Consider the following 142,522-nt stretch of genomic DNA (forward strand, 5'->3'; position numbering starts at 1 on the left):
AAGAATACCTATGATAATGTCTGGAAAAATTCCGGGAGGAATTCTTGGGGGAATTTTTTGAAGAATCCCTGGAGGATTTCCTGGAGAACTCCTGAAAAATCCTTGAAAGGAATCCTACAGGAGCCTCAGGAGGAATACATACAGGAATTCCTGGAGGGATTCTTGGAGAATCTCCGGAAGGAATTCCAGGGTGATTTTTAAAGGAACCTCTGGTTCTATTTCGAAAGGATTTTTTGAAATAATTCCTAGTGCAATTCCTGATGGAATTATTAAAGGTATTCCTGGTTGGGTCCCACAATGAAATCCTAGAGGAATGTCTCGAGGAATCCCTATAGTTATCACTGGAGCAACTCATGGAGGAATGCATGGAGGTATCCTAAAGGAATTCCTGGAGGAATTCCTACATCAATCCATAAAGGATTTCATTGAGGAATTCCTGTAGAAATGCCTGGAGGAACCTCTGGAGAAATTTCTGGAGACATCCTGGAGGATTCTCTGAAATTCCTTGAGAAATCTTAAGAGAAATACCTGGAGGAATCTCTACAGGAATTCTAAGAGGAATACTTACTTTACTTTCTGTCCTGGGCACCCACGGTGGTGCAGAGGGCCGAATTCATTTTCGGTTTCTGTAACGTTTTTTTGGGTTTCGGAGACAGTAGGTTGTTGGCATAAGGTCCCTATCCACCGTGGTGGGGCTGCCACCTTAGGTATAGCTTCCGGTGGAGGAGCATTTCATACTCAGCCGCTGAATGCCAGAACAAACGCTGTTTGAGCCGCACCTCCTTGGTGAACAGACGCTCGAGACGTACCTTCTCAATCTATCTGAAGTCAGAAGTGCAACAGTGCCCAGGCTGCAGTACCAGCTAAGCACACAGCTCTTAGCTGGCGGTGGCGGACTTTGTCATCGCTTGACCCGTGGAAGCATGAGGTAGGAACTTGTGAGGACCAGAGCTATGTTGGTCGCTCTCCTTTTCGATTCACCGTTTTGCAGCCCAAGAGGAATCTCTAGAGGAATTTCTAGAAGAATCCCTGTTGGAAGTTTTTAAGGAATCCCTGCAAGAATTCCCAGAGGAATCCTGGAAAAATTTCCAAAAGAATCCTGGAAAAAATCCCAGAGGACCCTGGAAGAATTCCTGGGGGAATTTTAGAAGGAATACCTTGAGGAATTGTTGGAAGAATCCCAGGAAGAATTTCTGAAGAAATCCAAGGATCAATTTCTGAGGAAGAGTTTTGGAAGAAATTTCAGGATCAATTTCTGAGGAAGAGTTTCTGAAGAAATCCCAGGCGAAATTCTGAAAGAATCCTAAATAAAAATACGTTCGAGAACTCCTGAAGGAATCCCTGTACCAATTCTTGACGGAATCCCTGGAGGAGTTCCTGAAGCAACCCCAAAAGGAATTTAGAAGGAATCCCAAGAAGAGGTCTTTAAAGCATTTTTAAATTAATCCTGTAAATTGTTCCTGAAAGAACCACATGAGGAAATCCTTCGTGAATCTCAAGAGAGCATTCTTAGAAAATTCACAGAAGAATTTCTGTAGGGATCCCTGGATAAACAAATAGCAGGAATCCATATCTGCTGTAATTTCGGGATGAATTATTGAAGGAATACATACTTGGATGGACACCTAAAGGACTTTTTGTACAAAATGGTCAAGCAATCCCTAGATTATTTTTCTAAATAATCTCTGGTAAAATTTTCTGAAAAAAAAATTCTGGAAGACATTCTTGCAGAAATTCTTCGAATAATTCCAGATGGAATTGTTGCAGCAATCTCTTACGAAATTTTGGAAACAATATTTGGAGAAATCCCTGAAGAAATCTCTGGAGGAATTCCTGAAGGAAATCTCGAAAACAACACTGTAACAATCGCTGGAGGAACCGATAAAGATATCCCACCCAAGACAAATCCCCGAAGAAATATCTGATGGAATCCCTAGATGGACCTATGGAGAAAATCCTGGAGGACGAAACTAGGAACAAATCTAAAACAGTCATTTCGATTCCTCAAAATTGTAATGCCAATTTGCATATTCACATATCGGGCGCCCATGTCGCTTTCAAGTCATATCAAGTCAGGCTCCCCTGGGCGGCTTTAGGACATTTGGTCGAATGACATTTGGTCGAATGACGTTTGGTCGAATGACATTTGGTCGAAAGTACGTTTGGTCGAAAGGACATTTGGACGAATGGACATTTGGTCGAAACCCATTTTTTGGAAGAAGAAGTTTATGACATTTAATCGACATTCGTCGAATGGACATCTGGTCGAAAGGCACTACCGATGAAAAGAGATTTAATTGGAATTTTTTTTATAGATTTCGGTATCTGAATTTATTTGTTGCTGAACTTATTTGGTTGAAAGTATGTTTGGTCGAATGGACGTTAAGTCGTACAGCAGTTTAATCATGTTAATAATATCAAACATTAAACAGCAAATATTTCATTCAAGGATTTTTATTATTATGGTAACTTGTTTTGCAATGTAGTTTTCGTTGGCATTGGTGAAGTAGTTAGTTTTCCATCGAAGATTTATTCTTATCTTTAATATTGGCACTTCTTTCAAGTTTAATCATTTCATTGCGTTTTTGTGTAGCACATACTGGCTTATCCATCAAAGGTTTCTCCTTCTTTTCAACATATGCTGTTCTTTCAAGTTTCTTATTTGTGCTGACAGTGTACGTTATGGTTGTGATTTTTTTTATCGATGATTTTTCCTTCTTTTGAACATAGGCTATTCTTTCAAGTTTCGTATTTCTACTATGTTTGAATGTTATAGCTGCTGTCTTTTTCTCTTTTTTTTTTTCCTTCTTTAAAACATAGGCTATTCTTATACGTTTATTAACCCTCCTAGGATGTTAGGTTATTCGCCCCACGATGGCGTAATGCGCGTTCAGCGTGCCTGTTTGGGTCATACTGACTCCAACATCGTTTTCCTGTACGCTGTACCAACTGCTGAATGTTTCAGAAGAAATTTCTCTTTTTGAACACAAGCTGTTCTTCATAAGCTGATGCCTTTTTTTAGATATTTTTCCTTCTTTCAAACATAGGCTGCTCTTTCAAGGTTACTAATTTCCAAGCGTCATGTACCAACTGCTGATTTTTTTCATCAGTGAGTGGTTTTACTTTCTGGGGATTTATATATTCAAGTTTCCTGATTTTACTATGTTCATATGTTGCAGCTGAAGGTTTTTCATCTGATATTTTTTCCTGCTTTTAAACTAAGGCTGTTCTTTCATGTAGTGTTGCACTTGAACTGAACAGGAGTCGAAAATAATATAAATGCTTTCAATGTTTTGATTAATACGCAGTAGTAATTTAACTTGCGTGTCAGACCTTACTGCTCAAGAACGTCCGTTCAGATACCGATTCAGCTCCGAACTCATATGTTCTCACTCTATCGGTATGTTATGCAAATAAACTGGTCCGGACACCCGGAGTTTCAGAAAATCCGTAATAGTAGTTTAAGCAACAAGGTGCAGAACGAAGATTTTTACAGCACGAGTCGTACATGGCCATGACTTGTTGAGATTTTTTTTCCGGAATAGCCCACCAATGGACTGATGACAAGACTGATTGGACAAGACTATTGGTTTATGATCTTTGATGATTGTTGTAGCTGACATGCCGAATATGTTCCTGAAAATCCGGATTTTTCGAAAACCATGGTAATCAAACCGGATATGCTCACAATAAAAGATAAGTTTCTGAATCAAATCCCAAGATTATTCAAATCTTTGAAAAAAATGGCGGATATATATCCATTTCAGTTTTGAGGATACCAGGGTATCATGCAGGCATTTTCGCACGCGTTTCAACTTCCTACTGAAAAATTTTCAAATATTTCTGATCGCAGCGTGCCGAGTTTAAACTTGGACGCGTTTGAATGCGTCACTTTTTTCATGTTATCCTGTTATGGTAGTATCAATCTGCAAGCAAGTATCATCACTCGGACATTCTCATAGGTACTGCTGATTTGCATTGCTCTAGCAGCGCATGCTATAAGCCGCAGAGCAATATTGTTGGCAACGAAATGAAAGTTTTCCAATGGCAGGTTCAACGAAAGTTTTTTTTTCCGCTGATCTGCTAACGTCTTCGTAGCCTCATTAACGTCGGTATTCTGCAGTTCACGAGCCAGGTGCGCAAGACGTGTGGGTTGAATTAAAGTTTTCACGTTCCAAGATTTGATTTTCCAATCGTTATCCTTAAATCGTTGCCTGGTCTGTTGCTGTTAAATCAATCCGTTTTCTCTAGTTTCGCTTTTTCTGGTAGGTGACGGTTTAAAGCAGGCTCCCTTACCGGGGCTGCTCTGCCTACATGGCGCTCAAGGGGCTACCACTTTGGGTACGCTCCTCTTAATTGAGTATTCGGAACGTACCAAGCTGAAGTTGGAAATACAACAGTGCGCGGACTGCACTACCTGCTAAGCACATAACTCTTATCTAGCGGTTTTTGTCATCGACTGGTCTAGTGTCTTTTCATCCATTAGTGCCTTTCGACCAGATGTCAATTCGACGAATTGTCCGTTCGACTAAATGTCACATGTTTCCTACTCCATAATGTAGGTTTCGACCAAATGTCCATTCGACCAAACGTCATTCGACCAAATGTCTTTCGACGAAATGTCATAGATTCCCCCTGGGCCCCCTCCAGAAAAAATCCTAGCTACGTCAATGTTCCTCGCACTCCTAACGCTATAGTAGTTTAAGAATACATATAAAGGTGACCCACACTTAGTCTTACCTCTAAAATCAGTTGTTTTGGACTCCCAGAACTTACGTTCAAAATTTGAGCAAAATCGGTTAAGCCTAAGAAGGCGCTCCAAACGCTTGAAGTTTGTATGGGAAAACTTGGCCAAATGTATGCAGAAATTTTAAGTTTTCGACTTTTGCCGCTAGGTGGCGCTGTAAGCGTTCAATAATCAAACCCTTTGGCATTATTGTAGGTGACTATATGCCAAACAACTTTGTCGAAGACCGCGAAGAGATCTAACGTCGATGAAAAAAGTTATGCCGTAGGTAAAGTGAGGATAAACTTTATTGTTGTTTTTCCAATATTTCTAAAGGAATAATATCAATAATGAAATCTCAATACTTTGCCTCACTTTTCCTAGGGTATAACTTTTTTCACAGCCGTCGGATCACTTCGCGGTCTTCGACAAAGTTGTTTGGCATATAGTCACTTACAATAATACCGAAGGGTTTGATTTTTGAACGCTTACAGCGCCACCTAGCGGCAAAATTCGAAAACTTAAAATTTCTGCATACATTTGGTCAAGTTTTCCCATACAAACTTTAAGCGTTTGGAGCGCCCCCTTAGGCTCAACCGATTTTGCTCAAATTTTGAACGTAGCTTCTGGGAGTCCGAAACAACTGATTTCGGAGGTAAGACTTGGCATTTTTTGAAATTTTTGTTTTTCATATAAGTGTGGGCCACCCTAATATGTACATATATTTATTAGACCCAAGATTAGACTAAATGTTTTATTTGGTACCTCTTTATCAACCCTTTATCCGTACAAACAGAGCCAGCACTGTAATACTCCAGGTGTGTACGAGTGTATAGGTATACTGTCTCGTCCGCGGTGGGTGGCCCGGTCAGGCATGGAGCGGCTCGCTCTCCAGCAGCAGTTGTGGTGAGCCCCATCACAATCGCACTGGCTGGCTTCGTTCATTTCACTGTTCGTTCGTTCGTTCATAGCTTCGCTCTCTCTCCCCGTCAACCAGTTCCATTCATCGCGCGAGCGAGGTGCATTCAGCAGTATCATTCGAATATTTCCACCGAACGGACGTTGAAGCTACATACCGCTGGTCTCGGAACCGACGGTCGTGTGTTTTGGGACTGTGTGTACCTACGTTAACGGACTGTGTTTCATGTGAACAATTTTATTCTCCTCGAACCCCGAGACGACGGTACGCGCGTACGAAACGGACAGTTTTCTGTTGTTGGGACCCATTCGGGGTACTTGGCTATGTGGAAGACCCCAGAAGGGAGCTTTGAAGACGGTCTCCGTATGTTTTCGGTGCTACCTTTCTTCTAATGCGTTCACTTCGGTCGAACCCGTCGTGATCGTCGTCGTCGTCGTCGTCGTCTGTGGCGCAAAACATAAACATCATACTTAGTGCTGCTGTTGCTGCTATATTATGAGGTGAGCAATGCTCTGGGCGAAGGAACAGCAGAGCCAGGAAAGCGTGAAGCCCGACAACATATACCTGCACATAGCATAGCTAAAGGGAACGGGTAGTGTGTAGTACAGTGAGCTGGAGTGCTTCTGCTGTTGTGTGCCGCCAAGTTTATGGGTGAAGTGGGAGTGAAAGAGAAGTCAAAAACCTGTGGAACCTGATCGCGTCGTCGAACGGAGCCAAGCTAGCGAGCAGCAGAACATGGAGATCGAGTTTGCGATCGAATTGCTCGACCGGGGGAGTGTATGAGTGCTTTGTGTAGGGTGGTCGGAATTGTGCGGAAGTGAGAATTTGTCGTTTTCAAGGAAGAAAGTGTTCTCGTTCTCTGTGGATGTTTGATGGTTTGTTGTAATACAATTCAGATTAACTTCGTACACAAATTGTCATGAGTACAACACCACATGAAAAGGCACTGAAACAATTATTGATCATACAAAAGTAGTTCAGCAGCGTCTAGAATCCGTCAATATATTGAAATCGACATCGTGATGATATGCGAAGAGGCTTTCTTCAACGATGTGAAAACCCTTGGTCTTTTCAGTAACTTTGTTAATGACAGCACCTTCGTACATCACGGAGATTTCAGAATATTTACGGACTCTAAGCAGTGCTGAACAGTGGGATGATCAATCATTGTTGTAAACTACAACTTGTAATACTTTTCATGTTTTTTCCTCCCTTGTTGGGGAAATTAAGCCACTTGGTCCAATAAGTTGAACTTTTGTGGCATGTCCCGTTTTGATATTCGCATCTATGTCAAGTAATCAGCTTCTGCCACGGCGCGTCGTCTCCCTGTCAGGTGCAATGGAATTATTAAACACCAAGACCTTACCAGGTTCTGCCGACCAGATCTCGTTGTGTTGCAAGCAACAACTATTTAGAAATCTTTGCCTGCGCGTGCATAAAGCACCACAACTGCAAAGCAGATGTTCCGAGGTTTAAAGTTCCGTATTACAGAAACAACAGATATCACTCTAAATCTGGCCAATATTTTTCAAGTGGTAGCTGCTCGGGCAGTGTCCAGTTACTAGGCCAATGTATGTACATAGAGCTCTCTTGTTGAGCTCTAAGAGCTTTATGGTTTTATAAGCATTTGGTGTTATAAATCGTTTGAAGAATCGTTCGACTGATTGCAATTTTTGACATCCATCCAATTGGACATCAGTCACCCTCTGCTCAGCCCAGCATTTATATTGCACAGTTTGATATACCGAAGAATGGTTCTGGGCCAGCAAACTGTAAATTGGAACCACTTTTAGCAAACTCGTCTGCCATTTCATTCCCTTCAATGCCACAGTGACCTGGAACCCAGTATAAGTTTACTGAGTTCCCTTGGCACAACCTGCGCAGTGAAAGAATGCATTCCCAGACAAGTTTTGAAGTACATTTGTAAGCGCACAATTCTTTTAGTGCAGCTTGACAATCTGAGAAAATGCAAATATTTGCATATCTGTATTTTCTCTCAAGGCAGATATTTGCGCATTTCAAAATAGCAAGAATCTCCGCTTGAAACATCATAGGATAGTGTCCCATCGCCACTGAAATCTGCATTCCAGGGCCGTAGATTCCTGCTCCTGTTTCACTAGTTTACAAAATAAAACGAAAGTCGTGAACTTCTGTCAACGAACAAAATTTTTGAAGCATAATTTAGCGCTGATTTCAAAACTGTGCTTCAAAAAATTTAAAGTAGAGCAGTTTTTGAATTTTAGCTCAATATCGAGTTTTACAACTTTTTAAAATATGGAATTTAATAAAACTCAAATATCTTCCTTTTTGATCAACCAATTTTAAATCTTTTTCCATAAAATAAAAGCTGAATATAATACCATTCGATCATCTGAATGCAGGTTTTGCATCAGATTGATGAAATTCAAGATATTGGCGAGTTTTGAGGACGATCTCCTTAAATTTTAGCAAAATTTCCAAAAATAAATGAAGAAATGTATTTTTTTCAATAAGAAAAATACAACTTAAAAATTCTTTCTCAGCGTTTATTTGACATATCATATGTAGGCGAGTTACAGTAAAAAATTCAGCTCAATCGGAGCATTGATTACGGAGAATGAGATGTGTGAAGTGAGCGACGTTGCTTAAAAATAGAACAAAAATCGATTTCAAATCATCAACCTTGTATGGAAATTCGAAAACATTTCCGCTCTACTGTAATTTTTTTCCTTCGCATTTTCGAACTCAGGGCATGATTCTACACCAAAAACGATCATCAGTTAACCGAGTTCAAAAATTCTGTAAACTAGTGTTTTTATTCCAACTTTTGAGCCATCTATCTGTAAAGAATTTGATTAACCTTTGACAAGCAGTGCGACCTCTGACTTCCCAATCTGCGCGAGTTGTTTCGTACAACTTGTAGGGAACATCATGGTTCTCCACAGGTTTATCAGGTTTCATCCAGTCTAATAATTTTCATTACTGGCATATTTTGGAAGTACATATTGTGAAATGCTCAGGTGACCTACAAGATCACGTGGCATAAACTTTGTTACGGTTGCATTTAGCCGTATTTTTTGTATCGTATGCTATACTCTGGCTTGTGAAACTGTCCCTAAATTTAATGTGCATTTGTAGTGCTCCAAACATTTTAGGAGTGATCCAGTACAAAACACACAAGCCGTCCCCTAACACGGACATCAAATTGTAGACGGTCTTGTGTTGTTGCTCAGATCGGGATGCCCCCTTAGGATTAGAAATTCCTAGACAAAAACAAGCTATGAATGCTGCAACAGATGATGCGAACTAATAGGCGAACTGCCAAACAAAATACAATTCTAGGATGACTGATGGACCAAGAACAATTATGAAACCTCGTCATCCTGGGATGGGACTTCGTTATCTATTTAGATAACTGGGCACAATTTATGTTATCTGTTGCATGTTTGTGTTTTGTGCATTTGTAATGTTCCATTTAATTTTTCGTATCCCACTAGTTTCAAAATGTGGGGCTCGATGCGGAAAATAAAATGCGCATTTGTAGGTTTCTATTAGCTAGCAGTTATCTACATTGTGGTACCCATCGGAAGCACAATGCTTTTGTAGTGTTCCGCAAAACCTTTTTCCGTTGCAACTTTTCAACTCGTTCAAGTCTCAGCAATTCCTTTTTTGCTTCTAATTGCACGTACTTGTGCAAAGGTAGCAGATTGAGAATCGCATCTAAAGCTTTTGATGGATTTCTGCGCATCGCTCCTTTAACAGTAATGGACGCAGGACGTTGAATTTTCGCAAGCTTTGATTGCGTGGTAGCCTGTTTTGTTTTTGGCCATCAGACAAACGAAACATACGACACTTTTTGGCGGATTATGGCAGTATAAATCCACGTTATCATTTTTGGTTTCAAGCTCCACTTTCTGCCAATAGTTTTGGAGCATAACCAAAACGCACTTGTTGCCTTACCGATCACGGACTCAATTTGAGCATTCCAGTTCAGTTTAGCATCCAGTATCAAACCTAAGTATTTGACTCGATCACTAGGATGAATTTGTATCCCTCCAAGCCGAAGAGCTTTTAGGTTGATCTTTCTTCTCCTAGTGAAAGGGACAATTACGACTTTTGACGGGTTGATGCTAAGGCCCTCCTTAATACACCATGAATGACCATAGTTTAGGGCCCTTTGCATTCTTTCCGAAACAGTTTCGTTATGCCTTTTTGTCACTATTATGACTATATCGTCTGTCAAGCCCACAACTTCGAACCCTCTTTCGCTCCAGCTTCTTAGAAGATCGTCTTTAATTAAGGATCACATTAATGGTGAGAGGACTCCTCCTTGAGGGCAACCCTTTGTTGCCCTTACTGTTATAGAAGAAGCACAGTATAAATCCAATGTATGATAAATTGGTCGAAGTTTTTATTCTCCATGACACGCTTCATAGATGAATAATAAAAACCTAACCTCAAACGGAGCCTGTGGAGAATTAGGGAGTCCTCCGCAGTATTATGCCCTTACTGCGCTAATCGGAGCAATGGTGCAGAGGACCTTGCGTTTCTCCGAGATAATCAGTTGCCCTTCTTAAGTCTCAAACCTTAGGCTAAATAAGGGCGGGATTATTCAAATGTTGTCAATTAGCCTACGTTACTACCTATATGGTTTTGCTTAATGCGTTTTCGCCATTAGCGTTTTTTCAATTGTCACCGATTTGGTTTGTCATTGGTGTTTCCTTTTTGTGCTGTGTTTGTGAAGAGTATAATCCTGTCTACGGCTAGGAAATCTCAGATTAATTTTCAGCATAAAAGCTAGTGTAGCCCAAGTGGCTTTACTTCAAAAAGTTCATCTGCATATGGTATCTTCCCGGGCAGAAAAGAATTACAAAACAATTGCAAGCTTTACCATTCAAAAAGAATTACTGAATGGTAAAATTTGTCATTGGTTTGTTTGAAATAAGTGACAAAAGGGCAAAAATAATAACTGACATTGTTCGACAAAATAACTTAAAAATGTCAAATTTTGACATTACAATGGCAAACCAAGAACAAAAAAATTAAGATTGAGAATTGAAAAATATACCATTATTGAGTTATTCAGGGTTGTTACAACAGCGCGGATTTCGCGAATTCCGCGGATTTCGCGATTTTCGCGGATTTGGCGCGGATTTACCCATGGAATTTGGCCCTCGCGCGGATTTGGCGCGGAAATGATTTTTGTAGTGTGTACAGCGAAATATTTGAATGACTATCGGCACTTGAATTAGAAATTATGAAAAGTAAATATTTGTTTAACCCTCCTAGGGTGTTAGAATTTTTGCACCACGATAGCGTAGTGTACGTTCAGCGTGCCTGACTGGGTCATGTTGACCTTAACATATTACTAGGGAAGAATTTGGAACAAGTTTTCGTTTTGGTTTATGGCAATCGTTTACGAATTTCATCAGCTCTTCAAAATATTTCTTTGAAGAAATTGTGCAACGATTCTTCCAATTCAATTGCGGGTATGATGTGCATCTTTATTCAACTTTCGAGTTCTCGTTTCTCAAAAAATCAAATTTGTTTCTAGCAATTCCTTCGAATTTCGACTGTCGGTTATGTTGAGAGGTATGGCGTTCAGTCTTTGGAGGAATAACTAAAAAATGGATTCTTAAGCTTTCATCCGACGTTTCGGTCGCTATATTGCGCCTTTTCTGGGAATTAACTATGCTCCGTTTTATCGTAAGTATGAGCCCACTGCATAGTGCACATTCGTCCCAGACGTAACGTATCGTCCGCCGCCGGCGGCGGTGTTCCTTTGAATGTAATATCACAGACAAACAGACGTAACTCTTAAAGGAAATTCCTCAAAAACTTTTGCCCGGTGTCGTTTTCATGAGCACACTGTCACCTGTTGGTAGAACCGCGCTCCACACTGTCGGCCATGATGGATTTTGATTTGAAATTTGTCTAACACGCACACTACTAAACAAAGTGCCTGTAATTTTCATTTGCATCATTCAGCAACGTGTACACTGGCAAACGTCAAAGCGATCGAGCACTAGCACCTCTGGTGGGTGGATCGCGCAAAGAAAACGAAATTTGAAATGATCGTTAAATGCATGAGTCAAGTCGTTTTGAAGAGTGTTACGTCTGTTTGTCTGTGGTAATATCCGAAAGATATCCGTTTATCGGAAGGCGAAGGGGTAATAGTAATCTGCTCGAGTTACTGGTACAATTTTGAAAGGCACCAGCCATATATTTTGAAGAGATTTCTAGATAAAGATTATTTCGGGAAAAAATCTTTTGAAGGGTATCCTAGAGGAAACTGCTAGTAAAAACTTTGGCGAAAAACTCTGGGGGATCTATGTCGGCATTCCTGGATATATTACTGCAGGAATTCTTGGAGAAACTCCTAAAAAATCCAGGAAACCCCTGTAGGAATTTCAAAGGACTCCAGCAAGTAAATCTTGAAAATTGTCAACATTGTCCTTCTAGGATTTTTCCAGTGATTATCCATTTTAAGGGACGTTTTCCTCTGGGCAGAGGCACAACCTTGTGATCAACTTGATTGCTGTCAGGTCTCGGGGCTTAAATGTATCTTTACTCTACAGAAAAAGATGCACACTCGTGGTGCCAAAAAGAACCGATACTTTTCGTGATCAAACGAAGAAGCGTCACGGCTCTTTTTTGTGTTTTTGATACATTTGATTTCTATTTCCATAAGGAAGGAGGTTGTTACACAATTTATCCTTCTATTTTTTCAAATTATTATTAATCAAGCTTCCAATATTGAAGACACAAGATCAAGAATCACAAGAAGAGCTGTTTATGCTAGTTCACTGAACATGGTGTTTGATCGTCAAATTTGTTCATTTTGTGTGAAAATACGCAAAGGTAAATAACGTCGACAATTTAATTAACAACACATTCTTTTACAGCTCAATTCGCATAATCAATCTCCCACCTTTCCTCATCCTTAAGGCCACGCAAAACTTTAAAGCCACATGGCTGAAGAGGTTGCAATACCTACTCCCAAATTCCACGGTGTACTACGGACGATGTGAGTTCTTGCACTTGCATTGGAGACTTGACCCCATGATCCCCTTGTGCATCAAAAAAATAAAATAAGATTACTCATTTTAAGGGACGTTTTCTCAGGTTTTGCCAAGTATTCTCCTTGGAAAATTTTCACTGAAGATTCATTCAAGAACTACTAAGACATTACTCAAAAAATGTTCGAAATGATCTTATGAGAATTTTCCATGAGTATCCTTCTCAAATTCATACTGGTTTCAAAAAATCTTTTTAAAAAAATGTTCGGGTTACTGTCTCCAAAAATATTCAGTAATACTTAAAGAAAGCCAAGAAAGTTCCATTCTGTTTATTTCAAAGATTTTTTTAAGTTTCTTATAAAATTCCTACAGTTTTTTTTTAAATATTTTCCCACGAATACACTACCTAGTTCTTGGGATGTTTCTCCTGAGATTTTGTTTGTATAGAAAATTCTTTTCAAAAATCGCCCAATGGATCTTTAAGAAATGTTTTTGGAAAAAAAAATAACGATAGTTTTGCCGAAACGTCTTCAAACTCACTTTCAGAAAGCATGAGTTGCGTTGATTTACGAATCAAAAGTTTATTCTTCATCCAGCAGTCCATTCCAGTTTAATGGATTTAATGAATTTCTTCAATAACATGAAGTAAAAAAAAAAACACCTTCACGCTCTCGCGGATTTGGCGCGAATTTATTTCCAGTATCGCGCGGATTTGGCGCGGATTCAAATTTAGCTCGCGCGGATTTGGCGCGGATTTTTTTCCACCCTTCTCGTAACAACTATTGAAAATAGAACAATATCAAAATTAGTTATTCCCTTGTCATCCAAAAGAAGCGTATATTAAGTTGTTTATTCCAATAACAAAATGAAAACTTTGTTTCTTGAAGTTTTTTGGATGGAAAGTAATTGCAAACAAATATAAAAATTTACCATTAGAATAACCAAAATTCAAATTTTGTCATTATGTTGTTCTTGATAAGTGCCAAAACTGCGAGTTCATCAAACTCGCAAAAGGTCAACAATATCTCACAAATTGCAAAATTTGTTATGATAGCAAAATAAGACATTCAGTAGTTATTCTTCCAAATTTTAAAATGACAAGCGAATGGCATATTTTGATATGATATCATATTATGCTATTCACATGTTGTTTTAAGCTCTTCATGAAGAACTCATGAATGACAAAATAATTTTTTACAATAAAATTTGTTATTCTTTTGTTTTTGGTTTGACATTCACCTCTACCCGGGTTCTGTATCGGTTACCTTGTGAATCCAGTTTGGCTTCTTTCATTATAAATGAAGTGTCGTGCCTCAAGCAGGCTATATTCTAGAATAACGTTAACAGTATGTTTCAAACTTTTCTTATGGATGCCTTCAAGCAAGCTCTTGTTTTCAGCATCTTTTCGTTGATATTTTGCAGTATTCCTACGATTATTATATCATCTGAAGTAGCTCAAACATTAATTAGACGTGCTTCAGTTTGATGGAATACTTAGGTAGTACAGGTTATGGATAACTTAACATAGAATTGCACCTAACCCAACTCTGCATGAGCAGAACTTGTCATGAGTTGACTGATTGGCATGTGTCAGATGAGGAGTCTCCATTTGACCTTTGCACTTTTGAGTGTTCCTTCGCAAACTTTGCGTATTCAGGCGTCCTCGCTCAACAAACTAGGGAACCTGTAATAACTGGTTGCGACCACATTGTATGGATAACTCGCTTCCTTTGCTATTACAAGGGAGGTACATTATGGTTTTGTTACTACAATGCCCTCCATTGTGGTATACCTTAACTATTGCTTTGAAAGAAGCTTGTCCTCTGCGGTCTATGCGGGCCGCAAGAGTATTCCTGAATAGAACTCTGATCTGTTCAAGTTCAAAATATCTTCCGATAAAACAGTCTTTTGTATAGCTAAGCGTCACGGTCCTTTTTTGTTGTTTTTGATATATTTGATTTCTATTTGCAGGAAGGAAGTTGATACACAATTTGTCATTCTATTTTTTAACTTTTTTGACATTATTAATCAAGCTCCATAGCTTTGAAGGCACAAGAACAAGAAGAACTAGTATAAACGGTTCACTGAAAATCAAGCACCATATCGTCAAACTGGTTCATTTTTGTAAAAATACGCAAAGGTAAATAACGTTGACCATTTTATTAACAACACATTCTTTCACAGATCAACACGCAATATCAATCTCCCACCTTTCCTCATCCTTAAGGCCACGCAAAACTTAAAAGCCGCATGGCTAAAGAGGTTGCAATTCCTAATCCCAAATTCCACGGTGTATTATGGACGATGTGAGTCCTTGGACTTGCATTGGAGACTTGGCCCCATGACCCCCTTGTGCATCAATAAAATAAAAAAAAAAAAAAAAAACAGTCTTTTGTATAGCTACGAATCTCTAGCTTCTGTCCCGAGGATTGTAGCTATAGAATCGATATAGTGGGCACTGAAAAGCTCTGCTTACTTCAAATCTCTGGGAGCAAATGGGGGTTTGTCCTATTTTTCTCCAGAGGGATTTGAGTATTTCAAGCATGTTTTGAGCTCTTGTAGTTTTCCATTGGAAATTTTCAAGGCGCGAAATCACTCTATAGTTTTGTCCCGAAATGATGCGTGCGTTGTATGAATAAGAGGAATGAGTTCCAGATTTATCTGGTTATCTCCTTCTTTCTGAAATGCTAGAAATGCATTGTCGATTATCCTTGCGATTATCACATCTGTGATGTTCGTCTGGCTAACATGCCTTTTCATGTGAACTCACATGCCTCCCAAGCTTGGGTGATTTCTTGAATATTGAGGATGCTTTCGATGACGTACCTTTCAATGTCATATTGAAAGTCGCATGACGTCACTAGCTACCTCCAATGAGCCATATGCTCCCTTTACGCTTATGCGTTTTAGTGTCCTTTTCAGGGCACTGATTAAACCCGTTGTGGTATGGGCTATGAGCATTCGTTGTGCTTATGCATTCATTCCCTCTTCTTGGGCACCCCTTCTTATTTCATCACCTTTCCCTTTCCAAGTTCCCATCCCTTGTCCCATTCTCCCTCAGGCTTATATGTATAGTGCTGGCACAAATGTCCCAATAGGAGGATAACATCCCTCTGGGAGCCTTCTGATACCTGATACCCAATAGCGGACCCCAAAAACCCAATAGTAGACCCCACGGGGATAATGTTATCGAGATTTCAAGTAATTATTTTATGACAAAATTCATCATTTAATATAAGGTGTTTTCGCTCGGTTTTTGTGTGCAATTGTAGGAAAGATGTAGCTCTTGTTTCGCAGCTATTGGTAAAGACAATTCAATTAGGATATATAATGTTTTTACAATCAGAACAAATTGCAGCTACTAAGGTATCCACTATTGGTTAAAATACCCTATTTCTGGCAACTGTCGCGCCGCAACATATCCAACTGATAGCGTTTTGTTAAATATTCTGCTTCATTTTCCTTTTTCTTTTCTGGGGTTTTTACTGTCGCAGCAATTACAGACATCTCCTTGCAGGAATATTTATGATATTCATCGTTATCGTCATGATATCATGACTATTAGTTATGTTATCATAAACTGGTACCTGTTATTTTGAATTATGATTTGGCGTCATGATTTTGGAAATGGTTTTTCCCGTAATACTAATAAGTCTCATAGAATTTCCAATGCTGAAACATTGGAAAAGATGTTTACGAAAATTATTAAAAATTCTCGTAAAAATCGTTGCTGTCTTCTTTTGCTACGATTATGTGAATTAGTATTGATAATAGCTTCTCTTTAGCTTTTACCCAAATTAGGATGATTGTTATACACATGCAGAATACCAAGTTTTAGGTTGAGGATTGCAATAACAATTTTTTTTTCTGTATTAGCGAGATTGTCTATTAGTTAAAACCCTAGGCTAATTCATCTCGGGACCCACGCTTTACTTCCCTTCCGAAGGAAGAACCCACATTTTAGTGAGTTTGTCGGGAGTGGGATTCGATCCCAGGTCCTCGGCGTGATAGTCACGGGCTTTAACCATCACACCAGATCCGCTCCACTGCAATAACAATTGATTGAGATGCAAAAAAGCCATAACCGAAGTTATATTTGTAGAAAACCAATACGATACTTATCGATTGTCATATTTTTATCTTGAGCTTTTGGAATGAGTAAATGGCAAACAAGCCAAATTCTCGCCAGATGATTATGAGATTTGCTTAATTTGCTTTTAATTTGCACAGGTTACCAATCCCATCTTAATCATATTCCTGAAGGATCACCCTAGTGCGTGTGGGGAGCAGCGAGCGAACGGCTGAGTGTTGCGTATGGGTGCTGCTAGCTGCTGCTGCTTCTACTGCTGGCTGACCCTCGTTGAGCTGGTTGGCCGATGATCCCGCGCCGATGTGCGCGCGGGGGAGTGCCTATACACTACTGTGGCGGAAGTGTCACTCGCGGGCTTTGGTTTTTTGCCTTTGCGTGTCTCTTCTGTATCCACTCTCGGTTTGCTTTAGCATGGAGAATCACGAGTGAAGCAAACAATCGGTGAAACGGCATGTGTGTATGTGGGGCTCCGCAAAAGAGAATGTGTGTTTTTTTTTCTGTGCGCGTGTGTGTCTGTGCGTCTACAACCAGACTTATGTTGCGCACTGCTGCTGCTGCCACCGCCACCGTTCGTTGTTTCGTTCGATGATGTTGGCTAATGTTGTTGCCGTGTGTTATGTGATTCATTTTTTTTTTCAATGAACCTAAATTCCAGAGTGTGGTTCTCTCTGCTGGGTCTGGACATGGAGTGAATGTGGCTTAGGCTTCCAAGACATGCGCGCGCTCGAAGCCCAGCCAGAAGAGATTGCGCGAAAACATTCGTGAAGAGATGGAATCAACGAACGGTGGAACGGTGGTCGGCTGGTGCTGCTTGTGGTGGTGGCTTAGCTCTTCTATACGGAAAGGTGTGCAGAAGGGAGATCCCAATTCCAACTGGTTTCAAACGAGGAAAATGGATCTGTTCGAAGAAAAAGAGCCCGCGTCTCAGTCTGTTTGAAAATGAAACACAACTGCAGCAGCAGCAGCAGCAGCGACGACGATGATCGTCGAACCGAAATGCATCCATTAGGCCATTGCTGGGCGGAAATTTGAGACTGTGTAGCGTGCATTGGCCAAAAAGGTGATTCGGGTTCCCCGGCCGCTATGGGAAATTGAAGAAATTTTATTTTCGTCAGTGGGTATGATTTTGCGAAATGCGGTATGTCGCAGCTCGGTGCTCGCCACCCGCCGGAGATCGACGACTTGCGCATACGAATTGTCAGCAAAAAACCTGTTTCCTTTCTATATTTTCGTTTCACTCGCAAGCGCGCTGAAGTAGTTTATTGTGTCAATGAACCTACTACCTAGGTTGGAATTGGGTTTTGGATTTGAACCCATTGACTTGATGTTTGTTGGGAAATTGACAATTTTTGAATCAAGTGTCGACTTGTTCTACATATCTTTATAAGTATAAAGATATGTAGATGTCGGTAGATGTTACTTAGGTACACTGTAGTGCATAATATATCAGACAAACGCCGATTTTCATACAAAATTACCAACTTTGAGAAGCTGTAACCACAGACAAACAGACGTAACACCTTGAACGATTTTCATGGAAATGCATCGCCCAGTTCACACTACCAACACCTGATGGAAAAGTTGCACCAATCACTGTGTTGTGCAAAATCGTCAACAGAAGGCGCTAGTATTGAACGTCAAACGCATAGAAAAACGATGCTCGCGCCTCTGGTTGTGAAAGCCACAACTATGAAACATTAAAATGATCGTTAAAAGCGTGGTCGATGAAAATTTCGCAAGTGTTACGTCTGTTGGTCTGTGCTGTAACTATGGTTTGCTTTGATGGATTGAGCTGAAATTTTGACACGGAACTACAAGTACCTAAGTAGGTATGTTGCATTTTTCGTATACGAAGAACACTGACATCAAGTAAGCTGACCACGTGGGTGTAACGTGCTGTAACACCCTGCATCTGTCGCAGAAGGTTTACCAGATAAACTGTGTCATCAAGACCGTCGACGAGATGATCGTAACGTAGAAGCAGAAGAAGATGTATGGGATGTACATACCCCCATCAACTGAGCTTTAGCACATCGATAAGGCGGCGTCGAACGCGTGGCTGGTGCGGAATAAGCTCTTCACAGAAACAGAAGGTTTCATGATAGCTATCCAGGACCGGGTAGTTACGGTGAAGAATTACCAGCGGAACATATTGTACGAAGAGGACCGCTGTAGGAAGTGCAGCAAATACGTAGGAGATACTATCGAGCATATCGTCGCAGGCTGTTCAGTGTTAGCTGGATCAGCTTACTTCGATCGTCACAACGAAGATGCCAACATTCTGCAACAACAGCTTGCTTTATAGCTTCTGGAATATAGTTGCCTAAAGCTGTACTGAGATCGGGAGATCATTACGGACATTGTCATTCGTGCCAACAAGCCCAATATTGTGGTTGACGACAAAAGGTTGAAGTGGGTAACCCTCATCGACATCACTGTACCGCTGCTAGACCATAATGCCCAATCAACGTTCTCCGGCAAGATATCCAATTACCACGGCCTAGCGGAGGAGTTGCAGCAGATGTGGCACCTGGAGGACGTCCGAATAGTTCCGGTTGCCCTCTCGGTACCCGGAGTCGTTCCTAAATCGCTCCTAGGGTCCCTAGACGTGTTAAAATTGAGAAAGGACCTGAACAGCATCCTGAAAGCGGTGATTCTTGGAAGCTGTGTTATAGTTAGGTGGTTTCTGAATCATAACAACACTGACAATACATCCGAAGCAGACTCATTAGGATGCAAGCAAAACCGGCTAATGAGATCCGTTTCAAACTGCTGACAGACTCTTCTTCTTTGTTACTTGGTAACCTGTGGATCTGAACAAATGTCAAATATTGGGTTACGTACAAAAGGCTGACTTACAAAAGGATGAAATAACAAAAGGCTGAAAATACAAAAGGCTGCCTGCATCAAAAGGCTGAAGTAACATAAGGCTGAAATAGTGATTCAAACAACTCAAACAAACAGATGTATCACTCTAATTGGCACTCGCATCGGGTTTGCTCAAGCTTGACGTTTGACCGTCCTACCGTTCCCTAGTATATGGTTGGCCAAATTAACCCATTTTGGGGCAACATGCTTCAGTTACTTTGTTCTGTATCGGAAAGTTTTACGACTGGTCATAATCCTATGCATTATTGAACGCCTACATTACTAAGACATAATTTTTCAAAAGAATAGTACAGGTTGGACTCGATTATCCGGAGACTCGATTATCCGGAGACTCGATTAACCGGAATTCGATTATCCGGAATTTTAGACTCGATTATCTGGAGTATTTTTATTGCGCTATTTTTTTTTATTTAATGATAAAATTTGACATTTTTTCAGATAGTGTTTCTGGGATTTCTCCAAATTTTCCTTCAAGGGGAAATCTTTCAGAGATTTATTACGCCAAGAATCCCTCCTGTGACTCCTTTGGGAATTTCTGCTGAGATTCCTCAAGCAATCCCTGCTGGAATTCCCCCAGATATTTTCCGACGATTACGAATATTTTTCCGGGCAATTGTTGTTGCGATTCCATCAGGATTTTATGCTGGAATTCTTCCACGGGTTTTTGTACCCTGGCCAAGTTCGCAGGGTTTGACGGTATTAAAGTGAAGGTTATTGTAATGTAGTATTCTTTAGTGAATCATATCACCTTTTTAACACTTTAATGCGCCTCCAACGGTTCATCACGAACCGGCTGCTGCAGATGGAGTATGGCTGATCATATGTTTTTGCATATTCATCAGACATGCCCGATAAACACGGAGGGACCGCCGGGGCTCAATAGATTCTATACCCAAGCAATAGTTCCAAGTTGGTTGGATTTGAGAAGGTTTTGAGGATCGTTACAAATCCTACTAGAAATATTATAGGTTTTGTAACAGGTTTTGAAAACTTTTTATTGCCAGTAGACTTGAAAATGCTGTTTGGACTTTCTTTCCCACGTTTTTTTGGTTGATTTTGATTTACTACTAAATTTACAATAATTTGAGTAATTTACAATAATTAAATATATTTAAATTAGTACCTAATTTTATCAAAACAAATTTGTTTTATTTTAATATTACAATGATATCCAGTAATATTCTCTTTATATAAATCTGGTAAAATCAACCGAATAGTAGGAAGGAAAGTTGCAGCACATAATAGTGCTGATAGATTCGAAGCTAACGTGCGAACAATGGATTACTGTACGATACTACTGGCCTGTTTGCTCTCACACATGGTTTGACGTTTGAGCGGTGACGACACCGCTCAAACGCCAAATTATCTTTGGGAGTGAACGGGCCGGCCCAAGTTCGTACAGTGGACCATACTTTAACACTTTATTGACGTCAATGGACTTTTCCACGGTCTTCTTTTTCCTCTGGATTGTTTCTTCTTTTCATCTGTAACTGCGGGCACTGTTTACAAAAAATGACATATTCATGAACATCCAGCGACCGAAAGTTCACTGGATGTTCACCGGATCTCGCCGGATGCAAGATGTGAGCAGTGATTTTAGTAAACACGGCCCGCAGTTACCGCTTCACAGCATGCTGTTAGTTGGCGTGTGACGTCATCGTGGATAAGTTCATGCGTTCGACGTGACATTTTGGACAAAAACTGATTGTTTCTAAGCTGAAGAACGTTACTTGTGTATGACTAGGCTGACATTTCTAGGTTACGGGTAGAAAATGACTTGGTTTAACTAGGTAGGACGGATAGGACAAATGAACGGATTGGCTCTGTTTTAATAGTTAGGTTGTTTTCGTTTCTCGTATCATTGGAAGCCCATGCATGACATGTTCAAAACTAGTGTCTATCATTGGGGATGGCGCCAGTGCTGTAGGTGGCTACCAACATAGGTGTTATCGCAGTAAAGGTTGTTGTCTTCAATTGGTATTTGACCATAATTATTTCAACTATACATTCTACATAATATTTCTTGGAGATAGCATAGGCACAGTTGTCAACATAGACAGCATTTTGTGCTATGTTATTTCCAAGAAGTAATAGCCAGGATATAAACATTCCTGGTGCTTCAGGTTTCGCGGGTAAAGATTTATTCTGATAGCTTCATATACTTCACATGACTGAGGGAAGACAGACATGACTAATACATCTACGGGAGGGAAAATGCAAAATTTTGATTAAAACTACTTAGGCACAATGTAAAAACTAGTGTTAAATTGGGCAACATAGCCTATTCCGTCTAAACATTGGTCTTGGTAGAGATGAAATTTGAATAACGGGTTCAGCCTTGACAATCAAGCTGTCACGCAGCTCCAACTGAAAACCCATAAAAAAAAAAAAAAAAATTCTTCCACGGGTTTTTGTAATTGTACGTTTCTTTTTCTAGGAATTATTCATGGGATTCTTATGGGACTTTCTCCAGATTTCTCTTAAAGTTTCATCCGGAATTTTCTGTTGATATTCCACCAGAAGTCCTTGAGGATTCCTCTAGGTATTCATGCAGCAATTTCTCCTAGGATTCTTTCAGGAATTCATCCAGATATGTATCTTCATTATTTTCTACAGGATTTCTTGCATGGATTTCTTAAGAAATTCTTTCGGATATTCCTCAGAATTCTTTTAGAGATTTCTCCAGGAAGTTTTAAATTAGGCTTGGCCATTTTTTCAAAAATGTTCCCTGATTCTCAAGTCCACCCCCATATTTTGATTGGCATCCAAACAGAAGTGACTGGTCAAAACTTCAGCCAAATCCATTGAAATTAAGAGATCCAAAGCATGATTGCCCCCGAAAAGCTTATTTTAGGACACATTAGGCTTTCACGATTTTTTAAAATTTTCGCTCAACTCCTACATCATTGTTGCTAAAGAAGCAAATAACTAACAAAAGCAGTTAACTACTGCAGTAATTATTTCTTTTTGTATCCAATCAAGATATGGGGGTGGACTTGAGAATCAGAGAACCTTTTTTTAATTAGACAGGCCTATTCTACCTATATTCCTACATTCGGGGTAATGGCTTCCAGTCTCTTTCAATTAAAAATGGAAGAGACTGGAAGCCTTTACCCGAATCAACTATCACAGTCATATCCCTAAGAAAATATATTCCTTCAGGAGTTTGGCTAAAATGTATGTTGGGTTGGCATCACTGCTCTCAGTATCGTGTGTATTAGACACACGGAAGAGGCTGTTTCTATATTAGGGCCTGTCCATAAACTACGTAGACTCTAATGGAGGAGGGGGGTTCTGGCCAATGTCTACGGTCCTTACAAATTTCGAAAATTTTGTATGAACGAAAGTCTACGAGGGGGAGCGGGGGATCTGAGATTGCCAAATTTGAGTCTACGTAGTTTATGGACAGCGCCTTAGAACAGTCTGAAAATTAACGCTGAATTCATCATACAACAGCGCCATTCACTTCAAAAGTTGTTTTTTCTCGTCCCTCAACATTTTCTTCAATTTACACAAATCACATCCCTTTCCCTCAACCATGCCTTCATTAGGGAATAGGGCAAGAACACCCAAATTTTAACAGAATTTCCACCAGAGGCGCTTTTGAGCACACTAGTGACATCTTTTGATACTAGTGTGTAACTAATTTGAAGTTACAACCAATATCAATAGATGGCGCCACGAGCTTAATAATTATTGTGCCGTTTGTCAAAATATAAAATCCCACGCGCTTCAACTTTTTCAGAAAAAAATTGACTGAAAAAATTAAGTAGTTCTCAATATCTGATTCAACATATTGCATCCGTAAAGTCAGCACATCGCGTTGTCTCTGTTGCGCAATGTCAGCACGTTAAAAACAGAACAGAAACGTAGCTGCGGTCAAAGCGACGCAAAGAGGTGCCTTCGCGCACATACTACTGCTAAACTAAGAACGCTATCGCAATACAATGCATGTGTTTGTTTTGCAGATTTGTTTTTGTAAACAAGCAAATTCGCTGCCGTTCGGTGCAAGTTCGGTGTGCTCGGTGCTCAAACTGTTTATTTGTGTTCAATTTCGCCGGAAAATAGAAAATTTTAAGAAATGCCGACGGTTTGTTGTGTTCACGGCTGTGGAGGACGTTCCACAAAAGAAAATCCCGTTACGTTTCATATTTTTCCTAAAAACCCAAAGCAAATTTTCAAGTGGATATGCCGGCTGAAGATTGGTTATAAACTGAAGTGGTCGTCCGCTCGAGTATGTGAGAAACATTTCTCCATCTCACAGTATGATGACATTGGTAAGTACAAAACTACTGTAGAACTATAATTATGGAGTTCTCACAAATATTTACGAAGTTTAACTGAGGATGTTTCTTCATAGATACCCTTCGCTTGAAACGGAATGCAGTTCCTGATTCGTGCTTGCCGCGACGGCCGGCAAAATCCTTCAACAGCCCACCACGTACAGCAGTAAGATAATGTTTGTTGCTGACTTTATTTGGTACATTAAACAACAATTCATTTACAGAAACGAGTACGTAGGCCTCCACTGAATGATTATTATTACTATGAATTCAGTAGTGAGGGCAGACAAAGTTCTCCAGAACAGATTTCAGTAGACGCTGTGCCGACCCCTACCATGGTTCGAAGCAAGCCGGAGCAACGGCGGGAACCGTTGACCGTTGATCAAAGGCTGATTAGTGATATAAGAAAATACCCACCTAAGTCATCTCCCTACTCAGGCATGGTGGCGGAAGTGGTGGACGATTCCCAATCACACCATGTTATTTACGCATCATACTTCGACAACGTTGGAAGAGAAGAGGAGATACAAATTCAGGCTCCAACTCTTTTCAATTTGTATGTCAAACTGAAATTTGATTACAATGGGTAGAGTGAGAGTAATAGGGTCTGGGACCATTTGGGCAGGAGGACCTATTTTGGGCACTTGCTGCTATACCTCAGTCAATTTTAAACAGATTGAACTGACTTTTTGAACATGACTAGCTACTGTACGTGCCTGACCGTGTTCCAAAAACCATGTCGATCGGTTTAAAATTGACTGAGTTATAGCAGCAAGTGCCCAAAATAGATCCCCCTGCCCAAATGGTCCCAGACCCTATGTAATTAATTATTATTACAAACGTGTTGTAAGCAAGATAATCTAAATGAATATGTACGCATTTTGCTCATAGATAAACATATGAAAGACGAAATATTTTTTGGAAACCGATTACATTAGTGACCCGATTTTTTCAGCCCATTTTAGAAACACACTTTTGGCTCTTCTCAAAATTTTAATTTAGGCTTTCTACACCTCTATGTTCTGCCTTTCGGTAATAGTTTGATAATGAACAAGGATGACTGCAAGGAGAATACATTTTACTAAGGTGGCGCAGATAAACATTGCAAACCACTGGTTGTCTCTTCCATTCTTCTGGTGTTCTTATGGAACTGAAATAGTGACGTCACTATTTTAGTTGCATAAGAACACCAGAAGAGTGGAAGAGACAACCAGTGGTTTGCAATGTTTATCTGCGCCACCTTAGTAAAATGTATTCTCCTTGGGATGACTGGACAACGTTTTACCGTAAGATAATGAGAGCAAAAAGTTCGTCGCAAAATAAGGCTGACAAAATCGGGTTCATACTGTATTATGTACACCACTGGCAGCATTTGCCGTTCAAATTTAGGTAGGTTACTGAATACACTAGGCTCAGTTAACCATGCAAGCATGCTAACTCAGGTTGTGAATGATAGTCATGAGCAGTTAGGTTTATCAGCAGACAAACAGACGTTATGCATGGGTCCTAAGCACTCGTCGGGGGTATGTAGGTCCAATGTGAAGTACCTCCATTCTGAGGGTGCTCGCGCAAACCTTTACCAGGACCCACGTCACATGATTCGATTTTTTGATTGATATTTTTTGTGACTTTGTCGCATTTAACATGGATAATTATTTAACAAAGTAGACCGACATCAAACCGAACTTCACATGCTTTGCTGTATATTTGGTAGGATAATGAGGAGCATAACGTTCCGTCTAATGGGTAGTACGCAGATCGAATGAAATTTCTTGGGCTATATCGATGCGTGGAAAATTCAGCCAAGGAATCGCTCAAGAAATGAGCAAGCGTCGCTTTTTTCCGGATCCTAGTACGGAGCTGAATCGAAACGTCAAATGAAATGGGGCTTGCTGTGTTAAATTTCTTGACCATACCGGTCACGGAAAAATAAAGCATTGAACGAAAATTACTTGAGCGATTCCGTTTGAAGTGCATGCCTAGCATAAGCAAACGTGGTCATATACAGTGTCGTACAAAACAATAACAGCATCAGCTTTTTTTTCTTACAAAATGACCAAGTTTAACGATGTGATGTTAGGTTTCTAGTGAACCGATTTAACTGAAATGTTGATGCTTGATGATTGAGAAACTAGTGCCAAGATCAAAAATGTCATTTAAACTTGGGGACACATTTATTAAATTGACCACAAATAGCCATCATTAAAATTTGGTGTTATTGTTCTGCCGCAACGTATATCTCTTACTTTTGAAGTGGTGAATAGATTCTTAACATTTTAATACAAATCAAAATTCTCGTAATTCCATGTCGGCTGCCCAAAATTTCAGCCAAATCGGTTTACTACAAACCTAGCATGACATCGTCAAACTTAGCCATTTTGTATGGAATAAGACCGTGGTCTTATTGTTTTGTCCGATACTGTAGCATAAATTATGACGGATGTTATGAATATCTAATGAAATAGCGTTAGGGAGCATTCACTAAGTACGTCATGCTAAAATTGGGAATTTTCGACTCCCCTCCCCCCTTCGTACGGGGTTTTCCTATACTTAACACATTGCTTGTCACGCTTTCACACCCCCCCCTCCCCCTAGGACCGTGACGTACTTAATGGATGGCCCCTTAAAGCGTTTTACTCCGATAGTGTGCATTATACCAGGTTACCTTATATATTCAACTTAGTTGACCAAATGTATCATGTGTAATGGAATCTAGAGAAAATGTTCGAAATCACGAAAAGTGATCATTGTATCATTTCAGGAACAAGGAGCCATTGAGTGATACTTTCCATGATTGTAATCTTGGATTGATTCGTCTTGGAGGAATTTTGGCTTCAGAAGGTCTTGGCCATGGAGATTTAAGATATTTATGTGGTCTCACAAAAATAGAATTCGACGTAGTCTACAAACTATGTATCTTCAATCAAACCGACTGGCCAAGTCAGTGTATTCCTCTGAAAGAGCAACTTCTTCTGACACTTCTTAAATACAGGCATAACTGGGAATACAGGATGCTGAGCATCATATTCAAAATTCGTACATGTACAGCGAAGACAATCTTCATATTTTGGACTAGACTACTCTACAATCGACTGGAGTCCATTGATTTTTGGAAATTGCGTTCCAAAAATGACGGGGAATATGTAGCTATTTTAGACTGCACTGAAATACCCACCGAAAAACCAAGTGCTCCCGATATTCAGCAAGCAACTTTCTCGAAGTACAAAAATACAAACACTTTCAAGACGCTTGTGGCGATCGATGAACAAGGAGTAGTGATATTCGTCAGCGATGCTTATGGAGGATGTGTATCTGATAATCGTATAGTAGAACTATCTGGCATCGTTGATTTGTTGTCCGAAGGTGATTATATTCTAGCAGACAAGGGATTCGAACAGACGGATGTTCTGTCGGCGAAGGGTGTAGTTCTCAATAGACCACCCACTAAAAAGGGACCTCAACTCACTGAAACGGACGTGGCAAAAACTCGTGCTATCGCAACTCGACGCATTGAAGTAGAAAGGGTGATAGGGTATGCTAAGACGTATAAAATTTTGTCACAAAAGATAAAACACTCGCTTTTTCCGTACATGAACATGATAATCAAGATATTATTTAAATTAACAAATATAAGGCCCCCCATTTGTAAAGTAAGTAATGATAGAGCCTGAGTCACTTAAATATGAGCATTTTTAAAACATCACTTACCATGCAGCTCAAACAGAATAATTGTAAGACATGGGAATTAAATGAATAAAACATATCAAAGCCTAAACATTCACAAAGGTTTTTTTAGTGCAAGAATCGCAACACCCTGAAAACGAAATTTGTCTGAAGGCGATATTGGAATCTCAATTAGGATATTTATGATGAAAAATGATCGTTGATACATCAAGTTGACTGTAGCTCATCTTAGGTAATGTCAACATAAGATTGAATCACAAAAGACTGAATGTTTAAATTTCGTTCTATATGATGCCACGATGCTCTTTTTTCTTTTTAAGAGCATGAGCTGTACTTGCTAGTTATGCTGTTATGGAGATTGCTGGCATCACAGCTGCCAACAATATCATATTTATTAACCTTCCGACAGATGCGTGGTTGGCCACCACTGATTGCCAGCATTACGCTGATGGTATGTACAGCAAGCGAGCTTTTTTCAACGTACAAATACAACAGCGCGACTTCTGAAAGCTTAAGATCAATAAAGCATAGAATGGGCTTATTGTGATAAGCACTGGTACTGCTAAACCAGGGTTAAACCAGAAGTAGTTGAATGAAACATAACTTTAGCCTTTTACCCTCCTAAGACCTTTGTACCGACTTTTCGAACCCTCTAAGCAGAATACCATCGTTGAATGAGTGTAATCAGTTTCGTACCTTTTAGTTCCGCACTCTTTTGCTTATCCTTTGACAGATAAGATGTTAGGTTTTTCGCACCACGATGTCGTAGTGCACGTTCAGCGTGTGGGGTAAAGCTATGCAAACCGTTTTAGAGGTGGTGGTAGTGTTCGGCTATTTTTCATCATGGCGTCAGGGAAAATAAATTTGAATTTATTTGGTGTAGCTGTCACGTTGGTTCGTCGGTGATAATGGTGAGAATTTCTTCAGAGATATGCTCAGAAATTCCTCCAGAAGTTCTGAAGGAATTACGGCAAAATTCCTCCCAAATTTACTCAAGGAACTCCTTTAGGAATTCCTCCAGGAACTCTGTCAGGAATTCCTTGATAAATTCGTCCTGGAATTCCATCAGGAAGTTCTTCAAGAATGCCTCTTATAATATTTTCAGGAATTCCCCCAAGAATTCCTCCAGGAATAATTCCTCAAGAAATTTCTCCAAGAATTCATCCAAGAATTCCTCCAAAAACCCCTAAAGGACCTTTCCCAAGAATTTAACAAGGGTTCCTCTATGACTTCTGCCAAGAATCTTTTCAGGAATTTCTCCACAAATACCTCCAAGGATTTTTTCAAGAAATTTCTTCAAGAATTCATCCAAAAAATGTACCACCAATTTCTTCATAAATACCTACAAGATTCTTCGGGAAACCTTCAGAAACTCCTCAAGAAAATATTCCTGGGACAACTCCAGGCATTCCTCCAAGGAACTGCTCCGAGACTTCTCCAGAAATTTCTCTAAAAATGTCTCCAGGATTTTTCCAAGAGTTTCTTCAGTTATTCCTAAAAAAAAATTTTTGCTAAGAATTTCTCCAAAAATTCGTACAGGAATTCCTCCAGAAATTCTTTCAGGAATTTCAACAGTAACTCTATTAACAATTTCTCCAAAACCTGATCCAATGCTTCTGTCCAAAATTCCTCCAAGAATCCCTCTAGGAATTTGGGCAGGGATTCCTTTATAAATTACTCTAGGAATACCTCAAGGGATTTATCAATGGAATGTTATCAATGCCCTCTGGAATTCTTCCAGGAAAACCTTTTGAAATTCTTGAGAAAAGCCTACAGGAAATTCCCCAGGGATTCCATCAGGAAATTATCCAAGAACTCCTCCAGGAATTCCTCCAACAATCCAGAATTCCTGGCAGAATTCCCTTGCATGAATTACTTCAGGAGTACCTTCAAGACTTCTTTTAAGAATTCCATCAAGATTTTCTCTAGGAATTTCTTCATGAATTTCTTGAAAAATTCTTTCTGGAGTTTCTCCAAGAATTCTACCAGGAATTTGCCCAAGAATTCCTTGAAGAAATTTCTGTATAAAATCCTGCAGGAATTCCTGGAGCACTTGCTGGAAAAATTCATGTAGTATGAAGGAATTTTAAAACAACATCTTGGGGGAATTCTTAGAGGAATTCCTGAAAGATTTACTTGAAGAAATCCTGAAGAAACTTCTGCAGGAATTTACGAAGTTATTTTTTTTTATAATTTTGATTTCCTGGAGAAATCCCAGGAATATTCCTTGTAGCAATTCCTGGAGTACTTCCTGAAATAAGTCTTGGAGGAAATCTGCGAGGAATTCTTGAAGAAAACTTTAGAGTGTTTTCTGGAGGAATTCCCGGAATATTTCTTGTAGGAGTATTTCCCGGATCAATTCCTAGAGGGATTCCTGTAGTAATGCCAAGAGGAATTCGTAGAGTAATTCCTGAAGGAATTACTGGAGTACTTGCTAGACAAATGTCTGGAATATATCCTGGACGGATTCTTGGAGAAATTCTTAGCAGAAGTTTTGGAGGAATACCTTGAGAAATTTGCTGGAGGAATTTTTGGAGAAATTCTTGGAGAAATTCCTTATGGGAATCGTGTAGGAATTCTGGGAAGAAGTCTCGGAGCAGTTCATGGAGAATTACCTGAAAGAATTCTCGGAGGAATCCCTGTGGTTGAAAAAAACCTTGGATTTCTGGAGAAATACCTGAAGGGATTCTTAGAACACCTAGAGGGATTCTTTGAGGAATTCTTGGTAGAATTTTTAGAGTGATATCTGGAGAAATTCTTGAACAAATTCCTGGTGGAATTCTTGAAGGAATTCTTGGAGAAATTCCTGGAGGGATTCTCGTAGGAATTTCTGGTAGAATACTTTGAAGAACTCCTAGTCTTCCGATTTTCGAGGAATTTCTTGGAAAATTCCTGGAAGAAGTCTTCCAGGATTTCTTGGAGGAATACCTGGAAAGATTATTTGAGGAATTCTTGGCGAAAGTCTTGGAAGAATTCTCGAAGAATTTTATGGAGAAGCTACACCGATGAAGTAAAGAAATTCAGTAGAGCTTGTGGAGCTTGAAGGTCTTTATTCCAGAATAATTTGGATGACCTAGATCACCAAGTGAATGTTGCTAAGTTATCAGAATTGTACTCCGAGGCTCAAAGAGTACTTACTTACCTCAAAGAGTAGTGAAGATTATATTCGACGAGATATTGCGATCCATACTTCAAAATACATTGGGTCCATTCGAATACCAGTGGACACCCGAATAGCAATACATAGAGATACTCGCAATATTATGAGGTGCAACAGACACAATCGTGAAAAAATTATGCCGATAGAGGGAACATAAACAAGAGTAGAGCCTGTAGAACTTCAAGGTCCTAATTCCAAATAGTTTGGAAAGCCTGGAATATCCCATGAATGTACCAAAAGCATTATAGTTGTGCACTGAGGCTCCATCAGCAGTAAGCTACATCCCACAAATATTTTTTACAATTAAACCATGATACAGTATGTAGATATCGTAACCCAAACTTCAAAGTGTTTTGGAGGCCATTTGTATTACACGGAATGTCCAACTACCACAATATCGAGTTGCTCGTGACATTGCGAGGTCTAATGAACATCAACGTAACTAAATTTCATGAACAGAGTGAACATAAATGATGGTAGATGTTGTAGATCTTAAGGACAGACTTGTTAGAATCCCAAAATGGCCGCCACAATGGCCGACTTTGGCACCTACTCACGATTTTGAGGGCACACATCTCTTCGTAAACAAAACCAGCGCACCTGAGCTTCTTATTTTAGGCTTATTACAAGTGAGCAAGAACAGAATAATAAAATGCATTGTTGTTTGAAGCTTGCTTCTTGAGATTTGTGCATCTGAAGTTCTCATGCACTGTTGAAGCGGGATGTCAGGACTTTTGTCCTTAAGAAAATGAATTCCAGAGTAGTTTAGATGACCTAGATCACCCAATTCATGTACCATGAATATTCTAGGAATGCTTTGATGCTTTTTTAGTACCGTAGACTATGTTCTGTGAGGATTCATCGTGTATAAAATTTGGTATAGGATGTTGGATTTGTGACACAAACTTTGGAGCTCTGAGATAAAAACTTCAACAGACTATGATGGGTAGTAATACATTGCACGTCAAGGATCAGTGAAAACTATTGATGATTAAAAAAAAATACAAAAAAAGCCACGTATTTTCGGCTACCAGAAAAAGAGGGAAGAGTGCAAACCATGCATTTCAAATATTAAAAGACGCGGACACCGTCTTCAGCCAGAGGCTGCACAGACTGAATAAAACTTAAACACTAGACAAGGGACACATGGAGCATGCACCAGTGGATACGGAGAAGAAACTATTCTCACGAAAAGTTTCATCGCCCGGAGCGGGAATCGAACCCTCACCCCATAGCATGGTGCGATTAGAAGCTTGGTGACCCTAACCGCACGGCTACGAGGCTCCACATGACTATTAAAAAATCCAGGGTAAAATGTTCAAAAACAAAGAAGATATTGCATTTGTGTCAAAAGTAGATCGTCCCGGGTGTTTACGGGTTAATATACGTGAATATTGTTGTAAGTAAAAATTGTGATGTCCTCTCTGACTGGATAATGTATTTTTATTTTCGATTTCAACAATTACTTGTAGATCTGACAATTTTTTCAGTAACCTTGATAGTACTTGTTCTATGAACTATCGTCTCCCATATCATTGAAGTCCTGTGAATTTACGGCGTATGAATGTTCTTCTTGGTAAGCACGCATATTTTGTACGTTACGGGGTCTATGCACAGCCATGTATAATCCTGCATTAAGTGTAATATTCATGAAATAATCGGTAAATTCATTACGCGGCACAGAATTTATTTTGGGAGAATCAGCTGCAGGAGAATCCAAATACAACTCCTGAATTGGTTTGTACATAGAGGATTTATCTGCATTTTTCGGAGGTCGGTGCCATGTTTGCAAAACATCCGTGCAGGTAGAATTTTGTTGGACATATCCTGCGAATTGGAAGAAAGCAAATTAGAACGATTCAAAGTTTCATCACTTTGCTCCTATTTTTACACAAAATAAAAAAAACGCACTGCTTTTTGGTATTTTTTGTTATGAACGGCGCAACAAAACAACTAAATAGTTTGTTTTCATATATGATGAAAAGGGAAGCGTAGGATTGTCTAAAAAGGTACACTAGGGTGCTGCTTTTCGCAATTTAAATATTTTATAATTTTATTTCTCACCAGTTCTTGCAAACTCTTGTAGAGCATCAATCAGAGCTCCCACATGTTTGCATGCTGCAGAATTTCCGCTGCCAGCAGCGCACTCACAGTTTGATTTTGTAAAAAGATGAGTATTATGTTCAACTTTAACTAGATAAAATCGGTTTTTGTGCATCGCTGCAGCACAAAAACAACGCACTTGATAAATATAATCGTTTACCTGTGAAATACAATATAATTTAATATCCATAATGCTTTGAAAAGGGTTCATCCATAAATAACGCAAAATAATTTAAAAGAAAATTTTCGAATTTGTGTGGAAAGGTGTTTGTATTTTACGATTTGCGATGAGAACGGGTCATCGATTTAACAAAAATCTTCCACTGTTGCATTTGTGCAGGACGCCGACGAGTTCGTATGAAAAATAAAAACTGGTTGGGAAATTGACCGGGAAAGCAAGATGAACCAACTCTGGTCTTAGTCAAAACTCCAGCAAAGAAAATAAAAACAAGCGAAAAAGCAATTTTGCGAGGGATTTCTATGTAGAACATAGTGTCAAAAAATCAGTTGGCAAGCAGTATGATATTTCTCTAGACAGCAAGTAAAATAATAAATTAAATGAACTAAAAAAAACAAATACCTACAAAAGTTGTACAGATACTACGTTATTATTGGATGCTTTATTTAAGATAAATTGTTAGTGGTAAATTGTAATATGGGTAGTTACATACCTTTGCATAACAAACGTTTCTCAAAAAGCCAGAATTTCTCAACAATTTTCCGTTCCTGTAGCCTTGACGAGCAGACCGTTTTTGAAAGTAGGAGAACGCCTCCACAACTGTTAGCCATTTCAACGAATGTTGTAATTCTTGATCACATGACTTAAACAAAAGATCATCTATGAAGCTCGATTCGTCCACGGCTTTAACAGGTGGCGCTGCGCCGATGATGGAAGAGTTCAGATTGTACTTTTTGTACCATTGAATCCTAGAGTTAAATACAAAACATTTTTGTGAGATGTGGCTAAATGATTTAATCATCTAATGAACTAAGAGGTAATGCACAAATTAGGTCATGCTTCCAGAGGAGTGGGCTGATAAGTTTTTCAAACCGTACCGTATATAAAAAAAAATCATTTAATATATGGCCTAACAGCAATGCGGCAAACATGTTGTTCTGTTGAACATGCTGAAGGCGACAAGTTATATTCCTGGTCAGTCCAATAACTTTAGGTAATGAAAATTTTGTTGACTTCCTTGCCACACGATATATACAAGCAAATTTATTATTAGCAGAGATCTCAGTAAATTACAGTGAAAGTGTTGCTGGAACACTAAGCTGAGAAGTAGGATTTGTGCAAGATGGGACGTTACACCAAGAAAAACATAATTTGTATCATTTTGTTCTTTTTTTCTTATTTCGAGTTTTATTAATTTATTGTACAAGAGATAAGAATATTTATAAACAAATATGAAAAAATATACATGCATTATTACATAATACGTTTGTAGAGACGAACCAGGCAAGGGCTGAAAGTCTCTTTAATAAAGACAAATCAATCAATCAACATAATACATAACAGCAATGATTTATAAAATTATATATTAAACCTAAATAGTTTTTATGTGGGGCTTAAGACAGAGAGCCGTTCAAACCATTATAAGAAACAAGGAAGAATCATCTATTTATATGTTCGGTCATTTAAAATACTGCCAAATACATTTCGATTATGTGTATCAAGGTCGTTCCAGATAACTCGACAGAAGTAAGTACTTGTAGTCTTGTACTTGTAGTACTTGTAGTGGTTATGCCCCGAATAGAGAAATACTTATAAGCAACAGAGAATTTTATATTCTGTAATTTGAAAACGATTCCTTGTGGATGATTAATTTATTATTCAATTTTTTTAGTTTAGGTAAGACCTAGCCAAATGTTGAAATTCAGAGAAATAAAAAAAAACTATCAATAATTTTAATTTATCAATGGTACAGTTAGTCGAATAAACTCGCTGCATACAAACATTCGTTTTCATATTATTGCTGACTGCACCCCAAATTCGACTTACACAATAGCAGGCTTGTCCGCACTGAGCGCATGAAAATTTTGCTCTTTGGATTTACACTATCAAGCACATAATAAATTAGAAATCTTTTCATCTTATCAGATAGAAGGATGTTGAAATATTGTAAATGTCATTTCGAACTGTCAAAAAACCGCACCGCAGAGCCACACGGAGCGCGCAAAGAGATTTTCACCCGGGTGAAAACACTCTAGTGAATTTCACTTTGAACGGCCCGTGCGGCGCTGCGGTGCGGTTTTTTGGCAGTTCGAAATGACATTTACAATATTTCAACATCCTTCTATCTGATAAGATGAAAAAAATTCTAATTTATTATGTGCTTGATGGTGTAAATCCAAAGAGCAGAATTTTCATGCGCTCAGTGCGGACAAGTCTGCACAATAGTGTACACACCTTCAAAGTGTGATTCCAGTGCAGGCCCACGTTGGATCGAGTTGGGGTGTTCGGTGCACTTATTCCTTGTAAATTAAAAAGAATAAGTGCACCAAAAACATCGAAACGATCCGAGGCAAATGTGCACTTTTATTACACTTTTAGGTGTACAAAAAATAGTGTGGTAATCCAATTTGGGGTGTAATCTGCAATAAACCAAATTAAACATTTTAAACATGACCGGTTCGGCGATTATGTGATCTTAACTTGTGCATTATTCCTCACAGTTAATAACTTACCGATGCGTTATCTGAGATTTATTTCCACTCATCGGCACTCCAAATTTGCCAGCAATTTGTCGAAGCGATTGTAAAGTTTTTCCTGGTTTAAGTGCCGGTGTATCTAGAAAAATAAAAAATAATGTTATTGAATCTGAGAACTGCTGAAATATGGTTTAGTAATTATTTAACATATGTGATACGAAACAATTAATCGCTTTATACTTATGACACACATGTGATAAAAGAATCACTGTACAATTGCGCTTGAAATGAGTGCCATACTAAAAATTCTCTCAGTTCAAGTCAGTCTTGTTAGAATTTTCTTGACACTGCGTACCGTTGTACAGGAATCACACTCGTATCACATGTCTGTCTGGGGTATTACATGAGCATTTGTCTCAGATGCAGGTAATAAACCCTACTTGTAAAATAAACGTCGGTGTCCTAAATACACTGCATTTATTTACCGATCCTGTACCTCCTTCTCTTGGTATATTATTTGTATGAAACCTTTACTATTTTAGTGTCATGTAAGATTTTTCAAATATACACCAACAACCTCCCAAACCCTCTCTTTATTATGTAATTCATAGCCAGCTTTTCTAGTTTATTTTTATAAACGCAATGAGCGGCTTCAGCTGTAAGCACTCACTGCAGCAACAGTGACAGTGCATATGTAAAATAGAATATTGTTAAGTACCTCTTCCTTTTTGAGGAACCAAAAAAAAGCTAAAAACTAGTCTCTAAAAGGATGTGTCGTATGTGGTGTATTCAGCATGAGTATTCTGAGGGTGACGGCTTCGATTTCCGGTCAGTTCAGGAACTTTTCGTAATGAAAATCATTGTGGAAGTTGTCATAGAACTAAAGCTGATAAGCAGGCTTTGTCCCAATGGGGACGTCACTTCAAGAAGAAAAATAAGGTCTGTTTTTAGCAGCATACTAGCGAATACCGGTCGTTTTTTTTTCAGTACGTTGTCATTAGGCTCAGTAGGAACACAAACGTCCTAATCTTGCATTTTTCGAATACAACGCTGACAATCTAGACTGCCTCCATTCGCACAACAGTCCTATGTGATTAGGAAACCCACCAAAGATGGGACTGTTATGCGAATAGGAGCAATATAGGTAAAAAACAAGAATCCGTTTAGACCTCGTATTTACAGCCAATATCCACACAAACTTACCACACGAGCTGCCATCGTCCACTTCATCGCTTGCAGTGTCACTTTCTCTGGATTCCATCCGTTTTGGTCTGCCATCTCGATGACCAAATGACTCCGATTTCCTGGCAGTTGTTCTTTTCTGCGGTTTTCTATGATCGGCACTCTCTCCTCGGTGACGTTTCGCTGAAATCCACAAACTGTTTTGTGACATTGAGTACATAACAATTTAACAAAATAGCTCACCTGTTACACTTTTGGAACAGAGACTTTTTCTGTCGCGACTGCTCTGCTTCGCGGATCTCAATTTCGATTTATAATCACTCTCCATCCTTGAAATCTCATCGAAGAAGCGTTGTGTATCTGATTGCAGACGAACCAGACGACAGACATCCGTACAAAACAGAAAGCTGCCTTTGCGTTGTAGTTGTTCGGCGAGTCGTTCCTCCGGAACTTTTACGCTGATTTGGTGACACAAAGGACAGCACAAGCACCAACTAAGGCAGAAATCAGGTAGTTTTTTTTATTTGAGTCGCGACGGTACGCGAAAGATTCTTTGACGACGCGAGAATACTGCGGAAAAGTCAACAAATAAACAAAACGCACCAGCTCGAGCTCGATCAAAATAAGCACAGCAGACAAACAACAATCAAGTTGTCAAAACAGTTGGTCGGCACTCTCGGTAAGAGTTCTGAAAGTTCAACCGCGACTCCCGGAAAATTTGTAGTATCGGAAAAAATATTTGCATGGAACTGATATTTTTTTAATTTTTTAAGAGATGTTCAGTTAGAAATGACTTGGCATTTGGAGATATGAAATAAAATAACACAAAATTACCCAGACTGCAGAAGCGTTAACGCATTTGATTTCCGTATTGACCGAAATGCTCATAGGGATATTTTTTTTTTACTACAAATGTGGTGGCGCCATCTATTAGAAAAGGCAGTTTAAATTTTACCCTATACTCATTAAGTACGTTACGCTAAAATTAGCCTGTGTATGCTGGCAAAATTCTTTTGTTATTCAACTTATACTACGAGCTCTATTTTGGTGCTGTCCTGCTCACTCTCACAGGAATTTTGAATACAGTGCTCGCAGTAAAAGTCATAATCTCACAGCATGTACAGGCTAATTGGAAATTTTATACGGATTTTTCTGTGACGTACTCAATGGATGGCCCTTATTGTTTATGTTTTGTTTCACGAACCCATAACCTTTCTATTTAGTTCAAAATTGACAGAAAAGTGCCCCGATCTTATCAACCTAAAACACTATTGGGATCTTACTGAATACAGCATACAAAGGGAATGTCCATAAATTACGTCATATTTTGAGAGGGGCGGGTAGATGCAGCAAATTATGATGACCCATTGAAACTTCAGAAAACTTACATAAAAAGTGTGACTAGGGGAAGCATCAAAATTTTTTTTTACGTAATTAATGGACGATCCCTTATTCGAATTTCCGGCTACGTCACTGTTTCAAGAAAATAAAATAACAAAAACATATATTTTCATACGTTTTTGAATTTTGATTTTATTTTTATAAGCGATTCGATTATCCGGAAAATTCGATTATCCGGTGTGAAATAAAAATCGATACTCCGGATAATCGAGTCCAACCTGTACCGTAAACCGGGGTCAAATTGATCTTCGGGTCGAAATTGATCAGATGATTTTCCAATAGACAAAACATGCTTCACATAGTTTCTTTACAACTATATTTTAGTACCTGATTCCAACATCACGATACTTGAAAGAAATTCGTTTAAAGTATTATGTTTCTAGCTGAAAAACGTCTGATCAATTTCAACCCGGAGATCAATTTGACCCCGGTTTACGGTATATATTTTAAGGAAAAACGTCTTGAAATTCCGCAGTGAAATTGAACAGTGAATCAGAACTTCAAACGCACAAATCTCAAGAAGCAAGCTTCATATAATATTCAATTCTTTCTCACTTGTAATAAGCTTAAAACAAGAAGCTCAGGTGCGCTGGTTTTGTTTACGAATAGATTTGTGCCCTCGAAATCGTGAGTTGGTGCCAAAGTCGGCCATTGTGGCGGCCATTTTGGGGTTCTAACAAGTCTGTCCTTGAAGAAGGGAAATCATCATGGCTCACTAAGCTCAGTTTCAAAACTAACTGTTACTAAGGGCTACGCGTTCGAATCGCGTTTGGTCCAAGAACTTTTTATTGTTTCGGGCCAAAATTTTCTTAACTTGCTTTGGTATTGAGTATCATCGTGCCTGTTACAAGATAGGCCAAGCTGAGAAGCAGCCTTTATCTCAGTTGGAGCGTAAATTAAAAAAAAAAGAAGAAATACTGTCAATTCTGGAGCAACATTTGAAAAGGGCCCAAGAGATCTTGTGTCTTTTTTTTTTCGAAAACGCTCCGTAGGGCCTAACAACAGCCCGCCCACGCAAATGAACACCGTTATCCGAAAGATCGATGTTCGCTCTATCTGGTCTTAGTTTGTGTGAGTAAGCTTATGAGGGCTCAGGAGCAACGTGTTAAATCATTGTTTACCAATACTTGTATGCCCTTTTCAAATGTTATTCCAGAATTATATATGCATTTTCGTATTTTCAGCCTTTTGTAATTTCAGCATTATGTTACAGTTTCGTAATTTCAGCATTTCGTATTCAGCCTTTTGTTCATGCAGCCTTTTGAAATTCAGCCTTATGTTACCATCTCCAAATATTGCCTGTTGATGTGACTATAAATCAGATACATATTTACGGAAACGTGATGCTGTGGTAGAAATTCACTTCTTCCACTAAACCTCGAACTAATAAAAAATGACAAAATTTCTTCTTCTTTCCAGAGATGCCTCCAGGGATTTCTCCAGAACCACTTGGGGGCCCTTCATAAACCACATCAACTTTTGCGGGGTGGAGGTTCTGATCAAAGTCTACACTTCATACAAATGATTCTACGACGGCGAAGGGGGTCTGAAATGACTAAAATTTGGTCTACATGGTTTATGAATGGCCCCTTGCTGAAATTGTAATATAAATTTATGTTGGAGATTCTCTACTGGGATTTCTTCAGGAGTTGCTGGCAGGATTCTTTTAGGGATTTCTACAAAATTTCTCTTAGAGGTATCTCGCAGTTTTTATTTTAGAGATTCGTGGTGAGTTTTCAACAGAAATTTTTGTTGTGATTCCTCCAGAAGCTTCTGCTGGTGTTCCTTCGGATAAAACCTTCGGGAATTATTTCGGAGATGTTTATAGGCATCCCTTCAAATATGTCCTAAAGATTTCCAGGCATTTCTTCAGAGTTCGTTATTCGCTTCTTTTTCTCCAGATTTTCATCTGGTATTTTTGCATGACTTTTATTCTTCTAGGGATGTACGCACACACTTAAAATAAAGTACCGTATTCGGCTGTTTTATTTTCGGTAAAAGTTAAGGTTAGCGAATGTTCAGCAAAATATTACCGAAATTCAGCGAAATATTACCGAATGGTCGGTAAACTTTACTGGATCATCTGTACTTCGGTAAAACTGTGTTGAACTTCGGTAATCCAAACTTTTACCGAAAATAGAACAGTCGAACAAGTGACTCTGAAATAAGTGTGCAGAAATTTCTAAACTGATCTCTCCAACAATTCCATCTAAAATTGTTTCATAGATTTATCCAGGAATGTATCTAAGAATTTTCCTAGGGATTCTAATTGCTTTTCCTCTTCTTAGGGTTCCTTCAGGGATTTCTGATTAGATAATTTTACCCGGGATCCATCCAGAGATTTCTCCGGGATGTCTTCTAAAGATTTCTTAATAAAACTGCGGATGCCTTCAGATATTTCTCCAGAAATTACTCTCCATTATGTCTCTATGGATTTCCGTGTCAGGTTTCTATGGATTGCCCGTGGATTCCTCTTGGGATTTCTGAAGAAACATCTCTTGGTATTGCTTTACGGATTTCTCTTGTGATATTTCCACAAGTCTTGGGGAGGTTTTTCTGAAATGTCTTGCTGGGAATTCTCCTAGAATTCATGCTAGAATTTTTCAAGCCATTTCTGCAGAGATTTCCTTTAGGAATTGCTATAGATATTCCCCAAAACTTTTTTTTCAGGAATTCCTCAGGTATTTCTCCAAAGAGATCAAAGCGATTTCTGCCAACGATTCTTGTAGGAAGTAGTCCAGGTTTTTTTTTTCAGGAATTCCTCTGGGGATGTCTCTAGGGATTTCTTCAAAGATTTCCATAGGGATTGCTTCAGAAATATTTCAAGGGGTTTATCCGGGAACTCTACTAGAAATTTCTACAGAAATTACTTACAGGATTCCTTCAGGAACTCTTATAGGGTTTCATCCTGTGATTTCTTTGGTATTTTCCCGGGATCTCTTCCAATCTTTTCTCCAGAAGTGGAATTTCACCAAGGATCTCTCCAGTGATTGTTCTTGGGATTTTTAGAGGTTTTTCAGAAATTCTTCGATAGAGATACTTCAAAAGATGTTTCCAGGGATTCATCTATGAACTTCTCCAAGGATTGTAATTTTTTGATATTTGTTAACGGAGCTTGACGGAGGTCTCTTCGATATATGTTTTAAAAATATTTGTTTGTTATAATGCATTGTAACAGATTTTATTGAATGAAAAATGATCAACTGCTCCCCAAATTACGGTGATTCCTTCGGATTGTACTTTGGTGATTTCTTCGGCAAGAAATTGGGCATTTGGGGTAATTACAATTTGTTCAGCCATTTCTAGGATTTTTTGTTTTTTTTTGTCAATTGTTCCATTGTAAATTCATGCGGAAATTCCTTTGGGATTTCCTTTTGTAGTGCCTTTGAGAATTTCAACAGTTTTATTGAGATTCCTTCTGTATTTACTCTGTATTCCTTTGTGTTTATGTATATTAATTCCTCATGAAAAGGGCTTGAGCCTTGGCTTAAGCGATTCTTTTTAGGATTTCTTTAGCATTTATTTTTGAAATAAAAAAGTTTGTGATTTGCTAGTCCTTAGAAAATTCCTTTCGGCAATTCCTTTATAAATTCTTACCATATCTTTTGGAAAACCGTTCGGTAATTCTTTTTTTTTCGGAAATTGCATAGTTAGCTAGCTTCTACAGCGATTTCACTAGAAATTATATCCGCCATTTATTTGGAAATTTCACAGGCAATTCCTGTCATAATTCTTTCCGGTAAAAAAATCTCAGACAGTTCCTTAGGCTATTCCGAAACTTGCTTTTGGAATTGCTAATGAAATTTTTAAAGAAATTACAGAAGGAACCCACAAAGGAATTGCGATTTTCAAAATAATAACTGAATGAATCTGAAAATGGAATGGTCGATTTTATTCCGAAATGAATTCTCATACATACTTACAGAGAAAAAAATCTGAAGAATTTCACGAAAAGCTACCTGAGAAATTCCCAATGGAATTGCCGAGGGAATTTGTATAGAAGTTGCCGCAAAATTTAAAATACCTTTGATAATTGCCAAAGGAATTTCCGAAAACGATCCCAACGAAATTTCAATAGAAATTTCCGTAGGAACTCACAAAGAAATTTCCAAAGAAAAGGTCACCTTTGTGATTGTTCCATACATGCGGGGATTCTTCAGGTAACTCCTGCTGGGAATACTTCAGGAATAGTTGGAGGACTCCTATGAGCAATTACTGAAGAAAACCCAGCTGAAGTTGTCTGAGAAATCCCAGCAAGAATTCCCGAAGAAAACTTAGTAAATATATCTGAAGGAATCCTAGCTGGAATTTCTGCTGGTATTTCAAAAGAAATTCCTAAGGGAATCCTTGGAAAATTTCTAGATTTTTTTAAAGAATCATTTGAGTGATTTCAGAAAAGATTTGTGTATGCATCCTAGGAAAAATTACTGGAGCAATCTCAGCAACAATTTCTCGAGATATCCCATGAGGCATTTGTAGAGGAGCTCCCAGAGAAATTCTCCAAAGATTTTTTAATAGACTCCTCTCAGAGTTCCTTCAGGAAATCTTCTAGAAAATCCTCTATGAATGGTCAGTAGAGTTTCAGCCGAAGTCCCTTTTATGATTTCTACAGAGATTCAAAAGATTCCTCCCCAAATTTCTCTTGGAATTTCCCCAAGCATGCCGGCTGCCTGCTGGATTTCCTCCAAGAATTTCTTATAGGGTTCATCCAAAGATTTTGCCCAAGGATTCATCCAGGAATTTCTCTTGAAATTTATCCAAGAATTCCACTTGGATTGATTCTATTCTCCTATTCATGAAGGGATTCATCCAGCAGTCTCTCCTGAAACTCTCTATGAATTCCTCCAGAAGTTTAACCGTTTTTTTTTCTCAGGGTTTCTTTTGAAGTTGTAGGGATTTTTTTTAGGATTTCCTCTTCGTATTCTTACTGTTGAAATTGCTACTGGAATGCTGTTGGAATTTTCCCAGGAATTCGTGATGGGAATCATCGAAGAAGTCTTGCTGACAATCCCCAAGCAATTCATGCTGGAAATGTTTTAGAACTTCCTGGAGCATTCCTAAGAGTAATACCAGCTGAACATCCTTGAGAAATTCCAGCAAGAATGCTTGGAAATCCTGGTAAGAGTTCCTGAAGGAGTCCCAGCAACAAGAATTCCGAGAGGTATCCTTGCAGAAATTCCAAACGTCATCATTTGAGAAATTTCTTGAGGAGTCCTTGGAGAAATCCATGGAGGGACTCCAGCGGAAATTTCTAACAGAACCCCATCAGGCATTCCTGGAGAAATTCTAAGAGGACTTTCCAAAAGATTTCTCCAGAAATTTCTCTTGGAATTCCTCTAGGGATACCTGCTGGGGTTCCTCCGAAAAAATCCTCCAAAGGTATTGCTCCTGGGATTCCCCAAAAGAGCCCTCTTGAAATTCTACCAGTAATTCCTGCTATGACTCCTTACGAAGTTTCTCTAGGTATTTCTCTGAGAATACCTACAGCTGGGATTAATTCAGGAGCTCCCACTAGAATTTTTATTGATATTTTTAAATCATTTTCAGCAGGAATATTACCAATTGTTGTTCTTGAGAGTCCTTCAGGAATTCCCGGAGGATTCTCTGCATATATTAATGGGAAACCCAGAAACAAACAAATATCCTTTAGAGTTCCTACCATCCTACCAGGAATGACTAGATCAATTTCAATAGCAGTACAGACTAAATTCCAGCAATTGCTTCAGGAGAGGATTCCCAGTAGGAATACAAAATTTATGAAAAAATCCATGAATAAATTACAGCCGGAATTGCTGGAGGAGATGCCATAAGATTCTTGGACGAATTCTCGCAGAAATTTCTAGAGAAATCCCCAGAGGAAATTTGGAGAAATCCCTATTGAAATCATCCAGAAACTCATCCATTGAGGTATCTCAAAAAAAAAAAAAAATGTGGAGGAATCCTAGCAGGCAATCCTAGAAGATTTCTGAAAGTATCCTTGGAGATATCATTTGAGAAATTATACCGAGATTTTTTTGGAAAAATCCCTGGAGGAGTTCATGAACAAATTCTTGTGGAGAAATTCCTGGAAGAATCCTAAGAGGAATTCATGGAGGAACTTCAAGTGGACTTATTGTAGGAACCCCAGGAGCAATTCCTAGAGGAATCCTTGAAAGAATTTCTTCTGCAGTCCCAGCAGGAATTTCTAGAGGAACCCATCAGGCTTTCCTGGAGGCATTCCAAGAGAATTCTTGGAATTCATAACAAATGCATAATTGGATTCCTATAAAAGTTGCGGGATTGCTTCAGAGATTTCTCCCAGGGCCTATACATATTATTCCTGTGATCGCTCCTAGGATTTTTCCAGAGATTCTTCCAGAGATTACTCCAAGCAATCCAATGGAAGTTCCTATTGTGATTCTTCCAAAGATCCAGGAATTTCTGCTAGATCATTTTCAGCAGGAATATCTCCAATTATTAATAATAATTATTTTTGCGAGTCCTTCAGGAATTTCTGAAGGATTCTGCAGGTTTTCCATGAGAAACCCAGGAAAAATACATCCTGGAGAATTCCTACCACAAATGTCTAGATCGATCCCAGTAGCAGTACTTTCCAGTAAATTCCAGCATTAGCTCCAGAAGAGGATACCCAGTAGGAATACCAAATTTCTGAAGAAACCCATGCATAAATTACAGCAGCAATTGCTCGAGGAATTCCAGCAAGAATTTCTAGAAGAGATGCCAAAAGATTCTTGGAAGAATTCTTGCAGAAATTTCTAGGAAAATCCCCAGAGGAAATCTTGGAGAAATCCATGATGAAATCGTTTAAGGTATCTCAAAAAGAATTTCTGGTAGAATCCTAGCAGATATTTCTTGAAAATTTCTGAAAGTATCCTTGGAGAAATCATTCCAGGAATTATACCGAGATTTTTTGGAAAAATCCCTGGAGGAATTCATGAAGAAATTCTTTTGGTGAAATTCCTGGACGAATCCTATGAGGAATTCACGGATTTACTTCAAGTGGATTTATTATAGGAATCCCAGGAGAAATTCCTAGAGGAATCCTTGAAGGAATTTCTTCTGCAGTCCCAGCAGGAATTTCTAGAGGATCCCATCAGGCTTTCCTGGAGGCATTCCAAGAGAATTCTTAGAATTCATAACAAATGCATAATTGGATTCCTATAAAAGTTCTTGTCGGGATTGCTTCAGAGATTTCTCCCAGGGTTCCTATACTGTGATCGCTCCAAGGATTCCTCCAGAGATTACTCCAAGGAATCCAATGGAAGTTCATGTTGTGATTCTTCCAAAGTTCCAGGAATTTCTACTAGATCATTTTCAGCAGGAATATCTCCAATTATTAATAATAATTGTTCTTGAGAGTCCTTCAGGAATTCCTGATTCTCTGCCGATTTTACATGAGAAACCCAGGAAAAATACATCCTGGAGAGATCCTATCAGAAATGTCTAGATCAATCCCAATAGCAGTACTGGATAAATACCAGCATTAGCTCCAGAGGAGGATACCCTGTAGGAATACCAAGTTTCTGAAGAAACCCATGCATAAATTACAGCAGCAATTGCTGGAGGAATTCCAGCAAGAATTTCTAGAGGAGATGCCAACAGATTCTTGGAAGAATTCTTGCAGAAATTTCTAGAGAAATCCCCAGAGAAAATCTTGGAGAAATCCATAATGAAATCGTTTGAGGTATCTCAAAAAGAATTTCTGGTGGAATCCTAGCAGACATTCCTTGAAGATTTCTGAAAGTATCCTTGGAGAAATCATTACAGGAATTATACCGAGTTTTTTTTTGGAAAAATCCCTGGAGGAATTCATGAAGAAATTCTTTTGGTGAAATTCCTGGACGAATCCTATGAGGAATTCACGGATTAACTTCAAGTGGACTTATTATAGGAATCCCAGGAGAAATTCCTAGAGGAATCCTTGAAGGAATTTCTTCTGCAGTCCCAGCAGGAATTTCTAGAGGATCCCATCAGGCTTTCCTGGAGGCATTCCAAGAGAATTCTTAGAATTCATAACAAATGCATAATTGGATTCCTATAAAAGTTCTTGTCGGGATTGCTTCAGAGATTTCTCCCAGGGTTCCTATACTGTGATCGCTCCAAGGATTCCTCCAGAGATTACTCCAAGGAATCCAATGGAAGTTCATGTTGTGATTCTTCCAAAGTTCCAGGAATTTCTACTAGATCATTTTCAGCAGGAATATCTCCAATTATTAATAATAATTGTTCTTGAGAGTCCTTCAGGAATTCCCGGAGGATTCTCTTCAGGTTTTACAGGAGAAACCCAGGAAAAATACATCCAGGACAATTCCTACCAGAAATGTTTAGCTCCAGAAGAGGATACCCAGTAAGAATACCAAATTTCTGAAGAAACCCATACATAAATTAATCCATCATGTCCAATAAGTCTTCTGAAAGTTCAACAGACAGTATCAGATCAGTCGGGATAGCCTAGGTCATTCAAACTGTTCTTGAGTATAGATAGATCCTAAAGTATACGGGTGTAACGGTAACTTCTTTCATTATACAAAGCTACGATTTGTAATCTATCATGTCCAGTAAGTCCTCTGAAAGTTCAATAGACAGTATAAGATCAGTTGAGATATCCCAGGTCATCCAAACTGTTCTCGAGTATAGATCCCAAAGTCTACGGGTGTAACGGTAACTTCTTTCATTATACAAAGCTACATATTGTAATCTATCATGTCCAATAAGTCTTCTGAAAGTTCAACAGACAGTATCAGACTAGGTATCAGATCAGTCGGGATAGCCTAGGTCATCCAAACTGTTCTTGAGATTACACTCTAAAGTCCAGTAAGTCTTCTGAAAGTTCAATATACAGTATCAGATCAGTCGGAATATCCTAGGTCATCCAAACTGTTCTTGAGTTTAGATCCTGAAGTCTACGGGTGTAACTTCTTCGGGTAGTCTACGGGTAGTTTAGTAGTCTAAGGTAGTTTGGCTGACCTGGAATATCCCTGTAGTGTCTCTAAATGACACATGAGATTTCAAGAGCTTCGTGGATCCCAGCAGATTATGCAATACTATTATTTATGGCAAAACACGTTAAGTTATTTTTGTTGATTTGAAGGACTTCATTATAGAACAGTTTGGACAATCCTAAATGTTCCAAAGGTTTGTAATAAGCTAGCAGGCTTCAGATACCTCCAGTAGCTGCGGTTGATTATGCAACGTTACTCAGTATTACAGATATGGCTCTTGTTACGAGTGTAGATCTGAAGTTCTGAACTCCAAGGTAGTTTGGCTGACCTGGAATATCTCTATAGTGTCTATAGGGATGTCAAGAGCTTCACGGATTCCAGTAGGGTATGCAATGCTATTAATTGTTGCGAAAATACATAATATAATAATATAAAACACCTTTTGATGTTCTTGGCGAAGGTTAAATTAATACATATAAACGTAACCCACGTCCAAGTTCAGCTTTTAGATCAACTGGTATGTCAATTATTTCATTTCTCCAAATTTGATGGTGTTCAGGATGTTCTAGGTTGTCAATGAAACCCCAAACACAAATATGCCCATTTTTCCCTAATAGAGGACTCAATTTGCAGCAACTTTACCGCAGACAGTATTCTGTTTTATCGAATGGGTGAATATATACAGCCGTTTCTATGTTGGGGTCATATATGACCCCTCCTTCTCCAAAGGGTTAAATAAACACAAACTGTTAAGTTATTATGTTTCCTCAAACTTTGTCTGCATTCTTCGTCAGATTTTTTATTTTCTTTTGGTGTCAAATTTAGTGAGTTCTGCTCTTCGCTCGTATTGTTTGTTGTATTGAATGTATGCATGTGTAGTGGGTGATCGTTGATTGATTTGTGTGATCGCGTTTGTATGCATAAACAATAATTCATTATATATCTTCTCAAGACAAATCATATACTTAATCGAAAATACCACTCTTTCATTCCAGACTTTGAACCGGTGGCTGTGACCAAACGAAAGACAGCAGATCACTACACCCATTCTCATCGGCGCTGATTTGCGTGAACTTTCTTTTCGATCCTCCAAAAGAAACCATTCCTAGACAAATCACGCGCGGCCGAAATTCTACAACATCCAGACTTATCGAAAAAAAAACAGCAAAACCGGGACCGGACAACAACTTGTCAATTGACTTTGCTGCGTTGGCAACAGTGACGGTGTACAAGTGCTCCAGAGCTGGAGAGTTAACGAACGATCCACCCGCGCGAACTTGACGACTAAAACCTTACCATAATCGTCTTTTCTTTAGTGACTTCAACTTCAACATTGTTGCAAAGCGTGGTGTACCTAGCTGTTGCGCACGCACAGAATTCTCGAAATTTTGCAACGCTTCAAAGACCCCGCCAGGTTGGTGCACGCTCCGCTGCACATGTCTTTGACCAACGAGGCACGGGGCTGGTCGATCGGTCGGTCGGTGCCACTGACTGTATCTAGTGATTGTGTGATCTGACCAAGTGAGCATTGAAGTCACTGGCTGCATAGTAGTTTGCTCGACGATCGCAAAGGTACGAAGAAACTTGCGAAACTTTCGTTTTTCGGCGCCAACAAGCGTGTTGCCAATCTTACACTTTTGGCGCCAAGTGGTTGAAGTGCGATCGATGTTCTAAGGAGGTGTGGGTCAGCTATCGACGAAAATCAAACAGCAGTGAGTCGCTGTGGAAGACGGTGGCGCGAAAAAGTGAAAATTGATTTTCCACCTATTGATCGCATGAGTTTAATCAGTGTGCTACTGTTGTATTGTATGAAAGCGTCCGAATAACGAAAAGTGTTTCGCGCATCAGAGCAGTTAAAATATTGAATATCCAATCAGTTTTTAAGCTCAGCATTCGCGAGCGCGCGCACAGTTAAGCCAAGTGATACAAATTTATGGCTAATTGATCGTTTTCCTCGGATAGTGCAGTAGTGCGCTGCTTTTGGCAAAGCGGCATTTTCCCCGATTGGCGTGATGTTTTTTTGATGTGAGCAGAAAAAGGGAAATTTTTTTCGTTGATTTTTGCTTTTTGCGCCCGCTACAGTGAGAAAAAAAAGGCGCAATTAGACTCGCGAGCACCCCGTCGTCGTGGCCACATACAACCGAAACTGCTTCGGAAGACCAAGAAACGGAGCCAAACTGAAGAGTATAGTGCAATCAGTTAAACATAAAAAAAAAACCGTAACAGCACGGAGGCATCGGAAAGTGAAACAGCCAAATAGCAACAGGAAAATATACGAATTCGAAAAGTTGAGCGAAAAGTTTTACATACACATTGTGTGAGACGGCGCTTGTCAGTTTTTTTTTTTTTCGGTGGATTAGTGGAAGTAAAAAAGAGCTTTGCGTTTTTCGTTTGTTTCATCATCAACAACGCAGCTATTATCAGGTGCTGCAGATAGATATACAGCGCGCTTCTTTATCAGTGGCGCTCAGTGGTGAAAAATTACAGTCGAAGAAAAACTTTCGGATTTACATGCACTCGCACACAAACTGAGGCACGCAGAAGCGCGGTTTGGAAAATTGCGTGCGAAGAAATACATCCTTGGTAGCTTGGAAGAACAGCCACAGAGATCCAGAGACGACTCCACACCGACGAGGACGTGAACTTTTGCGTGAACTCAATGCAAATGGTAAGTAATTATATGTTTACTGTTTTTTTTGCTGAGATTGTGGAAATGTACAATCCACTGTTCATATCAGTACGCGGGGGTGGTTCCAAACAGAGCCCGCTTATTAGACTCCAATATTTAATATGTGGGTATCAGGCGCAGCAGCCAACCAACGGCTTTGATTAATATATATATCTCGGATGGAAATTTTTAACCCAACCACATCGGGTGGGTGTGTTTGTTGTATACAATTGCGTGAAATTCAAACAAAATGAAAAGCTACGCGGCGGATTCACTAATGAGAGGTTTTGCAATGCTGCCGCCAGCGCCAGCCAGCATAGCAGTGATGTGCAATGTGCGGGGTTAATGTTGGCGTTTTGGATGATTGCGTTCGGTACGTACCACGTATACGGTTTGAGCTAACGTAATCATCGAAGGCTACCAATTTTCTTCCACAATTTAGCCTGTCAATTTCTCTCGCTGATAAAAGCCAATGAACGAAGATTAGTCGGTTCAATCATCTGAAACCTAGCACGCAGATTACTTATTATTTATTATGTAAACTTGAATCGAATATAACCAAGTAATCAAGTAGTTTGGCTATCCATGAATTGCAAGAAAATAACAAGACATTCTATGCCTTTTTTGCTTCGCAAGTTTTCCTGGAAATCCTTCCAAATTATTTTTACAAATAAAATCAAGTTCTTCCTCAATTCCATTGTCATGAAACTGAAGTTTCTTCAGGATTTTCTACATAAATGTTGCCTAAACTCCCTCTTGGAACTACATATAAATACTGAATTATTTCTTTGATTTTTTTTTGGAGCTATTTGCCAGAAATCCTTACTCCAGAAAGCTTAATTCCAGAAATTCCTTCAAAGAAATTTTCCAGGAATTATTTCAGAGATTCCTGAAGGAATTCTCCAGAGATTTCTTCTGGAAACCATAAGAGATTGCTTCAGGAATTCTTCTCCAGAGATGCATCCAGTCATTATCGTGAGGTTCATTTAATAACTCATTCAAAAATGGCTTCTAAAGTTTCCCCAGGATTTACTTCAGGATTTCATGAAGATATTCTTGCAGAATTTTCTCAGACATTCTCACAGAAATTCATTTCGGAACTCTTTCAGAATTTCTCCCACAGATCCCTCTAGAAATTGCCTTGCTTAAAGACATCGTTCAGTTATTTCCAGGAATTTTAATTCGTTAACAGCTTCCAGGTATTCTACTATGTATTCCTTCGGGTATTATTGCGAAGATTTATCTTGGAACTAGCAATCTCTGGTTTTATCAACTTACAGGTATTCCACTAATATGCCCAGGTTAATCATCATCTCTGAAGGGAACTTCGAGGGAATTCTTGGAAAAATCTCTGGAGGCATTTCTAGAAGAATTCCTGGTGAGGGGAACTCCTAAAGGAATTCCTGGAGAAGTCTTTTGGGACCCTCCAGGAATCCAGGGGACTTCGTGGAGGAATTTCTAGTGGAGTACCTAGAAGAATTCCTGTAGGAATTTTGGAACAAATTCCTACATAAACCTCTGTAGGAAGTCCTGGTAGAATCTCTAAATGAATTCCTTAAGCGAACTTGAGTAACACGAGGGAAATTTCTGATGCAACTCTTAGACAAAAATCTCTATGACTTTTTGAGGAGTTGTGGTGAATTTTTTTTAGAGAATCTTTGAATGAGTTTCTAGAAAAGTTTCTGCAGGCATGCCCGAAAGCAACTCTGATGGAATTCTTAGGGAAATTCCTGGAAAATTTCTAGAAAAATGCCTTTCGGAACCACTGGGGGAACTTCGGAGAGAATCTTTTGAATAATTCCTTAAAAGAAGAATTCTTGAAATCTTTGTATGATTTTTTTTTATAAATCTATGAAGGAATTGATGAAACGAGCCCTGGAATATTTATGAAAGCGTTTTTAGAGCAAATACAGTGGTTCCTCAGTGATTTTTCCAAAAATTCTAGGAATCCTACTTTATATTCTAACCAACAATCTCTGGAGGAATCTTTGAAGCAATTCTTGGAGAACTATCTGAAGACACTTTCAGATGAATTGTTGGTGGGAAAGAGAAAAACCTGGAGGAATTCCTGATAAAATCATTTGAGAGGCCCGGAGGACTTCTTAGAGACATCTCTAGAGGAGTCCCTGAAAAAATCCCGAGATGAAATCTCTGTACCATTCCTGAAGCAATTCTTAGACAAAATTCTGTTTGAATTCATGGAGGAGTTTTTGAGGAGTTGTGCTGGAATTTTTGGGAGGATATTTGAATGAGTTCCTAGAAGAGTTTTTGTAGGTGAGGAGCGGTCCTGGGTGTGATGGTTAGAACACGTGACTATCACGAGTTCTTCCTTCGGAAGGGAAGTTAAGCGAGGATCCCGAGATGAACTCCTAGGACTAAAAACTGCAATCTTTGTTTTTAATTACGTCGAAATAATCAAGCTTAGTTTAAAATATGATGTATGCCACACTTGTATCCGCCCCGCACCAAAAGGGAGAGGAACACCAATAATCCAACTGTTAGTACAACTCTTCTCCTTGATGTAACTTCGAAGAGATTGCAATTTCATGTCTTGGTTACCGAGAACGATTCAAATGGGATCAGTCAAAGTTCGTCCTGGGCTTTTAAGGATTAATACAGATTAAAATAATCTGTAGAAATTCCTAATAGCATCTCTGAAGGAACGCATAGAAGAATTTGGCGAAATCTTCAGAAGAATACCTGGAACCTCTGAGAGAATACCAGAGAGAATCTTTAAAATAATTTCTAAAAGAATCGTCACACTTATTTCTGAATTGCCTGTTCGGTACTTTTTTGACGAGATTATAACAGCATTCCGATCTCGGTAGTTTCGGTAATCGATTTTACTGAGGTTCAGTAAAACAACTGTCAAAATCGTATGGAAAAGGTAAACAATGCATTTTTGCTGAACGAGTTCGGTGCTCAGCAGTTTTGATCTCGTCAAAAAATTACCGAACTCGGTAATCAAAATTAAGTGTGATATTACTGGAATCTATGTAGTAATTCCTGGATAAATCTCTGGAGGGATTGCTAATGCAAGCCCTAGCAAAATTAAGGAAGCACTTTTGAGGCAATTACTTTTTGAGGAATCTCACAAAAAAAATTTCAAATGAATTAGTGAAGGTAATCGTGAAGGAATCTTAGAAAAAATCTTAGATGATCCACTCAATGCATTCCAGAAAGAATATTTGAAGTATTGCTGGAACAATCTCTGGAGATATTCTTGAAAGTATCTCTACAGGTATTCCTGGATTCATCTTGTTCCAAGAGTCCTCAGCTTCTTTACAAATCACTATTATGTCTCCCAACATCGTCAGGAATTGCAAGTTGCTTACCATTGCAGGCTTGACTGCCAGAATACATAGCTATTTTTTTTGAAACCCCATTATTTCTCACAGTGTCCTCAAAATCATCTTGACCTTTGACTTCCCTAACAGACTTGTCGAAAACCGAAACCCATTGAAACGCCCCTAAAGCTATCCTGAAACCCTCTCGAAACCCTTTAAATCCTCTGAAACGTCTCTAAACTCTCTGAAGCCCCATGTAAACTACACAAAAAACTTTCAAAACCTCTTGAACCTCCTGAAACGCCATTGAATGTCTCTGAAATCCCTTGAAAACCACTAATACACTTCAAAAACCCCGTAAAACCCCCTAAAACTTCACTACCCAAGAAATATTTTTTAGTCAAATAGAATAGAAGAGGTTTTTAAAACCTTCATAAAACTATAATAAAAGGTAAAGGGTTTGGAACGGTATTAAAAATTGCTTCAAGACTAATTGGCAATCAAAATGTTACTTGGGTAAAATTCTCTTAAAATGCACATGATGCAGGGATTGAAATACTCATGAGACTCGCTAAAATGCACTTGATACCCTTGATACGCTTATGAATTCCCTTAGAACGCCTTGAAACCTTTACGAAACCCCTCCCTTCAAACATCCTGCGATGCTTCTGACACATTCCTGAAACACTCTGAAACCTTTAAAAAAATGTTCTTAAGCACTCTTGAAACCCCTTGAATGACCTGAAAAATGCCCTAAAATGCTCCCTGAAGCGCATTTTAAATCCCTTGAAACACACCTGAATTTCCCTGGAATACACGTCTGAAACTCATAAAAAAACCTTCTCAAACACTCTGGCACCTATAAGTCACACTGGATATGCTCTGAAACGCTTCTGAAACTAGTTGGTGTAGAGTGAAGCACGGGGACAAGCACAGAGAGCGTGCATCCAAAGTTCCGCTCCCCATGGCAAAATGCACTTTCAAGTTCCACGAAGTTCAGAAAAAGTTTCGAATGGAACTTTCTAGCTGCTTAAGATAGTATCGATGAGCCTTACTGGCACGTTGCACACAAACCTCCGGCAAGGCTCATTGTTAACCTCTTGAGCAGCTTGAAAGTTGCTTAAGATACTACTTGGAACTTTGTCGGAACTTCTAAGTAGTAGTAGTAGTAGATCAGTAACATTCTGTTTCAAGGAAGAATTAATTCATTAAGTCATTTTTTTTTTACCGAAAATGACTTTTTAAGCATACTTGAATAGAAGGCAAATTTGAATTGATCAAATCAATGAATTTAGGTTTAAAGGGATAAAAATTTCGCAAACCGGTTCCGAACCGTTAACCGCTGCGTGAGAGCCCTTCGCTCTACCACAGCGCTATATTTGCGATTGAGTGAACAGCGGGTGAAGTCTGATTTCAATCTATTCTTTTTCGGCAGCTAGTTTACATGCTTGTACTTACAGTAGTGGGGTAAGTGACTTTGTCAAGTATATTCAGCAGCGCTGCGGTATGTCAGCAGTCTATCACGCAGGGGGAACCCAGTTCAAATCTACATATAAGCGACGTATGTAAACATATAATTTTCAGAAGCAATTTCAGACCTGAATCTCAATATCAATAAGGTTGTGATAAAGGCTATCCAACTACCTTATGTGAACTTTGAAGTTCCAAAATCACCTAAAAATGAAGCTACTTAGAAGGCAAATGAGCAACCTCGCACTAGCTGCTTAGCTTAAAAAGTACCCTCTTATCTGAACTTTTGGTTACTTGGGGTTGGGGGCAGAGTGCGACAAAAGACCTCCAACACACGTCAAAGTAAGTATGCAACCACAGGCAAACAGACGTCTCACTCTACTTACTTTCCATCGTTTTTCTTTTTAACGGATTATTCAAATATTCTGTAGTTCGCGCAAATCGCTCACTCATGGCGCTCGCATCGTTTTCGCTCCTGTTTGACGTTTGCTTACTACCGCCATCTACTCAGTGAGTTTGCGAACCACAGCGCAATTAGCATTGGGTGATTATGTTTTCGTGACGGTGATTTCAATCGCATTTTGTTCCAAGTGACACGTCTGTTTGTCTGTGATGCAACACACAACCGATTGCACGTATCTACTTGTCTCTTTCGAGTTGGTTGTGCTGCCTCGTAGCAACTTGTGCGACGCGCAAATAGTCCACTGGTGGTGTGCATGGACCTATTCCCGTACCTAAATACCGGCCGACGTTGTCGATCGTAGGGTTTCCTGGTCAGCTTCTTGTCAAAATGTCTAACTTCATGCTAGAACTACAATCTACAAGCTTTTTGCTCCATTCACTAGCTTATTCCATGAAATCTCAGCATTTTCTTAGCATCCCCAGCTTGCTCTTAGAAGCTGTTCTGAAGTCTCCTATCATTTTTGGAATAGAACTTTTTAAGGTTATCTAAAACCATTCATGAGTATAAGCAGTTGGATTTTGCATGCTTAACCGTTATGTGGCCGGCAAACTTTTTGCTTTTTTCTACACCGTGTATTTTAAATGGGTGATGGGTACCCGGGTACCCTGCCGGCCACATAAGGGTTAACTTGTGTGCTTGAATGAAATTTTTGCTTGTAAAGCCTCATGCAACTATGTGCTGCCAAGTGTTGAGTTCAATGTTCGTTCGGGAATGCTCAAGAATTCTCTTGAGTCTACAAGCGTAGTCAGTCAGGGGCGTCTTGAACGCCTTCTGGAACGAACGCTTATAAAACGCCTCTGAAAACCTTCTGAAGCTGAGAGCAGTGATGCAAAATCAATTTTAAAAGGCAGTATGCCATATGAAGCCCCTTCAAACCCCTTGTAACCTCCTGAGACACCTAAACCCCTAAAAAAGCCCCCTGTAACGCCTTTGAAGCCCGCTGAAAATCCTCTGAATCTACCTGAAATACCTTCGAAAACCCTCTGAAACCCCGTCGGACTCCTGAGGCACCTGAGACCCTCTAAAACCCCATTTGAGGCATTTGAGACCCTCCGAAACCCCTGAAAACGTCTCTGAAGCTCCCTTATAACGCCTCTGAAATCCGCTAGAAAAAACTCCGAAACACTTTGAAGAGACTCGAAAACCTCATGAAATTCCCTCAGACCCCTTGTAACGCATCAGAGACCTTCGAAAGCCTTCCAAAAGCGCATATGAAGTCTCCTGAAACAAAATGAAACGTCTCAAATCTTCGTGAGCCTTGAAGCCTTCTAAGAATCTCTGAAACCTCATGACACACCCTGAAGTGCATGAAACGCTCCTGAAGCGTTCTCGGGTATTCAGCAGAACCCTACTTAGGGTGACAGGTTCTATACGCGGTCGGTACTTGAACTTTTCATAAAGGAAATTTCTCTGACTTCCTTGGGCTTAGAATAGTTATCTTCGTGCCTGCCACACGTTATACATACATTTATTTGTTCAACATCATTAAGACAAGACATAATCAACAATAGTACGCCACAATACTCGATTTGTGGCTGCCGCTCTCCATCCTTGGTCGCGCCCGATGCTCGCCAAGTTACGCTCCACCTGGTCCGCCCATCGTGCTCTCTGTGCTCCACGCCTTCTTGTGCCAACCGGATCAGTTGCAAACACCAGCTTTGCAGGGTTGTTGTCCGGCATTCTTGCAACATGCCCTGCCCACCGTATCCTTCCGGCTTTAGCCACCTTCTGGATGCTGGGTTCGCCGTAAAGTGCAGCGAGCTCGTGGTTCATCCTTCTCCGCCACACACCGTTCTCCTGCACACCGCCGAAGATCGTTCTTAGCACGCGTCGCTCGAAAACTCCGAGTGCTTGTAGGTCCTCCTCGAGCATGGTTCATGTCTCGTGCCCGTAGAGGATCACCGGTCTCATTAGCGTTTTGTACATGGTGCATTTGGTGCGTGGGTACATCTTTTTCGACCGCAGTTTATTTTGGAGCCCGTAGTAGGCCCGACTTCCGCTGATGATGCGCCTCCGAATTTCACGATCGCGGCTCACGTTGTTGTCAGCCGTCAGTAAGGATCCGAGGTAGACGAATTCCTCCACCACCTCGAAAGTATCACCGTCTATCGTAACATTACTACCCAGACGGATCCGGTCGTGTTCGGTTCCGCCTAAAAAGTACATGCTTGTTTTTGAGGTACAGCTCTGCCACCGTTCCAAATGTTCTGGCGATAATGTCCATGTCGTACGCAAAGCACACAAATCGACCGGATTTTGTGAAAAACGTTCCCCGGCTGTTAAGCCCGGCTCGTCGCATCACACCTTCCAGAGCGATGTTGAAGAGTAGGTATGAGAGTCCATCACCTTGTCGCAGTCCCCGGCGAGATTCGAATGAACTGGATAGTTCACCCGAAACCCTTGCCACACGTTATACACATGCCAAATGGTCACTGGCAGAGGAAGATCTCAGTTAATAGCTCTGACAGTACTCAAAGAACACTAAGCTGGGAAGAAGGCTTTGTCCCAGTTGGAACGTTACGACAAAAAGAAGAAAGAGGAAATAAGAAGTTATTTAAATAAACCCATTCAATCTCCAGTCAAAGTTTACACAGATAGCTTACTTCTTACTTTGTCAATTCGTAGAACCGTGATTACCATCTCCGGGAAAAGCAGCAGCTCGCTCATCCGCACTCTCAAACCCAAAGGCAACCTCTCAAGTGCAGCACGGGCTTACACCACTCTGTTTATGCTCTGAAAAACTTCAAGCTTCTTCTGTGAGCAACCCCTCGCCTCCTTCTTCAGGCCGGGTGGTGGCGGCGGTGGCGTAGCCACGTCTTCGCATCGCAATCGCAATCGGATGAATGAAGGAAGCCACAGCCAGCGAAGAATCTCCATGGCGTTCAACGCAAAGTCATTTTCATTACAATCAGCAACGGGGCGCGAGCATAAACCTACCTACCTTTCTTCGCTTGACGCTCAAGCGAGTCAAGATTCAAGAATGCCGCGTTTCTTTACTTTGTTGATGGTTGTTGTTGCTGTTGTTCCTCTATCTGCGTTTAAAGTTGATTCGACGCGGCCAAGATGAGCTATGTTCCGGAAAGAAAGGTGCTATTTTCCCGCGCCTCCGTGGTGCAGCAGCAGCATCACGTTCTTCACGCGGGCGGCGTGGTTTCGATTAGGTTCTTCTTCAGCCAAAGAGCTTTGAATTGGCCACGAGTTTATGGTTTGTTGTTGGTGAGGTTTTTGAGAACGTTTTTATTTGGACGAATAGATTGGGCTTTCGAGGATGGTGAATGGGAATTGCGTAATAATGAGGCACGAGCTGCGAAGTCAATGTACTGAGTTGAAGAAGCCACATAAAAGTGGGCCAAAACGGAGGAAGTTTGTTCGGCTTAAAGTTACCGGATGTTTTCATTATAATGTACGATACATTTATTGTGCCGTTGAAGGACCTAAGAGAGTAGAGTTGCGAAGAAGAGCGTGGGGTGAGGTGGACATCGAATTCCGGATGGCTATCGATTCCGCTGGATCGTTACCTGTTCTGTGGCGAAGTTGGTTAACGCATCCTGACTTGCGAATTGGGGTGACGTGGGTTCAAATCCCAGCAGAACTACACTGTGGCGCATAATTGATCGGACAAATGCTGATTTCCATACAAAATGGCCAACTTTGAGATGCCGGTACTATGATTCACTTTGGTGGATTGAGTTCAATTTTTGACACGGAACTACGAATTACACGTGTAAATCAAAAGGGTGCCTTCTTCTTTGAATTCTGCTAGGATCCTATTTGCAAAATTCACATTTTACAGTTTTTTTTTAAACAACGCTGACACAAGTGTTTTTCACCACGATTTTTTAATTCCGTATCGAACGTGAGAATTTATAGATCTTTTAATTCATATATTTTTGTTGAAGGCAAGAACGAATGTTCCACGGCCGGAATGGCACTTTCAAAAAAGAAGCACTGCTCGGAATGATCCATCCCGGAATGGAAAAACTAGTTTTTGACCCATGGATTTCTCCAGGAGTTCCTCTCGAGGATTACCCCAGATGTCCCTTTTTGAATTCCTTCTGGAGTTCCTACAGGAGTGCCACTAGGAATCGAGATTTATTAAGGAACGTATTGTTGGTTTTAACTAAGAGATTCTCTTCTGAAGTTTTCCAAGAGTTACAATATAATTTTTTGTTTTAAGTTTCAAGTTCTTCAAGAGTTTTTCTAAAGTATTCTTTACAATTTCCTAATGGAATTCTTCCAAGATTAAAAAAAAAATCTGGGATTATCTAGAAAATTCTTTTAGGACTCTTCCAAGAATTTCTCCAGGATTTCGTCGTGAGGTTCCTGGGGCAGTTCAGTTTGGTATTCGTGCTGGTGTTCGATGCTGGTGTCTGGGACTTCGATCGTGAATACTTCCAAGAGATTTTACTGAATTCTCTCTATATTTGTGCGTTTTCTTCACGAGAATCCTACAGGAATTTATTCCAGAAATCCTGCAGTAGTTTTTTTAGGAATCTTCCAGGAATTTATTCGGGGATATCTCCAGAAGTTGCCTCTGGGAATTCTCAAGTAGTTTCCCTGGGAATTTCCTCGGACTCAAAGAGTTCCTCTTCTGAGAATATTCTTAGAGCTCCTTCTGAGAATCCTCCGGGAGTTTCTTCTGAAAATACACCGGAAGTTCCTTCTGGGAGTACTCCTGGTGTTCTATATGGGAATCTTCCAGATGATATTCCTGGCAGTGTTGAAAATTTCATTTCGTCATATCTAAATTCAATCACCTACAGCTAATTTTAGAAGCTGAACCTGAGAATATGGAATATGAAAAACTTGTGCGGCTAGACCAGTTCTGCTAGAAAGTCACGGAAAACCCGATATTTTTTGAATATTTAAGGTAAATGTCACGGACCACCTTTGAAAAATGCCAAATGATATTCACCGTGAATATCATTTGGCATTTTTCAAAGGAAGCCCGTGACATTTAGGTTAAATATTCGAAAAATAGCGGTTTTTTCGTGACTTTCTAGCAGAACTGGTCTAGCTGCACAAGTCTTTCATATACCATATTCTCAGGTTCAGCCTCCAAAATGAGCTGTAGGTGATTGAATTTAGATATGACGAAATGAATTTTTCAGCACTGTTCCTGAGAATCTTCCAAGTTTTTAGAAGAAGTTCCTTCTGAAAATTATCCAAGAGCACCTTATGGGAATCCTTCAGAAGTTCCTTCTGGAAACATTGCAAGAGTTCTCTTTGAAATCTCCAGAAGTTCCTGCTGAAAATTCTCTAGGAGTTTATAAGGGGAATTTTCCCGAAATTCTTCTTGGAGAAGCTTTAAGCATTTATTCTGGGAATAGTTCTGGATCTTTCCGGAAATCTGTCAGGAGTTCGTCCTGGAAGTCCTCCAGGAGTACTTGCTGCAAATTCCGCAGAAGTTCCTTTTGCAAATCCCTCAGGCGTTCCCTCTGAAAATCATCCAAGACTTTCTTGTGTGAATCCTTCAGAAGATCCTTCTAGGAATCTTGTAGAGGTTTCTGAAATCTGCAGGAGTTCCTGGTAGGAATCCTCCAGGATTTTATGGCAAAATTTCTTCAGGAGTTTCTTGTGGCAATCCTTCAAGAGTTCCTGAAGAAATGCATGGTTCGAATTCCTGGGTTCTAGAACAAAAAATCCTGCAGGAATCCTTAAAGGGGCATCTGAAGGATTTCCTGGAGACATCTCCTGAAGGTATTCATAGGTATTTGGAATATGTGGATCCACAGAGGCCATCCAAGGTGGAACCTCCAAAAGAAACTTCCTCCAGGAATTCTTCCTTAAAACCCTCCAGGACTGCTGCAAAACTGCTGGAATTTCTTTTGAAAATCCTACAAAAGGTTCTTCTGGGAGCCCTCCTGGCGTTTATTATGAAAATCTTCCAAACGGTATTTCTGGAAATCCTCCAGGAATTTCTTCTGAAATTGATCCAAAAGTTGCTTTTGGGAAATCCTTCAGAAGTTGATACTAGGAATCATGCAGGAGTTATTTCTGTAATCTTCAGGATTTTCTCGTGGAAATCTTCCAGAGGGTTCCCTTCATGAGTTTGTTTTGGAAACCCTTCAGGAGTTCCTGAAGAAATACTTTGATCAAATTCCTGGATTCAAGACCAAAATCACGTAGGAATTCGTTAAGAAGTGTCTAAACGACTTCCTGAAAAAAATCCCTAGAAGAAATTCATGGGAAGCTGGATGAATCTACAGAGGCAATCCAAGGTGGAATTTTCAAAACGAACTACTTGCAGGATTTCCCAGTAGAAATTCCTGAAGGAATCCCAGATGGAATCCCTACAGTAGTCCACAGATGTAGTCCTCAGAATTTCCGGAGGGCTTAATAATGGACTCCCCCAGAAGGAATTATTGGAGGAATCCCCAATTTGAGTTACGTTTCAAATTTGCTTAAAAACTAAATGATTATTCTAATTTACAGCAAAATGAAAACAAAATTTGAAATAAAACTCGATTCCAGGTCTTCGGCGTGATTGTGCTCAATTTCAATTGATAAAAAAAATGATATCAAATTGCTGCTGAAAACAAATTAGGCTTTCGAATTGCTTTCATTTTAACGTTGGACTCAGGAGTCCAGCTGTTGGTTCTTTGTAGAATTTTCACTGAACAAGTCAACCACGTAGCGTAGCAACTGCGATATGAACGATCATCTATGCTTATGCTCATGTTCATCTTACTCTATCAAATGCGCCATAAAAACTTTTGATGTGTGATATTTTAAGTCATTCCTGTAGCCGCCGTTGGAGGTTCTACATTGATTCACGCCATATTTCATTGGTTGATTGATTGCAACACTGATTTCAGGTTGAAGCCGTAAATTCATATTTTGATATTTTCAATGAAATAATGGTTCTAGTTACTTGATCAATTCGCTAGAACAACTTTCGTTTTCTGGTTCTGGACTTGGTTATATGTACTTACTAGATGGCGCAAAGGTTGCTACAGAGATTACGTTTTATTGCGGGGTATAAGTCCAATTTCAAATGTGAAGTTTTTTGTCCTGATATACTGTTGTTGTTCTTGTGAACATGTTGTTCATATGGACGTGAATTTTCTATTCAAATGGTTTCTAGTTAGAAAATTTCTCACAAGGTAGTGCTGTTGTATAATTGGTTTGATTTGAACATATCTCAGCCAAATCTAGACAGTTTTGGTGTTTTCCCACCCACAGGATCAAAACGCATGCAATGATCTAGAATAATCAACGATTTTCTGTAACTGAAAGCCAATAAAAAAACAAGTTTCCTTATATTTTTCCTTGGACTTCTACCTCTAGCGTACTCAGCTTTTTCTTTTTTCTCACTCACTCTCGTAAACAAACACGAGAAAGCTCTTTCTTGTGTTTATAAAAAAGAGAGAGCGAGAAAAAAAGAAAAAGTTGCGCACGCTAGGTCAGATCTCATTCTCCAGAGAATTCTGTAGAAAATGATTCCAGGATTTCTCCTGGAACTGCTGCTGGTATTCTTTTCAACATTCTTTCTCGGATTCCTTCAAGTGTTCAAAGAATCCCCTCAACATTCACAAAGGTCTCCCCACCAAGATTCTGTCAAGGATTTTTCCAGAAATATCACAGGAGTTCTTTCCTAGATCCCTACCACCGAGCTTCTTCCACGAATTCCATCCAGGTTTCCATTATTGATTTCTCCCGTTAGGGAACGTTCAAAAATTACGCCCAACATTTGGTAGAGGGGAGGGAGGTCCAGGAAAGTGTGACAGTACGTGTATAAGGTATAGAGAAATAACGTGACAGAGGTGGGAGGGGGGTCTAGAATTCCTAAAAAACGATGGACGTAATAAATGAACCTTCCCTTATTGAAAAAAAAAATTTCTCCTGGGTTTCTATCAAGGATTTCTCGTAGGAATTCTCGAATTGTTTCTCCCGGTATTCTTTCAGGGATTTTCCGGCCTTTCTCTCGGAATTCCGTCAACGATTGCTCTTTGGACTCCATTAGGGAATCTTTCCGGGATTCTCACAGATTTTTTGCTGGATTTCCATTAGAAACTTTTTCCGAGATTTTTTTTATTGATTCCTCCCGGAATTTTATTTGGGATTTTCCGGGTTTTTTCACAGATTGTTCCAGAGATTCCATCATGGATTCCTCCCAGGAGTCTTTTATTGATTCCTCCCGGGATTCCTCTAGGGATTTCTCCTGAACATTGAACATTCCTTTTAAAAATTGCTTCCAGAATTCTTAACATTGACATCTCCTAGGATTTCTTCGTAGATTTTCCCGAGTTTCCTTTAAGTTTTCATCCCAAGATTCATTCAGGAAATTTTTTGAATTCTTTCTAGGATTTCTTTAGAGACATCTCTCGATATTTCTTCCGACATCCCTTTATAGATTTCTCCCTGGATTCCTTTTAGGCTTTCTCCCAGGATTCCGTCCGACATTCTTCTCAGGAATTCCTACAAGGGATTCCTTTGAGGATTCCTCCAGGATTTTTGTTTACAGAGATTCCTCTAGAGATTCCATATGTGATTCCTCCAAAAATTTCTCTTGGTTTTTTTCATTCATTTATTTCAAAGTTCTTTTAGAGTCCGTTCATAAACTGCATAGACTCGTAGAGGGAAAACTGGTCTGATCAATGTCTATGGCTCATTCATATTTTGATAATTTCGAAAAGTCTACGAGAAGGGAGCCGGGAGTCAAAAATTAGTCCATACATAGTTTGTGGACAGCGCCTTATGGATTTTTACTGCAGTTTTCCAACAAGGTTTGTTTGGATCTTTCTTCTGGCATCGCTTCAGGGATATCTCCAGAATTCTGCCAAGTATCCCTCTTAAAATTTGTTTCTGGAGTTCCGCTAGGAATTCCGTTAGGAATTAGAATACTCTCGGGGAACCTTCATTAATTTTTCCCGGGAATCCTTCATTGATTCCACCCGGGATTTGTTCATAAAGATTTTTCGGCTTACCATTAGGGATCCCTACTGGAATTCCTTTAGTGATTTCTCCCGGGATTCTCTCACAGATTATTCCCGAGATTGCATCAGGGATTCCTCAAGGATTACTCCTCGGGTTTTACTGGGACTGTTTTAGGAATTTCTTCCGGGATTCCTACACTAGTTACTCTTGGGATTCCCCTAGAGATTCTCTTAATGTTTTTATTCAGAGATTTCTCTCGAAAGGATTCCTCCAGAACTGTTTAAGTGATCTCTCCCGGGAATTTCTCCAGGACACTCAAAGGGATTTTTATTTTTAAATTGTTAATTTGATTATTCTAATATGTTTAGAGATTCCTTCAGCGATACATCTTGTTTTTCCTTCGTATTTTTCTTTCGGGATTTCTTCAGGAATTCATCCGAGGATTCTTTCGTTGAGTTCTCCAGAAATTATTTTATCGAATCTTCCCGAGATTACTTTAAGGATTCGTCCCGGTATTCGTTCAGTTATTATTTTGAGGACTTTTCCGAAATTTTTTCATTGATTACATAATTGATTTATTCCGGGATTTCTTCTCGGCTCTTTTTTCGGATATTCCTCTCGAGATTCATTTCGAGGATATCTCCGGGATTCATCCAGAAATTCCTCGATATATTTCTTCTCGGATGCTTTCATTGATTTTTCCGGGATTTTCCTTAGGGATTTCTCCCGATACTTTATAAGAGTTTCTTTCCAATTTCTTCAGGATTCCTCCAGAGATTTCTCTCAGGATTCCTTCCGAAATTTCTTTTGGGATTCTTTCAGGGATTCCTTTCGAGGTTCTTTCAGGAATTCCTCCAGAATCCCCCTAAGGACTCCTCTTGAGTATCTTTCAAAGATTTCTTCAGATATTTTCCCTCCGATTTTTTCATTGAATATTCTAGGATATCCTTTAGGGAGCATTCATAAAGTACTTTACGTTTAGGAGAAGGGGTGGTTCTGAAAAATGTAACAAGCAATGTGTTAATTATTGGGGAGAAGGGAGTTGAAAATTTCCATTTTAACGTGACGTACTAAATGGATGTCCCCTTAGCAAATTTTGCCTGATAATTTTTCCAGAGATACTTCAGAATTTCTTTAGTATTCCTTTCGAGATTTCTTCAGGGATTTCGCTCTGCATTCCTTTCCAGACTTATCCTAGGATTCTTGCAGGGATTCATCCAGGATCATTTTAAGAACTCCTTTTGAGTTTTCTCCAGGGATTACTCCCGGAATTCTTCCAGGGTTTCCTTCCGATAATCGTCCTGCGATTCTTTCGAAATATTTTTCCTGGATTTCTTCAGTGATTTCTCCCGAAATTCGTTGAGGGATTCCGGTCATGATTTCTTTCGGCACTTCTTTCTCTTGAGGTTATTTTGGAGACATGATACCTATAGATAACAACTATTCAGGGATTTCTGCGAGGAATATTCCCGAGAATTATTCGATTGTGTAACAAGTTAAGTAAAGTTGGGCGTAAATTTCAAATTTCAATTCCAAAAGGTCCATACCGTTATACGGAACGCTTGGAAATGCTGACCAATTAGATTTAGTCTGAGATGTCTGAACGCTTTAGTCGTAATCTAAGCAACGATAGCTTAAGTAAATTTCACCGAAATTGGAATTCAATGCGCATAATAATTCCATCCATCACACAGCTTGAACATCGCCCAACTCCCACCCCCGCTGCCTGCCTGGTTTCTATGATTATTTCATCTATTTGGTCCGATTCGTTTCCGTTAGCTTTTCCGTATATATCATCCAAAAATACACCCACGCACCACCTAGCATCAGCAGCAGCCTAGCCTGACTAGACGGGAAATGGCAAACGAATTTCCTGAGTAGCCCCACTAGCCTTTCTTCGGGCCAGTTGTTGGCCCGAAATAACCTCTTCGGCTGAATTATACACAATGCTGGCTGGCGGCACAGCACCACCATTTCTCTACTGCGCTGTAGGCGAATGTGGAGGAAAACACACGAGAAAGCAAATACAACAGCCAACAATAATCAAATGTAGAGGTAAATATAATTATTCTAATCATCGAGCTGATAATCTGATACGACGACGACGACGCGTGAAGAGCAAAACAACAGAGCCTGCCTTCTCGGACTTCCAGCGCCAGTGCGAACGAACGAACGGCGCCGCTGCGTTGGCTTGGTCTACCGCCGGGAGAAGTTGTTTGGACTTGGCCAGGCCCGACTTGAGTTGCGGATTTCCCCGAATGACCCTTTTTCTGTTTTGGTTGTCGTTCCACTCCACCCATCTCCTGTTTTATTCACGTTGCTATTAATAGTCGTAAACTTGCGGCAATGATGGTGCTTGCTGGCCATAAAGGATTTGACTTGAATGCAAAGTGACCGCACGATTTATTCCAATCGTAAACACGTGATTCTAGAAAACGATGGGACGTTTCGCGCAAAATAATCATGCGGGTATTAAGCCATTCCGTCCGAGAGATCCGTGACTTTGCCGGTTCACCTTAGGTCGTTGGGGGAGTTGGTGTGAGAAGGATCTTCCGGGTAAACACTTGATGGATTTCCTTATGTCCTTTCTGCGGCACATTTTCATCAGAACTCCTATATTTACAAGGGCCCATATAGCCGAGGCGGTAAACGCGCGGGTATTCAGCATGACCATGCTGAGGGTTACGGGTTCGATTCCCGGTCGGTCCAGGATCTTTTCGTAAAGGAAATTTCCTTGACTTCCTTGGGCATAGAGTATCTTCGTGCCTGCCACACGATATACACATGCAAAATGGTCATTGGCAGAGGAAGCTCTCAGTTAATAACTGTGGAAGTGCTCATAGAACACTAAGCTGAGAAGCAGGCTTTGTCCCAATGAGGACGTTACGCCAAGAAGAGAGAGAGAGAGAGAGAGAGAGATATTTACAATTTCACAACATCGGTGTTTGGGATAAAACTGGATTGCTAAACTGCTTCGAACCTCGATAAAACCAAGAGCTATTGAATATTTCGAATTGAATACTCAAAACTGGCCGTTGTTGTTCTAAGGACTACCGCTTTTGATTCGTTTGTCGAAGATCCTGGGTTCAATTCCTAGTCTAGCCCATCCCTCGTCTCATAATTTGTATTTATTTTAATCTATTTTCTTATTCTTATTCACATAAACTAGCATACATTTTCATACGCCATTGATAGAAGAAAGAAGCAGCAATCTGCACACACAATCTATCACCTTACGCCTTCAAACGGCAAACCACGTACCAATGTGAGCCCTCTGCCAAACAGTTATTTCCCAAACACTCTGACATCCCAGTAAGAACTTGCGCGGTGACACAGTGGTACATACGGTTTGCCGTGGACAAGCCCAGAACATCCTTAGGCTTTCAACCAAATCTATTTAATGAAAGTATCGTTATCGTGCATTTGAAGTGCATCTAATCCCATCCTCTCCTTTATAGCCATAACGACGTTCTAGACTTCCCCATCATTTTGCGCACTATTCCCTCAAAGGCGTTCTTCCATCTCAAGCCCGCCCTATAGACTATAGTACCCATATTATAATTTACAACACAAACTCGGCGTGTTTACATTGATGCCGGCTTATTTAGTTGACTGCCGTCGTAGTCGTCGTCGTCGTTGCCATTGACCGAGCGTCGCGTCGCACCGTCGTCGTCGAGTTGTTGTTCGCGTACACATATTTGAAATCTAGTTGACCTCTCGAAAGGTCAAAATCTTTTCTCCGCGAGCGGTTCCGATCGAACGGTGCCAGAGCACTCGGTTTCTATGCAGTCTACCGCGATCTCTAATAGTGAATTTCGCCTTATGGTATTCCTACCATCATGGAAATAATTCTTCTCAGAGCCGCCTAATAAGACAACAGAGAAGGAAGGTACACAAAACAATGCACCCGATTAGCTGGTGAACTTGCATGACTTGACTGTCGTCGCGACAACGAATTCGAGCTTCCTGAATGCGCTGGCTGGTTGTCTGATGGTGTCTACCGTACAGTATCGAATGCTGGGCATACACGCAGATGTTGAAGATTTTATCGGATGTTTCAAACTTGTTTACCCTGCCGAAGATTACAAGAGTGGCCGACACTCTGAACCTCTTCTGAGCCTATGGCTCAAATGAACCCGGATACTTGGACATCGGCGAACGCAACCCATAATGGACTCCCAATCGGACTGGAAACAGGAACAACCAAACAGCCACACATCAACATCCTCGTGCTCTTCATTCTACTATGATAGGGTGGAAAGTGAAAAGCAGCGCAACGTCAACCAGTTCGATGTAGTACAACTAGAATAGAATACATTTAGGCGCTGTACAAAGTGTATGTACAGCTTCTAGTTGGAATCGCTCACGCAGTGCCCTAGTGGACAATAGAGCTGTAAATTAGGCTAAGTGATTGAAGAATAAAAAAACCCTGAAGCACCCTCAGACCCTCTGTAACGCACATGATCCCTCCGAAATCCCCAAAACGCCCATTTAATACCTCCAAAATCGGATGAAAATAGTGTGAAACTTCCTTAAATGCATCCGAAACCACGTGAAACCCCTTCAAGCCCCCTCAGACCCCTTGGAGCGCACATGAGAACCTTCGAAACTTCTAAAAAACGACCCTATAACGACTCTGCATCCTCCTGAAATGCCTCCGAAAACATCCTGAAACCCATGAAGCTCCTCGGACTTCCCGGAACGCAAATTGGGCTTCCCTTAGACATACTCCTTTGAAACTTCCCGAAATGCCACCGAAAACCCCCTGAAACTCCCTGAAGCCACCCCCAGCAATGCCCCCCCCCCCGAAACCCGTGTAACGCCCCTGAAACCTTTTGAAAAATCTTTGAAACATCCTGAAATACACCCAAAAACCCTCTGAAGTATCGCTGGCTTCCATGTAACTAAACTGATCCACTCTAGAACCCTCGCATACGTCCCTGTAACGGCTCCAGACCTCCCTGAAATCCTCTGAATTTTCCTGAAATGCCTCCGAAAACCACCTGAAACTCCCTAAAGCTTGGCCCCCTGTATCGAACATGATATTCTCCAAAATTCCCGAAAATGCCCCTGTAACGCTTCTGAAAACCGCCGAAAAACCTCTGAAACTTCCTAAAATACCATAGAAACCCCCTGAGCATCCCTGAGTCCCTCCATAACCCACAATAACACGAAGCCTCCTCGCACCTGAGCTTCTCTGAAACCCCCGAAAACGCCTATATAATGCCTGCAGAACCCTCTGAATCTTCCTGAAATGTCTTCGAAAACCCTCTGAAGTTCCCTCGGACAATCTGTAACGCTCAAAAAAACTTTCGAAACCCCCCGAAAACGCTCCTGAAGCTTGCTGTAACGTCTGTGAATCCCCCCTCTCCTTTCCTAAAACTTCCTTGAAAGCCTTCTGAAGACGGGCTCTCTTAGCAGCTCTTAGAATCTTTTAGCCACTTGCCTTTCATGAACTTTTTTGCAACCTTGAGATCCATTTAGGTAATAAACTGAATCCATTTGAGAAAAAAAAATCTATTCAACCCGTCCTAACTCTCACCAGTTTTTCCGGATTCCTACCGGCAATTTTCCACGATTCGAACAATTCTTTCCATTGCTATTTCTTCAAAATCGTCCAGATGCCCTGAATTACGACCGTTTTCTGAAAAGGGTTTTCCTGCAGAATTTTTGACAAAGTGTAACACTCCATGCATTAGGTATACGAAAAAGCATGACGGAGTGGCGAGGGGGGTATAAAATTCCTGAAAAACTATGGACGTCATATTTAGAGCTTACAGCTTGAACAAAACCAATTGCTCCTCATACAAACATTGTTATGAAGGGGGTTGGTGGGAGGGTGTCTGAAAAGAACAATTTTGGCGTTATGAAATTTGTTAACGAACTCCAGAGATGTTTCACAGTTTTTCAAGATTTATGCTGGCCTTTATCTCAAGATTTTTCCGGTGTATCCCTTGGAGTTTCTTTTTGGGAGTTCTGCATAAGCTTTTGGTGATATTTCTTATGGAGTTCTTTACGTTCTCACAACTTCTTCGAGAAGTTTTTCCAAAATTTTCTTCGTAGTGGTTTGAAGGATTTATTCATCATAAGATTATCATGAGATTTTATTAGGGATTCTCCCGGAATTACTTACTGTATTTTTTCTGAAATTGACTCGGGATTCTGGGTGTTCCTTCTGGAGTTTCTTCAATAGTTTCTCCCGGAGTACCCCAAGTAATAATGATAGCTGAATAACAGCTTATTCAGTCAAAATTTTCAAAATGAAGCTCAAGAGTAGCTCATTCATCTGTTGTACAGCAATAATGTTCGTTGGGACGTGCAGGAATTTTTCAAATACTTTTCCAGAACACCTTTTGGGATAGCCTACGAAATTGATTGTAAAAAAATCACAAAGAAATATCTGAAAGAATGCAGGTGAAATCTTGCGAGAAAGTCTAGGAACACTATTGGAGAACTTTGAAGAAATCTTGAGAAAAACTGGGACAGCTCGACAAAAAATTCTGAGAGTAGGGTAAGAAATCAAACTTTGAACTAGTCAAATTGTAATCTTAATTTGAACCATTTCGAAATTCATTAAAACGACGTACTTTTTAGGCAAATATTGTTCCGAAAAAGATGTTAAACAGCTTTCCTTAATATAACCTGATAACATGGACTTTAAAAGCATTGAAAAAAGCGTTTTTGTCATGGAAAACAGAAAAATCACTGTGATTTCACCCATTTCCCCCCAGAGAAAGCACATTTTCGGTGCACTCGTACAGCTCATGCATTGTATCACACGCAATATGTGAACACGTCAAATGAAAGCTTATTTATCGTAGAATCGACCAACCGAATAATATCCCGCATTATTTATCATAAAATTATCAAATTTAAGTAATTCTTACTTGGAGAATGTTATCTTAAGTTGAACCATTTGTAATCTAAATTTGAACTAGTAAACGGGGGCGAGCTTCCAGTGTTGGCCAGCAGATTGCGCTAGTGGTTGTTTTGTTTACTCTAGGGGGATGAAAAATTTCAATTTTAGTTTCCAAGGTTTCTGAAGAGTTTAGAACATTCTTAGTTGAAATTCCACTGCCTATTAAAAAATAGTTATGGGAATTAGCAAATCCATGTGTTTTTCTATTGTTCAGCACGAAATTGGTTGTTGTGGGAGATGCTCGAGCTGCTGCCGCCAGTAGTTCCAATTAAGATTAAAATTGGTTCAAATTATGATTACGATGGTTCAAATTAAGATTAAAATCACTGTTGACGAATAATCGAATTTTTCAATTAAATTCGGTGCAAATACAAACTTTTTACCACTTAACAGATAGGTTATACCCGTGGTTTTCATGTACATAAGATTTTGCCGTAGTAAATTATTTCCAGGTGGGAGAAAAAATCACTCAAAATTTGCGCTACTTCGGAAAGCCTCAATTTGGTTCAACTTTTGATTACCTACCCTAGTCCCGGGACACGACTCATTAGGGAAATTCCACGCGAAAATCTGAAAATAGTTTTAGGTAATTCTGGAATGATCTTCTGGGGAATCCCGGAAGATGGAAGATGGAAGAAATCTCGCAAAAATTCCGAATGAAATTATTGACAACCAAACCCGGAAAAACACTAGGAGAAATTCCTGAAGCAACTTTGGATTAATTTTGGAAGGGTCTCCGAAAGGAATTCAGCGAAAAACTTTTGGAAGCATCTCGGGAAAACCTCTTGAAGAATTCACGGGGGATACTTCTGCAGGAATTATGGGATGAACTGTGGGAGAAATCTCAGGAACAACTCTCAGGAACGCCGAGGACCGAGGTCCCGATATGAACTAGCCTAGGGCTAAAAATCTCGTTAATACAGATAAAAAAAACTCAGGAATTCCGGACGGAACACCGCAAAAACCTCAGATGGCAGCAAATCTGGAAAACTAACTCTGGATGGATTTCTGGGAGAAATTCCAGGAGGACCTATTGGTGAAATACCGAGAGGACCTTCGAGTGGCATCCTGAGAAAAACTGAAACATCTCGAAAAATCTTGGAATAATTCCGAGGCACGAAATATTTGGGAAACTCCAGAAGATAATCTGAAAACCTTTTAGGAGGAATCCCGGAATGAACTCCGAGAGAAATCCCGAAAAATTCTTTGGAAGAAATCTCGCAATAAATCCAGGAGAAACTATTGCCAAGAAGTTGGGGAAATCCACTATGAGAAATTTGTGAAGGAACTTTGGACAGATTCTGAAAGAATCTCCGAAAAGAATTCAGCGAAAAATTGTAGAAGAAATCCTGGGAGGTACTCCTGTGGAATTCCTGGGATGAACTCTGGTAGTAATCTAAGGAAAAATTCTCAGAAATTCCGAAAGGAACACCGGAAAACTTCAGAAGGAACTCTGGGAGCAAATCCGGTAAACAAACTTTGGATGGATTTGCTCTAAAATTATTTCTGAACATTTCCCCCGAAATTCTAACCTCTATCCACTTTTTTTGGATTTCTACCGGATTTCCTTAAATTCATTAGCAGTTTCTCGTAGAATTGTTTCCGCGATTTCTCTTGAATTTATCAGTTTTTTTTCCTGGAGATTAGCAAGAGTTTTTTTTTCTTCATGAGATTCTTCCAAGAATCCATCCAAAGTTTTTTTTTTGTAATCTTTGTTAGTATCTCAATCAATTTTTACATTCTTCAATACACAGAACACCTAGATTAAGTTGAAGAATGTAAAAATTGATTGAGATACTAATAAAGATTACAAAAAAAAAAAACTTTGGATGGATTCTTGGAAGAATCTCATGAAGAAAAAAAAAACTCTTGCTAATCTCCAGGAAAAAAAAACTGATAAATTCAAGAGAAATCGCGGAAACAATTCTACGAGAAACTGCTAATGAATTTAAGGAAATCCGGTAGAAATCCAAAAAAAAGTGGATAGAGGTTAGAATTTCGGGGGAAATGTTCAGAAATAATTTTAGAGCAAATTACTTTAAAAAATCTCTGATTGTGATTTTCATCCTCTTATAGAAATTTTCAGTCTTCGGTTGGTTCATTTCCGTTTGGGTTTTTTCAGTGTGCCATTAAACCTGCTTCATGTATTTCTCCTCAACATGTATTTCTCCTCAAACGTGACCAGAAATTTATCCTGATTTTAACTAATATTTATCCTCTTCTTTCTTTTCTTATTCCAGGTGAGACCAAATTCTTGGACATTCTTGCATATTCCAGGGCCGTAAGTTTACGTCAAAACGGGAGTATTTGAACAAAGATTTGTAAAACTCGTAGGACTCGTAGAACTTCATCAATTCAACTTCAGACTTAAAATCGTCATAATTGGATTGTTGACAGCAATCCGACCACAAATTTAAGTGAAAGTTTGTACGATTGTTTTAGAGTTTTTTTTTATTAAAAAAAAACAAACTGGTAGCCTTTTTTAGGATTATTTTTCAATCGGAACGTGCACAACAATTTAAACTCCATTAACCCTTCAGCGCGCGCGCTGTTGTAAAAAGTACAACACCACCAAAAAACCTCGCTCGTTGTATACAACGTGCGCGCGGTGCAGTTTCGGTTGCTCGATGGCGCGCGTCCTGGAAGGTTAAAAATGTTTCAAGAAAAAAACAATTGAAAAATAAATCGCAAGAATTTCATGTTTTCCCCTAGAAGTTTTGCCATAATTTCTTTAAAGAATTTTTCATTATTTTTGTTTTAAATTTATTTTATTGTTGGAATTGTACTACATTTTATTATTTTATATTTTTCTCATATTTTTTGTTTTTTTTTTTTGAATTGTATTACCCCAACAAACATTATAGCTGTACAATGCATGCAATGCATAAATCGTTCTTCAGCTTGATTCCAAAAATATAAGCTGAATAGGCTGTTGTTCAACTGTTATTGTTACTTGGGACATTTCATTTATTTATTTTTATTTTTTTTATGGAGTTGTATTACATTTACATTTATAGAAATTTTGCCAAAATTTCTTAAAAGAATTGAAAATAATTATTTCAGTTTATTTTTTTTCACTTTAATGTTGAAATTTTTTTTTACACATTATTATTTTATTATTTTTTTTAATTTTTTTTTATTTTTCTCATTACATTTTTTCCGCTTGAAACCGATTTTGTTTCAAAAAAAAAAATCGGAACTATTTTTAACACTTCCTTTTTATCCCTTATTCTAAACTCAAACGGGGTGGGGGTTTAATTAGGGAAGTTTGAGTTTCAATATCATCGTTTGTGTTATACGGCTGTGTTCGAAGGAAGTTTCTGCCAGGCTTTTTATATACAAAGGCCAAACAAAAGACCACTTGCAGAATGTGACCCCTAAAGTCGAAGCGGAAAGCTTTCCACCATAAGCTTTTGAAGTTTCTCATTCGAATCCCTTAAGAAATCTCACCGAATTTCACTAAGGGTTCTCACCAAAGAAACCCTAATAGGATTCTTATCTGAATCCACTGAGATTTTTCACCGGTATCGTCAGAGGATTTTTTAAGCAATTTTCACTAATTTCTTACCAATATCTGGATTTTCACCGGAATCTCATCAGTTTATCCGAAATATGCTATGGTTTCTCATCATAATCCTCTGAAAATTTGCACCAAAATCCCCTGAAGATTCTCAGCGGAATCTTCCGATGATTCTCACCGGATTCCTCCGAAGATTCTCACTTGAATACTCCGGTTCTGACCGGAATCTTCCAAAAATTCTCACCGTAATCCTCGGAGGATTATCACCGGAATTCTCTGTGGATTCTTACCTGAATGCTCTTAGGATTCTCATCGGACTCGTGTGAAGATTCCTTGTCAGAATCTAGTGAGTTCTCCAATTAATCCTACGAGGATTCTCACCCGAATCCTCTGAGAATTATCACTGGAATATGGGTAGTTTGACAAAATCTTTTGATTTGAGCGGTCAGCTATACTTATTAGACTGGGTCAACAAAGTCGATTTTTCGGAACAAAGCTTTTTCGATTCATTTTAGCGTCCAAAGTAACTGCGCAAAATTTGGGAGCGATTGGTTGCTTCCCCGTATTCCGCATTGCGATTGAAATTTGTATGGAATTTAGTATGGGAAAACGTGCTTTTTTGCATTTTTCTCATTAATTGAAATTTTTCGTCTAAACCAGTCTAACCAATGACGGTAAAGTATAGCCTAGGATATGCCGAACAACTTTGCCTAAGACCAAAAAGTGATCCGACACTTGTGAAAAAAGTTATAACGTATAGATTGCCCAGTGGTGCTTAACATTTAACATGTAAAGGAATAACATCAATAATAAAATCTCAATTTTTGCCCTAAGTTACCAGGTGAATAACTTTTTTCACAAGCGTCAGATCGCTTTGCAGTCTTCGGCAAAGTTTTTCGGCATATCCTAGGCTATACTTTAACATCATTAGTTACATGGTATCGGACAAAAAAAAATCAACTTATGAGTAAAATGCAAAAAAGTACGTTTTCCCATACTAACTTCCATACAAATTTCAATCGCAATGCGGAATACGGGGACGCAATCAATCGCTCCCAAATTTTGCACAGTTGTTTTGGACGATAATATAGATTGAAAAAGCTTTGTTCCGGGTTGATACGATCAAATTTAAAGTTTCTCCATACAACGTTGACCCACTCTAATACTTATGCTATTGCTCATGGAATCCTCAGGATTTTTTTGAAGTTTCCATCAGGACTCTTGTGAGGATTGCCTGCCGGATTTTAGTTCGGATTTATATCGGAATCTTCTAAGGCCTCTCGGCGAAATGCTCCAAAGATTCTCATCTAAATCCTTTAAGATTTATCACTGGAATCTGAGTATTCTGACTCAAATCCTATAAAAATTCTCTTGTTGTCAATCACGATTCAGCAACTACAACTTGTGCGCTCATCTATAATCATGCACATGAAATCCTCTGGAGAAAACTCTCAACGATTGGGACGATTTTCATCGGAATCTTCCGATGATTCTCACCGAATTCCTCCGAAAACTGTCACCGGAATCTTCCAAAGATTCCCACCGTAATCCTCTAAGGATTATCACCGGCATTCTTTGTGGGTTCTCATCGGAATGCTCATAGGATTCTCATCGGACTCCTGTGAGGATTCCTTGTCAGAATCTAGTGAGGATTCTCACCGGAATCTTTTAAGGGTTCTCACATTAATCCTACGAAGATTCTCACCTGAATCCTCTAAGAATTATCCTTACTGGAATCTAAGTTTTTTGACTGAATTTTTAAACAGATTCTCTTGTTCTGGTCAATCGCGGTTCAGCAACTACAACTTGTGCGGTCATCTATGATCATTCTCATGGAATCCTATGGAGATTCTCACTGAAATCCTCTGAGAACTGTCACTGAAATCTTCTGATAATTACCACTGGAAACGGCCGCCGATTCTTACACGGAGTTTTCCGAAGATTCTTACCGAAATGCTTCGAAGATTCTTACTGTAATACTCCGAAAATTCTCACCGGAATCTTCCAAAGATTCTCACCGGAATCCTCTGAAGATTATCACCGGACTCCTATGAAGATTAAAAGTCAGAACCTAGTGAGGATTCTCACCGGAATCTTCTAAGGATTCCCACATTAATCCTTTGAATTCTCACCTGAATCTTTTGAGAACTATCACTGGAATATCCTCTGAACTTTGTGGTCACTCATGCTCATGAAATTCTCATGTGAATCTTCTGAAGATTCTCACCGGACTCCTGTGAAGATTCCCTGCCGGAATTTAGTGAGCTTTCTCACCGAAATCTTCTAAGGATTCACTGGAATCCTCTGAGGATTCTCACCGACATTCTCTGTAGATTCTCATCGGACTCCTGTGTGGATCCCTTTTCAGAATCTAGTGGGGCTTCTCACAGGAATGTTCTAATTTTAAGGATTCTCACATTAATCCTCCGAAGGTTCTCACCTGAATCATCTGAGAATTATTACTGGAATATGAGTATTTTGACCAAATCCTCTGAACTGTGCGGTTATCTATACTTATGTTCTTGCTCTTGAAATTCTTACGGGAATCTTCTGAGCGTTAAGTAATTTGTGGATGGCGCTTTGCAACATACGAGGGACGGTACAAGTTTATATCCCCTGAAGAAAGCCGAGTACAATGGCCAAAACGTCGGAATTAAACAAGTAGTACTTGTCTTGATTAATTGTTAGACTGGAAAGCCACCCGAAATCAACTGTTTTCTACTGTCGATCCTAATTCCAAAGTATTTTGGCTGAAATCCTCTAAAGATTCTCTTGTTCTGATCAATCGCGGATCGGCAACTACAAATTATTCAATCATCTATGCTCATGCTCATGAAATCGTCTGGAGGTTCTCACTGAAATCCTCTGCAATTGTCACTGGTATCCTCCACCGTTTCTCATCGGATTCCTACGAAGATTCTTACCGGAATCCTCCGAAGATTCTCACCTGAATATTTCAAATATTATTACTGGAATCCTCTGAGGATTCCGGCATTCTCTGTGAATTCTCAACGGACTCTTGTGAGAAATTCTTGTCAGAATCTATTGATGATTCTCACCGGAATCTTCCAAGGATTTTTACATTAATCCTTTGAAGACTCAATCCTGAATCATCAGAGAATTAACACTAGAATACGACTATTCTGCGCTTATCGCATCGGCTATGTAGGCCCTTCCTAACATTTTTCAGTCAAATAGACTATAAGAGGTTCTTAAAACCATCATAAAGCCAAAATAAAGATATTCCGTTTTATGATGGTTCTCAAAACCTCTACGAGACAAATTGGCCAACAAAATGTTACTTGGGTTCTGAGAGTTCTGAATATTTTGACTAAACATCTATTTATTCACAGTTACCATTATGAGCACTACTGATCGAAAATCCAGCTCCCTACGGTACCCAAACGAACGATCATTTGAGCTCGCCTAACTACCCGGTTCACTGTGCAAAGGTCACCACGCCGGCACAACGCCACCCATGCCGGTATGCGCAGGGCTCAAGGTAACCAAACGAGACGAGCTCTACCCGTTTCGTTATATGTAGCTAGGTACGAACGGAGAGATTCTAGAACAAACTGTTCGAGGGATGCAAATACCCCCATCCATAGCCTAGCCTGTAACAACTTGTATTAGAACGTGCTCCGCACAGGGTAATTTGCCGAGTGCGCATAGCTTACTATAGCTTAAGCTGGTTGAGTTGATGCTCTCTGCCCGCATGCACTTGCTTCGTTGCATGCGTGTACAATCAGCTAGTTCAGTGTCAGCGGATCTTTCCGTTAGGTGCTGCATGTAAGATTGGTTTACGGCGCGATAGCAAACCGAGTTCCGAGGTTGATTAGGTTTCAAGCTGACAAGCCAGCAGCGCTGCGGAAGTATAATCTGACTCTCAACTGGATGGGATATTAATATATTGTAAATTTATTGCTAACCTACATCGTATTGATTTGAAGGCTCTACGGTAGGCGGTTGTTACCGTCGCAGTTTAACTCACGTGCTTATGAACGAAGATGGATTTGATTGCTTTGATGACTGACAGAGCTACCGGTTTCGGTGAGCTCGTTCCATCGCCAATTTTCATAGTTGACCAAATCTAGTTGCAATCCAACAAGTTTCAAATTTGTAGAGTACAGCTTAGTTCCCTAATCCGATTGGCATTCGTCCTCCTCCAAAATCTATTATTCCGATGAAACCTGTCGTCCGTCGTGACCTTTTCCCCGCCCCCCGGCCCCTTATTTACGTCAACGCCAAATTTAATATTTATATCACATAATAATCCATTCGCCCCGGTCCCGAGGGAGAGTGATTTCGGTTGCTCGTTCCACACTACTCCTCAGATCGACACATAAATCTCTATCCCGATCGACGTAGCCGTAGCTATGTAGAGGCAGTAAACGATGACCTCGTCGTTCGTCGTCGATGGACGGTCGCGACATGATTGCCTTGCGAAACCGAGACGAGGTGGTGGGGTGTCGTTAAAAAGAGACATCCTTCGCCGAGTAGCAGTTCCTCTTGAGTTCGCGTCCTACGCGTCCGTCGTTGTCCCGGGGTTCTATGTCTAGATGTTGTAGAGAAGTGAACCAGGGACAAAAAAGCTTTCAAGAGAACGAAGGAAAAAAAACACCAATAAGATAAATTGGAAACCCAATTCCAAACTGGTGCTCTCGTAGGTTACCGCTCCAGTGTGTGAGTGTGAGTGGGTGTGGGTTTTGATGGGATTTGCGAAGATTCGTATTTCCTATATCGCCGGCAGTGGCATAGCGAAGATGTTTCCATGGGGTGACTGGGGGATAACGAGTTTCAAGCTTTTGACTTGTAGAATTTATATTTCATTGTTCAAAAAAAAAAAAAAAGAAAATGGAGAAAAATCAGTGACTTTTGTTTTTCAAATTTCAATTCAATTTAATTAAATTAAATTCTAATTCAAATCAAAAATTGACATTGTCCATTTACCTCTTCACACCTTTAATGAATAAATATTCATCAAGAAAAATTTAAAAATATCCTCATGGCTAAATCTACGATCAAAAGAAACTTTGCATAAGCGTTTAAGTGTACATAAATTGAATTTCAATTAAAAAGTGATATTGTGGCCTATATTAACCGAATGTCCAATTTTTAAAAGTTGGAATTCCTATCTTATAAATGCCAAAACCTAGGTTCATCTATTAAAAAATCAGAATAATTGAAAAAAAATAAAAATAAAAAAATCCATCCGATCCATTGAAATAAAAAAAATCCAATCCGAATTTTTTGAACCCTCTGAGCAGAATACCCTCTTCGAATGAGTGTAATCAGTTTTGTACCTTTAAATTCCGCCCTAATTTGGCTATTCTTTGGGCAGATATGCGTATTTCGACTACCACTTGTAATCTTCTTCAGTGTCAGTTATCCACTGGAGTAAGGGATAACTGACACTGAGGAAGATTGCAAGTGGTAGTCGAAATATCTGCCCAAAGAATAGCCAAATTAGGGCGGAATTAAAGATAAAAAACTAATCACTCATTCAAAAAAAAAAAAAAAAAAACAATTTCAATCATCTTATGAGTTTCTCGTGTGAAATGCAATATATTTTTAGTGGACTTTCTGCAGAAAACCATGGAAAACTATCTTATTGAACTCCTGTCACAACTTCAACCTAACGGAATTAAATGACAAATTTCTGGCGTTATTTCAAATGTAGTTGTTGGCAAAATTTCCGGCAGAAAATAGGTTAGAAAATCAGGAAGAACATCTGTTGGATTTTCGAGGATGTTTAGATCAAAGATTTGAATGCTTTTCTGGCAGACTTTATGAATAAATTATCAGAAAATTTAATGGAAAACAAAATGAAAGACTTTACAGTTCACAGATATTCTACCTGAATTTTATCTCATACTCGTTACTCGAAACTCGTTAAGGAAATATCATGATTCATCACAATTTTCTTAAAAAAAATCATAAAAGATTTGGGATACCTTCAGAGATTTCACCAAAGACATCTCAAAACATTTCATAAAAAATTTCTTCATAAATTTGTTGAAGAACTGATTTTTCTCCAGATATAATTACTATATTTTTCATGTAGTTTGTAGGAATTCTTTGAGAAGTTTCTTAAGATTTTTTTTACCAGAAATTTACAAAATTTCCTGAAGAAATTCCATTTTCGATTTTTTTTGTCAAAATTACTCCAGAAATCAAAATATAGTTGACAACGAGGCATATTTTTTTTAATTAGGAGAACTGTCAAGTTTAAATGTGGAACTGTCAAATTTAAGAAAAAAATAATTTTAATTCGCCAATTGGAACAGACCCTTAGTATAAATTAGAATAGACCAATAATTACCTATTAGATTTTGTGACTATCAATATTAGATTTTGTGACTATATCAATAAATACCACTGCCTTAAAGATTATAAACTATGTGTTGGTACGGCCAGCCAATTTTAAATTGGTAAAATAATATCCTTGGTAAAATTCACCGAAAATTAAATGACATTTTCTGAACTTTTTCATGGTACACTTTTCAAGTTTCCTTGGTAGTTCTGTTGGAGCTTAGTCTAAGATTTTTGTGAGGAATTCCACATGTTCCACAAGGCAGTTCTTCTAGAAAATCGTCTATGAATAATTAGGAGCCTCAGAAATCTTTGTTTTATGTGAAATTCATTAAACACATTTCTAACTCCTCAGATATTTAAATAGATAAACCGTTTTTCGCGAAACTTATTCTGTAACTCTTTCATGGATTTTCCCGGAAATTTGAGCTTCACTCGTCTCGCCATATTTTTTTTCCTTAAAATGTATCTAGTTTTCATAATTTTTGAAAGAGTTTTACCATAAGTTTACCAAAGAACTCCAAATTGTTTTTTTCCACAAATTTCTTCAAACATTTCGCCGAAAAAAAAGTTTTTCAAATGTTTCTTAATATTTTTCGTCAAAAATCTATTAAAGTTCTCTTATTGTTTATCGGGTTCTTCATTTTTTATCCATAAATATCGCAAAACTAGTTCAGGAATTCCAATGACAATAATATTTAAAAATCTCGCCTGAAATTGGACACCAAAATTTCAAATATGCTTTTTGAAACAAAACCCTCTTTCATAGCTGTGGATTGTTTTTGATTGCTCCCACGTAATTCACCGCCACTATCAGAAAGAGGAACAACTTCTCTGTCTATTATTTCCTGTGTTTTACGTTTGAAATGTAAAGTACGATCTACAACTTTCAAAGAAATTTATTTATCCAAAAGCAGCTACAGGGGACAGACAATATTTCGAATTTCCAAAAAATTTCCAACTAGCTGTAACTTTTCGAAAAATGCTTCAAATAGTCTCAAATTTTCACTGAAAGTAATTCAACAAGTTGTATATCAGTGGTCAAATTTTGGAAAAGAAAGGGCTGTTCTGTACGAAGTTATAAAGATTCTAGAAAAAGGTATAATTATCCGATAGCCCACTTTGAGCTGTTACATCTTCGGATTCAATGAACCAAATGCAATGAAATTTGGACAATTTATGACTTATATAATAAGCTCTGGAAAACGTTAGAATTACAGTAGACGTTCGATAACTGCAACATGTTTACGTTTCAGTTAGCGAACAAAATTCGATAACTGCAACGTCAGATGGGCGTCAACAATCCATCAATTGACGTTAAATGAATGAAAAATTCATTCGATTGTTCATTTGGGCTGACTTGGCGCACCGTTTTGACGGATAGCGGTGCGATAACTGCAAATTTGTTGCACTTACCGGACTAGCAGTTAAAAAGCATTGCAGTTAAACCGTTTGCACCGACCGAACGTCTACTGTAACTTGAAAAGTTTCGAAAAGTTACAGCTAGTTGAACTTTTTTTTGAAACTAGAAATTTTGTCTATCCCCTGTACGTTCTTCTTAAAAAATTTAAAATACACATTAAAAAAATACTGGGGCCTCCAGTTAGCCTAGTGGTTAAGGCTATGGATCGCCAATCCGGAGACGGTGGGTTCAATTCCCGTTCCGGTCGGGAAAATTTTCTCGACTTCCCTGGGCATAGTGTATGCTTGCCTCACAATATACAAATGCATGCAAAGAAAGCCCTTCAATTAATAACTGTGGAAATGCGCAAAGAACACTAAGTTGAAGCCAGGCAGGCCAAGCCCCAGTGGGGACGTAGAACCATAAGGAAGAAGAAGAAGAAGATTATGCTGAAAAATAGAAAAAAGTTACGTTTTTCAGCAATGTAGGTGCCGAATTGCACGTATAAGGCTTTGAAAATTTTCCCAGAAATTCAAACAAAGCTATATCTCTAGAAACTCATACATAGAATAATGGAATAGATCAAGGTTTTCATGGTGGTTTCAAAGGGGTTTCAGAAGCGTTTCAAGCCGTTTCAAGGATGTTTCATGGGGTTCCAGAATATCTTCAAGATGTTTCAGAGCGTTTCCTTACACAGGTTTTCATTAGCTTCAGGGTGGTTTCAGAAGCGTTTCAAGACGTTTCTAGTCGTTTCAATGCGTGAGATTCAGAGAGGTTTGAAGGAGCTGCTCAACTGCAATTCTATGCATTTAAAGGCGTTCCAGGGCATTCCGTGGGGTGTCAAAGGGGTTAAGCGAATTTATAGGTTTTTAAGTGAGCTTCGGTCGGAGTTTCAAGGCATTTGTTTGCCCGGGTGCTTCATAGAGCTTCACAGTCTTTTAGATGACCCTCAGGTGAGCCTCCAAAGGGGCTTCAGGAGTGTTTCAGGACGTTTTATGGCGTTTCAATGCGGTTTGGGGAGGTTTTAAGAGCACCACAAAGCATTTCAAGACGATTTGAATACATTTTAAAGCGGTTCCGTAGCCTTCAAAGCGGTCCAGAAGCTTCCATGAGAGCTTCAGAAGAGATCCAGCAATGTTTCAGAACGATTTTAAGGCGCCTCAGGAAGATTTCAGAATGTTCCAGCGGGTTCAAGAGGCATTTGAATTCATTTATGGGGCGTTTCAGGGGTCTTCCGGCTGATTAGGCTACACTGGGGGTAAACATGGTATGGAAAAATTGAAACTTCAAAGATTCAACGCATATTTGCGTCCAAGCCAACTGTTACCAAAAAACCAAATTTTCAGAAAAGTCCAACTTAAGTTGCATGGTTGTTGGTTACCTGGGTAGATAAATATTACGGCAATTTTTTTTTGTTTGGGAAATTGTTGGTGTAGTTCACATTCTGGATGGTATTCTGATAGATATAGAACTCCAATCTGTGAATGAAAAATAGGACTTTTCACTGCGGAAATTCAGGGATAATATTTGTAGAATCTTATGGCAGAACAGATGGGGGAGAATCGACTGTGTTCCGTGCAACTTGGAATTTACCGGCTACGCATTCTTGATAAATCAAAACGAGTTGTTATCTAACTTGATGTTTCGACACTTTGGATGGTGTCTTCTTATTTTTTTTTTGTTCTACAAAAAAAAATAAGTACAAATCTACGGTCTTTGTACCGTGGTTACACAGTTATGGATCACACACGGTTACGGATCATTTCGATGTTTACGGTCGTATGTTGCAGCTTAGCTTGGCATGGCGTTGCATAGTATAGTGTTTATGCTATGAAGATTATGCTATGTTATGTCATGCTTTGCAGCGAGGCGACATTTGACCGTAAACATCGAATTGATCCGTAACCGTGTGTGATCCATAACTGTGTATCCACGGTAGCACTGTTTTTTTGCGTAGACACTTTAGTGCAATTCGGTTTTATGAAACCTCATGCAGGTGTCGAGGCGTCGTATAGTGCTTGCAAAATTTTAAAACGGATTCCTGTGGGAATTCTGAGATTATTGTCAAGATGTATTCGTGGAAGCATTTGTTTATAGTTTCCTGTTCACAGACATTCTCGCCTAATGTTTCTAAGTTTGATCGGCCGAACGAAGTGTGTTTTGCTTTGTTGGTAGGGAGAAAGGCCTTCACCTACTGATGCGGTCGAAAACCCTGAATTTCTGAACGAATTTTACGTGAAATCTTAAATTTGGAAATTATGGAAATTTTGTCTAGTATGTTGTGGTTTCTTTGTTAAATGTCTTAACATATCACTGCAAAATTTGCTGTCAAAGTTGTTTGCTAGCTAGGATTGTGTCTATCGACTATTTGTAGTAATTTGCAGTTTCGGATTTCTGCTTAAACAGCTTTGGTTTTAGCGTTGATAGTTTGTTATCTTCGCCGACGTTTCGGTCCTCGGATTGAACCTTCTTCAGGGCTCGATATTAATCAACTGGTCAATTTATATAAACTACTAGCTGTCCCGGCAAACTTTGTCTTGCCAGGTTGAAGTGGTTTGACAACTGTGGAGGTCATTTTAGCACAGCACTCTAGATTGGTTTCATTTCGATCCTGTTGAATTTCTTCTCGATTCATGAAAAATCATTACTTTCACAGTTGTTCTACTTTTTAGTTGATTTTCGTAACTTTTTATTACATATAAACACAGCCACCACGAATACGAATCGAACCGTGCAAGAGTCATGCTGATCAGTTCAGCCGTTCGTGACTTTTGTTGCCTCAAAGGGACTTCAAACTCATTTTTATATATATAGATAAGGACGTCAGATCTGAACATTGAGAATAGTAAGCTAGTCCCAAGCCCTATTAATTGGTTTCCTGAGCAATATCGATTGATCTGGTCAATCACGGAGTAGCAACTACGAATTTTGCGGTCATCTATGCTCATGCTCATGCTCATGCTCATGCACTATATGGACGTCAGATCTGAATGTGTTAGTGGTGTGGCGTTACATTTACAAATTTGCCTGAAGATTATCTAACTTTTTATGGGTTGCTCTATCCAAGTTTAAAACAACATTTTCAGTATTTTTTTTCTATGAATTTCACTGAAAATGAAATCGATAATTTTTTGAAGCTTACACTGCTTTTAAAATTCCCTCGGCAGTTCTGTTTAAACTTTTTTCTCGGATTTTCGTATGGATTTTTTTTAAATCCTTCTTCTTCTTCTTCTTGGCGTAACGTCCTCATTGGGACAAAGCCTGCTTCTCAGCTTAGTGTTCTATGAGCACTTCCACAGTTATTAACTGAGAGCTTCCTCTGCCAATGACCATTTTGCATGCGCATATCGTGTGGCAGGCACGAAGATACTCTATGCCCAAGGAAGTCAAGGAAATTTCCTTTACGAAAAGATCCTGGACCGACCGTGAATCGAACCCGTCACCCTCAGCATGGTCATGCTGAATACCCGTGCGTTTACCGCCTCGGCTATATGGGACCTTTTTAAATTCATCATAATTTATTTCACAGGTTGTAGAAGGCAGTTTTTCAAGAAACTCATTAGTGAATGTCAAGGAGAATTAACAAACCTTATTCCAGGAGAAGTTTTCTAAAAATATTGCACACTTATTCGGAGCTTGTATCAGAGAAACTTGAAGAAGTTTTTTATTGGATTTTGTTCTGAAATTTTGCCACAGGCGCTTGAGATTTATTTGTCTAGCGATATTTGTTTTTTTTTGTCCCAAACATTTGCGATTTGTTGATTTAATACCAGCCCTAAAGAAGGTACAAAAAAGAACCGCAACGTTGGCGAATATTTAAAATAATCAACGCAAGGTTTTTCTGAATGTAATCCTGAAAAATGTCTGCAAATAACTCGGAACAAATTCTCTTCTTAGGAGCTTGTTCTAGAAATTCTCCAAGAATTTCTACATACACGGATTGCATCAGAAACTGTCTTTCGAATTTGTTCAGTAATGTTTCGATGACTTTTTTTCAAGAGTTTTTATTTTGAGATTTTTTTACGAGAGTTATTCCCAGGTATATTTCAACAATTCGGCTTAGTAAAACTTGTTCTTGGTAGTCCGACAGTAGTTCTCGAACATCTTATTGGACATTGTTATCTTCAACCTAAAGTATAAAGTTATTTTTTTAAAGTTATTGTTTGTTAAGTTATTATAGATTGTTTTGTTAAGTTATTTCGTTAAACTAATAACTGTTTCTAATAACTGTTAAACCCTTCAAAAACTTCTGCTTTTAGCGCAGGATTTTTTTTCCAGAAATTTCCACTGTAGGAATGTATCCAGAAATTTCTATTGTTTTTTTTTTTAATAATTCCTCCTAGAATTACTCCATGGGCTTATTCAGGAATTCCTTTCAGGGTTCCTTCAGGAGTTTCTGCTAGGATTTCACCAGGTGTTATCCCCGGGGATTCATTTAGGAATTTCTTTAAAAAAAATCTATGGATACCTTTAGTAATTTCACCAAACAATTCATCCTGGAGTTCCTATGAGGATTCTTCCAGGATTTCTCTGTAGATTTTTCTATAGGGCTTCTTCTATGGCATTCCTTGGAGTTTTCTTTGGGATTCCTTCAGGTTTTCCATACCAAGAGGAAACCCCCAGAAATATCTCTTGGTATTGCTTAAGAAATTTCTGTTGTGATTCCTTCTGTTGGAAATTCTGCTGGAATGCATGCTAGAACTTCTCAAGTCATTTCTACCGGGATTTCTTCGGGAATTGCTCGAGGTAATTCATTTTTTTTTAGAAATTTCACTGTGGATGTCTTTAAGAATTTCATCTGGAATCCTAAAAGGGTTTGCTTCGAAGATTTCAATCATTTCAATAGGATTTCCTCCAATGATTCTCTGTTAAAGAATTAAAAAAAAAGACAATTACACCGTCTTCGACCTTACGGCCTCTACAGACTGAACAGTACAAACATTCGACAATGGACAACACATATAACACCCAGTGGCCCAGTGGAGAATTTTCCGTTTGACGAAAAGTTTTCCCCGACTGGAGCGGGAATCGAACCCACACTCCGACTTACGAGACACCTAAACGACTGACGCCGCTAACCGCTCGGCCACGAAGCCCACAATTACTCCAAAGACCTCTGTAGACCGCATGGTGGCAAACTGCTATTGTTTGTTTGCTGCTCACATTTCACGCCATTCTCCCACAACGGCCAATCCTACACAACAACCATAGAATCGGGAAATCGAATCCCGGAGACAGGTGATTTGGGTGGTAAACCGCATCACATCCTTCGAGTTCCAAGGAAAACACATTGATCTCAATCATTGCGGGTCTTGTGGCACATTAGGATTGAGCATCAGGAGGAGGATCCATTTGATTGATTCGAGACGGTGGTGCGGTGTCGGGCGGTGGAAAGCATTTCGTGTGTGCGCGCGTGGTCGTCGTCGTATTGTTGATGGATGTTTTCGATGGTGCTCTGATGGTCAGAAGTGGTGGTCGAATGCGATCCACGCCACGCGCAAGGTTTGTTCATTATTCGTCGCCCACTGTGCGTGCATACATAGTCGCAGACACTTTGTCCGACGAGACAGACGAACGGAAGCCCATACTTGGCAGTGACACATCTCATCCGTAGCACTTACTTAAGAAAATCCTCTTCGCCACCATTATAATGGATGGTGGTGGTGGTGGCAGTGGCGAAATGAGACGCGAAGGGATATCTGAAGCAGAAAACGGTATAAAATAATAAAACCAAGGAAAACAGTCTGTGGACGATGAGGGCTCATCGTGGTGAATTGCTTGTTTATAAGACGTTTGAGTTGGTTGGAGAAGAGAAGCTGAGTTGAGAAGGTGAAGAACCTTTAAGCATAGTCTGTATGGCCTTTTTCTTGAATGAGTTCAAAACATTGCGTTAGCTTTGGATTTTGCAATGGGAGTTGAACCAGAAAAAAAATCTCGATAAGCTTTCCAATGTTTTTATTTAATGAATGATAAATTTAACAGTTTCCTACTTCCTTTAGGCAGAAGTCCTTCTGTTTCTTTTTCCAATTGAGACCTCCCAATCAGGACAAAACCTGCCTTTCAGCTTCGTTTTCTATGAGCACTCCCACTGTTGATACTGAAAGTTTCTTTCCAATTGGCCTTTTGTACTTTTATGTCCTGTGGCAAGCACGAAGAAGTCGAGGAAGATATTATTACGAAAATTTCCTGAACTGTCTGGAAATCGAGTCCAGATACCACAGCATGGTCTTACTGCGCGTGTTAATTACTTTGTCTATAGCCCTATATCAACACTACTGATTGAAATACCGGTGAGGATCTTCAGCTGTTATAACTTCATTCATAATTGAGCGTACCCTAAAATATATCCGCAAAAAATTAAAAGAAGTTGAAGATTGAGCGATCCGTTCTACACCATACAGTTTACGGTACTTGCTTCTGCAACCATCATCATCGGGAGTGCACTCGCGGACTGCGTCAATCGCGACTGACTGTGTCCGATGTCTGACGATTCACTTTTACCTATTTGGGAGGCTCAGTAATTGTTTTGTTTTCCGATCGACATATGGCACAGAGAGGCGCATCAAAACCGCGTGCGAGATCCAGTCAGTTCTGCCAAAACGTGCTCACGCGCATCTAGCCAAGAAGAGATTCATCATCAACAGCAGCTGGTGTGGTGTGCTTTCAGCGTGAAGAGTCGCGCTTTACTGTGGGAAGGAAGTTCGTATCGTTTTAGTATGGCTACAACCCGAAGAAGATGAGATGAATGGATTTTGATATAGATATGGTTACGGTGGTCGCTTCTCTGCGTTACTAGAACAATTCCTCGCTCTGGTTAGCATGAGCAGTGAAAAGTACTGTTAGTACTGGTGTGTGTCAGTCATTGCGAAGCTAGAACTGAACAGCAAGGTCTATACAGTTACATTACATAAGTAAAATGTACTTCGAAGTTCGAATGAAAGATTAAATCTTAATTTTCTCAAAGATTTAAATATCAAATCTAAGATTCAATTATTAAATTTTGTTTTAATGGATCGCTTTTTCCTCGTCGACCAGTGCACTGCACATGTGCTTTCCGCGATGTCATCACGGAAAAGTAAATCAGCCGTAAATGGAGAAGGAGCTTTGATGTGGGATTTTTTTTTATTACCGTACGGGTTTGGGCCGAAGGGCTCATGGATACATGAAGAAAAAAAATTGAGAAAAATTCAGGGTCGCCTATTTTCCCGAAAAACTCAGGTAGAAATATCTTGTTTTCTCCTGACATTACTTACTTTAAAAAAATCATAACTCGAGAACGAAGCATCGTAGAAACAATGTTTTTTCTTTAAATGAAAGCAAACTTTCTCAGAAATAAAAAAAAAATGAACTGAACAAAATTTTCCACAAAATTTTCCACAGTTGAGAAAATTCGTAAAGAAAAGCCGGAAAAACAATGCCCGAACACGTGGAAAATTTTCAAAAAAACATTTTTGAGAAGGTTATTTCATAAGCTTTAATTGCTGAAATTTTTGGAATGCACTTTTTTTTCGTTTCTGAGTTATGACCAATTTTGTTTAAAAAATGTCCAAATGTGCCATATAAGCCTTTTCTTGAAAAAACATAACTCAAGAACGAAGCATCGTTGAAACAAAGTTTTTATTGAAAATGAAAGCAAATTTTCTCAGGAATCCAAAAAAATATAAAGTAGAAAAAGTTTTCCACAAAATTTTTCATCGTTGAGAAAATTCATAAAGAAAAGCCTGAAAAACTATGTCCGAACTCGCGGAAAATTTTCAAAAAAAAATTTTCGTGAAAGTATAATTTCATAAGCTTATAAAATCACCTTCTTAAAAACTTTTTATTGAAAAATTTTCACGAATTCGGGCATATTTTTTCCGGATTTTCTTTATGAATTTTCTTAACGGTGGGAAATTTTGTGGAAACTTTTTCCACTTCATATTTTTTTTGATTCCTGAGAAAATTTTCTTTCATTTTCATAACAAAAATTTGTTTCTACGATTCTTGATCTTGATTCTTGAGTTATGATTTTTCAAAAAAAGGCTTATATGGCACATTTGGGCATTTTTAAACAAAATTGGCCATAACTCGAAAACGAAAAAAAAAGTGCATTCCAAATATTTCAGCAATTAAAGCTTATGAAAAAACCTTCTCAAAAATATTTTTTTGAAAATTTTCCACGAGTTCGGGCATCGTTTTTCGACTTTTCTTCACGAATTCTCTCAACTGTGGAAAATTTTGTGGAAAACTTTGTCCAGTTCATATTTTTTTTTGGGTTTCTGAGAAAATTGGCTTTCATTTAAAAAAAAACTTTGTTTCTACGATGCTTTGTTCTTGAGTTATGATTTTTCAAAGTTAGTAGTGTCAGGGAAAAACAAGAAATTTGCACCTGAGTTTCCGGGAAAATAGGCGACCCTGCTTTTTTCTCATTTTGTTTTATTCATTTATCCATGAGCCTTGCCTGTGGAAAAAGTTTCATGAAAATCTGAGACTCTTCGACCTAATTTGAAGGAAAATTAAAAAAAATGTCCATGTGCGGAAAAAATGTAAAACCGACATTGCGTTCGACCATCATCTCCTAATAGGCGAGATCCGGCTACGCATTGCTATGATTCATTATTGACAGAATGAGAAATAATAAGTTTCGGTTTAAAGTTCCCTAAAAACTTTTTTGTGCATAAGTAACCGAATTTGCATGCATTTACCGAAACCCCGTGATGCTCGCTCGAGAACCTTTGAGGCCCCCTAAGAACCCTCTGAAACCCTCTGAAGCGTCATGAAACGCCTCGGAAACCCCTTAGAACTCCTGTGAAGGTCTCTAGAGTCTATGAAGTTCGCTTAGACCCTTCTGAAATCTCCTGTAATGCCCTGGAACGCATTGTAACGTCTTGAAACACCTCGGGAACCCCCTTGAACGGCCGTGAAGCATACCGGGGAGCCTATGAGGCCTCCTAAGATTTCTCTGAAACTTTCTGAAGCGCACTGAAACGCATTGTAACGCCTTGTAACACCATGAAACGCTTCTGAAACTTCCCTTGAATCCCCGGGAAGCTCATCCGAAAGCCTGGAAGCGCCTTAAGACCTCTTTGGATCCTCCTGAAACACCCTGAAACGCATTGTAACCCAACAAACAATGGTAGCTGAATGACAGCTTCCCAAAAAACGCCAGATAACGCCTCCGTAACGTTTGTGAAATCCGCTGAAAATGCTCTGAAGCTCTTTGGAATGCCTCCAAAGTCCCCCTTAAACCCCCAGAAACCCCATGTAACGCACCTCAGACCCTCCGAAACCCCAGAAACGGCATGTAACGTCCCGTAACGTTTCGGAAATCCGCCGAAAATGCTCTGAAGCTCTTTGGAATGCCTCCAAAATCCCCCTTATGCTCCCCGAAAGCCCATGTAACGCACCTCAGACCCTCCGAAACCCCAGAAAACGGCATGTAACGCCTTCGTAACGTGTCTGAAATCCCTTTTTTTTACTTTCTAGGTTTAATCACCGCATGACTTTGAATTTTATTGGCTTTTCTCGGTGAACTTAATACTACTCAAAGAAGGAGGAAGTAACGAAAGTAATGAAAGAAACGGTGGATAGAATCGCAAGTGTGCGACGAGAGAAATTGTTGCCTGTCTAGGGCTAGTAGTCATCATCAAACTACTAGTACCTAGCCGTTCAACACGAGGACGTTAGGCAAAGGGGTCGTCGTTGTGATTGTGTTGTTCAATTATGGCCCTCTGTTAATTTTCAACTTCTATTCAATTTCTCTCGTCGCACACTTGCGATTCTATCCACCGTTTCTTTCATTACTTTCGTTACTCCCTCCTTCTTTGAGTAGTATTAAGTTCACCGAAAAAAGCCAAAAAAATTCAATTATCATTATCACGTTTCTGAAATCCGCCGAAAATGCTCTGAAGCTCTTTGGAATGCCTCCAAAATCCCCCTTAAATCCCCAGAAACCCCATGTAACCCTCCGAAACCCCAGAAAACGGCATGTAACGCCTCCGTAACGTTTGTGAAATCCGCCGAAAATGCTCTGAAGCTCTTTGGAATGCCTCCAAAATCCCCCTTAAACCCCCAGAAACCCCATGTAACGCACCTCAGACCTTCCGAAAACCCCGAAAACGCTATGTAACGCCTCCGTAACGATTATGCAATCTGCTGAAAATGCTCTGAAGCTTCTTGGAATGCCTTTGAAATCCCCTCTGACCCCATGTAACGATGTGACTCTCCGAAACCCCCGAAACGCCATGTAACGCCTTCGTAATGTCTTTGAAATCAGCCGAAAATCCTCTGAAACTTCCTAAAAAAACTCCTGTGAGACCCCACGTAACGCCCCTGACACTCTCTAGCACGAGTTATCCGCATTTTTCTTTCGCAATTTTCGGAACCACTCCAGCTCTACATTTCAAAACAGTCATTTCGTACTCCCATCATCTTGATTTGTGTTACAATCATGGTACCAAATGTTGAATGTAGTGTGTGACGGTAGTATGCAACATTAGTCATGACGGTAAAGGCGTTACGACGATAATGAAACAAATGTACTATACGGTTCACGGGTTGGGAGGTATGGCTTTCAATCTTTGGAGGAATAACTTATGAAAGCTTAAGAATCCTCCCAACAAAATCATGAACAGTCGAAATTCGAAGAAATTATTTATACTTATACAGTGTAATTCGTCGGAACTAACTATAAATCCAAGTGGGGATGATCACTAATCACAAGTAGTAATTGTTTCTGCAGTATAGATTGGAAGAACAGCTATTGAATTAAAGAAGGCAAAATTTCTGATTGAATTATAAGTACCTAAATAGTCGATAAATAATTCAGTAACAAAACTTAAAAGAACAGCCTATAAATTTAAGAAGGAAAAATTACTGAACAAAACATCAAACTAAATTGCCATTAAATACTACATCAACACAGCTTGAAAGAATAGCCTATAAACAAAAGAAGGAAAAATTTCCTATAGAAATGTCAGTGGCTGAAATACATATGATTACTATAACAGCACCATAATGTTTCTCTCAATGAGCAACAACATGAACTATTTATTCTTATAAGTGACACACCAGCTGGTAACTTGGTCTAGTAATGTTTTTGTTCATTCGACCTTTTGTCCATTCGACCTTTTGTCCCATTCGACCTTTTGTCCCATTCGACCTTTTGTCCCATTCGACCTTTTGTCCATTCGACCTTTTGTCCCTTCGACCTTTTGTCCCTTCGACCTTTTGTCCATTTGACCTTTTGTCCATTCGACCTTTTGTCCTTCGACCTTTTGTCCTTCGACCATTTGTCCTTCGACCTTCTGTCCTAAAGCCGTTCATAGCCATCACTATAACTGAAACGCGTTAAAAAAGCCATTTCCCTTCCTTCCAAACTTTCACAGCACAGTGTCTCAATCCTACAAGTTATGCAATATTGCGAACTGTGCCGCACATCTTCAGAATAATAAAAACACAATTCTATCACCTTACCCTGGCATCGACGCACGGACGCACCAATGTGTGAACCTTCTGCCAAGCAAGTCCCACCAACACTCCGACATCCGCATGAATTTGTGCTGACGCAGAGGTATATTCGGTCAGATGTGGATACAAACGATTGCAATCATCACTTCCTTACCCTCCCCCATATTGACAGCAACCTGACGTGGTAGGCGCCATTTTTTTCATTCTTAACCATTTAACCTAATTTACAGCTCTTTTGTTCACTAGGGCACTACGTGAGCGATTCCAATTGGCAGCTGCATTTACATTTATGTGCAGCGCCTAAATGTATTCTATTCTAATTCTACTATATCTAACTGGCAGCTTATGTGCTTCTATCACTTTAATACCCTGTCCATGATAGAATGATGAGCACGAGGATGTTGATGTGTGCCTGCTATTCCTTTTACCAGTCCGATTGAGGGTCCATTATGAGTTGCCATTTCGCCGATATCCAATTATCCGGGTTCATTAGAGCTATGAGAGCTCAGAAGAGGGTCAGGTGCCAGCCGCTCTTGAGGCGAAGAGCAACTGACAAAGTACCGGGGCTGGGATCGAACCCATGACCATCCGCTTATGAAGCGAATGTGTGGACCACTACGCCACGGGCCCCGGCAACAGCAGGCGCCATTGTCGCCTAAAAATATAAGATCACCAACGCTCACACACTGAAGATGACTGCTAGTCCCCGGCAGATATCTCATTGGTTCCTTGTGTGAGTGTAGCTGGTCTGGCGATACTGGAGTAGCATCTACGGGCGGTCAATCGAACTTAAGTTCAAGCTTTTCGCTAAGACCCGCTAAGGTGAAAAGGTACTTCGAAAGCAGCTGGACAACCGTGCTGCGGATATTCCGGAAGGTGAAAGCGTAGAATATCGATGGAGCGCCATCAAGAACGCCTTCATCGCCACCGGCGAGAATAATTTGGGTGAGCTAACGCACCTAGAGAAAGCAGTGGATCACAGATGATACCTAGAGGAAGATAGGAGAGAGAAAAAAAAAGCCACAGCCGCGATAGAGCGAGTGAAAACACGAGGAGCCAAAGCCGTAGCCCGTCAACGCTATTCGGCTCTCGAGAAGGAATTGAAACGCGCCTGTAGACAGGAGAAAAGAGCGTGGGTGGACTCCCTTGCCACCGAAGGCGAGAAAGCCGCAAATACCGGTGAAATTCATCTTCTCTACGATGTCTCACGTCGCCTTAGTGGGACTAAGATGAATGCTACAATGCCCGTGAAAGACACGTCTAGACAGCTATTGACCGAACAAGGACCAGCTGAAACGCTGATTCGAACACTTTGGAAATCTTTCTCAAGTGTCGACTACGCCACCAACATCTCAGCATGATCCGCTAGGGGTTCGACGCATTACCCGTGTCAACACCAAAGCTCCAGCATTGCAGGAGATAGAAGCAGTCATCCGTAGCATGAAATCGAACAGAGCTCCAGGGTCGATCGCATATGAGCTAAGATGCTCAAAGCTGACCCCATGGAATCTGTACAACTATTGTGCAACATATGGGAAACGCGACATTTTCGGCCGACTGGATGCAAGGCGTCTTAGTTAAGGTACCCAAAAAGGGTGGCCTGACTGTATGCGATAATTGGCGGGGTATCATGTTACTGTGTATCGTTCTCAAAGTCCTCTGCAAAGTGATCCTTAACCGGATACTGGAGAAGATTGACGCAACTCTCCGATGGCAGCAAGCAGAATTCTGTACCGGACGAACCTATGTGGACCATATTGTCACCCTTCGTATCATCTTGCAGCAAATCAATGAATTCCAAGAGTCTCTCTACAGGGTGTTCATTTATTACGAAAAAGCTTTCGACCGTCTCAATCATGAACATATGTGGGAAGCTACCAGAAGCAAGGGTATGCCTGAAAAAATCATCGGCCTCGTTGAAGCACAGTACGAGGCATGTTAGTGCGGAGTACTGCATAACGGTGTCTTATCCGACCCCATTCGGGTCATCGCTGGAGTAAGGCAAGGATGTATACTATCACCACTACTGTTCCTTATTGTAATCGATAAGATCCTGGTAGGTACGATTGATCGTGAACCAAATCGTGAGTTGCTGTGGCAGCCCATTGCCATGGAGCACCTAAATGACTTCGAACTGGCTGATGACGTTGCTCTCCTAGCTCAATGGCGCTCTGGTATGCAGAGTAAGCTTGGCGATCTTGCTGATTGCTCCTCGGCGGTAGGTCTTACCATCAACGTCGATAAGGCCAAATCGTTGAATGTAAACACGGTCAACCCTTCCAGCTTTACGGTAGCTGGGCAAGCAGTGGAGAATGTTGAAAGCATCCAATATTTTGGTACGCAAATGGCGGCCGATGGTGGCACCAAGATCGACATAGGTGAACGGGCCAAGAAACTCGAACGTGAAGCCTGTGCTGCTGTACGCCAGTGAAACTTGGTGTGTATCAGTGAATAACACTCAACGACTGCAGGTCAATAGATGTCAGCGGTATAGGTATAATTTGTATGGTGGCCTCACAATTGGATCTCCAACACGGAGCTCCATCGTCGATGTCATCAAAAGCCAACAGCGACAGAAATTTAGAAGTGCATGTGAAGGTGCCCCAGAATGGAAATCTTTCATTTCGACCCTCAACGCCAATACGGGCTTCTTAAAGGTATATTGAAGTTTTGTTCTGTAATATATAATCTTTGTTGATTTCTGCCAATATGTCATATAATCAACCAGATGTTAAAAATAGCTCCAGGAACGTGACGAAGTACATTACCCTCATCGAGCGCTAGGTATTATGCGAAGTTGCTAAAAACTTCCGCCAAACAATTTGTTCACATCTATCATCATTCCGATCGCTGGAGCTATCACTCGTAAAACGTTTTGTGTAGTAGATACTAACAATGTCCACCCACGCAACCGTCAGAACTTTTTAATGAACCTTCCGACCCGACCGACACAGTTCAACCAGCCGTAATATTTTGATTACCTCTGGTATGTACTTACGGGCTGAATAATCGTGTTGTCGTAGGCTACGTTCCTAGCCAACGAACAAAGCTAATGTTCGATAATTTAGTTATTCATTCTTTCACATTTGATGAGTTGTTCCAAGTAATGTTGGTACAATAAATTTACACGATTTACTGCTCTAATCAGTACATCTACTACGATTTGAGAAAACCCCGCCAAGTGGCGGGAAATTCACGGAGTTTTGTTTGATTTTTCCAGCAATGGTCTGTTTCGCAAAATATAAAAAATAAACAGCATGGAAAACAGCCGTTTCAAATCGGTTCGTACGTGGTGCCGGGCCTTGTATGAAACAACTTCATATAAGCTGTGAATAATGTGTTCGTACCAAACATTTGAGTTATGTGTGAGAGCGCCGGCCGCCACCGCGCCGCAGCCATGTCCCGTTGTAATGCAGCAGCCCCACCACAATGGACAGAACAACGGTTGCACTCTCTCTCGGTCGGTCGGTCTATACAGTTCGCACCAGCTAACTTTTAGTCAATGCAAAAAATCGCTTAATACAAATGATGAAAGTTGAACATACATTTATTATTGTTGTTGTTGCTATTGTTGTTGTTGTTGTTGAAATTATTGCCAAAGGGAACGCTGAATTCACCTGGCTGGCACAATACCTGCTGTCATGTTTGCTGCTGCACAGTCTGTCTGGTGGGAAAATTCGCAAACTTGTAGCGCAGCTCGGGGGGTTGTCGGTTTGTTGAACTAGATTTACGATGAGTAACAATAGAATTCCGATGAAGCGCGTTTTCAATGCAAACGATTTATTTGGCGTTGCAGGGGAGTCGTACTTATTACATACGTGTGGTGCGAGGTATGATTTTACAATGCCACTGCCATTACTGTTCTGCAGAACCATGGTTGCTGATGCTTCTTGATGGTTCTTGATTGATTGGATCGTAGCCTGAAGAGTGGATAAAAGTTGTACTCACGAGAAATTTCTAGGGATATCTTCACTGCATTGTGGAAACCCACCTTTTCGAACAATTTCAAAAATTGGGTGTAACATTAAAGTTTAAGAAAACACTTACTTACTCACTTGATGAGCTACAACTCATAGCGGTGAGTCTACGCCGAATTCTCGCCTTACTTACCTTACCGGCCAGACTAAGGCCTAAGTGTCCTCTGCTGTATGTACGTAGGAGTTGTCTCCATTATACTCGGTCCATGGCTGTGTGTCTCCAGTTCTGTACTCTGCGAAGGGTCCGCAAATCGTCCTCCACTTGATCGACCCACCTAGCTCGCTACGCACCACGTCTTCTTGTACCGGTCGGGTGACTCTCGAGAACCATTTTAGTCGGGTTGCTATTCGACATCCTGATGACTTGACCCGCCCACCGTAGCCTTCTGATTTTCGCGATGGGGACAATGGTTGGTTCTCTCAACAGGTGTTGCAGTTCATGGTTCATTCGCCTTCTCCAATTCCCGTCTTCATTTCACCGAAAGTGGAACGCAACGCCTTTCGTTCGAAAACTCCAAGAGTGCGTTGGTCCTCTGCACGTAGAGTCCATGCTTCGTTCCCATAGAGGACTACCGGTCTAATCAGCGTTTTGTAGATAGTTCACTTCAGGTGTCTTTGTTTGATCCTAAAGTTCTGCGGAGTCCAAAGTGAGCTCGATTTCCTGCCACAATGCGTCTCTGAATTTCTCTGCTGGTGTCGTTGTCGGTGGTCACCAGTGAGCCCAAGTACATGAATTCTTCAACCGCCTCGATTTCATCACCGTCGATAGAAAATTCGGGGTGGCGGGCGAGATGAATCTTCCCTGGAGCCCTTTGTCATCGTGTACTTTGTCTTCGGCATATTAATAGCTAATCCGATTCGTCTGGCTTCATTCTTTAGTCGGACGTACGTTTCCGCCATCATCTCAAATTTGCGAGCTATAATATTAATTTCATCAGCGAAACCAAGCAGCTGAACGAACTTTGTGGAAATCGTTCCACTCGTGTTAATCCCCGCTCTCCTTATTACACCCTCTAAAGCAATGTTGAACGGGTAGCACGAAAGACCATCATCTTGCCGTAACCCTCTGCGCGATTTGAAGGGACTTCAGTGTGTTCCTGATACTCGAACTACGCACACCACTCGTTCCATCGTCGCCTTGATCTATTGTATCAGTTATCCGGGAATCGTCTCGATCAATTGTATCATACGCCGATTTGAAATCGATGAACAAGACATGTGTGGGCACCTTGGTGGGCACGTTGTATTCACGGCATTTCTGTAGCACCACGGATGGTGAACATCTGGTCCGTTGCAGCGCGTTCACCCATGAATCCAGCTTGATATTGTCCCACGAACTCTCTTGCCATCGGTAATAGACGGCGGGATAAAATTTGAGGGAGTATTTTGTAGGCAGCGCTCAGTAGTGTGATCGCGCGATAGTTCCCGCAATCCAACTTGTCGCACTTTTTGTAGATGGGACACACGATATCTTCCATTTATTCTTCCGGTAATACTTGCTCCTTCCAAATCTTGGTAATGACCCAGTGTAGTGCTCTCACCAGTGCTTCTCCACCGTATTTTAGAAGCTCGCTTGGTAGTTGATCTGCTCCAGCGGCTTTGTTGTTTTTCAATCGGCTTACCCCCTCCACAATCTCTTGGAGGTTAGGGGTTAGAAATCTTTCGTCTTGCGTACGTACTCCACACACTTATTTTAGAGTCACTTGTTCGGCTGTTCTATTTTCGGTAAAAGTTCGGATTACCGAAGTTCAGCACAGTTTTACCGAAGTTTAGCTAGTTTTTACCGAACGTTCGGTAAACATTACAGATGGTTCAGTAGAGTTTACCGAACGTACGGTAATTTTTTGACGAACTTCGGTAATATGGTGCTGAACATTCGGTAATCTAAACTTTTACCGAAAATAGAACAGCTGAATACGGTACTTTATTTTAAGTGTGCAAGATCTGTTACCACGCCACCTTCGATGCTTGCAACGTCGACATTGAGGTGCTCATCGTCATGCTGCCGCCAAGGTTGCGACCATTCATTTGCAAAGATTTACATTCATTTGCTATTATCTCAGTTCAGAAGCATGCTATCGAGAAACAATGTATGGATGAATTTAACCTTGTAGTTTTATCTGAAAGTTTGCCGAATATCATTGGGGTCGCAAACGTATACCGAAGTCGTGAGCGAGCTGTGAAGGCAACTCTCAACGCGGTGAATGTAAATTACATTCACGCTGTGGAAAGTTGCCTTCACAGCTAGCTCACGACTTTGGTATACGTTTGCGACCCCAATGTTATTCGGCAAACTTTTAGAAAAAATTACAAGGTTAAATTAATCCATATATTGTTTTTCGATAGCATACTTCTGAACTGAGGTAATAGCAAATGAATGTAAATCTTTGCAAATGAATGGTCGCAACCTTGGCTGCCGCCACCTCTGGACCACCTCAGGCTCGCTCGTGTCGCACATGTCGCTCGCACATGTCGGCTTGTGGCACAAAGCCTCTGCGCGAGCGGTTCAGCTTCTCATAGAACTTCTGTGTGTCCTTAGCGCGGTACAGCTCTTCCATCGCTTCGCGATCTCGTTCTTTCTGCTGGCGCTTCTTCCTCTGGACGACTCAGTTCTGCCTGTTCCGCGCCTGTGTATAACGTGCCTTATTCGCCCCGTACGGTGTTGCAGCATTCTCGCCCATGCTGCATTCTTCTCGGTTTTCAACTGTTCACATACGCCGTCGTACCAGTCGTTTCTGTGATTTGGAGTCGCGAAGCCTAGTGCTGTAGCTGTGGTACTACCTATGGCGGATCGGATGTCCCTCCAGCCAATATTCAAGTGTAGCTGCGCCAAGCTGCTCTTCCGTTGGTAGGGCCCCTGCTTGCTGGTGCGCGTAGTCTTGAGTCACTTCTACGTTACGCAGCTGCTCGATGTTGAGCCGCGGCGTTCGGCTTCGACGCGTGGCACAATGGGAAAAAATAGGTATAAAACGCGAATAAATTTAATATCTCTGCTCGGAGTGGACGGATTCAAATATTTTTTTGACACAAACTGCAAAAACCTTTACAGTTTTAGATAAGGAGGGTGTCACTCGCCGCACGATGCTGGTAATTAGTGTATTGGGCCTGTTTTACCCCACTTTCTCTCTTTTTCACCTTATTCAAAAAAATCCTGGAGGGTAAAATAAGTGATTTTTTTAATTCGTGTATGTGTAAAAACTTCTGTAGTATCCAATGGAGCTGGTTTGGCTCACCGCATGGCCCTAAAAATTGAAATATCTTCAAATAACCCCGATATCCCCTATTTCATCAAATTTTCAGATACATCTCCGTCCGAAGTGAACCACAGTTTATAAGAGCAGGATCATCCTTATGTCAAATTACCGATACTGTGAAAGTTTTGACACAAATACAAGTTAAATAAGTCATTTATTTTGCAAGCCACTCGGGAACAGATAAAGATTTTCACAGACAAGTGTAAGAGAGAGCGCGGGGTAAATCGAGCTCAATACACTGATTTCCAGCATCGTGCGGCGAATGACACCCTCCTCTTCTGAAACTATAGAGATTTTTGCAGTTTGTGTCAAAAATTCATTCGAATCCATCCACTCCGAGCAGAGATATTGAATTTATTCGCGTTTTATAACTATTTTTTCTTTATTCGCGTTTTATAACTATTTTTTCCCACTGTGCGTGGTGATAACTTTCGAAAGTTGTGAGCGCATGCATACAGCAACTAAGTAGTGCTCCGAATCTATATTCGCACTGCAGTATTTGCGGACATTGGTTATATCCGAGAAGAATTTACCGTCGATTAGAACGTGGTCGATTTGGTTTTCTTTTTGATGGTCGGGTGATCTCCAGGTGGATTTGTGGATATCTTAATGGGAATAAGGTGCTTCGGACTACCATACCAAGGGAGGCTGCAAAGTTTACGCATCGCAGGTTGTTATCATTCGATACGGCGTGCAGGCTGTTTAGCCCGATTACCTGTCTGTACATTTCCTCGCTTGCTATCTGCGTGTTCATGTCGCCGACAACGATTTTCACGTCACGCGGCGAGCAACCTTCATATGTTTGCTCTAACTGCGCGTAGAACGCTTCTTTCTCATCATCAGGTCTCCCTTCATGTGGGCAGTGCACGTTGATGATGCTGTAGTTGAAGAACTCTCTACATGCACATCCTTGCGTTGGACGGCTACCATCCGATCACACGTTGTCGCATCTTGCCCAACATTATTTATCCTTTTCCCAGTTCATTGGTGGTGCCACAGCTTTGGTAGAAGGTAGCCGCTCGATGCTCGCTTTACCACACTTTCTGTCCAGTCCAACAAAATTCCTGCATCGCCACGATGTCGAATTTGCGGGGATGTAGTTCGTCGTAAATTATCCTGTCACATACTGCGAAACCTTCATTTCATTCATTTATTTAGTTAACATCAAATTCATGATAATATTGAATCAACAATTTGCCGCCATAATACTCGATTTGCAGCTGCAGCTCTCCAACGTCGGTCACGCCCAACACTCGCCAGATCACGCTCCACCTGGTCCGCCCATCGTGCTCTCTGCGCTCCACGCCTTCTTGGTCCAACCGGATGGTTAGCAAACACCAACCTTGCAGGGTTGTTGTCCGGCATTCTTTCAACATGCCCTGCCCATCGTATCCTTCCGGCTTTGGCCACTTTCTGGATGCTGGGTTCGCCGTAAAGTGCAGCGAGCTCGTGGTTCATCCTTCTCCGCCACACACCGTTCTCCTGCACGCCGCCGAAGATCGTCCTTAGCACCCGTCGCTCGAAAACTCCGAGTACTTGCAGGTCTTCCTCGAGCATCGTCCATGTCTCGTGTCCGTAGAGAACCACCGGTCTTATTAACGTCTTGTACATGGTACATTTGGTGCGGGGGTGAATCTTTTGACGTAGGACTACGTCTCTGTTTTCTATACCCGGTGTCATTTCAAAATTTATGAAACCAAGAGCGTTACGTTTGAGTGAAAGATTTTAAACGCTCACAGTACCTTTCCCACTGAACGAAATGATAAACAAATCCCGTTATCCGAGAGATGAAACTCCCGCGTTCAATTTGTAATATTCGGTGAACCTGAAAATCATTGATAAATAGTTGAAAAGTTGTTTTAAAGTTAGACATTGAAATCGCTGAAATCTATAAATATGGGTAGCGGACAAATTTTCTCGTTCAGTATACCAACGCTCTCTGATTGGTGCGCATCGTGGGGGCAACTACGATGCAGGAAGGAATGCGATCATGCGAGAGCTGATCGTCAGTTCCATTTCGACCACCGTCGAGGTGACACCTCGAGCTGGGCAGCGGCACATCGACTCAGCGACGACACTTGGCTATCGTACTGATAGCACCAGGAATCTCATTCACAACAGCAAGCGGCGGGCCAGTTTTCGACTGCGTCTAGCGTTGAGCGCGGAGAAAATCAACACGAATTGCGTGGCATTGTAAATTCATCAAAATCGTCCATTATTCAAACGGTTCTTTTCAGGACTATCGAAAAAGATTTCTCAAGAGTTAATTGGATGAATTTCCACCCTCGATCGAGAAAGGTGAACCTAGTGCAAAGCAAGGACAGAGCGGCGTTTCTCAGCAAAAGCAAAGCCGGTCATTAATCGCATGCACGGCAGCAAGCGGCGGGCCAGTTTTCGGTGGCGTTCAGCATTTAGTGCGGAGAAAACAAACACGCATAGTGGCATAGTGAATTCATTTAATTTTCCTCCTAATTTAAGGACCATCGAAAATGATTTTTCAAGAGCTGTGAATCGGATAATTCCATTCCAACGAACGGGAAAAGTGTAGTACAACCGAAAAGTGATTGATTTTGAATGCTTGGTGACTCAGCCAGCAACAATTATGACGTCTAATTGTTCCACCCGGACTTTGGCAACGCATTATCATATCCGGACCATTTTGCGTGAAAAATGTTTCAATTCTAACATTTTCCAAATTAAAATGATCTAAATCATCTAATATTTTGGTTACATTATCCGTTCAATGGAAATTTTCTCATTTCTCGGTTGATTTATCGTTTGATGCATCTGGAGCATAAGGGGCGGGTCATGCAAACGAAATTAACTGAAAAGCCAGCCGAATGGGAGGAGCTTCATCTGCCAATCTAGGGGTATAAAAGCAGTGTTCTCTGTTTTCTTTCGTCATTTTCGTTGGATCAGTCAAGGAGGTTGGAGGTGGATGTCACCTCCAGCAAGGCAGCAGCACAACAACCCAGCGACTACTCTCGGATATCGTGCTGATGATAGCACTTGGAATCGCATCCATGGCAGCGGCGGTGGGCCAATTTTCGACGGCGTCCAGCATTCTCCGCACTCCGCAGCGAAAACCAACATGCATTGCATGGCATGGTGAATGCATCAAAATCGTCCATTATTCAAACCGGTCCTTTTCAGGACCATCGAAAATGATTCCTCAAGAGTTAATTGGATAATTTCCAACATCGATCGAGATGTAGTGCAACCAAAAAGCAAAAGACAGAGCATCGTTGCCAGCAATAGTGAAACTGGTCATTATTGTAATCCACGGCGGTCCAGTTTTCGGTGGCGTTTATCATTCAGCACGGAGAAAACCAACACGCATTGCGTGACATGGTGAATTCATGCCATTTCGTTCCTAAAATCGTCAATTAATCAAACGGTCTTGTTCAGGACCACCGTTAATTATTCCTTAAGAGTTTGTGAATCTGCTAATTTCATTCCATCGAACGAGAAAAGTGTGGTGCAATTGAGAAGTGAAAGATTGAATACTTGGTGGCCCAGCAATAATGATGAAACCGGTCACTAATGGCCTAATGGTTCCACCCGGAATTTAACAACGCATTATTCTATCCGAACTATTTTGCGTGAAACATTGTTTAATTAAAATTAAGTTTAAACATTTTTCGAAAATGTTCGAAGGTGAATATATGACGAAGCCACACCTAGAATTTTCTAGAGCACAAATCTGAAGAACCGAATGTCGGTTTGCGCTTAAAAGTTGATCGTTTGGTTACCCGCTGGTGGTTTGCTCATTTCTCGGTTGGTTAGTTGCTTGATGCGTCTGGAGCATTCGGGGCGGGTCATGCAAACGAAATAAACTGGAAAGCCAGCCAAATGGGAGGAGCCTAATCTACTAATCAAGGGGAATAAAAGCAGTGACCTCTGTTTTCTTCCGTCATTTTCGTTGAATCAGTCAAAGGGAATGGATGTCACCTCCGCAGCTGCGCACCAATCCTGCGATGACTCTCGGCTATTTAGCTGATAGAACCAGGAATCTCTAGAATCTGGAACCAGGAATCTCAGGCTATATGGAACAGGGCCCATATAGCCGAGGCGGTAAACGCACGGGTATTCAGCATGACCATGCTGAGGGTAACGGGTTCGATTCCCGGTCGGTCCAGGATCTTTTTGTAAAGGAAATTTCCTTGACTTCCTTGGGCATAGAGTATCTTCGTGCCTGCCATACGATATGCACATGCAAAATGGTCATTGGCAGAGGAAGCTCTCAATTAATTACTTTGGAAGTGCTCATAGAACACTAAGCTGAGAAGCAGGCTTTGTCCCAGTGAGGACGTTACGCCAAGAAGAAGAAGAAGAAGAACCAGGAATATCATCCACGGCAGTAAGCGATGGCAGTTTTCGATGGCTTCCAGCATTCAGTGCGGATAATTTTCAATTGTCTTGCCGAAATCTCTTGTTATTTAAAAGGTTCTTTTCAGGACCAGTGAAAATTATTCCTCCAGAGTTATGAATCGGATAATTAAAAGCGACAGACTGAAAACTTAGCAACAGCATAGCCGGCCTCTAATTGTTGTTCGCGTAACTATACAACGTATTGTTGAATCTAGCAATTGAGTTGTGTCAAATACACATGGCTACGGTGGCTCCATCTGTTAATTTCATAGCGGCAATTTTAGTTATTTTAATGATTGTTGCGATCGCAATATGATGTTTGGGAAGCTATGGCTTAACGCCTTTCAATATTATAATCATTCTTTCCTTTCGACGAAAATTCTTTCAAACTACGGTTGAACATTTATCTTCAAAATAAAATAATACTCAACCCTCAAGTGATGGCCAACCGCGCGAGTTACGGAAGGTTTAACTAATTAACATCTTATGAATGCGTTCAGTGAAATGGATCACATAGGTAACAACTTTAATCAACACATCACTCCGCCGATTTGAATTTTGCCAGCATACATTGTGTAGGCCTTTTATCGTCGGTTTCCTGCAATAGGGGCACAACTCAAAAAATGTGAATTTTCAGAATAAGCGTTTGAAAATTGGCAATCATGAAGCACCTCCTGCAAATTCACTTATTTCTCTCATCATTTGACAAAAGTAAACAAATTTTGATTGTTGTATCATTGAAAGGGGCTGAAGGACTATCTGTTTCATGAATTTTTGACAACTATTTTTCAACGACTATTGAAAAAATTGACTGATTTTGAGTTGTGCCCTTACTGCGGAAAATTGGTGAAAATGCCCAAATCTCGCGTTTCTCATCGAATTTTGGAACGGGTCTTTGTGAGATGAAATTTTACATAGTTTTTCATCATTTGCCATCAAAATCTCAAAAATGACATATTTTGAGTTGTGCCCCTATTGCAGGAAACCGACGTTATGTGATAAATTCGTTATGCATTTATTTACGAAGGTCGGACAACAATGACACGAAAAATCAGCTGATTTAAGACTTCAAATTAAAGGGCCCATTTCAATATATAAAAGTCGGAACCTCATTCCAGCCTTTGTCCTACGTCAACAATGCGGTTATGTCTCAGACATTACCCACCCCTAGTTTTTTGATCGCAGTTTCTTCTGGAGCCCATAGTAGGCACGACTTCCACTGATGATGCGCCTTCGTATTTCACGGCTCACGTTATTGTCAGCCGTTAGCAAGGAACCGAGGTAGATGAATTCTTCTACCACCTCGAAAGTATCCCCGTCTATCGTAACATTGCTGCCAAGGCTTGTCCTGTCTCGCTCAGTCCCACCTACCAGCATGTACTTTGTCTTAGCCGCATTCACCACCAGTCCGACCTTTGCTGCTTCACGTTTCAGGCGGGTGTACTGTTCTGCCACCGTTCCAAATGTTCTAGCAATAATATACATGTCATCCGCAAAACAGACAAATTGGCTGGATTTCGTGAAGATCGTACCCCGGCTGTTGAGCCCGGCTCGTCGCATAACACCTTCCAGGGCGATGTTGAATAGTAGGCAGGAAAGTCCATCACCTTGTCGTAGTCTCCGTCGAGATTCAAATGAACTGGATAGTTCACCCGAAATCCTTACGCTGTTCTGCACACCGTCCATCGTTGCTCTTATCAGTCTAGTCAGCTTCCCGGGAAAGCTGTTCTCGTCCATAATTTTCCATAGCTCTGTGCGGTCGATACTGTCGTATGCCGCTTTGAAGTCGATGAACAGGTGATGCGTTGGTACCTGGTATTCACGGCATTTCCGGATTTGCCGTACGGTGAAGATCTGGTCCGTTGTCGACCGGCCGTCGATGAAACCGGCTTGGTAACTTCCCACGAACTCATTTACTTTAGGTGAAAGACGACGGAAGATGATCTGGGATAGCACTTTGTGGGCGGCATTCAAAATGGTGATCGCTCGAAAGTTCTCACACATTAGCTTGTCGCCTTTCTTGTGGATGGGACAGATTATCCCTTCCTTCCACTCCTCCGGTAGCTGTTCGGTTTCCCAGATCTTGACTACTAATTGGTGCAGACTTTTCCGGGCCCATCTTGATGAGTTCTGCTGCGATACCGTCCTTACCAGCCGCTTTGTTGTTTTTGAGCTGGTGGATGGCATCCTTAACTTCCCTCAGCGTGGGAGTTGGTTCGTTCCGGTCCTCTGCTGCACTAACATAGTCATTTCCTCCGCTGCCTTGGTCCTCCGTGCCTACATTCTCTTCGCCATTCAGGTGCTCGTCGAAGTGCTGCTTCCACCTTTCGATCACCTCACGTTTGTCCGTCAGGAGGCTCCCGTCCTTATCCCTGCAGATTTCGGCTTGCGGCACGTAGCCTTTGCGGGATGCGTTGAGCTTCTGGTAGAATTTGCGTGTTTCCTGTGAACGGCAGTTCTATTTCCTCGCACTCCGCTTCTTCCAGGCGGCGCTTTTTCTCCCGGAAGAGACAGGTCTGCTGCTTCCGCGTCTGTCTGTATCGCTCCACATTCTGTCGGGTTCCATGCTGCAGCATTACCGCCCGCGCTGCATCCTTCTCCTCCAGAACCGCTCTGCACTCCTCGTCGAACCAATCGTTTCGTCGACTCCGTTCTACGTACTCGATAGTGCTCTCGGCTGCGTTGTTGATGGCTGCTTTGATTGTACTCCAGCAGTCCTGTAGAGGGGCCACATCGAGCACACCCTCGTCCGGCAACGCTGCCTCGAGATTCTGCGCGTATGCGGTGGCGACATTCGGTTGCTTCAGTCGCTCTAGATCGTACCAGGGCGGCCGCCGGTAATGTACGTTGTTAATAACGGAGAGTTTTGGGCGCAGTTTAACCATCACCAGGTAGTGATCGGAGTCGATATTAGCGCCACGATAGGTCCTGACGTCGATAATGTCGGAGAAGTGTCGTCCATCAATCAGAACGTGGTCGATTTGCGATTCCGTTTGTTGTGGTGATCTCCAGGTGTAACGATACGGGAGGCTGTGCTGGAAAAAGGTGCTACGAATGGCCATTTTCTTGGAGGCGGCGAAATCGATGAGGCGTAGGCCATTTTCGTTCGTCAGCTGGTGGGCGCTGAACTTTCCAATCGTCGGTCTGAATTCCTCCTCCTGGCCTACCTGAGCGTTTAGATCCCCTATGATGATCTTGGACGTCGTGGTTTGGGCAGCAGTCGTACTCGCGTTCGAGCTGCGCGTAAAATGCGTCTTTGTCATCATCAGTGCTTCCGGAGTGAGGGCTGTGCACGTTTATTATGCTAATGTTGAAGAATCGGCCCTTGATCCTCAACCTGCACATTCTTTCGTCGATCGGCCACCAACCGATCACGCGCCTCTGCATGTCGCCCATCACTATAAAAGTTGTTCCCAGCTCACGTGTGTTGCCGCAACTCTGGTAGATGGTATGATTACCTCTAAACGTTCACACCATAGATCCTGTCCAACACACCTCCTGCAGCGCTACGATTCCGAACCCACGGTCCTTCAGTATATCTATTTTCGACTGTCGAATTTTACTCTCGGAGGATGGCTTGCCAGTCTTGACAAAAATAAAAATACTGCTATTTTATCTTGTCCGACGTTTCGGTCCGTTTGGGACCTTCTTCTGGGACTCTAAAAGATTATTTATTAAATCAATTAGACAAAATTACAAAAATTTTAAACTTTTCAATTTTTACCGAATTTTACAGATTTTTCGTCCAGTGTGGTTCTGTGGAACGTGTAAATGTCGGTTCAGAATTTCTGTTTTAAAAAACGCAAATTTGAAAAACTTAATATTTCCTCACTGCAAAACTCTCCGTGTACTTACTCCCTCGCCAAAACGGACGGTGTCGGTGTAAGCCTAACCGTGGAAAAGCTCTTGTTTAAGCTGAGCTGGAATCTGGTACCCGGCACTTGATCTAGCACCATTGCTTTTTGGCTCTTTTCTGATTCCTATTCCAGAGTGTGTGTGAGATCTTTAGTGTTTTGGTGTGAGTAAATAAAACGTTTCCCGATCGTGAGTGTGTATGTGTGTGTGTTTACAATCAATTTTTCATGTTTGTTTTGATCAGGCATTTCGTGTTCTTCGGTTTTGCTGAAAATTATTCATCCAATGCAAAACCCCTGCATAAGCGATGTGAAGGTTGTCCGTGTCCGTCCGTTTGTTTATTGTGTTTGAAGTGTTGTTTATGTTGCAGCTCTCCAGGATCGGCAAATTTCTTCCTTTGTGTGTAGTGTCCAAAATCCTGGCTTCACCGAGCTTGAACGTATGATTCTTCAAGGCTGCGTGATTTACGAGCGCCGTTGTTTCCATTATTGCCTGGATAGCAGCATCTTCGGTTGTGTGACCATCATTCTGTAGTGTTTGTAGTTTTGTCATGTTCGATTTGTGTTTTGATAGTCGTGCCTTGAGCTTCTGAGTAGTCATACCGATATAGCAAGCATCGCAGTCGGCACAGTCCACCTGATAGATAACATTGTGACGGTCTTCTATCGGTGTACGATCTTTTACTGTTGGAAGTAGCGAGCCAATGTTTTTGTGCTGCTTGCTTGCTATATGTGCATTTGGGAATTCCCGACGCAATGTTTTTGTTATTGTTTGTGTTAGACCGTGTATGTTTGTGAGTGAGTAGTATGTTTTTGTTGGTTCTTCCTGATCATTTTCGTTGCTACTCACTTCCATAGCTGTTCCAAAATGTCGTCGGGAAGGATTGTTTCCAGCACACATTCAAAACTCCTTCAAATGCGTTTCTGAGCTCCTGGAAGAGCGGAGTCCGTATCTCTCAAAACTGGAGAGAGATATCGCCAGATTCAAAAAGTCCGTTTTGAACACTGAGGTTCAACACACCTTCTTCAAGCTCACAACTTATCATCGACAAATCGGGGACCTGCGCACCAAAATTGAGCAAGCAGTACCGGGAGAGATCTCCAGAGCCTTTCTGGAGCGACAAATGACTTTTCGGAGTAAGGTTATAGCTCAAGCGCAGAAGAAAATAGAAGGAAAGTTTCTAGCACTGGTCAATGCCCCGAACCGGACTCGAGATGTTGAAGAACCGTCATTGAACGAGAAAGCCATTTTGAATGCCACAACCGTGGAATTACCGGCTGAAGTGGAACACCTTTTAAGCCTGGGTCCAAAACTCGCGCTTCCATTCAAAAATCTGGCAGAGGTTCCGCTGTACCACTTCATAGCGGATGTGGAGTCCATCATTAAGAGCAGCAATGACACAGCAATACAGGAACATACACGATGTGCCGTAGCAAATCAAATCCAAAACTACCTGCACAGGATGCAAAATGGAAACACCGGAGATCCGAAGGCGAAATTCTACCACAACGCAGAAAAACGCACCAAGGACTTTCTCAAAGCACACCCTGGAATCATCGTGGTGAATTCGGACAAAGGCAACAGGACAGTGGTGATGGAGCGGGAGGACTACACGTCAAAGATGAAAAGTCTTCTGGAGGATAGTAAAACGTACCGACGGGTAACAAAAGACCTGACGAACGTGTTCCAGAACCGGAACAACAACATCGTGAAACGACTCCAGGATCTCAAACTGGTGGACCCGTATCACGCATCGAGGCTGAAGACTTACCGAGCAGTATGTCCTTAAATCTATGGCTTGCCCAAGGCACACAAACCGGGCCTACCACTGAGACCTGTTGTACCGTGCATGACCGCACCGACGTACGAACTCTCCAAATTCGTCGCGAAGGTGTTACAGAACTCTATCGTCAGCAAGTACAACATCAAGGATTCCTACTCCTTCTGCGATTACGTCAATTCGATCGATAGATGCCAGCTATTTCATGTTCGAAAGAGCGTACTACCAGCAAATCTTCGGTACCGCAATGGGAAACCCACTTTCGCCGATTATTGCGGAGTACGTGATGGAAGACCTTCTCGATAATGCCGTTGCCGCCAACACGGTCGTGATTCCGTTCCTGAAAAAATACGTTGATGACCTGTTTCTAGCACTTCCACTCGAAAATGTTGAAGACGTTGAGATCTTCAATCAACAAAACGAACACATTCAGTTCACCGTCGAAAGGGAGGAAAACAGCAGACTACCGTTCCTCGATATGCTGCTGGTACGCCAAGAAAACCACACAATAAAAACGGAATGGTACAGGAAGGCAATTGCGTCGGGTAGGTTCCTGAACTACCACTCAGGACATCCAATAAGCATGAAGATGAACGTCGCCTTCAATTTTGCAAAACGGGTGCTCCGGTTCTCGACAAACATCAGCCTGAAACAAGCAAAAACGATAATTTTCGGGCTTCTGAGGTTGAATGACTACCCTTCAAACATCATCAACCGAGTAATACATCGCGCAAGTGGAAATCCGACCAATGGAACAGCTATGGAAGTGAGTAGCAACGAAAATGATCAGGAAGAACCAACAAAAACATACTACTCACTCACAAACATACACGGTCTAACACAAACAATAACAAAAACATTGCGTCGGGAATTCCCAAATGCACATATAGCAAGCAAGCAGCGCAAAAACATTGGCTCGCTACTTCCAACAGTAAAAGATCGTACACCGATAGAAGACCGTCACAATGTTATCTATCAGGTGGACTGTGCCGACTGCGATGCTTGCTATATCGGTATGACTACTCAGAAGCTCAAGGCACGACTATCAAAACACAAATCGAACATGACAAAACTACAAACACTACAGAATGATGGTCACACAACCGAAGATGCTGCTATCCAGGCAATAATGGAAACAACGGCGCTCGTAAATCACGCAGCCTTGAAGAATCATACGTTCAAGCTCGGTGAAGCCAGGATTTTGGACACTACACACAAAGGAAGAAATTTGCCGATCCTGGAGAGCTGCCACATAAACAACACTTCAAACACAATAAACAAACGGACGGACACGGACAACCTTCACATCGCTTATGCAGGGGTTTTGCATTGGATGAATAATTTTCAGCAAAACCGAAGAACACGAAATGCCTGATCAAAACAAACATGAAAAATTGATTGTAAACACACACACATACACACTCACGATCGGGAAACGTTTTATTTACTCACACCAAAACACTAAAGATCTCACACACACTCTGGAATAGGAATCAGAAAAGAGCCAAAAAGCAATGGTGCTAGATCAAGTGCCGGGTACCAGATTCCAGCTCAGCTTAAATAAGAGCTTTTCCACGGTTAGGCTTACACCGACACCGTCCGTTTTGGCGAGGGAGTAAGTACACGGAGAGTTTTGCAGTGAGGAAATATTAAGTTTTTCAAATTTGCGTTTTTTAAAACAGAAACTCTGAACCGACATTTACACGTTCCACAGAACCACACTGGACGAAAAATCTGTAAAATTCGGTAAAAATTGAAAAGTTTGAAATTTTTGTAATTTTGTCTAATTGATTGAATAAATAATCTTTTAGAGTCCCAGAAGAAGGTCCCAAACGGACCGAAACGTCGGACAAGATAAAATAGCAGTATTTTTATTTTTGTCAAGACTGGCAAGCCATCCTCCGAGACTTCAGTATATCGGCGAGTATGCGGGTGCTCCCGATGAAGTTGAGAGATCTGCAGTTCCACGTACCGAGCTTCCAATCGCAAGTCCCTTTTCGTCGCTGTGGTCGTCGCCATTGGTATCGGTTCGCATTCTTCTCTTGTTGATTTTCCGGTGCTAGTCTTTTTTACGGCTGACTCGCAGGGCTTGACACCAATCCACTAACCCAGGGAGCTGGGCTTATCTTCCCGGAAGCTACGGGTTCTGCATTGGCATTTCCTCCAACTACAGTGCTAAATAGCTAGGCTCGAGCGCCAGTCTTCGCCGGGGGTGGTGTTTTCAATGGGCGCCCAGGAGATAATATTTTACCTGAGCTTCCACACCCTACTGCGAAACCTAGTGACTTGCAATTCCATGTTCTAAGTTTCCAATCGTAGTCTTTATTTCGTCGTGTGGGTCTTTGCCGATTGCCAACACTCCTGTCTCGCCGAAGGGCTATCGTGCCAGTTCTGTTTAACGTCCCAACCAACACAGGGACGACCACGCTGATGGGGCTACCACCTTGGATCTAGCTGGGCGTGATGCAACATTTCTTACTCAGCCGCTGGATGCCAGAACAGACGCTGTTTGAGTCGCACCTCCTTGGTGAACAGACGCTCAAGTTGTACCTTCTCAATCTAGCTGAAGTCAGAAGGACAACAGGCTGCACTACCAGCTAAGCACATAACTCTCAAGGATGGGAATACTCACTTGCAAAGAGTTACACTCACTTGCTATTTCCTCAGCTCAGAAGCATGCAGTCAAAAAACGATGTATGGACGACTTTTGCCTTGTGGAGTTGTCTAAAACTTTGCCGAATAGAGTAAGGCTCGCACACGCATACCGAAGTCATGAAGGAGCTGCATGCAAGAATGTAAATTACCCTCACCTCGTGGAGAGTCGCTCTCACAGCTCTGTCATGTCTTTGGGGTTCGGACCACAAGGCAAAAGTCGTTCATACATCGTTTCTTAATTGCACGCTTCTAAGCTGAGAAAATAGCAAGTGAGTGTAACTCTTTGCAAGTGAATGTTCCCATCCCTGATAACTCTTAGCTGGCGGTCTTTGTCATCGCTTGATCCGTGGAAGCATGAGGTAGGAACTTGTGAAGGCCAGAGATATGTTGGACGCTCTCCTTATCGACTCAAAGTTTTGCAGCCCTCAATCAGCCGCCCCTAATATGGTGAACAGACGCTCTTGTGAGTCGCTTCTTGCTCGGAGAGCAGACGCTCAGGTTTGCAGAAAAAAAACCCACCCCTTTGTCTGTCACCCACGAACAAGCTTCCCACCCGGGTTGGTTACTCGATCTTTCCTAAGGTTTCTCGCGGCCCGGCCGGTGCCACATCAAGGTAGGGCTAGAGGAGTTTCTGGGAAGATGCTAATTACCTCAATGGGGTCTGTATTACGCGTTATCCTTTAGTTCATTCACCGTTGCTAAATTTTCCACTGTCGATCAGTGTAATGAACAAAATAAATATGGGTCAAGTTTAACCCACGAGCGATCGCGCTGTTGTATTTTGTACAACACGTTGAAAAAATCTCGCTTTTTGTACTCAGCATTAGCGTGGTGCTGACGCAGGTAGTCAACCGCGCGAGTTACGGAAGGTTAAGTTCTTCGTGAATTCCAAAGCCACGCGAAATATTCGAAGTCACTTAATCTACGTCGGCTCAGTCAACACCTAAACGGTATCTTTCAAACTGTCCAAAGCGATTCCATTTGCCGCTCGACAAACTTCTCCGACAATCATCATTTACCGGACCGGAGGGGATGAGCTGGCCTCATCATCCATCTCCAAACATCCCAGCCGTGAAACCGCGCGCGCGTCGCTGCTGCTCGGCGGAGCGTCAATCAACTTTTCTATAAACACCATCAGCCAACTCCGGCCGGTACGGTAGATTTTAAATCTACATTTAAAAGGTGACCGTTTCGATGTTTCCACGCTGTGTTTGCTGCCGGCTGAGGAAGAGTATTGGATTCATTTGAAACTGCTTCGTCTGCGTTCTTGGGGGCTCGCATGAGATCTACCGCTCCGCAAGAAACGTCTGAATACATCCGACGTTGGATGGATTCACGTTTTAAAGCTACAATCAACAGGTTGAGTGTATTTCGACACTGATTTTTCATTAGGGCCTAACTGACATTTTTGAATTCTCTTCATCGATCTTCTCTTTGTGTTATAACAAAATGTACATTGAGTTTTCCAAAGATTTTTTGGTTGAAATGCGAAGAAGACGACTACATCTTGCTATAGAAACAAAAAGAATAATGATTTTGTTTGATTTGTTCAAGTTATTAGCGAAAGAGAGGGTCGACGAAGAGAAATCGATCAAGTTAGTTAGGCCCTTATGAAAAATCATTGTCGATTTACTTGTTCCATGCCCCAGCACCAACAACACCCGCTCAAGAGAGAAGCGTTTTCTCCAGTCTTCTTTGACTTTGGCTACATCGACTGGCTGACTGACTGACTGGACTGTATTTTGTCTGGCACTTTTCTTTTCGGAAACGGTTCTACACTCGGCCCGGCCGTTGCCGTAATTAAAAGCCATGGTGGTCAGCTTTATAGCATAGAGGCAAAACCAAGCTGAGCTAAGCCAAAGCGTTAACATCGGTGTGTCGGAGAATTTCTTAAAGCTCAATGGACGGTTCAGTTACGTTGCAATGATGCTGGTGGGTGGCTGCTGTTGCTGGCTGGGGGAGTTGTATACGGCTCCTTCTTCGTAATATAATGAGACTGTAAACATCTATTTTGATTTGATGTTTTCTGCTTTCATCCTACACGCAGAAAAATTACGCTTGTTTAAAACAATAAAACGCAAGGTTGATTTTTAAACTGAGAATTTACTTATTCCAAATTTATATTATATTGTTTTTATTTAGAGTTTATCGGTAAAAACAACTAATTACCATCATTTCATATAACGTTAAAAAGTTCATTTGTTTCTACAAAATGGGGACCATAAACATGACCCGAAAGCACTCACACATCTTTAAAATTCTTACCCCAGCATCGCCACAACGAAGAAGGTTTAACAAATCCATCACGCCAATTTCCAAGTGCAGTTTTAGCCGTGATGGATAACGCGCAGGTACTCACGACAGCTCCACAAAAAGTTGGTCGGTTTCGCCTATTTTGTCTTTTTTTAGTCGTTCTCCTTCCCATCCGCTCGCCGACGGTCCAAAAATAGATTTCCGAGCTGCCTCAGTTGCTACCGTCACCAACACAATCACATTCCGGCTTTGTTAATTGCAAAAGAGCAGTTGTTCAAAACAATCCATTATTTTATGTTGAAAATACCAAACTTCTGTTTGTTTTAACAAACTGTCAAAAATTTCGTCAAATGAAAATATTTGTATTATAAAACAATGAAACAGTTCAGTTTGAACTAGAAATCAGTTTGTCGCTATAGTAAACTGAAAAATCGATTGATTTGAACTAGAATTTATTTGTATTTAAAATTTATTTCTCTGCGTGCAGCACTGACTAGGATTGTTTGTTGAGGCTCGCGGAGGGTCCACACCAAAGCGGTTGTAGTCATCATTACGTGGATATCATGGACGAAGAATGAGGTGTTCTCGTTGACAACATGATTTTGGCGTGAAATAGTTGAGTTTTTTTTGTGTTATCTTGATGCATACTGTGTTTTATGTTAATGTTGCTCTTGTTGATATTTCACACACTTTTTAACGAATTATTTTCATTTTTTTTGCAGGTATGCAAATACGTGACGTCTCATAAAAACAATGATATTTCGAGGATGATAGGCAAGGTATTTAACATTATAGAACCTGCTGAAGGAAGCCGTGTTATTTTTGGTATCTATTCTTCATTTTCTTTTTATCTACTGGCCTTTGTAATTCAAAAACCCAAATTTCGATTTTCATTGCTGTTGGAAATTTCCAAGTTGATTTTCAATTTTTTTTTATATGTATAGTCAGCTAAATCAGTATATTATTGTAGTGTGTGTTAAGATGGAAAAATAAGGGTCTAAAAAGCTATGTTGAAAAAAAAAACATTGGTTTTTTGAAAATAGTGGAATTATGATTTTGAAATTTCCTCGACGCGCATAAATTGTGAAGACATTCTCTTTGGAAAAAAAGTAGGAACTGCCAAAGTCTATGAGACAATTTGTAGGAGATTTTTTAGATATATCCCTGGAGAAATTCTTAGTAAAATTCTTTAGCAAATCCCAAGAAGAATTCTTGGAGAAGTTCTGGGAAAAAATCCTTTCAGAAATTTCCAAAGGAAATCCTGGGGGAACTTCTAAAGGGATTCCTGAAAGAATTTTTAAAAGAATCCATTCAGAAATTTTAGAAACCATCTCTGGATAACTTTCCTTAGGAATCCCAAAGTTTAAAGAATTCCTGAGAGAATTTCTGGAACAATCCCTGGAGCAATATCTGGAGCCTAGTCTGGAGCAATACCTAGAGGACCCACATGGATACATTTCAGCAAAATATAGCAAGACTTGGACGAATTTCAGATGGAATTTCAAGACGCATCCCTAGAGAAAACCTTAGAGGAACTTCTGGCAGAAATTTTTGAAAAAAAAAACTGAGAATTTCTGGAGGAAGGTACACAGGAATCTCAAAGAGATTTTTTCTAAACTTTTCTAAAGGAATTCCTGCAGATTTCATCCAAAGAATTTGTTTTTAAGAAATTCCTACAGAAATCGATGAGGAATCCATGAAGCAATTATTGAAGGTATGGCTGTAGAATTTCCAAAATAATTCCTAATAGATCCAGAAAGGATTTTTGAAAGGAATCACTGGAAACGATTTTGTGGAAATTACCGGTTGGAATCCAAGGAGAAAGTTTTTGTAGGAAATTCTGATGGAGTCTTGGTTGGAATGATGTAAAATTTCAGAAAGGATCTTTTCGAACCTTATAAGCAGAATACCCTCTTCGAATAAGTGTAATCAGTTTTGTATCTTTTCATTCCGCCCTCTATTGCTTATCCTTTGACCGTGTCAGTGTCAGTTATTCACTCCAAAGATTATAAGTGGTAGTTAAAATGGGCTTATCTGTAAAAGGAAAAGCATTATAGGCGATATTAAGAGGTACAAAAATGAGACCTCTTCGAGACCTCTTATCGGGTGCGAGAAAAAAATAAATATGGAAGAAAGAAAAAAATATCGAGAAAAAAATAAATATGGAATAAAAAAGAAAAAAAATATTGAAAAAACTAAAAATAAAAACAACTAGGTATTGGAAACAATACTTTTCAACTATAAAAAACTGTTGCTTGAACACATTGATTGATTTCCTATTGATAATAGAGTCATTGGTCACCATGTTTTTTCGCCTCTTCAATATTCTGGGATTTTTTAAGGGGGAGGAGTGCCATTAAAAAAATAATTTTTAACATCGTCTTACACTCATTCGAAAAAAAAAAATCATAATGAATTCCTGGAGTAATTTTAGAAGAAACACCTGAGTAAATTTCCGAGAGAACTCCTGAACGATCTTTTGCAAGAAACTCTGGGGGAAAACCCGGAAAAAAAAATCAGCAGATACCTAAGGAGTTCCTATAGCAATTTGTGGAGGGATTTCCGAAATAATATCCGCATGAATTTTTGAAAGAATCTCAAAAGAAAATGCCGTATAAAAGACAGATGAAGTTCATGAAATATTTTTTTGAAGAATACCGGAAGGAATTTGTGGTGAAACCTATTTAAGATTTTTTTTTATAGTAGTATCTTGAGAATTTTTATTTTTTTTTTGGAGAAATGTAGTAATAATTCCTGGAGCAATTTCTGTGATAATCGTTGAAGCAACCGCTGAAAAAATATTCCTGGAGCGACTCCTCATGGATTTCCTGGAAGATTCCTGAAACAATCTCTGAAGGAATTCTTACGAGAACCTGCGGAGTAACTTCCACAGGTGGAAAATAATATGAAGGAATTGCAGGAATCTTTGTAAAAAAAACCTGCAGCAATCTATGGTGCAATGTCTGTGAATATCCCTGGTGGAATTCCTGCAAAAATCTCTGACGGAATCTTTAGGGAAATCCCTGAAAGAATTCCTGGAGGAATTGCTGGAGATATCCCTAAAGGTATTTACTTTTCAGGTGTCCCTGAAGGAATTCCTGGAGGAATTGCTGGAGATGTCCCTAAAGATATTCACTGAAGAAATTTCTTATAAAAACATCTTGAACGGAATTCCTTTTACAGAGCTACTCGAACGAATCTTTGGAGGAATGTCTGCTGAAATCATTCCAGGAATCAGGACTGACAATCAAGTCCTTTTCATCACCACAACGCGAAGAAAATAAAGAAAACACAACGTTGACGATTAAGATTTTCATAATGCCTAACTTAAATAATTCATAATGATTAGATTCCTTTAAATAATTCATAATGATTAGATTCTCCCCATAGTTTGGCTTTTAGTCATATTTACTCAAGCGTCGGTAGCCGTGTGAATTGAACACGTGTTTAGTGATCCCGACGCTTATGGATCGATTTCTGTCTGCATCATTTTATGTTTTTTTTTACCCCTTTCATAAGCTTATGTTATGACATTCGTTATATCAAGTTCGTATAAATTTTATAAGGCATTCATATGGCATCCATACAATTAAGTCTGGAGCAACATTTGAAAAGGGCATACAAGCATTGGTAAACAATGTCGCTCCTGAGCTCCTCTCAGCTTATTCACAAAAACTAAGAACGTTATCAAATAGAGCAAACATCGATCTTCCGGATAACGGTGTTCATTTGCGTGGGCGGGCTGCTGTTATGCCCTGCGGAGCGAGACACAAGACCTCTTGGGCCCTTTTCAAATGTTGCTCCAGAAGTTATGACTTTTTCGTCGAGGAACGCTTTCTCGACGAAGCGAACAGACAGAACTCATACAGAACTGACAGAACAGACAGAACAGACAGAACAGACAGAACAGACAGAACAGACAGAACAGACAGAACAGACAGAACAGACAGAACAGACAGAACAGACAGAACAGACAGAACAGACAGAACAGACAGAACAGACAGAACAGACAGAACAGACAGAACAGACAGAACAGACAGAACAGACAGAACAGACAGAACAGAAGAACAGACAGAACAGACAGAACAGACAGAACAGACAGAACAGACAGAACAGACAGAACAGACAGAACAGACAGAACAGACAGAACAGACAGAACAGACAGAACAGACAGAACAGACAGAACAGACAGAACAGACAGAACAGACAGAACAGACAGAACAGACAGAACAGACAGAACAGACAGAACAGACAGAACAGACAGAACAGACAGAACAGACAGAACAGACAGAACAGACAGAACAGACAGAACAGACAGAACAGACAGAACAGACAGAACAGACAGAACAGACAGAACAGACAGAACAGACAGAACAGACAGAACAGACAGAACAGACAGAACAGACAGAACAGACAGAACAGACAGAACAGACAGAACAGACAGAACAGACAGAACAGACAGAACAGACAGAACAGACAGAACAGACAGAACAGACAGAACAGACAGAACAGACAGAACAGACAGAACAGACAGAACAGACAGAACAGACAGAACAGACAGAACAGACAGAACAGACAGAACAGACAGAACAGACAGAACAGACAGAACAGACAGAACAGACAGAACAGACAGAACAGACAGAACAGACAGAACAGACAGAACAGACAGAACAGACAGAACAGACAGAACAGACAGAACAGACAGAACAGACAGAACAGACAGAACAGACAGAACAGACAGAACAGACAGAACAGACAGAACAGACAGAACAGACAGAACAGACAGAACAGACAGAACAGACAGAACAGACAGAACAGACAGAACAGACAGAACAGACAGAACAGACAGAACAGACAGAACAGACAGAACAGACAGAACAGACAGAACAGACAGAACAGACAGAACAGACAGAACAGACAGAACAGACAGAACAGACAGAACAGACAGAACAGACAGAACAGACAGAACAGACAGAACAGACAGAACAGACAGAACAGACAGAACAGACAGAACAGACAGAACAGACAGAACAGACAGAACAGACAGAACAGACAGAACAGACAGAACAGACAGAACAGACAGAACAGACAGAACAGACAGAACAGACAGAACAGACAGAACAGACAGAACAGACAGAACAGACAGAACAGACAGAACAGACAGAACAGACAGAACAGACAGAACAGACAGAACAGACAGAACAGACAGAACAGACAGAACAGACAGAACAGACAGAACAGACAGAACAGACAGAACAGACAGAACAGACAGAACAGACAGAACAGACAGAACAGACAGAACAGACAGAACAGACAGAACAGACAGAACAGACAGAACAGACAGAACAGACAGAACAGACAGAACAGACAGAACAGACAGAACAGACAGAACAGACAGAACAGACAGAACAGACAGAACAGACAGAACAGACAGAACAGACAGAACAGACAGAACAGACAGAACAGACAGAACAGACAGAACAGACAGAACAGACAGAACAGACAGAACAGACAGAACAGACAGAACAGACAGAACAGACAGAACAGACAGAACAGACAGAACAGACAGAACAGACAGAACAGACAGAACAGACAGAACAGACAGAACAGACAGAACAGACAGAACAGACAGAACAGACAGAACAGACAGAACAGACAGAACAGACAGAACAGACAGAACAGACAGAACAGACAGAACAGACAGAACAGACAGAACAGACAGAACAGACAGAACAGACAGAACAGACAGAACAGACAGAACAGACAGAACAGACAGAACAGACAGAACAGACAGAACAGACAGAACAGACAGAACAGACAGAACAGACAGAACAGACAGAACAGACAGAACAGACAGAACAGACAGAACAGACAGAACAGACAGAACAGACAGAACAGACAGAACAGACAGAACAGACAGAACAGACAGAACAGACAGAACAGACAGAACAGACAGAACAGACAGAACAGACAGAACAGACAGAACAGACAGAACAGACAGAACAGACAGAACAGACAGAACAGACAGAACAGACAGAACAGACAGAACAGACAGAACAGACAGAACAGACAGAACAGACAGAACAGACAGAACAGACAGAACAGACAGAACAGACAGAACAGACAGAACAGACAGAACAGACAGAACAGACAGAACAGACAGAACAGACAGAACAGACAGAACAGACAGAACAGACAGAACAGACAGAACAGACAGAACAGACAGAACAGACAGAACAGACAGAACAGACAGAACAGACAGAACAGACAGAACAGACAGAACAGACAGAACAGACAGAACAGGCAGAACAGGCAGAACAGACAGAACAGACAGAACAGACAGAACAGACAGAACAGACAGAACAGACAGAACAGACAGAACAGACAGAACAGACAGAACAGACAGGACAGACAGAACAGACAGAACAGACAGAACAGACAGAACAGACAGAACAGACAGAACAGACAGAACAGACAGAACAGACAGAACAGACAGAACAGACAGAACAGACAGAACAGACAGAACAGACAGAACAGACAGAACAGACAGAACAGACAGAACAGGCAGAACAGGCAGAACAGACAGAACAGACAGAACAGACATAACAGACAGAATAGACAGAACAGACAGGACAGACAGAACAGACAGAACAGACAGAACAGACAGAACAGACAGAACAGACAGAACAGACAGAACAGACAGAACAGACAGAACAGACAGAACAGACAGAACAGACAGAACAGACAGGACAGACAGAACAGACAGAACAGACACAACAGACAGAACGAACAAAACGGACAAAACATGGACCCGAAATTTGACGAACTGAAAGTTTCAGCAAACAATTTGCTGAATTTCAGCAATATCCACTAATTCTTGCAATTGTGTAATGCAAAATTATAAAAAATACGCGCCTGATAATGTTAGATAACTAAAATCCCTCCACATGGCGCCCATTGCGGATTCCAAACAGCCGAAATAAGTTTCACTTTTTTGGCAACAAATTCCGTTTCGCATGATGCTGGGATACAAATAGCTGTCCCACAATATAACAGCCCAAGCCCTCAACCACAACAACAGCAGATGACTGATTTTGGCACAGTCGGTGGAAAGGACTTGTCATACTACTTTTGGTTTTACGCCGTCGCCGACGCCGTCCCTCGGTCCGGTCGGTACTAACCTGCTAGCAAACTAGGAGTTTGGCTATCGTCTCGTGATGTGCTTCTTTGTGTGTGCTTAGCTCATAAGGTCGGTCGTACCTACCTAGTTAGTGCAACGGCGCGAGTCTCGATGATTATTATTGTGGACGGACACACACGGCGGACAATGTGCGGCATTTCAAACCACAATCCAACAGGTTTCCGTTTCGTATCGTCCGTGTGCTCAATCCGTTCGTTTTTGTTTTTGGTTCGAACCAGTTCAGAGCGGTACTATATATTGATTCCAGTTGAACCGTTTGATGTTTATCTAACTCCACACACACGATTATTGTTTTTTTTAAGGTCACATGAAGCGAGATGTGGAGTCAATCAAAGCGATAATGTGTTTGGTTCAGAGGTCATCACACTTGAGTTACGTTGGTGGGTAAAGATAAAACCAAAAGCTTTTAAGCTCTGCAGAAAGTAATCAATGCAATGGAAAACTGTTGCTTATTGAACACTACCCGGTGATGTTGGGAAGATGATAAAAGAAAATCCGATGCAGTGGAAACGCCGATGATTAGAAATCAACCTACATTGTATGAATTGCTGTAGAAACAGCGTGCATGATGAAAATGCACCACCGATCGGACTGGAGAGCATACAGGTGTTTGTATTAATAGCGAGTTTGTGTTGGTTGTAATCAAAATATCTGACATTGATGGACATTCTTCATAAAATGCTAATATAAGGCTTTTACTTGCTCGTACACATCGCATCTTACCAATAATGCAGTTATAGGACTGCTGTGATATAAAAATACTGATATAGTTATTTATGTAACGAGTTGCAAAAAGTTGATTTTTTCAGCACGAGTCGTACATTTATACGAAGATTGCTGAAAAATCGAGTTTTGCAACGAGCTCCATACAAAATTGTATGCTATGATTTTTTTCATTATACAACCCATTTGGGTTGCATAATGTTCATCATGCAACTCAAATAAGTTGCATTATGAACATTATGCAACTATTTTTCATTATGCAACTCATTTCAGTTGCATAATGAACCAGGGCGGAAAAGTTGGTCATTATGATACCAAAATGAGTTATATAAACTTAAAATTATGATACTGAATTGCATAAAAGGGTTTATTCGCATTCATAATGCTAAACTAACGCGTTAAAGCACTTGCAGTGCTAATTTAAATGCTTATGAGTAGTAAGGTTGCCTCTGTATTAAACTGACTAAAATGTGCATAACATTACGAAAAACAGCATAGGTACAGATCGGTGTTCTGCGAATACGTACACTAAACAGTCCTCACGATGCGATGCGCGATACGAAAACAAGTTTCCATTTTGTCGGACGACGCGGAGGCCCCATTGAATATCGAGTACTGTTTATCTATCGACCACCGCTCGTAAACTCTATGCAGGTTGGTTGAGTGATTTGATTGGCAATGCGAAGCGTTTGTTGCTGCTACCTTCGCAATATGTAGTCGAACCAGGTGGAAGGGCGGTTGGCGGCATAAACTTCGCCGACCGGGCCGTGCCGTCTCCACATTGCAAACCATCGAAGGATGAAATAATCGCAACTATAGGTTATACAAAACGCATAATAATTACCTTTGCCAGCACGAATGATGGGGCTGGAGTGTGTGGTGAACCTACTAGTAGGGTGAGCGTGCTGATTATTGATGTAGTGGTTTTCTACAAATTTTTATTGGATAGATATTGAAAAATCTCGTATTTTAGATACTTGTTTAAAAAACTGATACAATTACAGCGTGAACTATTTTTTTCCCACAAACATCTCATAAACGTTACATTAAAAAAGGCAAAAAAGCCTTATATGAATAAATAAATAGAAAACATCACAAGAAATAAATAAAATAAAAGACTATAAATAAAAAATACGAAGAAAGAGTAAGAAATGAAAAAGTAAGAGTGAAGAAATGAAAATATATCAGTTAACAAGAAGATTAAACACCAAAGATGGATAAAAACAAATTTTTAACACCGACTAATAAAACAATATTAGGAATTGAACAGTTTTTAAAATCCCAGTTGTGTAAACCTTCAAATAATGTCCATAACCCATGCAACAACCCTACTTGTAGACTTCGGTACAGCTGTTCCCCCAACCAGAAACCGAGAACTCACTAGCTCAACTCGTTTGGAATTCGCTCACAGTCGTGTGCAGCTGCTACGAATCGCAGTTTAGTCGCTGCTATTTTCAGCCTTTTATTTTATATTCTGTTCATATAATTTTTATAGTCAGCCAACCAAGCGTTCCAACCAGCAACAACTTTGGCAGGTAGGGGATTCTTGAAGCACCATCACCCACGGATCGACGGTACACGCTGGCTGCAACGCAAGACACGCTGCGTAGCTTCACGGTGCTGTTGCTGCTGCTGCTGCTGCTGCTACTGCTGCTGAATGTTGTAATTTGAAACTTTTGATTCGGCTCATAAAGTGTATGCGATTTGTTCATTGATTGTGGTTTATTGCTTTATCGGAGGCGCACTTCCTGTCGCTCTGACCGGGTGTCTGATTGTTTCCTGTACAAGTTTCGAACAATGTGAAGGTTTTCTGTTCCTTTCGGTGGTCATGTCCTTGAGAAAAGCTGCTGCAGTCCACCGAAAATAGTCGATGCTGCGCGTTGATGACAAATCAAGCATGTTGGGTGCATGATATGTGAGGGCAGCATATTGTTTGTGCCGTTAAATTGCCTCAACGATATGCTTCAATATTTTATTGAACTATACTAGAAAGCCATAAAGAGTGTTTCCTTTTGTGTTCAATGATCGTTTTTTTTTTATTTTTTGTTTGTTAAACCTGACCGAAAAAGACAATTTGCATCATCAGTTCGCTACTTTGACTCTAGCATTATTTTTAAAAAGGGTCTAAGTAAAACACATATAAAATTTAAAAAAAAAACTGTTTTTCATATACCGATTGTCCAATTGATGTGCTGCATTCGGCAATATTTCAGGAAATTTATGGGGCTATACTATACTGGAAAACGTATACACTGTAAAAAAGTTCGTAAAAGGTGTATTATTTGTAGGTAAAATTGATTGTTAAAAAAAATAAAACTAAGAAACCAATTAACCAATAAAGAACTGTAAACTGTGGGTAAAGATAGAGGAATGATGGACAAAAAAAAAATAATTTTCAAAAACAGTTTTTTTTTCAAATTTGTTAATAATTTTTTACCCGATTTCATGATAGTTCACATAATTTACAATAAAACAGGTGTACAACGAGCGCTCAACAATTTTCAAAATTAATCTTTTTTAATTTTAACTGTTTTGTCCATCATTCCACTATTTTGATCCATATTATAATCCGTCATGAATTTCCTAAAAGGTTTCCAAATATAGTACATGACTCAGTTAATTGGTACACATGATATATAGGTTTTAGAAATGCAAATTGTTCTTTTTTATCACGAACAATGTTTATGCAAAATTTGTGATAAATGAAAAAAAAAAATCCAAAAAAATTGTCATTTTTGATGGAAATGCTTAGAGCAGATATTTGGATGCACAACAAATTGTAGAATGGCTTTTTTCAAGAAATTTTCTTACGATTTAAAAGATTACTTTTAATAATACGATTATTTCACTGAAAAAGGGCATTCATCAAGGATTCTTTGATGAAATCGAAATTATAGGATGTTAATTTCGAACCTCACTTTGAATATTGTTTTTTTGCTAAGCAAGAATGTTTGAAAATGTATTTCATTGCTGTGTAAATCATAAGTAAGAAACATCTAATTATTCATTAGTTTTTGAAACAAAATTCTTATACGCTCCATATCTTTTCGTAGAAAAAAGATAGCAGAGTACGAAACACCATTTGTAAGTTCAAACTCAATCATTCCATTAGGAAAATCAAGCCCAGATATCCACAGCAGTAATAACGTAAGGCATTCAGCATGACCAGGGTTCGATTCCCGGTCGGTCTTTGAACTTTTCGTAATGGAAATTCTCTTGACTCGCTTGGGCATGGAGTATCTTCGTGCCTCTCATTCGATATACACATGAAAAGGGATCATTGTCAGAGGAAACTTTCAATAATAATTAATAATTGTAGAAGTTCTCATAAAAAACACTAATCTGAGAAGCAGGCTTTGTCCCAGGGGAAAAAATAAAAATACTAGTGGAACTTCTCCAAAACTGATGGCTTGCAAAGGGAAGAATCCGTTCCCGAATCCATAACAAAAAAGTCATGAAATTATAAAATATTCCACTTTATGATACCATGACTACGAGTCATGAAATCATCATGGTGAGGACGATAATTGTGAGTATTTTTTATTCTTTATATAAAAAGTCATAGATGACAAAGACATTACGGAAAACCTTTTCTTGCCATTGAGTCATTAAACCCTGGCGCTGAGTCATATAATCATGAAGCAGTGTCGTGAATGGTCCGGTTTCTAGCTGAAGTAGTAGGCAATGATAACATGGCGATCATTATAGGGCACCGCACACCGTGGTTGCTTGAAGGTATTTTTTTTTCTAAGTCGTTACCTCAAAGGTACATTTTTCTAAGTCGTGGCATTGTTATTTACTATTTAGACTTCAGGTCAGATTTCGTCAGGTTTTCATGGTTGATTTGATTTAATTCAAAATGTGGGGTTGGCGAGCGTCGGAAAGTGTGCTGATTTATGAATTGATGACGTCCTGGTAGCACATCTCCAGGAAGTCCTTCTGGGGGTTCACAGGACTTCCATCCGGGATACCTCCTAGAAATCCTTCGCGGTTTCTCGACAAATTTGGTTCCAAGACTTTTACAGAAGTTTCTTCTGGGATTCCCAGAGAGTGCTTGATGAAGTTTTTCAGAGGTTTGGTTTAGGATTCCTTCAGAAGTTTTCTCTGAGGGGGTTTCTTAAGTAATACATTTTGAGACGACTTCCGAATTTTCTCTACAAATAAATTTTGGAGAATCCTTCTGTAACTTTCTCTAGGATTCCAGGAATTTCATGCGAGTTTCTTTCAATAGTTTCTTTTGGAATGTCTTCAGAAGTTTTGTTGGAATTCCAGAAAATATTCTTGGAAATTCCAACAATTTTACCCGCGATTCCTCTAGGAGTTCTTTCGGGGATTGCTTCAGGAAATCTTTTCGAGATTCCTTCAGAAACTCCTCTCAAAATTACGTCAGGGATTCCTTCGGGACTTCCATGCGAGATTCCCTTTGCAGTTCCTTCAGGGATTCTTTCTAGGAATCCTACAAGAAACCTTACAAGAACTTTTTTAGGTATTCCTCCAGAATCTTCTCCGAGATCCGCCCAAGAACCTCCTTCCGGGACTCTTTCAAAAATTACTTCCGGGATTGTCTAAAGATTTCCTTCTGGGATTCCTACGGTAATTCCACCGAATACTCTTTCCGGGATACCTCCAGGATACCTATCAGGATTTTTTTCGGGACCTTCTTCCGGAATTCTTCCGGAAACTTTTGAAAGAATCTTATATAAATCCCTTGAAGAATCCCATCAAGAGTTTCTGGGAATCCTAGAAGAAGCTCCTGTAACAATTTTGTGGAAAAAGCGCGAAGGATTTCTTGGAGAAATCCCGGGCGGAATTCCTTTGGATTCCCAGAACAACCTTCCGGAGGGATGCCAAGAAATTTTGTTATTGTCAACCTAGTTCCCGGAGTTTACAGAGAGTGCGGCATGATTTAATGCTACAATTTATTCTTTCCAGAACTAAAAATGAAAAACGTAACGTCGAAGCTAAGCTAGGGCAAAACGAGTCATGATATCATGACGACATGACATAAAAATAACCATTTACCACAAAATCATGACGCAGTTTGTTAGTTTTGGGTTCTGGTTTGGCTGACGAGTGTTAAAAAAAATCCACGCATCTTTCAGTCTTTAACAGGCAGCTAAAACCCGTTTTGCTCAAATATACACCGAAACGTAGGACAGTTAAGGCAAAAAAACGTACTAGCTGCTCAAGAAAGACTGAAAGTGTCGAGACCATAGCAAAATACTCCTCCAAGGGTTTCTGCAGAGATAGAGATATGCACTGTAATTCATGTAAAGATAGGGTTTTTATTCCCGTCTAACTAAGCATATTCCAATAATGATCGAGTTTATTCTTGAACCTCGCCTAATGCCTCATGATCAATTTTGTAGCAATTAGGAATTTATGAATTAGCTGCCATATTTCTTTTATTCCATATTTTTTTTAAATTTATTTCTTTTAAATAGTAAGATGAATAATTTTCTTTCGAATTCTGTTGCACCCTAGTTCGCGTCTATTTTGGGCACAGCCTGAATTCCCGGTACACCTTCTCCCACTACACTATGGTACTACTGATGGTAAAAAATATGATTTGACAGTTGGTGTTTATTCTTAAAGTCGGCCAAATTCTGCTCCATCTAAATCAAATCATGTATGATTCAGCAGAAAGCTGATAATTGAGATAGATTTGTCAGAATAACCACCTAAGTATTTCAATTTGTATTTTTCTCACCACATCATCATCACAGTACAACAAAGAAATCTTTTCCTGTGGTTGTGACTACGATGTTTTGTATTCAGAAAATCCACACACACATTTGCTTGCATTCTCCCGAGACGAAGACAACTTGTTGTTTATATTCTACTAATGGGAATTTATTTGATTATTTGAAAAGCTTTTGTTGCATTCTGCAGCAGTGAAATCCAACTTTGAAGTGTCACATAGGTTTTGTAGGGTGTGAAATAAATGTTGCTTCAACAAATGCATCTTACTAAGTGAAAATTGAACGGTGATGGAAAACAATTCGTCTAGCTGCTGCTTCGGTGCGGTTGCCTTCGTCGTACGCAAAACAAAAAAAAAATGGAGTGAAATGTCGCGTAACTATTTGATTTACAGCGCTAAAGGGGCTGGTTATCGATAGTGTACATCTTACATTGGCAAAGGTAAGTTGGAATATCTGTAATTATACGCAATTTTTCGTCTGATATAACGAGAATTAGTGCATACGACGAAGTAGATTTGTGCCTTAAGTCAATAAATTCTTTCTGTCAGATTCTGTCAGTTTTTGATATTCCTTGAACTAAAATTTCTCCTAGAATCTCTTCAGGAATTTCAAGGATTCTTCAATAATTCTACCATGGATTTCTCCAAGGATTTATCCAAATATTCATACTTCCTAGATTCCTTTGCCTAGATTCATTCAAGCATACTTCCTGGGATTTTTTCAGAAATTCATCCAGTGATTTTTCCAGGAATATTCTTTGGGATTTCTCTGGGATTTTTTCTTAGAATTCTTTTATAATTTCTATTGGAAAATCTTACATGATTTTCTCGGGGATTTCTCCAGGAATTTATTTTTCACCCCGAAACACAACCGTATCTTCGAGAGATAGTGTTTTCTTTAGGAATTACTCCAATGAATTCTTAAGTAGTTCACTCGCGAGTTCATCAAAGAATTCCCCCAGGAATCCTTCAAAATATTCTTTCTGGAAGTGTTACACGAAAGCACCCAGACATTGCTCTACAAATACCATAGGTTTCGTCTTGAATCCTTCCAGGAGCTCCTCGAAGAATTCCTACAGATATTCCTCCAGAGAATCCACTAACTATTCATCCGAAGATTGCTCTTGAGATTCTTCCAGGAATTCCTCCTGGGATTCTTCCAGGAACTTCTCCAAGAGTTTTCCCTGGAATTCCTCTAGGAATTCATCAAGGGATTCCTACATGAATTCATTCTGGCATTCCTCCAGGAATTTTTATCTCGAAACACAAGCAAGCCGTCTTCATCAGATATTGATTTCTTCAAACATTCCTTCAATAATTCCTTTAGAAATTCATCCATGGATTCATCAAGGAATACCTCCAAGGATTGGGAATGTTACAGAGAAGCATACATCAATTGCTCTAGAAATACCATCAAAGCTACCTCCAGATGTTGCTCCTAGAATTCTTCCAGAAGCTCCTCCGAGGATTCTTCGATAAATTGCTTCATCGGTCTCTCCTAGATGTTCTCCAGAGATTCTTCCAGGAATTCTTTCCGGGATGCATTCAAGAATTCTCCCTGGGTTTCATCCAGAAATTCCTCGTGGGATTTCTCTAGATATTCAATAGATTTTTTTTTTCTTGGAAATGTTATGGAGATGCGTCTAGAAATCGCTGCATGAGTTTCTCCAAATTTTCCTCGAAAAATTATTCCAAGGATTCCTTGAGGAATCGCTCTACTGGTTCCTCCAATAATTCCTCCAGGGATTCATTCAAGTATTCGTTCAAGAAGATCCAAGCATTCTGTTTGAATGCCTCCAAGAGTTGTTACAGAGATTCCTACAGAGATTCCTTCAGAAATTCTTCCTGAGACTCCTGCTGGTATTTCTTTAGGAAATCATCCAAGGATTCATCCAGAAATTTCTCCAGGAATGCATCTAAAAATTGTTCCTCGAAATATGACAGAGTATTATCCAGAAATGGCGCTAGAAATTGTTCCAGCGATTCCTGTAGGAGTTGTTCTGGTGATTCCCCTAGAAGTTGATCCAAAGCATCGTTCAGAAATTACTTCATAGATTTTTCCAAAAACAGGTACTTCTTTAGGAATTTTGAATTTTCTCAAGGTCTCTCTTAAGAGTTGCTCTGGAAATATAATTGCTCCAGAAGTTCATTTTTTCAATTGACAATTCGTCTACGGATTTTCAAAAATTCAGGAATTCCCCCTGGGTTTCATCTAGGAATTCCTCATGGGATTCCTCCAGGATTTGATCCAGTCCCTGGAAATGTTTTGGAGATTTTCTCCAGGGATTCTTCCAGGAATTCTTGCTGGGATGCATTCAAGAATTTTCCCTGGGTTACAACCAGGAATTCCTCGTGGGATTTCTTTAGTTATTCTTGGAAATGTAAAAATGTTATGGAGTTGCGTCTAGAAATCGCTCCATGAGTTTCTCCAAATTTTCCTCGAGAAATTATTCCAAGGATTCCTTGAGGAATCGCTTTACAGATTCCTCCAAGAATTACTCCGAGGATTCATTCAAGTATTCATTCAGGTAGATCCAAGAATTCTGTTTGAATGCCTCCAAGAGTTCTTCCAGAGATTCCTACAGAGATTCCTTCAGAAATTCTTCCTGAGACTCCTGCTGGTATTTCTTTTGGAAATCATCCAAGGATTCATCCAGAAATTTCTCCAGGTATGCATCTAAAAATTGTTCCTCGAAATATGACAGAGTATTATTCAGAAATGGCGCTAGAAATTGTTCCAGCGATTCCTGTAGGAATTGTTCTGGTGATTCCCCTAGAAGTTGATCCGAAGCATCGTTCAGAAATTACTTCATAGATTTTTCCAAAAACAGGTACTTCTTTAGGAATTTTGAATTTTCTCAAGGTCTCTCTTAAGAGTTGCTCTGGAAATATAATTGCTCCAGAAGTTCATTTTTTCAATTGACAATTCGTCTACGGATTTTCAAAAATTCAGGAATTCCTCCTGGGTTTCATCTAGGAATTCCTCATGGGATTCCTCCAGGATTTGATCCAGTCCCTGGAAATGTTTTGGAGATTTTCTCCAGGGATTCTTCCAGGAATTCTTCCTGGGATGCATTCAAGAATTTTCCCTGGGTTACAACCAGGAATTCCTCGTGGGATTTCACTAGATATTCATTTGAAATTATTCTTGGAAGTGTTATAATTATATGAAGATGCGTCTAGAAATTGCTCCAGGAGTTTCTCCAAATATTCATCGAGCAATTATTTCAAGGATTCTTCGAAGAATTGCTCTACTGATTCCTCCAAGAATTTCTCCAGGGATTCATTCAAGTATTCATCCAGAGAATATTCCAGCGATACCCAGGTAACAATTTGATGTTGATTAGGCGCTTCTGTAGCTTGTGCAAATCAGCCTTCATTTGAACAAAAGCTGTGCAAAAGAACTGTAATCGTTTGTTCAGATCTTAAACATCCAATTTAGGTGATTTTATTCAGCCATAAGTTGAATTACCCTCTCCGGGTGGCTGAATTAAGGTTGTAGAAGCATAGCATAGCATAGCATAGCATGAATACTTGCACAAATCTTGGATGGAGTTGCAAAGTTGAATATTTCCATTGACATTGCTGATGTCGCTACTATCTACAATGTCATAGATTCACTCAGCTCCACACACCTGGCCAAGTCCTTGCAAGCATTTATAAATCCCTTCATCAACTCAGAAAGAGCCCAGAACTGAAGCATCTTCCAATAGATGAAAGGATGTTGAAAATAGCGAATTTTCAACTTATATGCAGTTATAAAATAAATATACTGAAGTAGAATTATTTATAAATAAATAATATTGGAAAGATCTCACCAATTGTTGTGGGGGTTTTGTGGTTCAATGCCGATCATCTAATTGTCTTGATTAATGTTCTTCTCTGTAAAGAACAACACAATACTCAGCAAAGAACAACACTATACTCGTGGCTGAATTAAGGTTGTAGAAGTGCTTATATCCAGAATGAGAATAATTTATTATTCTATATAAGGAACAGATATGGATCAGATGAAGCTCTTTATCATCTTTTATGCAGCAATTAATCATCACTTATGCAGCACTAACAAAAAAATGAAACTTGTCCCACAGAGTTCTAGCCAAAATTACCATTAGGCTCTTGTAGGCGTAGATGTAGGATACAGTTCATAGTGGCTGAAAGAGAAATATATAAATAATTATTATAATTGAGAATCGAACTTGGGTGCATTGATTCATAGTCACTTACCTTGCCATCTGCTCCATCTGGAATGGTATGGGCTTAGTGATTTGTGGGAGAACAAGTTATGTATATACTGCCATGTCTGATTAAAGGCTGAACGGCTTTGAACAAAGGCTGTGCTGAGGTTGAATAAGCGATGTAAGTGCTGGATATGAACGCATGCATTAGCTGTCAAAACATCATTGTTTTGTTTACAGTTCAGTGCTTCTCGATTTTGATAATCGTGAATCTCTGGTGAAGTCACGCAAGATGAATGAAAAATACAGGTAAATATCCTTAAAACACTACTAAGGCGTGGAAAACATGTATCTTTTATCTATTTTTAGGAAACGCTGGCAGTTTTAACGTGAAAATCCCACATCCCTATCGTCATCTCGGTATTGGTGTTTTATGACCCGTAAGAGATTTTTTTTTAATGCTTGATGCCTAATATCATGTTCAATTGACATTTTCTATGCTTCTCTTGTTATTTCATTGTAGAAGTTTGAATAAGGGCCGAGTACTTCTGACAAACAAATCGATTTTCTTTTCCGCCGGCTCATCAGGTTGTGCATAACGAACCATCACCTTCACTACCCACGGAACTGAAACCTGCCGGTTCTCTTTCCCCTGGTGATTGTTTACCACTAGGGATATCATTGATGCCTTGTAATTATTCAAATAAAATATTTAATCTAGCGATCCTGTATCATTTGCATATTCCGTGCAGGTTACTTTTCGATATGATGGCTTCTGCTGCAGTTTTGAAATCCAGCGTTCGATAATCGGAGAGGACAAAATCCTTTTGCTATGTTTTTCGAAAATATGTCCCTCAATACTTTTTCACATTCCTCAAGTATTTTTTTAAGTGGTGGTATTTAGTATTATTTTTGTTGTTTTTTATATTTACTTTATTTCATGCTAAACATTCAATGAAGATAAGCTGAATAAAGAAATGTAGAGTAGATGGATAATCTTATATTGAGTATCATATTCAGCATATTATGATAGGCTGTACAAGCGATACGTTATACACTCAACAAGCTACTATTCAACTTGATATTCAGCTTCCAGCTTATTCAGCTATTGACACTATTAACCAACCATTGTTCAGCTATGATTCTCACTGTTCAGCTACCATTGTTACTTGGGAGCTCTTGAGATTCTTCTAGGGATTCTTTTTTCAAATTCGTCCAAGAATTCTTCCAGAGATTCCTTCAGGACTTCCTACAGAAATTCTTCCTGAGACTCATGCTGGGACTCCTCAAGGAAATCATCCAAAGATTCATCCAGAAACTCCTCCTGGAATACATCTGAAAATTATACTTCGAAATATTATAGAGTAGTGCTCACAAATACATCCAGAGGGTTTTTCAGGAATTGGTCACATTTCTCCGAAAATCGTTCCAGCAATTCCTGTAGGAATTACTCTGGGGATTCTTCCGGAAGTTTTTCTTAAGTATCGTTTAGAAATTACTCCAGAAATTCCTTCAAAACAGACATTTTTGTTGGAATTTTCTCAAAGATTCTTTTAGGAGTTGCTCGGGAAATATAATGTCTTCAGAGACTCAAAAACTTATAATAAAGAAAAAGAAATCTGAATTTCCAGGTATTGCTCCAGAGATTCTTCTAGAAATTTGTTCAGGATTTTTTAGGAATTCTTTCAAAGAGCTTCTAGTATTCCTCTCTCTTCTTGGCGTAACGTCCTAATTGGGACAAAGCCTGCTTCTCAGCTTAGTGTTCTATGAGCACTTCCACAGTTATTAACTGAGAGCTTCCTCTGCCAATGACCATTTTGCATGCGTATATCTTGTGGCAGGCACGAAGATACTCTATGCCTAAGGAAGTCAAGGAAATTTCCTTTACGAAAAGATCCTGGACCGACCGGGAATCAAACCCGTCACCCTCAGCATGGTCATGCTGAATACCCGTGCGTTTACCGCCTCGGCTATATGGGCCCTATTTAGCATTCCGTAGTTGCCTATTTGCTGTGTTCCACCATAAGCTTAAGTCGGGAACCGGTTCCAATATTCTTACCTAGGGAACCAGAAGCACAATACCGGGGAAGCCAACCAATCCTGTATGCACCTTTTTTGGGGGAAATCCATAAGTTTTGGGCACCTCCGCGCGCTGCTGGGTGAAGGTCCCCACACGAAACTTTCCAGCGCAGAGAATCGAAAACGATCGAAACAACAACGCGTGTCAATGTCAATGCGACTCACCAATACTGCAGCAGCACCCACTCTCAATCAGAGCCCTAACGAGCAGCAGAGCACATCTATAGATGGATGGCTGATGGTTGGTGGCGGTCATTGTCGTCGTCACCGTATTGCGATCTCCGTCGCTGTGCTGATGGGGAAAGACAAATCTGACAAATCTTCCTACAGAAAATAAAAATGGTATTGACCCATAATGGATTTTTTGTTGCTGCATTGGGGATGTTGAATCAATGGACACGACAATGGCATCAAAATTGGCTGTATTATGTCATGGTTTGCGTACACATTGACGTGAATGGTGCACCTGGATCGATGGAGTGGAGATGTACGACATCTTCCCATCATTATCTAATTAGTGACTGCAATTGCCACTGGCAAATACATTATCTGGCATTGGGGCTTCTTGATTTCGGCAACACATGCAAAATGAGGTAAAAAAAAAACAAACAAAAATGATGAACGCGTCAGATATGGTGTCTAATGGTGAGCTCGTTCCATATTACTTATTAAAAAAAGAAAATAATCAAACAGATCACTTCCTTTCTGTTTACTTCTGATCGACAAATAGATCGAAGCCGATTAAATAATTCGTTTGCATCAATCGCAAAAATTTAAAAATACAATGTACTGACATTCACCCAACCAGTAACGAGTTCCGCAAACGCGAGACAAACTGGTGTGGGAACTAAGACACCAGAAGTACACAAGTCATCTGACCTTCTAAGAAACACTGTCAAAAACATTTATACCGCTAATTTCTTCTGCTACAAACATCCGAGCCGGTCCACACGAAACCAGTTCCTCACACCTCGCGTAGGTACTTTTGCATGTCCGATAACCGACTGACTGTTTATGTTTTTAACCATTCTTGAAAACAACCCGCCAACGTTTTTCCGCTTAGACCGCGGTTCCACGAAATCTGACTCACCGCCAAAGGAATTTCCTATATTTCTGGCCTGCCGCTAGTAGATCGCCCTGTTGTTGTGCTGCACGACGGGAAACGAGCAGAGGTGCCGCAATCCACCACTAACCCAGAGGGAATGAACAATCACGACACACTTGATCGAATCTCGGCAATAAGCCAGCAATGCATCGCGCTCTCAAATGCAAATCAATCGATCAACCATCATCGCGGTGTTGTTTTTCCTGTGAACGAGATGTGGTTTCCCTAACGATTTGGACTGGATACACAAAGACTTGGAGCGATGCAATCCTCGATGGACCATGCAGCGCAGTTCATTTTGTACCTTGTTCACGCATCGCCGAATCGTGATGGTGTAACAAGCTGCAGTAAGGAGGACAGTCCTGTTCGGCGCATAAATGCATCCCCTTTGTGGTCTGAATACAGTAACAAACAGTCATCACCGGAATTGTGCGTTTATATTAGCTTTACCATAGAGCTCTGAAAAAAGAAAAAAAAACTTCTCTACTTGTTACAGCAAGTTTCCTTCACTCAGTCTTCCTAGTCCCTTTTGTCCATAAAATTTTAAAATTTGTATGGAATGTAGACTTTGGCTAGACCCCCTCCCCCCAAAAGTCTACGTGGTTTATGAACAGTCCCCAATGATCATGTTGAGGGATGGTTTCAAGAGATCACCGTGGAATTTCAGGATATTTCAGGGGGTTTTAGGGCGGTTGTTCATAATACCGTAAGAGATCATGGTTTGATTCAATAACCTGTACTCAAGATAGCTTTCGGAGACAGCAATGAATGTAAAAATACATTGAAACTGTTTAATGCTAGGTTATGTTGGAGGGTTAGGCATCATGATGATCTTATCGAGCTGCCTAAGGGTATCCAAGAAATTCGGTAAGCTTAGATCGTCAGGTCGTAATTCTTACTGTATTATGATTAAGGTTTAAAATTACCTAGGCTCAAACTGTCTGATGCTACACTAAAATCTCTTTTTATACGTGTTATTTTTATGGAGTTTTAATTTATTCACTTTTTTTATGCCTTGCATAAAAAGAGGAAAAGCTACTCAGAAACTATATTGAACATAAGAAAATTTAATAATAACGGTAACTATTGCAGCTGGGGACAAGGGGTGTTTATAGGGGAGAGCAAAGGGAGGTTACAGGGGTGTTTCTGGGGGTCCCATGAGGTTTCAGTGCGGTACCAGGATATCTCAGGGGGGTTTCCGGGGGTCTGAGGGGGTTCTCAAAAGTATTACAGAGATTTTTGACGTGTTTTGGCGACGTTACAGGTACAGAGGTTTCCGAGGGTCTCACGTGCGTTACATGGGGTTTGATTGGGTCTTAAAGGGGTTTTGATGGCATTTCAGGAAGTCCAAGAGCATTTTAGAATGGACTCAGAGGCGTTACGAAGGCGTTTTCGGGGGTTTTGTATGATCTCAGATGCGTTACATGGGGTTCAAGGAGGCATTTCAGGAAGTTTCATAGGATTTTCAGAGACCCCATCACAATATCTTTTGAAACGCCCCTGAAATGCCTTTTGATTTAAAGGTGTTCTGAAACCCCCTAATACGACCCTGAACGGAAATGCCTCCAAACGCTCCTGAAACCTCCGTCATCCCATTGAAACGCTGTTGAAATCAACGCGCTTTGAAAGGAATGCCCTTAAAATGTTCCTGAAATACACTGTAACTCACTGAAATCAATCTGAAATATCTTGCAACGCTCCTGAGACCCCCTGAATCGCCCTTGAAACGTCTCTGAGAACCCCTCAATACTATTGAAATGCCTCTGATTTTCCCGTAATCCCAAAAATTCTTAAATAGCTCCTAAAATCCACTGAAACAAGCCCCTTATAACCCCTTTTTTGGGGCCTTCTGGACACTTTCTGGAAACGCCTTTACCCCTACCTCAAATGCCCAGAAGCAAGAACTGTTCTCGCGAACTAGATTAAATCATTAAAGCCCAAACTTAATTTACACACAAATTTCCATTTTTTTATGCCTTTTTAAATTTATGCATATTTTTAATTTATGCACACCCAGCCTAGTGTATAAAAAGAGGTTTAAACAGAGGTTTCAGTGTATCCTGAAATACCCTTGAAACCCGTTGAGCCCTTCGGAAACCCCTGAAACCTTCTGAAATGCCTTGGAACTTAATTGAAGCCCCTCTTAAGCCTAGAGAGCTACATAAAACCTCTCATAAACCTCCAACAATCCTTTGAAATTCTCTATAACGTTTCAAAACGCCTTACCCCCGCTTCCTGAAAAATCCAGAAACTACTTCCAAACCTTTTTGAAATCTCCTTAAATTCTATTGAATTCCTCCTAAAGTTCCCAGGAACTCCAGTAAACCCCCTAAAAACCCCCTCTGAAGCCCCTCTGAAACATTATAGAAATCTCATTAAAAGCATACTGGAACCTCCGGAATCCATTTCCCAACGCTCAGAAATCACATGAAATTCCTAAAATGCCATTGAGTGTCTGAAAATTCCTTGTAAATCAGTTTAAAGCCGTTAAATCCCCTGAAAAGACCTGTGTGCTGACTCGGCAGTGGCGTGAGGATCATTTTTGGCTGCCACGATGCATGTCGCATTACTCCATTGCAATTGGAGGGCAGTAAAGTAGTGATTTTGATACAGTTTGTTTTCTTAGAAGCTTCAAAAGCTATTAAATTTGATAGTAGTAAAAAAAGTCCTACTATTGAGGCTAGAAGGAATTTCGTGAGAAAACTTTGAAGAAACTTATGAAGGAATCTCATAAATAACTCATAGAGGAATCCCTGTAGGAACTGCTGTATGAAACCCTGAAGCAACTTCTGCAGGAATTCCTGGTGGATCAAGAATCACAATTAGAGATATCCCTGCAGAAATTTATTTAGAAATCCCTGATTTCTAAAGTGAAATTCTAGAAGGTATCCCCGAAGGAATCCCAGGAGGAATCGCCAAAGAATTTCCAGGAGGAAACTACAAAGGATTTACAGGAAGAATCTCCGATGGTATTCAAGGAGGGATCCCCCAAAGAATTCAAGCAGGAATCCTCAAAGGAACTCCAGCAGGAATACCCAAAGAATTTCCAGCAAAAATCGCCAAATTCCACCAGGAACTCCGAAGAATTCTCAGGAAGAATCTCCGAAGGAATTCAAGGGGGAATTCCTGAAGGATTTCCAGAAGGAATCCCCGAAGGAAGTCCAGGAAGAATCTCTGAAGAGATCCCCAAATAAACTGCAGCAGGAGTCCCCAAAGGAATTTCAGCAGGAATCTCCAAAAGAATTCCAGAAGGCACCCCAAATAAATTCCAGGTGAAATCCCCGAAGCATTTGCAAGTGAAATCGCTGAAAGATTTCCAAGAGGAATACCCAATGTCATTCCGGGAGAAATTCCCGAAGGATTTACAGGATGAGTTTAAGAGGAAATTAAAGGAATAATCCACGAAGAAATCGCAAGAGGAATCATCGAGGGATATCCTGAAGGAACTGCCGAAGGATTTTCAGGAGGAATCCCCAAAGGATTTCCAAAAGGAATCTCCGAAGGAATTTAACGAGGAATTCTCGAAGGAATTTCAGGAATAATACCCAAAGAAATTTCATCAGGAATCTATAAAGGACTTCCAGAGGAAACCACCAAATAAATTCAAGCAGGAATCCATGAAGAATTTCCAAGATGAATTCCGAAAGAATTCTAGAAAGAAATCCTCGAGGGCTCCTGTAGAAATACCTGAAGAAACTTCGAAAGAAATCCCTGATGTAACTTCAGAAGTAATCCCAGAAGGACGTCCTAGACTTAACTTTGAAGGACCGCTCTGCTGGATTTCTATCCCCGTGGCGCAGTGGTGCACTTGTCTACTAGTAATACCTTAATACGCCGTGAGACATCTCTGAAACATCCCTTAAACATCTGGAAACCACTTCCGAACCCAATGAAACTCCTTTGAAAGCTTCCTATGACTCTTTAAAACACCCAAAAATCTTGATGCGCTTTGAAAACCTCTAAAAAAACAGGTAATTCCATTGAAAGCCCCATAAGTCCCTCTGAAACCTTCGCAAGCCCCTCCAAATATCCCTGAAGCCTCTAGAAACGACCTGAAATGCCTTGAAGCCCCTCTGAAGCTCTCCTGAAACGCAGTTGTAAGCTGCCTTGAAAGCTCTCTAGCACTTCCTAAAACCTTCATGAAACCCTCCTGAAATTGTTTGAATACTTGAAAATACTTGAATATGTACTTCATTCCTCGAACCTCTTTGAAAGCTCCTTGGAACCCCATTGAGCCCCCGCAAAAATCCCACCGAATCCCTTCTGATTCTCCCACTTTTGAAATATTCTGGGTTGTTCAAACTGACCCAGAATTGATTTCTGAATGTCTGAACCCTGAATGATAATTCCAGCAGGAATCTCTAAAGCAATTTTGGAAGAAATCCCCATAGCAATTCAAGGAGAAATCAACGAAGGGTTCCTATAAGAACTTACCGTAAGATTTTTTGGAGGAATTCAAAAAAAAAATGCTTGGGGACTCCCGTAGGATTTCCTGAAAGAATTTCGGTAGTAATCTTTGATGTAACTCTGGGGAGATCCCTGAATCCTCCTGGAAAAAATCTCCGAAAGAACTCCAGGATGAATCTCTAAAGGCACTTCTGGAGGAACCCTTGAAGGGACTCCTCGAGAAATCATAGAAGGAACTGCTGGACTAATCCCTGAAAAAAACTTTTATAGTAATTCCTGAAGGGACTTCAGAAGGAATTTCTAGACAAAACTCTGAAGGGCCTATAGGAACCTCTGATTGATTCCTATCCCCATGGTGCGGTGGCGCACAGGTCTACTTGCAATACCTTGAAGCGTCTTGAGACCCCTCTGAAACATCCTGAAAATCTCCAGCAACCACTTCCAATCCCAACGAAACTACTTTGAAAGCCTTTTAGAACTCCTTAAAACACCCGAAACTTCTTGAATCAGACGCGAATGACCCCTGTGGTTAAAACGTCTATATAAAAACCGGATTGATCCACCTAGTGGTGATAGTGCCTTTCTCGTCGAATATGTACTCATGACGTTTCCGTTGACGTGAGCTGAAATGTTCCTGAATCATGAGAATACTTTACTTTACTTAGAATTTTATCAGAGCCATCATTGCATCATTGAATTGACTTTAAACTTATTGATGGCACATATTCCGACGTTATGTTCAACGTATAGGCAGAGCTGGAAAATATCAGACCTCTCAGTTGACAGCTTGACCTCCTTCACTATCACTAGAGGCCGATCAACACCAAGACGATACAACTTTTTCACAAACACAGATACCTTAACGATTTTCGACAAAGAATTTTCTACACACTTCTACACAGGCTATATTTTATTATCATGCATGTAAAATTTGACAAAAACATGCAAGTAACTGAAATTTTTCATACTGAACCCCATTCAACTTTCAACCACATTACAGTGCGTGAGGGAGCAACCAGTCGCACAAAAAAATTATGCAGTCATTTTAGACGCGAAAGAGAATTGAAAAAGTTTGTTTTGAGTTATTACGATTAAATTTAAATTTTCCCATACAACGTTGACCCATCAGAAGGATGGGTCAACGTTGTATGGGCGTCGGGGCCCGTGGCGCAGTGGTCCACACGTTCGCTTCGTAAGCGGATGGTCATGGGTTCGAACCCAGCCCCGGCACTTGCAATTTTTCGTCAGTTGCTCTCCCCCCCGAGAGCAGCTGGCACCTGACCCTCTTCGGAGCATATAGCTCTAACGAACCCGGAATTTGGATATCGGCGAACCGCAACTCATAATGGACGACCCCCATTCGGACTGGAAAAGGAACAGCAGCCAACCACCAGCATCATCGTGCTCATCATTCTACCGTGGACAGGATAGAAAAGTTGAAGCAGCACAAGGCACCAGTTCGATACAGTTGAATTAGAATAGAATACATGTAGGCGCTGTACAAAAGTGTAAGTGCAGCGTCCAATTGGAATCGCTCACGTAGTGCCCAAGTGGACAAACGAGCTGTAAATTAGGTTAAGTG

The 142,522-nt window shown here is 40.3% G+C and overlaps 4 protein-coding genes and 1 long non-coding RNA gene across 7 annotated transcripts; 4 read left to right on the forward strand and 1 right to left on the reverse strand.

The window, feature by feature from the left end:
- Nucleotides 1-5,623: 5,623 nt before the first annotated feature.
- Nucleotides 5,624-116,455, forward strand: LOC134289574 (uncharacterized). 2 transcript variants are annotated; one of them, XR_009998563.1, is made up of 3 exons: nt 5,624-6,145; nt 48,028-49,700; nt 116,269-116,455. It is a non-coding gene; the product is annotated as an uncharacterized LOC134289574 (long non-coding RNA). The 2 variants fall into 2 exon arrangements; XR_009998564.1 differs by lacking the exon at nt 116,269-116,455 and adding an exon at nt 72,960-73,086.
- On the forward strand, nt 23,076-24,991 carry LOC134291113 (uncharacterized). Its single transcript, XM_062858432.1, has 3 exons — nt 23,076-23,899; nt 23,983-24,071; nt 24,130-24,991. The coding sequence occupies exons 1-3, from the start codon at nt 23,704-23,706 to the stop codon at nt 24,493-24,495; spliced, it is 651 nt and encodes a 216-aa protein (XP_062714416.1). The 5' UTR covers nt 23,076-23,703; the 3' UTR covers nt 24,496-24,991.
- LOC134284239 (uncharacterized) lies at nt 26,597-29,469 on the forward strand. The gene is made up of 2 exons (XM_062842946.1): nt 26,597-26,607; nt 26,667-29,469. The coding sequence occupies exons 1-2, from the start codon at nt 26,597-26,599 to the stop codon at nt 27,574-27,576; spliced, it is 921 nt and encodes a 306-aa protein (XP_062698930.1). The 3' UTR covers nt 27,577-29,469.
- LOC134291112 (uncharacterized) lies at nt 29,652-38,087 on the reverse strand. Its single transcript, XM_062858431.1, has 5 exons — nt 36,933-38,087; nt 36,711-36,872; nt 35,544-35,646; nt 33,524-33,779; nt 29,652-32,576 (listed from the first exon to the last, which is right to left on the reverse strand). Exons 1-5 carry the CDS (start codon nt 37,015-37,017, stop codon nt 32,436-32,438), a joined length of 747 nt encoding a protein of 248 aa, XP_062714415.1. The 5' UTR covers nt 37,018-38,087; the 3' UTR covers nt 29,652-32,435.
- Nucleotides 110,844-112,536, forward strand: LOC134291108 (uncharacterized). 2 transcript variants are annotated; one of them, XM_062858426.1, is made up of 3 exons: nt 110,844-112,253; nt 112,321-112,384; nt 112,450-112,536. In XM_062858426.1, exon 1 carries the CDS (start codon nt 110,844-110,846, stop codon nt 112,011-112,013), a length of 1,170 nt encoding a protein of 389 aa, XP_062714410.1. In that variant the 3' UTR covers nt 112,014-112,253; nt 112,321-112,384; nt 112,450-112,536. The 2 variants fall into 2 exon arrangements, with proteins under 2 accessions (XP_062714410.1, XP_062714409.1); XM_062858425.1 differs by having other exon boundaries at nt 110,844-112,384.
- Nucleotides 116,456-142,522: the final 26,067 nt, after the last annotated feature.

This window comes from Aedes albopictus, chromosome 3 (genome assembly GCF_035046485.1).
Source record: "Aedes albopictus strain Foshan chromosome 3, AalbF5, whole genome shotgun sequence".
Classification (NCBI taxonomy): Eukaryota; Metazoa; Arthropoda; class Insecta; order Diptera; family Culicidae; genus Aedes; species Aedes albopictus.

What these genes read in the sequence shown, in the direction of transcription:
- LOC134291108 (XM_062858425.1), top strand. Translation starts at nt 110,844, where the DNA reads ATGTTCGAAAGAGCGTACTACCAGCAAATCTTCGGTACCGCAATGGGA.
- LOC134291112 (XM_062858431.1), bottom strand. Translation starts at nt 37,017, where the DNA reads ATGGAGAGTGATTATAAATCGAAATTGAGATCCGCGAAGCAGAGCAGT. An exon ending in AAATCTCAGATAACGCATCG is followed by an intron (nt 33,780 to 35,543) that starts GTAAGTTATTAA and finishes ATTTAACTCTAG; the next exon opens with GATTCAATGGTACAAAAAGT. An exon ending in GAAACGTTTGTTATGCAAAG is followed by an intron (nt 32,577 to 33,523) that starts GTATGTAACTAC and finishes TCCAATTCGCAG; the next exon opens with GATATGTCCAACAAAATTCT.
- LOC134291113 (XM_062858432.1), top strand. Translation starts at nt 23,704, where the DNA reads ATGCCGACGGTTTGTTGTGTTCACGGCTGTGGAGGACGTTCCACAAAA. An exon ending in CTCACAGTATGATGACATTG is followed by an intron (nt 23,900 to 23,982) that starts GTAAGTACAAAA and finishes GTTTCTTCATAG; the next exon opens with ATACCCTTCGCTTGAAACGG. An exon ending in ACAGCCCACCACGTACAGCA is followed by an intron (nt 24,072 to 24,129) that starts GTAAGATAATGT and finishes ATTCATTTACAG; the next exon opens with AAACGAGTACGTAGGCCTCC.